The 144,179-nt window shown below is 38.9% G+C and overlaps 5 protein-coding genes across 7 annotated transcripts; 1 reads left to right on the forward strand and 4 right to left on the reverse strand.

Annotated features, from left to right (window-relative positions):
* Positions 1 to 13,313: 13,313 nt before the first annotated feature.
* On the forward strand, positions 13,314 to 43,418 carry B4GALT6 (beta-1,4-galactosyltransferase 6). The gene is made up of 9 exons (XM_040085154.1): positions 13,314 to 13,492; positions 28,775 to 28,891; positions 29,252 to 29,365; positions 33,584 to 33,708; positions 34,241 to 34,357; positions 35,177 to 35,364; positions 37,560 to 37,682; positions 38,475 to 38,576; positions 39,840 to 43,418. Exons 1-9 carry the CDS (start codon positions 13,378 to 13,380, stop codon positions 39,985 to 39,987), a joined length of 1,149 nt encoding a protein of 382 aa, XP_039941088.1. The 5' UTR covers positions 13,314 to 13,377; the 3' UTR covers positions 39,988 to 43,418.
* Positions 43,419 to 44,671: 1,253 nt separating this feature from the next.
* Positions 44,672 to 50,062, reverse strand: LOC120757153 (transthyretin-like). 2 transcript variants are annotated; one of them, XM_040074314.1, is made up of 4 exons: positions 49,994 to 50,062; positions 48,161 to 48,291; positions 46,460 to 46,595; positions 44,672 to 44,779 (listed from the first exon to the last, which is right to left on the reverse strand). In XM_040074314.1, exons 1-4 carry the CDS (start codon positions 50,060 to 50,062, stop codon positions 44,672 to 44,674), a joined length of 444 nt encoding a protein of 147 aa, XP_039930248.1. The 2 variants fall into 2 exon arrangements, with proteins under 2 accessions (XP_039930248.1, XP_039930244.1); XM_040074310.1 differs by having other exon boundaries at positions 49,988 to 50,062.
* Positions 50,063 to 52,125: 2,063 nt separating this feature from the next.
* Positions 52,126 to 59,705, reverse strand: LOC120749876 (transthyretin). Its single transcript, XM_040057818.2, has 4 exons — positions 59,533 to 59,705; positions 58,604 to 58,743; positions 54,474 to 54,609; positions 52,126 to 52,421 (listed from the first exon to the last, which is right to left on the reverse strand). Exons 1-4 carry the CDS (start codon positions 59,599 to 59,601, stop codon positions 52,314 to 52,316), a joined length of 453 nt encoding a protein of 150 aa, XP_039913752.1. The 5' UTR covers positions 59,602 to 59,705; the 3' UTR covers positions 52,126 to 52,313.
* A 19,701-nt stretch (positions 59,706 to 79,406) lies between these two features.
* DSG2 (desmoglein 2) lies at positions 79,407 to 103,427 on the reverse strand. 2 transcript variants are annotated; one of them, XM_058420761.1, is made up of 15 exons: positions 103,312 to 103,427; positions 97,212 to 97,247; positions 96,208 to 96,342; positions 95,088 to 95,246; positions 94,682 to 94,826; positions 93,304 to 93,464; positions 92,346 to 92,480; positions 92,013 to 92,198; positions 90,769 to 91,028; positions 89,767 to 89,909; positions 88,915 to 89,142; positions 87,233 to 87,463; positions 86,095 to 86,241; positions 84,546 to 84,892; positions 79,407 to 82,524 (listed from the first exon to the last, which is right to left on the reverse strand). In XM_058420761.1, exons 1-15 carry the CDS (start codon positions 103,354 to 103,356, stop codon positions 81,514 to 81,516), a joined length of 3,369 nt encoding a protein of 1,122 aa, XP_058276744.1. In that variant the 5' UTR covers positions 103,357 to 103,427; the 3' UTR covers positions 79,407 to 81,513. The 2 variants fall into 2 exon arrangements, with proteins under 2 accessions (XP_058276744.1, XP_039942491.1); XM_040086557.2 differs by having other exon boundaries at positions 79,414 to 82,524; positions 84,546 to 84,896; positions 86,099 to 86,241.
* Positions 103,428 to 116,482: 13,055 nt separating this feature from the next.
* Positions 116,483 to 137,490, reverse strand: LOC120757216 (desmoglein-1-like). Its single transcript, XM_040074403.1, has 16 exons — positions 137,443 to 137,490; positions 130,756 to 130,791; positions 130,247 to 130,375; positions 129,415 to 129,570; positions 129,134 to 129,281; positions 128,033 to 128,196; positions 127,660 to 127,794; positions 126,882 to 127,067; positions 126,453 to 126,712; positions 125,332 to 125,474; positions 124,965 to 125,183; positions 123,313 to 123,807; positions 121,079 to 121,227; positions 120,552 to 120,612; positions 118,917 to 119,125; positions 116,483 to 117,454 (listed from the first exon to the last, which is right to left on the reverse strand). Exons 1-16 carry the CDS (start codon positions 137,488 to 137,490, stop codon positions 116,483 to 116,485), a joined length of 3,510 nt encoding a protein of 1,169 aa, XP_039930337.1.
* Between the last annotated feature and the right edge of the window lie 6,689 nt (positions 137,491 to 144,179).

The following is a 144,179-nucleotide window of genomic DNA, read 5'->3' on the forward strand; positions in this document are numbered from 1 at the left end:
TTGAGCAAGAGCAGGCAATGACAATCCTGTGCCTTGACTTAGACTTTTTATGCAAACATAATGAGCATTTTCCATTTGCTGGGTCTAAGACTGCACATATACTCAGTTAGTTTAAGCCTTCCTAATGTCCAGCCAGTTGTGAAACCATGTGGATTGCAAGCTGAGCTTTAGCCACAACTTTCCTTTCTAAGACGTTCTTTCACAAGCAACCTCACCTTTTGAAGTGATTGTTTATGCATAGTTTTGTTGTGTCTGCTGAATGTAATTGCTCGCTCTGAACTGTAGTCTTTAACCTCTATTTATACTCAGTAAAACTGTCCTAATTATAACCTTGGGTAATACAGATTATTAGTTGCTTTCAAATAAAAATACTTTACAATGAACATAGGACTGATCTAATCACAGAAGTCACAGCATGGCTGATGGATTCCAAGAGCATAAATAATGCTGGGTAAAAATTCTGTGAGCTATTTAGTCCTGCTTCAAAATGTAGGACTTCTTCCCTACTTTTCTGCTCCAGGGCCCAGGTTGTCTGATAACTTCCACTGAAATTTCGGCTCTCCATATTCTAGATCTGTATGGCAAAACAGACTCATGATGTAGCTCCTCTATGTGGAAAGATGTCGATAATGCCCAAGCCAGGAAATATTTCACAGATATTGGTTCAGAGCTAAAATATCATGAAACTGTATTTTATTAACTGAGTGTTTATTTGCTTGATTATCTTGCTGTTATTGTTTATGCTACAAAATGTTGAAATGCCCCAGATAGTCTGTGTGAAAAGTGCATATTATATGGCTCTACACAAGATATTTACTATACGTGTTGTGTTGTGTTAATTGTTGGTGTTGTATTAATATTTTGATAGTATAGTAAATGAAGTTTTGTAGTTAAAATGTAGTTTTTATGTACCAACCACAGGAAAACGTAAATCTTTCAGAGAAAAAAGGAATTTCCTACTTCCTTATCAGAAGAAACCAACTCCTCCTGCCTCTCTCAGCCTTGAGAATGCCACAGAGATTAAAGAAAAAAAAAAAAAAAATTATACTAACCAGAGACGGTTCTTTGTTTAAATAGAGTTTATGCATCATGTATGAAATATATGAATATTCAACAGGCTATTGCTTTTAAGAGATGGTCCTTTGTTAACAGGGGTCCTTCTCCGAAGCTTTTCGCTCAGGGAGGCACCCAGACGTCTGAAACTTTGGTTTTGTTGTCTCGTATTGTCCTAACTCTAAAATTGTTCAATTTTTTTACTCTAATTCTATTTTTATAACCATCTTATCTACTATTAAACTTTTAAAATTTTAAAACAAGTGATTGGCGTTTTTCGCAGTCTGGATTCACCTAGCTCACTGTGATGTCCCAGTTATATCAAGAAGGAGGGTAATCAGCAGGCTGGAACCAGAAATTCAGGCCAAACCACTGAGTCCTTCAGTAATTGTTAAATGCATCTCCTCTGGCTCTGATTATTTTTTCTCAAAATTTAATTTTTCAGTGCATGAAAATATACTCCTTTTTGTACACTTTAAACCTGCAGTCTGATTATTTGTTTGGAGGATTCCCTGTTTCTGCATTTGGGAAGGAAAAAAAAAAAAAAAAAAAAAAAAAAAAAAAAAAAAAAAAAAAAAAAAAAAAAGAAAGAAAGAAAGAAAGAAAAAAAAAGAATAATCACACAATAGCTGCTTTCTCCTAACTGTTGGTTTCCAAAATGAAGTATCTTGACCTATTTAGTTTCCTTTGTACAAAAGTCACCCACAGATCTGCCTATCATTATTTCGCTTCTTGTACTTCTTTAAACTATACTTTTCGAAGGTGCAATTATCAGAACTGCAACCATGAATTTATTCATTAAAAAAGGGAAGTCTTCTCATATTTCTGACTTAATTACTGATCTATCAATGAAACCTGTGTGCATACAAATGACATAAATTCACTGCAGGACTGCAATAGGAATGTAAACATATTTCTGGATATTTTGATCTCCCCCTTTCTTCAAATCCCCTATGCCTCTGAGTTACAGAGAACAGCCCTGGAAATTTGATAGTTTAGTGTTGACTCTTAAAGCATTTGGGTCATTTAAACTCTTTCTAGACTTAGCTGAACATAAGGAGCTCTAAAATCATCAGCTAAGAATTTTGAACTAAGCCAAACCAAAATGCAGGAATAACTAAAACGATAATACGATTTTCAGGAAACTAAAGCAAGAAAGTATTTTCTGTTGAACCACAAACAATATAAATGATTTTAATTTTTGTTACAGGACTACATACTTTCCAATTTTTTTTTGTTCACCTATTTTTTGCAAATGTCCATATTTACTATAAAGACAAAATAGGAAAAAAGAAAGATGAAACAAAGAAAACAGAAAGGACTAGAAATTTAAGTAACAGGCCAGGTAATTGTTGGGTAATTACGTCACTATTGGTTGACCACTTTGTGCAAAATTTCTCCAACATAAACTTTTACTTGTGAATTTTTGTTTGTTTTCTACCGAAGCTGAATTGCAATTTTCTTCCTTCCTTTCTTACCTTTATTGTTGCTTTATTTTAGTGACAAGCCTTGGAAACTTTTGTTTAGGCAATCAGCTGGGAACTCTGGGGAGGGTACCCAATGATATAAAAGGGTAGCTGTAGAAATAATCATGACAAACAGAGAAAACAAATAAAATAACCAATTTATCCCTAGCATAACAGAGAAAAAGAACAGAAGGATCTTTCAGTGAAGTACACAGTAACTTAATAAGTAATCTTGCCCTCCTAGGCTGTCAAGTCCTATTCTCTACCATCACTTAAATTCAGATTTCTCTTCTAATACATTGTCTGACTTTATGTGCCTTTGGTTCCATGTCACTAATCCTAAATTTAAATATAATTACATACTCATTCACCAATCTGTTTGATTCTCTTCAAAAGCAGTCTGAAATACAAACCCTATTTCCCTTGCATTTTTTTTCATTGTCTCTTCATTCCAGTTTGCATTAAATATTTGCCATGCATTCTGTCAAAAGATCTTGGAGGAAAAAAGTAGACACTTGGTCAGAAAATGTTCAGGTTCAAGATGTTGTTGGTGCCTTAGTTGATTTTTCTTTTTAATATTTATTCCTTAGTAAATTTAAATATTTCATACCTTAGTGGTTTTGTTATATTGAGAACAGAAAAATTAATTTCATAATCACATCTCATAAGAATTCAACATTTATTAATGGTTTTCCTGCAGGCACTTGGAAAAATTAATCATAACAAGTTTTCACTTGTGAAAAACTCTCTGAGCAACAATACACAATTAGAGCCCCTAATTAGATTTTGGCAGACAGATCTTCATGGCAGTTTTCAGTTGTTCTGATTAAGTATATAGAGCTCCATGAACTTCATTTTTGCCACTGTGTTTCAGATCAAAAATTGCCAGCATTGAGAAGTAAATGAAAGTAGCCACACTTTTGCAAGATGTAGACATGTTCCATCCCCACAATGGAATCAGCAGGTACTATATGTAAAACAGATGTAAACTTCTGATGTAGGGAATATTTTCATTTTTTCATTTTTACAGACCATAGGACTTGGGTTCTCTTCTGTCACTGGGACCTTTAGGTAACAATACCAGCAATAAATCATGTGAATAGATGGCTATCCTAAGGCTGCCTTAGAGTTTTTCAGGACACTTCTTTGTTGTCTTTGGGATAAGAAGTGAACTAGCAGGGAAAACCAACCTGTTGGGCATTGGAGGCCCCCAGATAGTACTAAAAACAGTCTCAGTTTCCTGTAGGTTATGTCAAAGGCTATTTTTGCCTTCTTCAGCCTTAATATTTGTAACTGATGCTGTGCCTGGAGACTGGAAAGAAGGTCTTGTGGCATAATGCACCACATCACCACTAATCCATAAACACACTTAGAAACACACTGCAAGGAAAGCTACCCAGTGAAGGAAGCAGTTTTAGCTAACCCTAACAGAGATAGCCTAAAATTGTGATTCAAAATCTACTTCAAATCTAGGGCTTAATATGATTTTTAAAAATGCAACAGTCCTTCAAGATTAGTCTTGGTTCTGTATAGTCTGGAAAATTCACTAGAATTTGTAACTATTTCTAGAATTTCAGTATGGGTGTTTTTTGTATTTGGCACAATATATATAATACTCTTTCATGGCAGAATGTCCTGCTTCCCCAAGGAGTAACTGCAACACTGTTATAAAATACTTATTATTATTACCTTTTTTTTTTTTTTTTTTTTTTTTTTTTTTTTTTTTTTTTTTTTTTTTGCTAAACATGTATTTACTGTCAGTTCTTGAAATTCTGAGAGGTTGATGAATGCTTGGTCAGGACAGAATTTTTAGAATTTCATTTGTTCTAAGAAATCAGCTGCACCAGCAATATTCGGGAAAGGGTTCATGTCCATGACTGAGAAAACAGATAATATTAAAGGCCACTACTTCCCTTTCAAAATATAGGTAAATTCAGTTATGACCAAATGGCCTTGCTCTTTTTCTATTGAGGGCCAAGAGATGTGGAGAATCTGGAGGATTTTTGCTTTCTCTCTCTCTCTCTTTTCTTTTTTTTCCTACATAGAGAATTTTTTCCTAGGTTTGGGAAAAGATCATCTTAGGAAAAAAAACACTTCACACAGATTTTTTTTTTTTTTTTTTTTTTTTTTTAACTGAACAAATTAATGGTTACTTAAAGAATAGCGAAATAAATGGAAATTTTGTAGCCAGGAGTATAAACAACAACAATCATGGCAGCATCACTTTCCTTACACACTTGTCACTATGTGACCCTCTGCATAGATGAGGCTGTATTCATGAAAATACACTTATTAACTTTTAGCCCTCTCATATTTTTCATGGCATAAGCAGAAAAGTAGGAAGATTACTAGGAAAACTTTAGATTATTATTTAGGTTTGCAAGACACTGAAGAGTTTTTCTGAGGACAGACGCATTGCTTCAGCTCTTAAGAAGGTTCAGACTACTTAAACCCTATCTCACAAACTAAACAAAGCTGTTACTGAGAACAAAACAGTGGAATTCCAACAACTGTAACCTTTGCTAAAGTTATCTGTGACTTATGCGACTTAAATAAGGCTGTGACACAAAGCTTAATCAGAAAACATCTGTCTTCCAAGGCATAAGATACTTCTTTCTCTGAAGTCTGTTTAACAAACTCTGATTGCTTTTTCCTAATTGCAGTAGGACGAGTGAGACCAGATTGTTTCTATTTATATGTGCAAAGGAATTGCATCTCTGAGGATAAGATTTTAGCCACAAAAGACAAAGCAAAGCAAAAGTCTTCAAGCCTTCCAGAAAATCTATCAATTTATTCCTCTACTCAAGTGATTACCAGCCAAACTGCATGATTTAGTTTTCTGCTCTGGTTTTCAAGACTTGAATGACATTTTTAAAAGTGAGGTTAGGGAAGGAGTCCAAGAGTGTAAGCTCGTCCTGCAGTTCTCTCTTAGTATTTCTTAGTCACTCTCTATTTCCAAAAATGTTCTAAGGAACAGCTATTAATCCAAATGCAGCAAATAGAGGTTTCAATCTAGTTCTGATGTCAGTAGTTCAGGCCATTAAAACTCTGATTTCCGTAATAAACGTATTTGATATTAATTAATGATGATTATGTCTCCTGTTGCATTTATTTTCCACCTGTACAAGTTACAGTGAAATAAATCCCATGGTTCCCAAAACTACTTTTTTTATCAATCCTTCTTCCTACTGCACTTACACAGTGATAAAAATATTTTTTACTCACACCTGATCCTTGCTACATGGATTTCAAACAACTGTTGCATACACCATTTTTAAGGAATATGAACATGATCTCATGCAAGATATTGTCTTTTCCACATAAGATGCTTACAAAAGTGTTATAGCAAATAGTTATATTCATGACACAGAAAAAAATTACAAATTGCCTAATCTCAGGATGATAATTATAGAACCATAGAATCATAGGAAATCCTGAGATCAAAGGGATCACCAAAGTCCAACTTCTGGCCCTGCACAAGACAGCCCCAAGAATCACACCATGTGCATGAGAGTGCAATACGTTTCAGGCTTGAAGTTGTAGTACAAAAAGAAAATCCCAAATTTTCTCAAAATAATTCCATTTGATTTAATAATGGGATTATAGTGAATGTAATGGGGGTAAAACCTTAAATGTGGTGTTATATTTTTCATTATTTATTGGTATGAGTTTTATGTTTGTGCTACACACTGAAGAACACTGACTTTCCCAGGGTCTAGAACACCCTGACACAACTTGATTTAACCTTTACACATAATTAATCTTTGTCTTAATCTTTAAAAATTTTACACAGACTGTGTGTTTTCTTGGCATCATTAGGCCTCTTCTCATACTTCTTATCCTGAGCTTTTTAACTCCAGGCATTTTAACTCCTTGTTGACCTCACAAGAAGGGTTACTTATAAGTTATTGTGCAGGATCCTGGAATGCTGCTGCCCTGTATAACAAAGTGTGACTAATAATAATCACGCTGCTAAATCCAAATAAATGAGAAACCAAAGCTATTTACGAAAAATATCAACAAAGTAATTGCTACACGTAGGATTAATAATGAAACCATGTTATGCTCATTTATCAATTTTATTACTACAATTAAGGAAAACAGAAAAGGCAAGGAAGAGAGCTGAAGCAATGATGGCAAAAGATTTAAGAAGCAAAACCACAGGGAAAAATTCATGTAAGTCTCTGTAGTGAGGAGAAAGCTGATCACAGAATTTTGCCTGTGGCTCTAAAGGGATTGCCTGGAACTAAGCGAGGCTTGTGCCTTGACTGCAGTTCACTGGGTCTGTTTGGGGGCCAGGTGGTGTAAGTAGGAAAGAGCTCTCATAAAAAAGCGTGAAAGAATCATGCTGCTTCTTGGGCTGTCAATTACAGCCTAAATAAGGCAGTCGGGTTGGCTTAGCTAAAAGCAAAGGCAAAGTGGCAGTCAGCAACCAGACAGCAAATAGATGTGACTTGACAGTACCAGAATGTAAAGGTAGTGTGTAAGGAAGACAGAATGATGTAGGTATTAAAGATTAAACTTGCAGTAAAAAAGAAAAAAAATGCAAGATTTTCAAGACTGATAAGGTGCTTCAGTACTTTATTGTTGGTAAAAAGTGTTTTAAACAGAGAGATGACAAAAATTTTGATGAAAACAAGCAGCCTTTCTGCCCAAAATATACAAACTATGGAGGCAGCCAGGTTAAATTTGGCAATGAGTGTTGGAATATTGATTGGAGGAGAGACAAACTCGAGACAGATGATTATGGAAGAGAAAAAGCAGCCACTTAAACAAGAGTTTACTACTGCTGATTCAAAGACTGGGTTACAAGCAATAAGAAATAACATGAACATGCGGCAGTAGATGACCTGGGAAACAAAATGTGAGATTTTAATTTAGTATTGCAGACTGCAAAACTGGATATTATATAGGCAGCACATTCATATATGCATTCTTTGAACAACCAGCTCTAACAAATTATCTAAGCAACACACCACTCTCTACCTCCTTGGATAATCTCTGACACAGCTTTAGTGGTGCTAGCATCAGGCTCAGTTCTTACCCTTGATGATGACAGTAGTGTAAGATACTTTTGCTTCCCTTAAGGTCTTTTGTCATTCCTTCCTGCTTGTTGTCTTACAGCATCCTACATCCACAATTATAAAGCCACTATGGTGTGGGGTGTCAATCTTTCCAATGGATTCCTGAAGTGACCCAGATAAAAAATCATTAAACCTCTCCCTCCTCTCCCTAGCCAAAAAAAAAAAAAAAAAAAAAAAAAAAAAAAAGTGCTGTTATTTTTCTCTAAAAGATCAGTGCTTTAGTTTTGTTAACAGAACATCATCATGCATAACTGTGCCCATGAAGTATGGGAAACCTGTTAATTTTGCCTGTTCAGTTTCTATGGCAGCATTTGTTGGACTTCATGAAATATATGAACCTTTGAAATGACTGGCAGATGTGTTTTATAGCAGTTTTGGAGGCATTGATGGTTTTGCAGCTGTTGCTCTGATGAGATCTTGTTTGATTTTGAGTTTGCTGATCCACAGAAAATTCACTTTTGGATGCTTAGATTGAAAACAAGAACGAGGAAGGAGTCCTCATCTTCTTCTAGAATAGCATATATTTGTTTAAGTACTTTCTGTAGAAATTCCATTGCAGGAGGAAACACAGCAGAGCAATACACATCCAAAGGAATTTCTTCTTCTTACAATAATAAGTGAAGTTCAATATTGTTGCTTATTCAAATAAGTGATCTACATGCTGCACAGTAATCTTTTTACTGAAGTAATATTTAAAGGAGAGGCTTCAAGTATCATGATCAGAGCAGACACCTGTGCAAAGTCATCTACCACAACTATGTTATGCTGCTGCTCCTGCAGTGCCCTGCTGCTGAAGATTTAATTAAATATGACACATCTATCTTCCAAAATTCCAATTTTTTGATTCCACAAACATTTCTATATATTTATAAGTTAATATATGACTCCACAGGTTGTCTCATGCTCATCATGGTAGTCTCTTAAATACAAATGTGCATCTAACAGTCCAAGCCAACAAACCAAAATTAATGTTGAGCTGGAGACATGGTATTTGCCTTTACTTATGCAGAAGCAGTGCTGTGTAGGGCACCACTTAATGTTCCTCTGCACAAAAGTTAGGGCCAGTCTTAAGATTTCTTGTATCATGGATCTCACTCCAGTATCTGACAAGATTCTGTGAGTTGTCATCATACTGATCTTCTAATGTCCTTCCCTATGTTTACAGCATAGAAACAGATCTAAAACTGCATCAAAAAGTCTAATAGAAGTGGAATGTGGGAAAATCATGTGCCAATTAATACTCAATTATTCCAGTTAGAAGTGTAAATCAATAGCTTTAATATATAAAAATAAACTAGCAACACAGATAAATATAAAATAAATTTTACTTTAATGTGAGATAACAAGACATGAAGATACAGTACATTTTTGCTTCATGAACCTAAGTTCATGTCCTATATTATTATCAGCTTAAGCTTCAACTTTAGATGATATATGTAAATAACAGTTCATTGTTGTGCTCTTATGGCTAGTTTTGCACTCTGTTCAATAAAATAAATGACATGTATCAAGTTACATAGCTGTTACTGGCAATTCAGAAACAAATTTGTGACAAAATACATCGCACAATTTATCCCTGTATCTGGTACTGCAGTGGTTTAGCCCCAGTCGGCCACCAAGCCCCACACAGCTGCTCACTCATCCTCCCCCCAGCAGGACTGGGAGGAGAATCGGAAGGGTAGAAGTCAGAAAATTCCTGGGCTGAGACAGACAGTTTAGTAGGGAAAGCAGTTGCTGTGCACACAAGCAAAGCAAAAAAATTGAATTGATTCACTGCTTTCCATGGGCAAGCAGGTGTTTAGCCATCTCCAGGACAGGCTCCATCATGTAAAGGTTACTTGGGAAGACAAACACCGTCACTCCAAATGTCCCTCACTTCCTTTTTCCCTCAACTTTGTATACTGAGCATGATGTCATATGGTCTGGAATATCCCTCTGGTCATTTGGGGTGACCTGTCCTGGCTCTCTCCTCCCAACCTCCCATGTACCCCCAGTCCCCTCACCATGGTGGCAGTACAAAAAGTAGAAAAGGGCTTCGCTCTGTGCAAGTCCTGCTCAGCAGTAACAAATATGTATCTGTATTATCAACCCTGTGTTCAGCACAAATCCAAAACATATTCCCATATGAACCACTGCGAAGAAAATTAACTTCACCCCAGCCAAAACCTGCACAGATACCCATCAAAATATAACTGACAAGTTTGTTTCAGAGCTGAAGGAATGGAATTTCTCTCTCTCCTATGAAAAGCCTTACTGGAAAAGCCTTGTCTATGCTTTGCATCAGTGATAATCAGGGAAGCCCATGATGTGGCTATAGATTGCAATTGTGTGTACTGTGTTCCACTGTACAAAGAAATGTTCCACATCCAGCAAGATTTTGACTATGTAAGCATTTGCTTTTGGTTTTACTATCAATTATTTGCATCACTACTTCATTGATTAACCAATCATTTTGTATTTCTAACCCTGATGTTTACATGTCAAATGACTTGAGATTTTTACATTTGTGGTTAAAAAATACAGATATGTTAGCCTGCAGAGTGTTTGGAAGCAGTTTGCGTGTGACTGAAGGAAGTGATAAGGTTTCCCTGTAAGTCTAAAGGATAAACTCTGCTTGATCACGAACTGTGCTGGGTGAACAAAATAATTTCTCTTTGTTATTACTGAAACAAGATGAAGAGTGTGTAGGGGGACAAGGGGGAATGGCCTCAAAGTGAAAGAGAACAGGTTTAGATTAGACATTAGAAAAAGAAAAAAAATCATTCAATATGAGGGTGGTGAGGCACTGGGAGAGGTTGTGCAGTGAAGTTGTGAACGCTCTGTCCCTGGAAGAGTTCAAGGCCAGGCTGAATGGAGCTCTGAGCAACCTGCTCTGGTGAAAGGTGTCCCTGGCCATGCTGGGGGAGTTAAAACTAGATGGTCTTTAGAGTCCCTGTCTTGGATTATGTAACCTAAAGATGTCTATTCTATTTCATCTGTTGAAAGCTGTAATTTGTTCAACAAATTGAACATTTGTTATATGTCCTATCATTGTCTCAACCTTCCAGGGGGGAGGGGTGTGAATGCCTTCTGATAATGGCCCAGCCATTAAATCCAGGTGGGGCAGTGTTTCTTATCGCTTTCACAACCCCTCCATTCTCCAGGGGGACATCTTCTGATAATGGGCCATTAGGGCCCACCAATGACACGACACATTCCATCATCCCATTGTGAGATGCTCCACCCACTGGGGGAGGAGCCAACTGTTCCTAGCTAGATAAAAACTGGGACTGAAGGACACAAGGTATCCTGTTTTTCCACTGGATGCCTGGAGGAGGACTGGACCCATCTCATCACCACTGGACTTTCTACAGGACCATCTCTACTCCACAGAACCACATCTGTTACTCCAGGAGGACTTATTTGGACTGCTTCCAACACCCTGACCAACAAGGTGCCACGTCATATCCCTGACTCTGTCAGGGTTTTTCCCAGGATTTTTGTTTGCTTCCCTGCTTTTTTTCTGTCTTTTTTTTTTTTTTTTTTTTTTTTTTTAATTCCTAGTAAAGAACTGTTATTCTGATTCCCATATCTTTGCTTGAAAGTCCCTAATTGCAAAATTATAATAATTTGGAGGGAAGGGGGTTTACATTCTCCATTCCAAGGAAGGCTCTAGCTTTCCTTGGAAGTCAACTTTCTTTCAAAACCAAGTCAGTTCCTTCCAACCCAAACCATTCCATGAGTCTTTGATGATTACTGAAAAAAGATGAAGCTATTAGTAATATCTATTGCACAAAAACCATAGTGCAAGTATAGCGACTGAGACACAATTGTATTGTGAGGAGTGGGGCAATTTTGTATCTCCATTCTTACTGCCCTGTGTCTGACTAAACTCCACACACACTAACAACACAGACCTGGATTCTGGTGCAAATGGATCCTGCTGCCACATTGAGTGTGCCCAGACACGACCTGGCCTGCTGCCAATCCCTTGGCACACATCTATCTGTGACAGCATTCTCCAGATGAACAGAGTGATTACTGGCTTAACCATGTCACCCAGCAACTTGTGGCAGCCAAGTTCATTGCCAAAGCAAGAAAGAGCAGTGAGTCGATACGAAGCTTCTGTGGCCAACTGTTAAAAAATACCTTTTTAAAGCAATGGCCTTGAGAGTGAACTGGTAATGGAGCGTGTAGATCATCACATTTAAATTTGACAAATCCTAGAGCACAAATGTAGCCAAACCTCCAGGTAATGCTTCCTATTCTACTCTATGGAGAAATGTTGGGTCACAGAAAGACAGATATTACTGGTGTTGGAAGAGACTGTCTTCCAAGCCAGGGTCACTTTAGAGCAGGTTACACAGGACTGAAGCCAGGTGGGTTTCAAATGAATCTCTGGAGAGAAAGACTCCGTGACCTCCCTTGACACCTCTTCCAGTCCTTGGCCACCCTTAGTTTGAAGAGATTTGTCCTCTTTGCATGTTGAGGTGACATATGTGCTTTAGTTTACAGCCATTAGTTCTTGTCCTGTTGCTGGGCTCCACTGGGAAGTCTGGCACCATTCTCTTGACAGCCACCTTCCAGATGTTTATAAGCATTAACGAGTTCCCCACCCAGACCTCGCCTCTAGACTAAGCAGGCCCAGCTCATGCAGCCTCTTCTTATATGAGAGAAGCCGCCAGCCCTGACTCTCGTCTCCAACTGCCCTGCATCAAAACAGCTGGAAGCACAACGACATCCACCCGCGGCACAGGGGCAGCGCCGGCAGAGGAAGGGAGGGGAAAGACAGGCACCAGCGCTGGAAAGCGGGCGCGGGCAGGGCAGGGACCCCGCCGCGCCGTGTTCTGCACACGGCCGAGGAGACTGGACACGGAAAAGGTATCCACGCCCGCCGGCCGGACACGGCGGCAGCGCGGGCGAGCGCACAGGACGGGACGCGGGCCCGGCCTCACCGCTCCCGGCCCCCCTGCCCGCAACCCGCTGACACCAACGCTCGCGCGCGCACCAGCCAATCGGCGGCCGCGGGCTCGCTTCGCCCTCGCCTCCCATTGGCCCGCGGGGGCGCGGGGGCGGGGCCGGGGGGCGCGCGCGCCCGCTCGCCCTCCTGCCCGCTGCGGTCCCGCAGTGCCGCCGCCGCGCCGGGGCTCGCGCGCGCCACAACCGCCGCAGCGGCCGCGCGGCTCCTCCCGGTGCGGGGCGGCTCCTCCCGGTGCGGGGCGGCTCCTCCCGGTGCGGGGCGGCTCCTCCCGGTGCGGGGCGGCTCCTCCCGGTGCGGGGCGACGCGGGAGCAGCGGGGCCGGGCCGGGCTGCGCGCAGCGCGGAGGTGACTCTGCTCGCCCGCAGCGGGGATGCTGCTGCTGCTGCTGCGGCCGCCGCCGCCGTTAGTACGGGGACTGCAGGCGGGAGAGCGGCTGGCCGCGGCGCCCGGCGGCATGTGAGGAGCGGCGGGAGCGTTCCCCGAGCCCCGCGGCAGCGCTAAGGGGGCCCCTCCCTCCGGCGGCCGGAGACGCAGCGCAGAGGCGGGCGGGCATCCCCGCTCCAGCCGCCCGCGAGGAGACAGCAGGACCGGCCACAAAGCGCCGCCGCCCGCCCGCCCGCCCTCCTCCGCTCGCCGCGGCGCTGCCCCTGCCAGCCCCGCTCCCGGGGAGGGAGGGAGGGAGGGGGCTGCCCTCGTCCCCTCGTCACCTTCTGGACGCCCGATCCATGGGAGGAGCGGGCCGCCTCCCCCTAGGAAGCGCCGCCGCGGGTCACCGGGACTGAGCGGAGCGGCCGGCGGCCGGCGCGGCGGGAGGATGCCACTGCTGCGGAAGGCGCTGCGCGTCTCCAACCGCTCCATGCTCGCCTTCATCTTCTTCTTCTCCTTTTCCTCATCCTGCCTCTACTTCATCTATGTGGCTCCTGGGATCGGTGAGTCCGGAGCAGCCCCCTCGGGGAGCGGGGTTGAGGGCGGTGGTGGGGGGTCTCGCCCGCCTCCCCCGGGCTGTCACCGCGGCGGGGAGGGCACGGGTGGCGCCGGGCGAGGGGCGGCTCGGCTGTCGGAACGCGATCCCGCCCGCCCGGGAAGGGTCGGGGCGGCTGGCGGGGGCGGCGGTAACGTGCGCGGATCCCGCATCTTTGTTCGGCTGCTTTCAAATGCTCTAGAAGGTTCATCTGCCATCGCGAGGTAGGTGGATGCTGCCCTTGCTTCTCCGGCTGGCAAAGTGAGGCAAAACGGCTCAGCGTTTCGTCGTGTTACAGTGGTATGAATCGCGAAAGAACTGCGAAACTGCTGGAGTCACTTAAATGTATTAATCTTTCAAATTGTTAGTAAATGCATTAATAATAAAGCCCGTGTGAACAAAAATGAAGAACTGGTTTGAATGTTTGTTGTTTACTTCCGTTAGTGGGATCTCTCTCTCTCTCTTTACAGGTTTTACAGTTTGGTAACTTCCACTTCTGAAGGAACCATTTCAGAGGGAGACAAACCGTTGATTTAGAAGAAGCTTAATAAAACCAGCTGTGCAAGTCTGTGTCTAAAACAGACCAAAAAAATGTGCTGGTTTCCTTAGGTCACTCTTCTGCTGTTTCTGGGAGACCATCAGGCTTTTTCTCAGCGTATGATCCTTTTAGAACTGGTTAGCATTACCCCAGGGCTAAGGCCAGTGGTATCCTGTATGGTGCTCTGTGGGATTTCCCCGTGTTGGGTGTCTCTTGATTAGGGATTGTTTTCCTTTTTTTTTTTTTCCAGGGAGCATTGCCACATATTTCTGCACATCTCCTTGCTTATCAGGTGCTTCTTAAATACATGCAAAATCATCTCTTCATCCTTAGTGCCTTAAACTTCTCTCTGCAGTCCTGTCCACACTGATGTGACCACTGAATCTTCAGGATTCGTTTCCTGTTGATTGTGTCTTTATGCTGTTTGGTTCCTTCTTGTTCACTGTCTTCTACTTAACTTCTAATTACTTTCAAGGTGCAATTGTTACTTCTATACTTGAATAGTTCTATATAGTTCACCTACTGTTCTATGGTTCTCCTTTACTTATGTACTTGTACAATATTGACAGGCCTGCCAATTATTCTTCTAGTTCAAATAAACACAGAAAGAAATTAGGAAATACATTTATAGGGTTGTAGTTCTGAACTTTCTTGTCTGTCATTGTTTCCCTGCTGAGAGGCATGTGATGTAGTCTTCCAAGTGAGAATGATGCTGATGTCTATTTAGACATCTTAGGTCTTTGAGATGCTATTGCAGGATACATCTTATAAAGTAGACTTTAATTGCACATAATTGATATATGATTTAAATAGCAGAGTACAATTTCTACATCTTTATAAGTGAAACTTCTAACATCTTGCATAATGTATGTAGCCGTAGTTTTATTTTATTACTTAGATGTTCCTTGCCAATGGGTATTTTCGTAGGAAGTACATTGTCTCACTGAAAAGGGCTTATGCAGTACCGTGTTCAGAATCAGAGCCTTTAGTGATAAGACTTTTGATTTCTGATTTCATCTTTCTGCTCAGCTATTACATTTGTGTTCACTTTCCTTTGTATCAGGAATGAAATGAAATCAACAATATGTACCAAAAGTGTTCTTAGGGTAGGTTAATTAGGTCTGATCAACCCTGAGGGAAAAAAGAACCAAACTAGTCTTTCGTGTTATCTCAGACACAAATACTGTAGTTGGCCCTCTCAAGATATGGTTTAACAATGAAAAATCATGGGTAGTTACATGAATTTGTGTGATTACAGCTCTTTCTAGCTACTGATCAATGCTATGCTGCCCTAACTGTATCTGGTTGTGTTGTGAACTCATCCAGCTTAAATCAAAACTGTGCAATAATGAACTTATTCCTTGTCTGTGGTGCTTCTTAGGTCCATCTTGAAATGCTGCTGTGCTGGTCTGAAGGATCCTGGGGAAGAGAATGTAGAAAATGTTAAAGGAAAGGGCGGTAGTTTTACATCTCAGCCTATCAGCCTGCAGATATAATGCTGATTTCCCAGGAATTTGCTTCTTAAAATGTTACTGTCTACAATGGTGAGAAAGAAGGCCAGGTGTTATCTAAAAACCAACAAGCTTCCTGGCAGTATAGTGAAAATATAAGTTGTAAGAACTGAAGATTTTCAAAGGACTTAGGAGCACCCAGGTTTACAGGCAGATGATTCATGTAATAGTCCTATGTTGTATGCTCATGGCATTTGCATACTGTGATAGAATAGACTATTTCACTGTACTTACACCTTTTTACTGAGTAGAATGGAATAGATGCATCTAAGTCAACGCTGACTCGGTGTGTGTGTGTGTGGAGAGGAGGAAGTCTAAAGCTTGCTTATTGAAGCTCTGTCGCCTTACCTGTTAGCAGCTTTTCATGAAATATATTCTGCAGCTAAGTCATAAACGGTTGGGATCTGTCATAATTTATGTGTACAGATATGTTTTACTGAAGATATTTTAGTTCACCAGAACATTTTCTTCCTCAACAAGCTACAAGGCACAATATCAGACAGGAAGAAAATTCTAATTGTGTTGTAGGGAACTGGAGTTGCTCCCTGGCTGGCTTCTCTTTGTGGTGGTCAGAGGAACTGAAAAGAGAGGGAGAAGTTGGACTCTCAAATGTTTTATGGAGGAGAAGTATACTGGAAGGTGGCAGAGGAAAAATAAGTGAGCTGTGCAGCAGAATGGTTTCCTGAGATGTCAAAATCGATTGAAATTTTGAATTCTTATGTTCTAATGGAGTGGGAGTCCCCCTAGCAAGCAATTCTAGGCTTATCAAAGGGAAGAAACATCTGCACATGTAAGCCCTTAGCACTGGAAGAATTCTCAAGGAGGTCACTATTGCGTTCCCTCTGTCTTTCAAAATATTTAGAAAATAGAGTCACTGCATTTTTCTGGATGAAACTGCAAATTTTATAGCAAATGCAGTTTTGGTCAACTTGAAACATTGACAATTTGTTTAGAGGAAAGAAACCTTAATTACTTACTTTAAGGTATTTAGTTATTTGCCTAATATTTAAAAGTTTTCATTTGCACCATAATTACAGATATTGTAATAATATCACTGGGGTGATTTTTTTATTCTTTTGTTTGGTTTTGTTTGCGCTTTGAAGAGACCTCTCAGAACGTTAGTTCTTTGGGAAAGAGACGCTTTTAAAACTCCAAGTATTTCAGAATACGAGGGGAGGATAACCACATTTTCGTGTTGAGAAGAATTCATACACTATTTTGGGATTGTTCATGTGCCTGCTTTTCCCTTTTCTGTAAGCACAGATGATTGGATGAAGTAGAGGTGTTTGCAACCATACCTCAGCACCCTGTAGTCTTTTGATAGAGGAGCTGAAACACAAGAGCAGATTGAATTCTATCTGTTAATTAGAGAAGACAACTATTTTTCTAAATTTTTCCTTTTTAATTCAGGAAATTAATGTTTAATTTTTCCTCTGATGTTTTAGAGGAAAACCTTCAGGAATAGGATGGCAAGTCAAAATGGTCAAAAACGTTTCAAATGTTTAAAATTTAAAAATTTCGTTTAAATGTTTAATAACACTTCTGTATGATAGTCTCAAGTATTCAGTGAAAGCAGATAAGAGGTGTTGCTTCTCCAGAATAACCACTTTTGTGACGGTACTTCATTTGGTGCTCCTCTGGTAAAAGCAGAAACTGAAATTTCTGATCCTGAGTTGATAGCCTGTGATTCTGAAAATTCATTTAAAGCTGCAAATATTAATTTATTTTTAGTTAAATGCTGAAGAAGCTAGCTGAGAGCAGGAATATTTGGCACCAATTTTTTTTTTTTTTCAGTGTTATAGATAAAAGTAGTAATAAAAGGGACTCAAATAATCTGTGTATGGTCCTGAAAGAACACATACATAGATTTGACTTTACTCTGTGGAAAGGATCCAAAGATTAGGAGGATAAGGCAAGTTAACAAGGCAGTGGTGACAGAGGGAGAGCATTTGCTGGTCTAATTTCACTGTCAAACCAACCTGAATATTGCAAGAGCCAATTATTTTCTTTTTTTTCCTGTTTTTCCCGTTTGCTCAACGTTATAACTGAAATTACATTGGACAACATAACATATCTCAGAAAATGATCTCTTATTCATCCCTGGGTTATCCTTTCTGTCTTATTGCAGCAGAGAACCTTTTCCAGATTGGGTGGAAGAGTATCTTAGGGCTCTCCATACTGTAGTCAATTGCAGTCTAGTTTTTCAGCCAGAGGATGCTTGAGTACAGGAACAGTCTCCCCAGGGAAGAGGTCACAGCATCAGGCCTGGCAGAGTTCAAGAAGTGTTTAGACAATGTTCTCAGGCACATGGTGACATTCCTGGGGGGATCCTGTGTAGGGCCAGTAGTTGCACTTGATGATCCTGATGGGTCCTTTCCAATTCAGCATATTCTGTGGTTCTAGCATGTCTACCTTGGATGCAATGACCTATGCAGTTCGAATAAGAACTGGTTATGAAACAGTGCAGTGATCAAAGAAGTCGCAGCCTGCGTTAACATCAGTAACTAAGAATCCTGAATGGTGAAATGAGATTTAGGAGTAAAAACCAGCTAATGTTTTCTCTCTTATGGTCTTCTGCTTTTTTTATTAAAATCTTGCTACTTCTTTGTCAGTCCTAACCAAAAGGCAGCTGTGCAGCCTGCATGGAACTTGGAAACATCTCTATTGGGTTTAACTCACAATTTTATATAAATCTATTTCCTGTTCTGTTACTAGGGACTAGTTTTTCTAATAGGACAAATGATATCACTCCTTTTTGAACTTGTGCAGAAATGGAGGAGTGTGCTGAAAATGCTATCAGCAAGATACATGTTTGTCATTGCTTACAGGTGCTGAGCCCATCAATACGGGCACAGCCTTTGTGCTGGTATTCTTTGTTCCTGGCATCTGTGGCAGTTGTGGTATTTCTAAAGACTTGCTGTTTGATTATAGAATAATTTAGATTGGCAGGGGCACCTGGAAGTCACCTGATCTAACCTCCTGCTGAAAGCAGATCCTACAGGATCGAATTGCTCAGGGTCGTGTCCAACTGAGTTTTGAATAAATCCAGGGATGAAGATTTTGCTGTCTCTCTGGGAAACCTGTTCCAGTGTCAGACAATTGTGAGAAAATTATAGTACGTAATTGTAATATCCCACCTTACGGTCACTGCCTTGTGTCTTTTTACTGAGTACTTTCAAGTGTTCAGTCTAGTCTTCTCTCTACAGCAGTACGATATTGCTGAAGACAGCAAAAAAATGCATCGTCCTCTTGGCCGTTTCTATTTAAGACAGAACAAACCCATTTCTTCTAGTTTCTGCTTGTACATAATGTGCTTGATTTTGGAAGGTTTCCTCTGGGCTTGTTCTGATATTAATGTTTGTCTCTTACTGGGATGCCCAAACTGGACATGGTACCCCAAATACGATTTCACAAGCTGCAGAATAGACAACAGTTGCTGGTATGAATTTTTTGGTTATACTGTTGCCAGTACAGGGCAGGATACTGCTGACTGTGCCACTATGATAACTGGCTGGTAATACCTTGTCTGAGGGTTTTGTAATACAGCCTGTGTATAGGTTAAATATAGGTTTAGCCCAGGGGCTGCAGTGAAATAGGACTAACACATCTTGCTCGTTTCTCGTGCTGTGTGGAAGTATCTGATAAAAAGATGAGTTTTGCAGGGCGTGGTAGATGTTCATGTTGGTATTTTTCTTTCCCTGTTATTGCCTTGTTTTATTTCTTTCTAGGGAATTATTCTCGTGGGTCTCTTACAAGTTTCTTGAGTAAATGAAACTTGTCTGTCCCATTGTTTCATGATTTCTGCAGGGAAACGCCCCTGCTACAGAACAAGTTGTTGTTTGGGAGCTATTTTCAGCTATATTCCATTATTAAAGTTCACCTGTTATTAGAAGCTTCATTTAGAGGCAGAAGTACTTTCATTAGCTGCAGAGGTCTTCTTCTTGGTTGCATTGCAGTTTTTCGTGTCAGTTCCACAAGTTATCGTCAAATCTTTTACCTGTGAAATTGTACTTTACTTTCTGATTTATAGGGACTTTCCTTTTTCTCTTGTGCAAAGGGAAGTTGAGGTTTAAACACTCTGCTTGATCTCTGATTTCCAGTGATCAAATGTTCCTCAGCATTCTGACTAAGGGCTTGAGCTCATTGAACCCACTGAACTCAGGCAGTATCATGGGTGAGTTTTCTGCCTTGGTCTGGGAGGTGCAAAGATTTTTCCATTATATTGTCTCAGCACAGTCATTCCTACCACCTGATGCTGAATAAATTGTTGCAGTCCTGTCATTCATGATTGTCTTTCACTTTTAACAACAGATTAACTTTGACTAAACATGCATATTTTTTTCTGAATCAGTTGTTCTGCATTTTTATCTGATCGTTTTCCTAAAGCCCTTAGGTATTACTCGGTATTAGTCAGGGAACTTGCTTGCGTAAGATTTCAATCAGTATTCATTTTGTGATGTTGTTCTTAGTCAGAAAACAGAAAAAAATCCAGGTACTTATGGTGTGCAGCTAACTTCACAAGGACAAAGTAATTATGAGACCTCATGTGAAATGAGTTTTCACTTAAGCCAGCCAGTTATTTGAATGCATTCTTCTCATGGGTTGAGAAGGAGAGATTGCATACCCTGGGGACATTTATCTGAACTGTGATGCCCTAGGGACGTGGCCAAAGCTTTAGCCATTTCCACATCTGTCTGTGGTGAAAGATAGCTTATCTACTGGCTTCTGATTAATAAGACTATTTCTACAAGTGACTATTTTTGCTTGCTTTTCTATAGCTCTTACTCTTAGGTAATCTTTTGTATTCAAATTATGTAATGATATTATGGGAAGCAGTATGAAATGATTATACTTTGTGTGGGATCCAGTGCTTGATTCTTGTGAGCGCAATGCAGAGATTGGTTTCAGGACTTTAAAATACAGAAGATTTTTTTTGCAAAGTATTTCCAATGGTCAGTTCACTTTTGTAGATTTGTTGTTGTACTTCTTTATCTTCAGTTCATTGTGAATTTATTGAATTATTCTATAGCTTACTGTATAATCAACTAATAGCCTGAGAGGATAGAATAGTATCAGATATGTTAGAAATTATATTGAACATTGTCTCTTTTATCATGTTTAAAACTACTGCTAGGGCAAGAAATTTTGATTTAATTTTTTCACTCTAAATGGAGATCCCCTCATTTACAGTTTCCAATAAACAGTGAACTGACATTTATCCAATTCCTCAGACTTGGAGTCAGAGGACTCATCCATTTGGCGTATCTCTTGTTGCAGTGAGTATACAGAGGTTGTCTGAAGTATTAAAAAACAATTTTGAAGCTTCTCTGTTGCAGCTGATACAGATTTGTCCATCTGCACCATTTGAATGATCAGTTAGCCTCCAGAAACACTGTCAGCTTTTGTTTTTTTCAACAGATTGAGGTGATTTATGTTTTTTAAAGATATTTTTCTTATAAGGAGGTATACATATACAGACTCAAATGCAGTCTCACTATCCCTGTGAAATAAGATTTATTATTATTTTACAAATGGTGCAAAACCACAATTGAATATTCAAAAACAAATCAAGTAAAGAATATATTTCAAGGAACAGACCTTTTTCTTTTCTTTTTTCATGCTGTTGTATCTGTTTCAAAAACAACTTCTGCTTAACAACAAATGTGTAAAAATAAATACAATGCTAAGGAAGTTGAACACTTAGTAGTATTTAGTAGTATTTATCAATGTTTGTTGTATATTTCCATTTTTGAATAGGAACCAGTTTACAGCAGTTTTACATTACTTGGGGTATTGTCCTTCACTGCTAAATTGTTTAATGAATCAATTTTACAGACTAAATTCATTAACCTGTGGAAAATGTTCTAGCTCCTTGACTTGTAATTGTGATATTTCAGAAGCAGTCTTCAGCTGACCTCTATTTACTGTATATTTAAATTAATCATAGAATTTAATCTTTAACACTTCTGTGTTAATTTGCCATGCATGGACTCTGCCAATAATGTATTTCTGACTCTATTGCTGAAAACAATATCACATAACCTTGAGATAAGAAGAGATCCATGTGGGACTTGTTCTAGAAATGCCCCCATGAGATGATTCCCCATTTACAATTACTAGTGGAGAACTTTCTGTTAACCTGTTTGAATCCATACCGATTTTTATGCAATATGATGAAATTCCTTTGCAGAAGTCCGTGAAAACAGATGTTGATTAGCAGATGAATAACTTTAGGGACAATGGTCATTTGTCAAGACCTATTCTCTGTAAAGCTGTATTTACTGCATTTGAATCTTGCCGAATCCATGGATTCTCTATGATGTTTTCCTATCTGAGTTTTTCTACAATTTTTCCCCAGAAAGAACAGTGTATAATGTTGCTACAACAGTTCTGATGATAGATCATCTTTTCTTTAAGGTCTGGGCATGTTAACTTTTGCTAATTGCTTTGAAAATATTGTTGACATAATGCTTTTATCTGGTTTTGGGTTTGTTTGTCTTTGGTTTTCTGGTTTTGCTTTGGCAGAATAAAAGCTGCATTTTAAATTAAATTTGTGACCTCCAAGTTTGTTCATCTTTTGCTTGGCATTTAAAAATAATTTTTGGTAATAATTAATACTTTTCTATATTTTTAAAGTAATCACATTTCTAAATTCCTAGTCTTGTTCAGAATGTCAGTCATTGACCCAGTTTCAGCTTCACTTGTTCTGTTGTATATTTTACTACACTGATTGTTTCTAAGTGCATGGCATATTTTTTTGGCTTTGCTTTGGTGTACAAGTACAGCATGATGACTTACTAAGTTTCTGTATAAAAATGAATCTTGTGCTTTTCCTGGGAAGTTGTGAAATGATAAACTAATGCAGTATTGTGAGAAGTGCTTTGATTTTTGGTGTGCTACTTGGAAGGAGTTTGATTCCCTAATGGAAAGTGATCTGTGAATGATACCATTTCCTTTAGAAAAAGGTGTAAATAGTCTTCAAGTGAATACTTAAATAACAAAAAGTTACCGGATATTCAGCCATTTTTACAGCTATTTTTATACTTTTAGGATTAATGCATTGTCCCCCCCCAACAGTCTAACACATAAAACTATTAATAACTAGTGAGCTGTAAAAATACAAGACAAAAAAATGAATCCTCTGATATTTTTAATATGTCCTCTGAAATACAGGATGATCCCTTTAATGCCCTAATGTATGTTATCAGAATGAGTTTCAAATAACGACCTTAAACCAGGACTTTTCGTGACTGACGTGGCTGTGCATTCATGGTTGCTAATGGAGATCTGGATCAATTGATAGGAAAACTTCATCTGAATTAGTTATGAGCTCTGAGCTCACACTTGCAGTTGCTTGAGATTGAACACTTGAATACAGAATTGATTCCAAGGTGTCCTGTATGTGTGTGTTGCTTTATATTCCTCACTGCACTTTCCATCTGATTAACTTGTAAACTATGACAGCTTGGATTCTATGTTTCTTGAGTCAGAAATTCTCTTTCTTACGTATTATGAACATGTACAGTGAGATAAGAAGAATATGAATAGAATTGCATCTAGATGGTTACATTGTTTGATGTTTTGTTTGGTTACATGTGAAATTTTGCCTTTCTGGTTTGTGCTTTGCCTTGCACTGTGACAGCTATGGTTGGTATAAATGCAGAAAGACAAAAGTAGAAGAAAAATCACAACTTAGCTGATGTTGGAAGGGATCTCTGGAGATTATCTAGTCCAACCTCCCTACTCAAGAAGTGCCACCTAGAGCCAGTTGCCCAGGACTGTGTCCAGAAGGCTTTAGAATATTTCTGAGGATATTCTCCACAACCACTGCGAGCAGTGCCCGTCAACCTGTGCCAGTGCTCCATCCCCCTCACAGGATAGGAGTGTTTCCTGGTGTTCAGTTGGAACATCCTGTACTTCACTTTGTGCCCACTGCCTCTGGTTCTGTCCCTGAGCAGCACTGAAAAGTGGCTGGCTCTGTCCCTTTTTGCACCTTCCCTCCATGTACATTGTATACATATGCACCGGTCCTTTACACATTAATGTGACCCCCCGAGCTTTCTCCTTTGGGCTCAACAATCCCTGCTCTCTCAGCCTTTCCTCATAGAAGTGATACTTCAGTCCCTTTGTCTCTTTCATGGCCTGTTGTTGGATGCTCTCCCCAAGGTCCATGTTCTCTGTTCCACTGTGGAGCTCAGAACAGGACACTACACCAGGTGTGGCTTGAATAGTGCCAAGTGACGGCTGGGAAGGATCACCTTGACCTGCTGGCAGCATTCTTCCTAATGCATCCCAGGATGCTATTGGCCTTCTTTGCAGCACATTGCTGGCTCATGTTCCACCTGATGTCCACCATGAATGACCTCCAAAGCTTCTTCTAAGCTGCTTTCCAGTTGGATGGCCCTAAGCGTAACTTGGTGCATGGGGTTGTTCCTCCCCAGATGCGGAAATTTGCACTGTTCCTTGTGAAATTAATTAAGTTCGTGTCCACACATTTCTCCAGCCTGCTGAGGTGCCTCTGGATGACAGCATGGGCCTTTGGGATATCAGCTACTTTTTGTGTCATAAATACACTTGGTGAGGTTTTGTTCTGCCTGTCATCCAGATAATCAGTGAAGGTGATAAACAGGAATGAGCCTGATATTGACCCCTGGGGTGCACCAGTGGTCACTGACCTCACTCTCTGGGCTTGGTCAGTCAGCTTTTGATCCAGCTCACTCTTTGCTCAGCCAGCCTGTACATCAGCTTGTCTGGGAGGGTCTCATGGGATACAGGGTGAAAGGCCTTACTGAAGTCCTGGTAGAAAGTGCCCCCTGCTCTTTCCTTATCTATCTTCCATCAGAGAAGGTTACTCAGCTGGTTGACTATTCCTGATGATTTTCTTGTCATTTATGTACCTCTAGAATGGTTTTCAGGGTTAGCTGCTCCATCACCTTCCTAGGGATCAGGGTGAGGCTAATCAGCCTGTACTTCTCTGGGTCTTCCTTCTTGAAGATAGCAGTGACATTTACTTTACAGTCCTCAGGCACTTCTCCCACTTGTCATGATGGATCGAAGAGGGTCAGGAGTGGCTGTGCAATGACACCTGCCATCTCCCTTAGCACCTGGCACATCCCACAAGGGCCCACGGACCTAACCTTTGTCATGTTTGCTGAAGTCTTCCACCAAGGGCAAGAGTAGAACTTCCTTACTCCAGACTGGTCTCAGGGAGCTGGACTTCCTGAAGACTGGTCTTGTTAATAAAAACTGAGAAAAGGTCACATTCTGTATTGCAGACCTATCTGTGTGTCTTCCTCATTGAGCAGTGGGTTCACATTCTCCTGAGTTTTCTTCTTGTCACTTAAGTACTTAGAGAAATGCTTCCTCTTGTCTTTGACATCCCTGGCCAGACTCAGTTTCATTTGGGCTTTAGCTTTTGAACTATCCCTGGATGCTCAGATATTTTTTTCTGTATTCCTCCTGCATTATCTGTGATTGCTCCCTCCCAATGTATTATTTTTGTGTTTGATTTTTTTTTTTTTTTTTTCTGGAAGGTCCTTGTTCATCCATGGAGGCCTCCTGGTATTTTACTTGTTTTCATAGTCATTGGGATGGATCTCTTGTAAGCTTGAAGGAGATTATCCCTGAATATTACCCAGCCTTCTTGCCCCTAACTTCACTTCAGGGCTTTCCCATGGGACACCACCACACAGATATTTGAAGAGGCCAAAGTCTGCTCTCTTGAAGTCCAGGGTTGTGAGCTTTCTTTTGCTTCTTCCTGCCCCTAGGACCCTGAGCTCCATCACAGGCAGCCAAGGCTGCCTTTGATCTTCATATCCCCAGTGAACCCCTCCTCCTTGGTAAGTATGAGGCTGTGCAGATCACTTCCCCCCACCGGCTCTGGCACTTGCGGCAGGAAGTTGCCATCAGGGCACACCAGGAACCTTCTGGAGTTTTATCTGGCTGCCTCCTGCTGTCAGTGATCCCCCACCCCCAGAAGAGGAGCTGTGTTTCTCTGCTGTACTTCCGGCCCCTGTGGGTTGAATACTTTGTTGCTGTTGCTGCTGGTTGAGGTGACACCTGAACTGTGCTCTTTGTCACAGGTCTTTGTTTTTAGGACTAAATGAATATCTTTGATTTTTGCCCGGTGTTTTAGCTTCTGACATAATTAATTGGCTGCTCAAGCATCTGCTGCTACCGAAGCAGTTACTGAATGATAGTGAAATAAAATGAGCAGGTCTGTGCTCCTTGTAATTGTGATTGTGCTGGAGAGACAGGCAGTGGGAAAAAGGCTCCCCAGAACGAAGAATGTTTCATTGTACTGATGTATTTGGGTAGAGTTGGATAGTGAGTTGACAAGCAGCTGAGACAGAAAGAAGAGGCAGATTACAAGAATTACTTGATAAAAACATGGCAAGGTTAGATCTTCCTGGAAACAAGAGCAGCTCTTGCATACTTAAGCCAAGGTGGCAGCAGACTTTACCTGGTTGGGGTTTTTTGTTTTGTTTTGTTTCTTTTCAATTATGTCTTTTCATGGTATCTATTTTTGAGACAAATGCCTTTTCCAGCTTTCTCTTTCACCGAGGTTTTGTGTGTTTGTTCGAATTTTTCTCCTCTGTGTCAGAAGGGGTAAGTTTTACTTCACTAAAGGGAAGACTTAGGTGCTTCTGCAGAAAATCTAGTTTTTCCAAGGTATATATCTACGTTACCTGGATTGCAGTAACGTTTCCCATAAAAATTGAGAACATTTATGTGGCCCCTTGACTTGGTTGTGGACTTGTTTGAAAATTCTTATTCTGAGTTCTTTGCTATATCACGTTATTAGACTTTTACCCTTCTTTTTGTTTCCTCCATCTCACTTCAGGGAAGTGAGCAAGCAGCTGGGTGGGGACTTAGCTGTTAGCCATGTCAACCTACCACACCTGGTTTATGTGAATTAAGATTATCCTCCTTTAAACCTGCTGAAAGCCCCATAAACCTTCTTCAGAGTTAAAAATTTAAGTGACTTTAGCTTTTGGTATTACATTAAAAAGGAGAATAAAGCACACAGTCTTCCAGAGGTTAGGTCTGAAATCAGTATTTACTAACGGATTTATATTAAAAAAACCCACTTTATTTTAGTGTTGGAATAGGAAGATATTGAAGAGAAGAGCTGTACCTGCAGGAGAAAAAAACTTGTTTGGGGAAAAAGAAGGGATGATACCAATTTTAAATATTTTAAATTCTGAGGCAGTAATTTTCTTGTTAATTAGGCATTCTTTGAAAGGCAAAAATACACACGTATTTTACTTTCAGGAAAGCCTTGGATTTTGAAATTGCTTGTTTGAAGGTAAATAATTGTTCTTGGAGGAACAGATCAAAATGCCTTTATGTTGTTTCCTAAAGGAGGAGGTTTCTTGAAGTGATAACTTAATTTATGAATTCACAGATTGTACAAAATCCTTGAAATGCTTGGTAGAGACACCCTAAGAATCCCAGTATTTGAAGGGAAAATGGAATTAAATAACTGGAACCACAGTGTGTTACTTTATGTGAAAACTTTTGTGACATTTTTGAGTAATTTTTATGTAAGGAAATCTGAACGTCATCTATTGTCTTGAATCCTGGTAAGAATCTTTCTTTTGAGATTTCCTGCCTGTCATCAGACCAAGGCTGTAGCTTTTTTGTTTTGTTTTCCTTCTGTTTTGGTGGCCAGAAGATGCTGAGACGACTTCAGGATCATAGCAGCTGAGTATCTTTTACACTCATGTAAACTCTTGTTAGCAAACACAGCTAGTCATGCTGGCCAAGGGTTTGAGAATTACATGCCATTCACGGGACCTGGCATGTTCAAAGCTGCTCTTTTAGCTGTTAATATTCCTTGTTTTAATGAGGAGTTCTTTGAAAGCCATGGGGGACACCCCCCCTCCCCCCCCATTCATTCATTTAAAAATAAAGACATTATTATAGGGCTTTGGGCTTTGCAATACTATTCCTTGGAAGGTTATGCTGGTGTTTTTATCTCTATAGGTGTTGGTAGTATTGTTTGCTAATGTGATGGAACTAATCGCAGTGTTTTCCTCTGGAAGTGCCCTCAGTCCCCTATACACAGTTCTCTGTAGCTCTAGACCCTGTGTTGGGCTATAAAAAGTTATTGGTTGATCTGGAGTTACTTGTGTCATGCCTCTGGTGCTGGGTCACCTGATGGAGGTCCTGAGATAATTTTATAACTTGTCTTTAATCTCTTTGTTTATTTTCATCCCTGTTATATGTAGTTCTTCCTCCCAAAGCTGCAGAGCATTTTTTTATTGTTAGGGTGGTTACTAGTTACAGGGGAGCCAGATATCCCCCAGACAACTGGGTGCTTAATGTAGGTGAAATGACAGATGATCCCTTTGACCTTCTTTGCTACCTTCTGTAAAGGAAATTTGTCCTTTCCTTGGCAATATTTTTTTAGCTGTTTGAGTCCTGGGTAGACATTGGCTTGCTCAGATATAAATGCAGCTTCATTGCTACCTTACTAACTTCTGTTGAATACAAAGAAATGTCTTGAGATTGTATCTGGGGCTTTGGGTGCAAGATTGAGACAGAGAAATATTTCATACTGTTGTTGTTAGTGAGTCACTTAATTACTCAGAATGTTGATTTATTCACCCTTGATGCTTATAATAAATATTTAATGTATAATTATAAAACATTAATACTTTGAGATTGGCAGAGATTTCTAACAGTTGTATAACAAAGCAGCTGTTTGGAGTGAATGAATAACAGCACATTTTGACTGGAAGTTGTGTTAACTAGTGAGTAAAAAAGGAACCATTATATGGGACAAAAACATTTTCTAGACTTTTTTTTTCTAGACTATACTTCAATGATGTTTTTGTAGATCTATATATGAGACACGTATCTACATATGAAAATGTTTTTATTGGTAAATAATTTTTTTTTTTGTCACTCTCAGTTACTTTTTGTAAGCTAAAGAGAAATGAAAGTGTCATACAAGATATCTATTGACAGTCTGTAATTTTTGGGTTTGAATTCAGCCATGGTTATGAATCTATTGTATTCTTTTCTATTGTTGCTGTTAGGTTTCACTGGGTGGACCTTCATCTCAAAGAATTATTGTTCACTGACCATGGATTCAGACACAGTAAAAAATATTAAACACATTGTAGATGTATGTTAGAATGATTTGGAAATACATTATTTTAATACAATTTCAAAATTGCTTTTGTTTTACCAGCAAACACATATCTCTTTATGGTGCAAGCTCGTGGTATAATGTTGAGAGAAAATGTAAAAACAATAGGACACATGATAAGATTGTACACTAACAAAAATACTACACTGAATGGCACAGGTAAGAATATTTCTTATTTAATTTTTTAAAGACCCTTTTAAAAAAAAAAAAAAAAAAAAACCAATCATTAATGACACAGCTTGATTATGAAAAGACTTAGACCCAAATCCTACTTCTCTGAAAATGGAGTCAAGGTCAAATAGTTACTGTTTATCAGTTCACTTTAGTAGGAAATATTTGTAGTAGCTGTAACAAAGATACTTGTGTTTAATTATTATTCCTCTAATGCAATAAAATGCTTTTTAAATCACACTGCTAAGAATTTGTTAACTGAAAATTAATGCTCTCACCTGCATGATGATATGTTGCAATTTCAGTGAATAACATAGGTTTTTACAAAAATCAATTCTTCTTTTTAAGATTATCCTGAAGGAAACAACTCTAGTGACTGTGTTGCTCAAACGACAATGTATCTTCCAGAGAACTTCACCTACTCTCCTTACCAGCCTTGTCCAGAGAAGCTGCCTTACATGAGTAAGTTTTAAACTGACCTTAATGTTTATCTAGTAAATTAAATTGTATTTTAGACAAGACACAGTTATTTTAAATATAATATAAATATAATTGTAAGGAGTCTAAGTATATAACAGAAAGTAACGAATAAAATACATCGGATAATGCACAATGATATTTAGCAAAAGTTTGCCTGTAACTAATGTGTTACTGAAGTTTTGTTCTCTTTACTAATCACTTTTACTGATTTGAAATCAAATAATTGAACTACTGATTTGTAAGAGAGAAAATTTCACATAGTTTCTGAAGTTATTTGTGATGCATTCCAGAATTCTAAACTCTTGTCTTTTAGATGCCTGACTTAATCTGTGGGCTGTCATTCAGAATGAGCAATTAATTAAATGTCTAATATAGTAGTTCAGATCCATATCATATCAAAAAATGTTGCTGGCGGCTGAACTGACTTTTGATCAATTTTTCTTCAAAGAAAAATAGTGGATTTTATTAAGATAATCTAGATTCCATTAAACTGTTTTTTTTTTTGTTTTAAATCTCTACTGAGTTTATCTGTTGAAGAAAACAGAAACAGTGTGTGTTATCTGTGTTTCTTTTCAGTAATGTCAGATTCTAAGCTTTGTTTTATATTTTAAATATACAGACATGGTGCCAAAAGTACAGATCAGTTCTGTTGCTTATGAAACGAAATCATATAGAAAACTGTCTTAAGCCAGGTAGTAATTTAATTAGCCCCATGGTGTGATAATATCCTCATTTTAACCTCTTTCCCTCTAGACATAGTGTTTGACTTTCAAAATCACATTTTTATATAATATTGAACATCTAAACAAATAAAACCAAATTATTTCAATAGTAAATATTTTTGCTACTTTTGGAAACATAAAAAGTTCAGCAAATGGCAAATCTGGATAATCAGAGGAACAAGATGTGATGTTTTTGCTAATTGAAAAATGCATATAAATTAGTATTTTTAATGGGACTTTCAAGGGATCTGACAGTTGGAATTCTGTCAGATTAGTTCAAAACTAAGTAATTCTACCAGTAATTTCTCTATAGAAATTTCTCCTTGTTGTTGCTCTTCTTTTAACATTTTTTTTGTTATTGTTTTTTTGTTAGTAATTGTTCTGTCCTGTTTAATTTAATAGAGAAATAATAATTTTAAGAGAAAATAATCTACTAGATAAGTTACTTTTCAACAAAGGAATATGTGTTTCCTGTTTTGGTTTCCATATATGCCATTTTAATCATCATCTCTCTTTCTGGTTATAATCTAAATAAAGCATCTCCCAAGATCTTTTAGTTCAATGAAATGTTGCAGGAAGTGTGAGATAGCCAGGGAAGAAAGAGGGTTGAATCATGTATACTTTGATATGCTTGATTAGTCTCAGGTTATTATAGAAGTCAACTTTTCTTCTTTGCTTCAACTTGCCAAATTTATATCATGAAAGGAGCATGGTAAAATCATATTTGGTCCCAAGTACATATACTCTTAAAAGAGGAACAGCTATTGCCTTTTTTGTGTCATTCAGTATAACAGGTTATAACCCACTGGTTGAGCAATGCTGTTGTAATTTGTAAGGAAAACACCTCTTCTTTGAGACAGAAGCAATATAATAATCTGTCTGTCTCTCTGTCCTTTCCTTTTTGAAAAAATTATAATCCCAACTTCTCCCAATTTCTAGACTGCATAGTTTCTAAAGCTCTTGTCATTCTTGAATTTTTTGCCCTGTAGACTGTTGTTAATTTGATTTATTTGTAAAGCATCCTAAATGGCATAAATCCTGGTTACAAAACAAATAAGCTTTGGAAAACTTCTCTTTTTTTCACATAGCAGCAGTGTATGTATCAACATTCCAGGATGAGATTTTCTATTTTTGTACAATTACATTGCATTGGCTCATATTAATGTGCAATCCATTATAAACGGTAAAACTATATTTCTTCATACTGCAACACTGCCAGGTATTGCTGGCTCTGTTGTGCATGCTTCATTTTTCCTTCAGTAACAAACCATCCTTTATTATTTTAAATTGATTTTACTATGTTGATTTCTGTATCTATCTCACTTGTTGAATTAATTTTTTTTCTGATTTTCTTCTTCAAAATGTTCTTTTGCTTTCTCAGCTTCCTTATTTTGCAGGTTGTATAAATATGCTTTATTGCAGCCTTCTAAACCCTGATGGAACTAGTGAATAATAAGTGCAGTTATTTGCAGAGATGTCTTCTCCTGCCCCCCACCAGCGGCAGGGAAAAAATGCTGATTTCTATTCACTCATCTCCTGTGTACTTTTGATAGCAGCAATAAATACTTCAGGTTTTACTATAGCTACTTTTTAAACACTCTGCATGGAATTTCATCATGTCCCAAGGAGTTAGAAGCACCTTTATCTTAAGGCTTTATCTCAATACTGTTCTACCATTTGATGTTTTTTCTAATTTAAACTCTGTAATCATCTGATTACATCTGAATTTTTCTCGGAAGACTGAGGTATCTGAATCACATCATGTGTTATTTTCTTCCATTTCTGGTGTGGTAATTGACCTTTATTTATCTTTATTTTCTTTTTAGATTCTCTGTTTGAACTGAAAGGCTCTTGTTGCTCTTCTGTCTCTTGGTAGTTGATATTGATTTTTTAAATTTTAGTTTTTAAATTTTTAAAAATTTGTTTTGTACATGTTTATATACTGGTCCTTTGTTGATTGACTTTGATTCTATATTTTGTAAGATTTTTTTGTTGTTGTTTTTAAAGAGTTTCAGACACAACCATTATGATAATCTAAGCTTATTTTTAAATAATTATTTTTATTTTATTTTATATTATTTTATTTTTTTAATTTAAATTTCTGTAGTACTAGCTTGTTCTAGTGTCTGTTTATACAGGTTTTTTAGCAACTGCCAGGTTTCCTTTTTTCCTAAAATAATTAAAGAAATACGTGTTTCTTTAAATCTTCTCTTGAAATAGCTCCATAGTGTACTGTTACTGATAATTTTTCACCTATGACTTTACATTAAAAAAAATGTTACCTTCTTCATTTGCAAGTAGTACTATATTTAATCATATCTCAAACTAAAATAGCTCTTTCAGTATGTCCTACCTTCTGAAAATAGTTGTTATTCCTAGTATGTACAAAAAATTTCAATATTTTCAAAAGATTTAGATAAGTAATCAATTCAGTGATGGAAACAATCTATTTGGCACAAATAGGATCTTTTGGTTAGGGACACATGGGAGAAAATGGGAGTGATTTTTTGGCTGACTTTAAATCAACCCTCACCAAAATACTTAACTTTCTAGACAAAAGTAAGAAGAATACATTTTGGTGTTTGTCAGGAAGTTCTTGCAAGATTTTTATTTGATGATTTAGAGTATAGTAGTTGCTGAGGGAAAACTTGAGCTCCTGGTTAATGCATGTTACATTAGTCTTCTCCACAGATTTCCTTGATTCTTTTTATTGCTTTTGAAGGTATTTACTATGAATCATTTCCAGTTTTGAACTTTTTATAAATGCATAAGCTGATGACTGACAACTTTCAGCTGTCAACTAAGTGTTAATATTTTCTCACAGTAGGTACTAACCTGAGTTTTTTCACATCATATTGTGGTCTTTACTCAATAACTTACTGAATTTCATTCTCATGCCTTTTGCAAATGCTTTTCCCATTCGGGTTATTAGTTCTACCAATGGTAATTCTCAAATCCAGCCCATTGCTGTGAATTGGTTTGAAGCAAATAGTCGTGAGTTAGTTGATGAAGACTACACGAAATGTGCATATCATCTAAAATTTAAATTAAGGAAGTTTGTTGAGTGTAGTGATGATGCATTTTCTTTTAATGTGGAAGTGGAGCAGGAAGGCACACAGAATTTGAGTAAAGGTTCAGTAGTGCAGATGATGTAGAATTGTTAACAGTGGTACTTGAAATGAAAGGCAACCCAAATTTTCTGTAAGAGCTGCAGAATTCAAATTACTTTGCTTGTTCTGTGTCCTCTGAAATGAGTATTTTGTTTATTGGTTTTACGGAAGGAATGTTTGTTTTTGGAAACACTAAAAATTCATTCTGTAAGCATTAAAGATTAAGAGGATAGTATAAATAGTTTCTTTTTTTCTGTAGGTAGTGTAGCTACAAATTTCTGATGCCATTTGTCCATGATATTCCTCGTAGTGTCACATCAATTGTCTTAACTGAAATTAATATGTAAGTTTTTTTCCACTCTCTTTAGGAGGCCTTATTGATGTCAATATGAGTGAAATTAGTTTTGATGAAATTCAGCAACTGTTTTCAAAAGATTTAGACATTAAACCAGGAGGACACTGGAAACCAAATGACTGTAAGCCACGGTGGAAGGTTAGATGCTGATTTTCTGTTTTGGTTTATTTGTTGGTATATAAGAATAATTTGTTGGTATATAAGAATAATTTACTATTGCAACCACTCAGTCTTTTGGTGCTATGTATGTAGTGTCTTATAGTATTTGTAGTATGCCATCTGTGCTCAAGAAGAAACTTCAGCTAGGAGAAAAATTTGAAATGGATTATCAAGAACTTTCAAAGGTTCATTATCTGTAGTTACTAAACATTTCATCATATGGATGCAAATCTAGCCTATGTGTCTGTTGCTTGAAGTATAACTAGAAGCAAGTGAATGTAAAAAGAAAATCTTATTTACATTTTACTCAATTTTTTTTTCTTAATTATTTGAGCAAATTTCCAGCACACTTTCCTAGGGGGAACCAACATGTAAAACACTGAGCCAATTTAAATGTAGAAGTTGAAAAGCCACAGGAAACTTGATCTTTATTGAAAAATTAAAATTCTAATATAAGAGCTTTTTTGTTTTGCCTTTTTGTTTGTTTTGTTTTGTTTTTGTTTTTCTGCAGGTGGCTATCCTTATTCCTTTTCGGAATCGTCACGAGCATCTTCCGATCTTTTTCCGTCATCTGATACCTATGTTGCAGAAGCAGCGGCTGGAATTCGCCTTCTATGTTGTTGAGCAGGTAACAGCATCTACTTGAAAAGTGACCTTCAAGGTTCCTTGCTAAAAGGGATTTGATATTCTTACCAAGATTTGGATGAATCCAGAATTTTAAAATTGTTACTGTACTCTCCTACTCCTTTAAATGAAAAAGGAAAGTTCACCTCCATTCCCCAGTTTAAGCAGTGGCTGGAGACATGATGCTTTTCTTCAAATATAGGCTGATATTTTGTAGGTAATAAGATGGCCTCTTCAAATCTGTTGCCATTGCATGTTTTCAAGGCAAAAAGGTAGGTCAGCAGCAGTGTTCCTCAGGGCTCAGTCCCAGGGCCTTACGTTCAGTGGGTGCAGGAGCCAAATGCACCATCAGCAAGTTTCTGAGGGTACCCATCTGGGAGGTTGCGGTTGGCTTTTAAAGGATGGGATGCCTTGCAGAAGGTTCTAGATAAACTGGAGCATTGGGCAGTGGGATTTCATTAGTGGGATGAAATTTAGTAAGTCAAAATGTTGGAGTCTGCACCTAGGATGGAGTAAAGCCAGGCACAAGTGTAAGCTGGGAGAGGAGTGACTGGAGAGCAGCCCTGCACAAGGGATCTGTGGGTGCTGTTTGGCAGCAGGATCCAGGCTCACCCCTGGCCCACAGGAGTCAGCAGTGCGTGCCCTGGCAGCCAGGAGGGCAAACCCCATCCTGAGTGCAGCCAACCCAGCATGAGCTCCCCGTCAAAAGAGGCATCATTCTCATTTTTTTTGTGTGTGGGTGTTAGAGTATGTTTTTCTCATAGAATTGGAATTTTTGTCTCTTCTTGTTTTTTACAATGTCTCCTTTGTTTTCTGTGTGAAGACAGGTACACAACCTTTTAATCGTGCAATGCTCTTTAATGTTGGCTTCAAAGAGGCTATGAAGGATGCTGTCTGGGACTGCATAATATTCCACGATGTGGATCACTTACCTGAAAATGACAGAAATTACTATGGATGTGGAGAAATGCCACGCCATTTTGCGGCAAAGCTGGACAAGTACATGTACATGTAAGGAAGTAATTTTATTCACATTATTCCTTAAATACCCAGAAATACTTTAAAGTGCATGAATTTTGTGACACTATATATAGTAGGTGAAAACAACAAAGCAACCTCATACTACGCTATTTAGAGAAATGAATATTTAGTTACTAAAAGAAAGATTTAAATTTACTGCCTCCATTTGATTGTTACTAATTAGAAGATATTATTTATGATTTTCAATGTTGAGCTTGTTGCAGTGAGGTTGATCTTGAAAAGGAAAGGCTTTGTATGTCAAGGGGGAAAAACTTACCTAACTTACTAGAAGTGTTTTCTGGCTACATAAACACTTGTGCTGACTGTTACAAAAGAAAAGCAGATAATCTGCAGCAAAATATCACAGGAAAAATGTCTTTATTTTCTCATAAATATACACTTTAATTTATGTTTCATACTACTTTTTAAACTGAAGCTTTTCTTAGGGCTAGACCATTTTGTATATTGTCCCTCAGTCTCTGTTGATGTTTGCTGAATGTAGTGGGACCTGCAGTTTTCTTACTTCTTTCCCATCTGTCAGTTCACATTAATGGTGTGTCACTTGCTTCTTAACACTCTGCTCTCTCATTACATTCTTGGAATCACTTCACATAAAACTGTAGATTATTGCTTGCTACACGTATGTATTTGCTATCCTGAACTTTATTTGTGAAATTAATCAACTTGACAATCTGGTCAATGAACAGATCAAATGCAATGCCTTGAAACCATGGCTCTGTGTCTGGACTTCAGGTTGTCAACCAATCAGCATGTGTATTAAAATAAATAAATTGGCACCTATGAATATATAAGAGATTTCATCTATCTTTGTATGTACTTATAAAACACTTTATGCATTTATATAATGTCTAAATAGGTAAGTATTTACAAAATTGATAAATTCTTTAGAAACAAAACCAGATATATAAAATACAAAAATAAAGAAACCGCAAAAAGTCCCATTAACTGTCATTTTCCAGTTGGTTTTGGTTTTGATCGGTAGTCTGGTTTTTGGCTGGCAATGTTATTTTGATGGTTATTTTGGAGGTATGTATGTGGGGGTTTTAGAGAGGGAGGAGGGGAGTTGAAATACCTGCTCTTTCATGGAGGGGAGTTTAAATACCTGCTCTTTCAGTTAACTGTTGAAAGGCAAATATGGTTGCAACTTTCTCCATGTGCTATTAAGATTTGGTTGAATCGTGTGTTTCCACAGAGATCAGAAGTTACGTGGTTGTGTATTTCTATTTTATTTTCCCTTGCATTCTGGAGTTATTCAGTGTGGCAATTGTGTCCTAAGCAATGGTAAATCTTTTTGTAGGTGGTCTTAACTCCTTGAAGGTTCCAGGTTTGGAAGTGTCTTCTGAGCAACTTTTGTTTTATGAAATTGTATGCTGCTTCTGAAAGAAAGCAGCTTCTGGGTTAAGGATGCAAGTTAATATTGGTGGGAGCAAATCCAGATACTTAAATGTTTTAATTTTTTTAGATCAACAGAGTGTTTGGAGGACTGGAAATCACATTTGCTGGGGCATAGTATGTTATATGGAGAGGCTGTTCATGTTGGCCAACTCCTTATTGCTTAATTATATGAGTTAGCAAATACTGTTGCTTACTGACGGGAAAGCCTGTAGATCCTTTTGATTCCAAAGATTATCTTTTAAAAACTGGAAAATGTTTGTTTTAAATCAGCATGCCATTCACTGCTTAATATGTACTGTTAAACTGTTTCTCTCAAATTTTAACAGTTCTGTAGAATATACTCATGAATTAGAATTATTTAATTGATGCGTTACTGATTTGTAATTTTTTGGTTGATTAAAGAAGGGTTTTTCAGTTGACTAATGTCACCATAAATAGTTTGAGGGCTTCACTTAACACTTCAGCTATGGGTCTAAATCAGCCATCTGAAATACCTGGTAGACTTCTGTTTCATATGTGTGATAATAGTTGGAGCTGCAGTTTAGGAGCACCTTTTATGGAAATCAGACACTACTGCAAACCTTTTGTTCAACTAGGTGTATGTTACTTAATGCTGGCAATCTGTGTCCCAGTTTCACTTAGTGAATACATTCAGCCTCTGATCATGTCTTTAGTTTGGGGTTCTTGTTTTTTTTCAAGAGGTATTATTCAAAGAGAGGGCTGCCTATCAAAGTTCAGGTAACACTTTAGAATTTATCTTTTGTTTCCAGCCTTCCATACAATGAGTTCTTCGGTGGTGTAAGTGGCCTGACAGTGGAACAATTCAATAAGATCAATGGTTTTCCAAATGCCTTTTGGGGATGGGGTGGAGAAGATGATGATCTTTGGAACAGGTGAGCTTTGAGTGCTTAGGTCTTTCTGTACCATCCACCAATTAGGTGCTTCTTGTTCTGTCACTTGTTACCTTTCCGTAATTTGTTTTAAGTGGACAAATTTTACATAGTTTGCTTCATATCAGAAATGGTATATCAGAATATACCATTTGAAGGAATAAGTATGATGTTCTTTTTTCTTGGCCTGGGGACAGCTAGCAGGTTTCTAAGAGCTAGGCCTTGTAACAACGGATAACAACAGGTAACCATACTAAGCATATTGCATCAGTCTTACTGCTAACTTCGTGGAATACCACCCCACAGACATGTAGTGTAAGCAAGAATTTCATGTCTTAGGGGCAGTGTTTGAGAGAGAGGTTAATTTGTGAGTATATTGGTGGTCCCAGACTGGAGGATGGACAGCCCTGCTCATGGCATTACCAACTGCTCGCTGTGAATGACTCTAAACTGTTCTTACTGAGCTCTTGAAAGTGTCCCCATGAATTTATATATAAAGAGATATCTTTCAAAGGATGAGCTGTTTTTTATACTTTTTGCTTGCTATTTTAATGCTTTTATGCTGGAACAAGCAGGAAATATTAAATATGAAATTATAATTTTTTTCCCACTTTCTTTTGCCAGCTTTTTTAGTTGTTGTGTTTGGAGTGTTGTGGGGTTTTTTTAGGAAGAGAATGTCAGTGAACATAAAGACTTAGCTTTAAAATACTTGATGTGTATTTTTCACTTTTGCTTTAACTTGTATGGCAAGTAGTAAGAATATGTTTTTACAAATGTTTATGTGTTATACTGCAGGGTTCGCTATGCTGGATACAATGTAACAAGACCAGAAGGTGATTTAGGGAAGTACAAATCCATTCCTCATCATCACAGAGGTGAAGTCCAGTTTTTAGGACGGTAAGAAAAACAGAAATGATCAAATACTACAGCTAAAGATGTAATTTTTTTTTTCTTGCATCTACACATATGAATAAGCAGTCAGTTCTTGGCAGTGTCATTTCCTCTTTGGTGCTAAAATTTGTATTTTCTTGAACACATTATGTTTGCTGTTCAGATATATTTTATTTAACCATGACAGAGACTAAATTTGAGTGTCAGAAGATGTTATCATCATAACCTTTGATCCATAATGTTATTGTTCCATAGTCATTTGGGCAGTAGTGCTGGCAGGACTCCATTAGTTGGCTGTTTTGGATAGTTTGCAAAAGGAAGCAGTGCAGCTAGGGCAAAGGACTCCTGCATGAAAACTGACTTTAAAACTCCTCAGGTATTGGTTTCTTCCCTCATATTTCATTCTTATATGAGATACAAGTCTTCTCATTTCCTGCATACATTGGTTTAAACTTTTTCTTTTGGAGTTCCTTTCTTTTGCTACAAAGATACAAAACACTTAAATTGGCCAGTAGGTTCTGGCTGCCTTGGAATGAAATAGAAACCAGAATGCAGCAGATAAGCTACACATAGAATTTAGAAGGTGAAACACAAAATAAAGGGTTTATGAGATGTGTTTTCAGGTAACTAGAAATACTGCTCAATTCTGTTATCAGTGTATCTCTTTTTCTGGGAACATATTTTTTCACTTTTATTCATAATTTTTAATTATGAATAAAATTATAGACTTGCAGTAGAGATGAGTAAATATGTTATAGGAAACTAAAATATATATGGGTAATCTGGGGGAGGGGAACTTTTTTTTTTAATCTAAGCAAATGTAGATATTTGCAAATGCAGGAGTCTCAAGAGTGAAATGAAAATCATTTCAGGCACTTAAATGTTTAGTGAAGAATAGTCAAGATTCCTAAATCTTTCCTGAACTCCTTAGTTGAATTTTATAGCAAAAGAACATGAAGAAATTGAATAATCTTAAAAAGTCTATTCAGTTTGGGACTATAAAAAGTTAACATATTGTTAACATATTGTTAACAATTTGTTCATAAAGTCATAGTTATTTTGTTATTTAGTCTTAATGCTAACTTGTATATGTGACCATAAAATCTAACTTTATTAAAAGCTTTCTTTTAAACCTAAGGTAGGTTATTTGAGTTGCAGTATTTAGGATATACTTCAAAATTAAATGACTGTCACAGTATCATGTCTAACATCAACTGAATTGTTTCTTGCAAATCTTTCTCAATTTTCTTCTTCCAACTCCTTCTGCAGATACAAACTTCTGAGGTATTCCAGAGAACGTCAGTATATTGATGGGTTGAACAATTTAGTATATACTCCTAAAATAATTGTCAGTAGATTGTATAAAAATATAACTGTTAATCTCATACCAGAACTTGCTCCTGTTAGAGACTATTGATGGAAGTGGAACGGCAAGATATCCTACCAGAATAAACTTTCAACACTGGAAGCTACTGATAAACACTGTAAAACAAAACAGCAGCTTAGAATTAGAGTATTTTGACCAACTGATGATGCATATTTGGGATGAGAAGTGATTGTATGTGCCACGCATTTTGTTCTGAAAGAAAAGCCAGCAGCTACCACTCAGATGTTTACAGCATGAGACTACTGTTCAAGCCTTCATTCTTCACACTCTCTATCTTAACTACTCAACTAAATAAACTGCAGAAAACAGACTTGTAGCTTCTCTGGAAGTAAGGACAGAGGCTTCTTCCAGGAATTTTTTATACTAAACTGTCCCTCCTCGTATTTAAATGAATGCTTTTGTTTCTTTTTAAAATGTGTTTTGTAAATATGTGATGTAAATTAATGTGTGTACATTGCTTTTCAATTGTTAAATATTTTATGCTTCAGTATGTATCTGAGTGTGTTCTCGTTTAAATTCTATAGGAATGTTTTTATTAGCATGAAAGAACAAGTGTAAACTGTAAGTATGCTTATAAAAAGGTTATACCTTATGTTAAATGAAGGAAATATTAATTGTTGGCCAGCTATGACTGTAAACTGTTATACTAGTTTTGAGCTCTAGGCCTCCTGCATATCTATATAGAAAAATCAATTTCTTATATGAACCTGTTAGAAAGAAAGCTTTTAATTTTATTTATTTCCAGCAAAATTGTATGATACCCTGCCTGCCATCTGAATCGTATTTATATGCATATTGCATGTGTATTACAGAAAATCTTGCAGTTGTTGCATATTATCACCTACAGGAACTCTTAACTGTTTCCAAGTGTGCCATTAGTGTCAATGTCAGGGATTTTAATGCCTAAAACGATGTGTCTGGGTGCGTACAGTATTTTGGTGGGGTTTTTGGGGTTGTTGGGGTTTTTTGTTTGTTTGTTTGTTTGTTTTAATTCTGGTATACAGCACTTTTATTCCTCCAAAATCAGAAGAGCCAAAAATGTGTCTTCATTGGAAGAATATTAAAGTTAGATTTTTAAGAGAATAATAAAACATAGTTCTAATAGTTTAAATGCTTGCAGTGTGGGATTTTCAGAAGCACAGTGTCTGTTGCACTGTTCTGCTGATGAGGATGGTGATGACATAAGCAGAACAGAAAGCAGGCCAATCCCAAGTGCTTTTTAAAATTCCACTCATAATATATTATTCAATATAGCTATTTAAGGGCCTATTCTGGTGCAGTGCTGAGTGCTTCTATGATGCACTGAGGATCCTCAAGTCGATGACTGTCAATGAGATTGAGGTTGCAGTCCCGCTAAGGATTGGTCCTGTCTGTTTTTCTATTTTTGTGGTGTTAAATGTATGAGTAACTAGCATCTTTTGTTATCTTCTTATTTTCTCTTTGCTTGTAATGTTATGCTACCTAAAAGTATCCCACTGCTAAGCATTATTATCTTCCCTAATATTTTTTTACATCTCTTGTTAATACAAAGGAAAAGGACCAGGTCATTTATTTTCTATGTTAATGCAAATATAGTGACCAAGATATACTAAGTTGTTTTGTTTGTCAGTTACTCAACTCTTTAGGAACCAAAGACTGACTTCTGCTCCCATAGAGAATGGAAAGCAGTATATATAATAAGGATTGTTTATCCATGGAGTGTTCTGTAAGAGTGTTGACGAAGACTCCTAACTTTAAGTCATTACCATATGCTGGTTTCCTGAACTGCTGCCACAGATGGTGTGGTGCTTTGTATATTTTAAGTTTCTTTGCCATAAACACCATTTATTTCTTTGGCATCCCAGCAGCAAATTTTGCTCTTAGTCATACTTCATATTATGAGCTTAGCTGTAGGCATCCCAAATATTTAGTAGAAATATTACTATTTAATTTAGTAGTTGAGAACAATTGTTAAGGGTATTTTATACCATACTGGAATTACTTTAATATCTACCAGTTAATCTAATATGCTTTAGGAATGATGTAATACACTGAAAATAATTAAAAGCATAGAGTGAAGAAAACATCCTTCAAAAGCATGCTTAAGTGGTTTGCTCACCTCCTGATAGGTTTTTCTATAACTGGGTGTATAGAACATTCTGAAGCATATGGAGAAAGCAGAGATAATGCTCTGTATGAACAATCATATCTTCAAAATAAAATTAGTCTTATTTCATTGCAGACTAAAACAGTTCTTTAAGAACAGTTGAACAAATTTTTAAATCCTTCATGTAATTTTTAAGTGATTTCTGGTTTTCAGTACAGGTTCACCTGCAATTTCACGCCTACAATTATGAAACATCCTTTGGTACCGTAGGTCTGTACTGTTTTCTGAAGCATGCATTTGTGCCCATCTCTTAGGCATTCTGTGAAATTTATGTGCAATTTAAAAAATCTAATGCATATATATGTATATATACTTACATATATACATACTATCTTACACATATGCTGTGGCTGAACTAATATAACTTTACAGCTTCAAGTGATTGATCATGTATGGTCCTAGAAAAATGTGATTTCAACCAGTATGTGAATGGATTGTGACATATAGCTAAGTTCTTAAAAAGTTTACATTTTGGTGCCCCAAAATGATGTCTGTTAAATTATGAAATGTTGACCAACACTCTTCTCTAAATACCTTTTATCACTTTGTTGGGAAGTTTTAGAGGTTGCCATCTCAAATTACATCAAAATAGTGTTTGTATACTACCTGCTTGAACTCAGTACTCTTCTGTAGTGAATTTTAACATAGACAGTGCCTTCAAACAAAATAAATATGATGCAGAACTAAGAGTTGTGCACATTCCTTTTGATAATTTCATGGTTCTTGTAAAATATAGAGAGAAGCCAATCAGATTGGCTTTTGCATTGCTGACAAGGCAAATAAGGGATGTCTTCAAGGAGTGAACATGGAGGGAGAAGAAGGGAGTATTTTACGGGATTTTGAAGGTCTTGCAAATTACCAAGTAAAAACATTAGAGAAATATTAAGAGTAGAATCTGGTTAATATGCTAAGATACTCTCAAGCCCATTTTCTATATTTCAAATTTATGTAGGAGAATAAAAAATAGAAAGTCAATTTTGCAAATAGGCAGTGTATTGAAAAGCAAGTGCAAAATGTCCTTATTCATGGATCTTGCCACTCTATTTTTCTATTGTTCTGTTTACTAATTTTAGTGGGTTACAAATGAGCCAGCTGTTTAAAAAAATTAAAAGGATCCATTGCATATCAGCAAGCGGAAGTGTACTTAAGATTATTTTATTTGTAGAGGTATGTAAGATAGGATTAATGAAAAAATGCACTGAAACAAATGCTGGGAATTTCCTGTGTACTATCATAGTTTTGGTTTTTTTGTTGTTCATGAAAATGTTTGTACTTTTTTATCATTGTCTTTTATGAAATATAATGTTCTAAAGATTGTGTTTGTTTGTTTATTCTGGGATTCTCTGGAAAAGATATCATCTTTGTGTTTTGTTTCTAGACAAAATGCTCATTTTTCTAGTGCTCAGTACCCCAAAGCAAAAAAGAAAGGACACACCTGTCCAAATACATTTAGGATAGGCTGTGATGGGATCAAGCCTTAGGCTAGCAGGGCATTTTCCCTTTCTTTGTATTTATAGGCTTTCAGCTTTTGGTTTTATTAGGTGAAGTGACTCAGTCTTTTTGCATACTTTTCCAAGACAGGGTTGCTATTCTGTTGAATCTCATAATGGTTCTTTCCTATATAGGGATTACTAGAATGGGAATAGAAGGATACATCCATATTTCTCCTAGCATTAAATAGGAGAGTGATTTTCTCAGGATTCATCACTTATCCTTATTTTTATTTGCATTTTACAGCTATTACAGAAGTGTCTGATGGTTTGAGGTATGCTAGTAATTCTGGGGAGTACTTAAACTGGGGGCAATATTTGCAGAATTTTCTGCAAATATATGAATAAACATCCTCAGACATGTTTGAGTGATATACTTTTCTGAAACACAGGCTTTTGGTCTGTCTCTGAAAGTGTCACTTGTTATATATTGCAAAACAAGAAAGCAGGCGTTTTTAAGTATGTGTAGCCTGCTTAGCATCTTTAGATGCTGTTCTACCACACTGTCACCTTTACCTGTTTGCAATTCCATGTCTCCAAAATCAGAATTGAGAGGTTGAGTTTATCTGATAATTATCTGAGCCCCTGAGTAAGTAATCCCATGTGACTTCATCTGTTGTGGGCTTCATTAATAAAACATAGGAGATGGTAGTGGTGGATTGTATTTTCTGTCTGCTTACTTTTCATGAGACACCTTTCACAGATGTGTTTTGTTCAATTCCTTTGCAAGAATAAATTTAGTTTATCGACTCCATGGAAGACTTTGGTTTATTCTCAGAGTCCCCATAATGGAATTTCAGTATATTTTTTCCTAAGGTTAATGTGTTTTTTCCAAATCCTAGACTTTTCCTCAGAAGAGCAATACTGACAATACAGAAATGCGGAATAATTTTATTCAGAAGAGTGTTTGAAAACAAAGTCAGCACACTTTCTTCCTGAAGTCAACAAAGTGAATAAAAAACTTACTGTTAGTGACTTACTATGAAATCTAAAGCTATTGGTACAGTCAGATATTCTTATCATTTAAGGAAATTTTAATTTACACAACCGAATTTTCATGTCAGGTTAATGTCAGCTTCTATTCCACTGGCTCGCTAACTACTGCTGTAGTTGAGTAAGAGAAGGGACTAAGGACAACGACGATCTTGTAATGGCGATTGCCAGCATCATTAGCTGCGAACACCACCTGGAAAAAGAAAAAGCAAATATGAGACAAAATGAGAAGTGATCTCTAGATAAAAGCCTAGATGGAACCACTGTGATCATTGTATGTAACTTCACATGAAACTTCAGAAATACGCTCACTCTGAACTGTGACTGCCTTAAAAAGTAAAAATATCACATTATTTAAGACTTTATTAAATTTATTTGCTTTATTCAATTTATTTATTATCCAAATTGGCATTTCCTTGTTGGTACTCATAAATAGCAACAAGATTCTTTTTCTTGTCTCCTTATTGCCACCTTATGAAGGGCTACTATGATACCCATTGATTTTCTGTATTTAAAAAAAAAAAAAAAAAAAAAAAAAAAAGGCAGGAAAAAAAAAAGCTAGCCCATTTGCCCATTCTTTCCAGTGTTTGATGGATGATTTTGTTACTCTTAGCACATTCTATGCTTCAAGGAACAGAACTAAAGCGTGCTACACTAGCTATCATTAGGCCAGAGTACAAAACAATGCATTTCCGTAGCTCTGCTTCAAAATCTAGTAGTTAGTGAAGGACTGCATTAGTTATTTGGCCACAGCATGATAATAACATTACATGTGAATGATTCACCACAGACCTATTAACATCTCCCTGACCAGCACATCCTGTCTCACTCCTCCTAATACATTATTTTGTGTTGTGGGATGAGGGGTGTCAGCTTTTAAAACAGACAGTTTAATAGCATTCTGTGATGCGCAGCTCATGCTCCTTTCAACATTAATAAAAAAGATACATATGAAACAACCAGTGGACTGAGCAAAATGTGTTCCCTACTGAGGCTTATTTTTAAGAAAGAAGACTCTTGCACTGTAAATTAATTTCCAATCAACCATTATCTTGATATACAATCAGTTTACTTGTATGCAGTAAATCTTTTATCTTCTCTTTTTTATTTCAGTTCCCACAGAAGGCAAGGCTATCCAGCATTAACTTTCATTACTGTCTAGTATAAGAATGTCATTTTTCATTATTTTCAGGAAGACAGAAAATTTAATCCAGGTGTATGCCACCTTTTCTCCATGGAGATAAGGAGCAGCTGAGCAGACCTGTCACAGTCCAACAGCTGCTACTGAAAGGTCATAGGAAAGCACTAATGCTGTTGAGGGGAAGGAGACAGTCCCCAAGGAGTCTTCAGCAAGCCTCACTTGGTACCTGTTTTGGAACACCTTCCTCTAACCTGTTTATTTGTCCCATGTAAATTTAAAGAGGCATGTTGTACCTTTTTTTCTGTTCTAAACTGGGGCTCCAAGCATCCAGAACACAGTACGTATTTTTGTTGTCTTTAAAAATTTAAATTATGAACTTTGTCTGTACCTATACAAATACTGTTTCCGAAAGGCAGAATAATGCCTTTCCCAGGAGACTTCACAGAGTATTCCACTTATCCCTCAAACACTTAGAATAACCACAAAAACAATCATGGGCTTGAGGTAGAAGGATGGAAAACCTCTCCATAAATAACATCTAGGAGCTTTGGGATTTATGGGGGAACTAGTAACTATGTTGTCATGACTACGTTGATACAAAGCTTTGAGTCTGTGGATTTAAAGTATTAAAGTGAAAATAAAGTTCAACATATGCAGTTAGTAACTGAAGTCTACACATATTATGTATCTTTATTCTTTGCAACTGAAGTAGAGAAAAAAAGGAATACTCACATCAGCATGGTGGTGGAAGGGATTCAAGCCCAGACTCTTCCAGTAAGAGGTTGTATCAAGCTCAAGCTTGTATAACCCTGCTACGAATTGTTCTTTAGTTGTAAGCTCTGGGAGGCCTCCTTTGTCATTGGTTTGTCTGTGTAATGGTAGAAGAACACACTCTTATAGTTTGGTTAAAAGCCTGAGAAAGACAGTTTTTGGCAATTGAACTTGAGTGATGTGTGGCTTAAGTAACAGGATGAATACTTCTATTGATCTGGAATGGCTTATGTCCATCTGAATTATGGATGCCTCAGAGCTTATCTTGGCATTTGCTGCTTCCACAGTGACCACAGCAGATGGCTGCCTGCCATCTCACTAACTCTGCATGGTTTGGGGGTGGGCCAAAAACTGGCATTATTGTTCATAGACTCTTGGCAGAGTCTTTGAGTTAATTAAATGAACCCACTCAGAAAGAAAACTTCACCACTTCTGTAAGCAATGTGGAAGCTCTATGATGCACTAACTGTGCAACTAAGTAGGGTCAACTGCCCTGATTTTTCCATGGTTTTCTTTCTTACTTAAATGTATTAAGTTGTTTCATCAGTGTAAATATTGTTTATGGCTGTCTATTAAAAATTTGAGATCTACTATTTGAAATAACCATAGGTTATCTGTTGTTTGCAACGTCAAAGAGCCATATGGACGGTTTCTACTGGAATTTCTAGAAATGCATCTGGGTCTGGGATTCTACTGTTGAAGTTCATGGGCTATGCCAGCTTTAGCCCTTGAGAGCTCTTTCTTACTATTTTTTTTTTTTTTTTTTTTTAAGGTGGAATAAACTGTTGGCATACCTGGAAAGGTCTCCAGTGAGACTTTGCACTATCATGAGGAGCAAAGTGTGGAAGTGGAATATTGCTTGGTGAATAAAGAATGCTCATTCTGTGTATCCCCAAAGATTTTTTCCAATTTAATTTCAGACTACACTTTAAGTAAAAATAGCTTTTTAATTTTTTTAAGTGTTAATGCATACTAGAATAGAGGGCAATTTGAAAACATCTGCATTTTAAATTCTACAATTATGGGGTTTTTTTAAGATGTGGCAAATTTATATATCTGGAGATTCTTTTCTGTTATTTGAGGTGTGACTGCTTCTCTGTGGGGGAGAAGGTGAGAAGGATTTATCCCCAAATTTTCTCCTTTTGGCTAAGTCCTTGACCTTGAAGTAAAGAAGGCTATCAAATAACATGTGGTATATGTTCAAAACAATTCATTTTTTAAACTGTGATGTTGTAAGAAATGAAAACCCATCTAGAATGATGGAAAATTGCCAATAAAGGTAGGATTCTCAACCAGAGTCTTGGTTTCAAAAGGTAAGATTCTATCTGATTCTTCTGGTAACAGTGCAGCAGTTCATTGGTGGCTACTTAAAGGTAATATAGACCTTTGCAATGAAATTAGGGAAGTGATGACTGAATTAAAGATAGCTTAAAATACTTTCTTGTGTTCACAGGAATTATAAAGCATTATAAACCATTTTGATAATTGAAACTAGTAGTACATTTAAAAGACAGTCTGCAGCAAGTTAATTCAATTGTATGTTATCTTTCCTCTGAGCAAAACAGACATCTCATTTTAGAGAATGTGGAACTGATCTTTCAACTATTTTGCCTCTTCCCACTGCCTTTCCCATTTTTCACTCATTATTTTAGTACGACTTACTTTGAATTTAACAGTTCCCAAGATCCATCTGCACCTTCTTTATATAATTTAACTGGAACATTTTGAGCTGGACTTCCCCGGACTGCATCCACAACTTTTATGTAAAGAGGATGCTTGGCATCATAAGGGTTCTGCAATAGGAAGAGAGAATATTTATGTTGTAAGAAGGGTAAGTGATGGTAAAGCAGTAAGGAATATTATTCTTCAGATCTACAGTAGAGACCGTATTTTCCACGAGAAGGTTGCTGTGTACTGAGGACGCAAAATCTGAAGCTTTCTGGGGGCTGGATATGGTGGAGCCAGGAAGGAAGATTTCAGGAGCTGTTGGGCATGTAGCTGTGTACACCAGGGAGGCACTGCAGCTGTGAGACCACATTTCTATTTTTCCTTTGGCTTGGCTTAGCTCCACATCATCTCCAGCATGAAGCTGTAAATCAATTGTGGCCTCAACAGGAAAGAATTACAGGTTGTAGAAATGTTTGGAAAATCTGCCAACTCTTCCTTTGTATTTTGGACTGGACTGGCAACTTGAACACAGCTCTCTGGATTTGAGAGCTTCTGATACCTTGTTGCCATAGAGTTATCTCTGTAGCCACCGAGTTACAGTTCTGCTGTAGACGTGGTAAGCACACATACAGTCTCTCTCCTAACAGCGTGTTTAATCAGTTTTGTCAACCCTGGCAGCTACGCAAGGACAGGAGAGGAAACCCTTCAAGTACAGGATGGCTATAGTTTCATCCCAACATATTCATCACGAGTAGTGATTATGGCCTGATGTTCTACCTTTTCAAAAAAGAGTTGAATCAGGGCTTTGACCCTACCTAATCCTGCAGTTCAAGAGTGAGAAAATAGAGCTTTGTGGAAGATGCTGAACAAGGATGATCTCAAAACAGCAGTCACTGATATCCATTTAATCATTGTAAAATGAATTGTGATGTAGATGGTTAAAAGTTAAGACCGCTCTCTTTCATGCCCTCTCCCAATCTGGGCTGTTCCATGGGCCAGGAACCCTGTCTAGCATCATACCAATGTATCAGCATGTATCTATACTGCCTGTATGCCCAGATTCCTCATGTTCCCTTTCTGGAGTGCAGGGGCTCCTCACTGGTATTACTTTTGGGGCCTTGCCAAGAAGGACTGCACTGCCACCACTGTTTTCCCGGACTTTTACAGCCTGGGACCTCAATGAAAGTCTAATTCTTCTACAACATTAGTCAGGTATTATTTTCCCAAAGATCAGAGTTGAGAGGAAAAATGAGTAGTTGAGGAGAAGCTATTGTAGGAGAATTTCAAGCTGAAGCATCTGAGTCTTTAGCTTGCTGTCCTGGGATGAATGAACCCTCTGGAAGAAGAATCCTGACTTCAGCCCTGTTCTTTGTTTACATGGGATTAAGCTGTACTGGGTAGAGCAGTAAGGCAGAAGTCTAGAGAAGGCCTTTCTCCAGCATGGATTTTGCAACAGGAGATGAAATTCCTCATTACACAGCTTGTTCATTATGTTCTGAATACTTTAGGTTTTTTGTCTAGTGAATATGATAGTTCTTCCTTTCTTGATTTACACTGGTTTTCATGTAGTTGCTGTGTCTAATGACAAGTGCTACTTCTCTACCATAAAGTCCTCTCACTAATCACTAGAGAAGGAGAAGGACCCGAAAAGAGCAGCAGCAGAGAAACACAGTCAGTACATACTGTAAAATCATCATCATCATCATCAACATCATCATCATCTACTTTTTTTTTTTTTTAATTTTTGCTTATACTAACAAAAAAAAATAATAAAAGAAAAAAATTGGGACTACATCAGTAGAAGGACTTGAGTCCTGAGACACTTACCGGTGGTGCAGCTTCAGAGCAAAGTGCCAGGCCAGCTAAGAAAACCAGAAATACAGAATGAAAAGCCATTTTGCCTACCAGTAGGGAGCCTGTGTCAGCAAGCAGAAACTGGTGGGAGCTGTGATTTTTATATCAAGGCCTCTGAAATGAAGCTACTTATCAGAAAACACCTATGACTCTCAACACGTAGATTCATGCTATTTACTTAGTAAACAATGAGAAAATAAGTAACCCATACAAACATGAACCTTGTCTATGAAAATAAGTGTTTTCTATCCTTGTCTGTGGAAATATCGTGAACATTGCCTAGTTCAACTATTGTGTCAGTTTTCTTGGAAGAAATGTCTACTCTGTCTTTTTTTTTTTTTTTTTTTTTTTTTTTTTTTTTTTTTTTTTTTAATTGAGGAATAATGCTGTACTGACCTCATATAACTGACAAAATTACAAATTTTATGTCAACTCAACAATTTTAGTGAGAAATTCTCTGTGGTTATGGCTTGATTTAATTTAGTCACCCATGTTTATATATTAAGAGATTTCTCTCTGTGTCACTCTCCTCCCCACCTCTAATAAAAAGTAGGTGGATAATCTGTGGGCTCTTTTGTTATCTTACACATTCCCTAGGAAGAAAAATATATTACTTTTGGTTTTCAGCATGGCATCAATATGCCTACACACCAACTTCTGAAGCACATTTAAACAGTATTTTAAATTGTATCACTCGTCCCTTAGATTCAGTACAAGCTCAGGACTTCCCCCGTATAACTGCAAGTCAACTCCTGCCAGAAGCATCTGGTTCAATTGAGGGAAGTGTCGGTCCTTGAAATCAAACTTTGTCTTTCTGATCTTTGCTTAGACATACATACATGCAGTCTTTTACTAGGTTTATCCTCTCACCAGATGGACGACTAAAAGCAGAGTAAGATTTTTTCTGTTTGTTTTGTTTTTTGCTGTGTGTATCTATATGAGCAAATTTATGTCCTATTTTGAGGGCTTAGCATAACACGCTTCAAATGAAACCCACTGGTTTTCAAGCTCCAGGAATAGCAGGATCCCATGAAACCTCCATACTTTATGATGGGTGCTGTTTTGAAATTGTTTGTGCTGCTTACAGGAGTTGTGTAACTGTGGCAGCATCTAGAACTGGGTGAAAAAGTAATCCGTGAAACTTTGTAACTTGTGAATTCGCTTGTTGTGCCGTCATACCAGCAGGCTCTGGGCATGAACTCCAAGGTCAGCGGCAACTGAGTGCCAAAGGTTTCTGGCTGGCATGATTTCAGTTTCTTTCTCTGTAATTTATGTAATCCAGTTAAAACACAATTCCTCTACTTCAGGATATTTTAAATACTGTAGGCCATGGGTTTACGGAAATCACTGCTAAAGCCCTCAAAGTCTTTAGTCAGTTTATCAGCAACTTTCTTTGAATCACAGTCACTCTACAGCTTACTTTTTCCTATTTCTAAAAATAGGAAGAGAATATTAAGATGCTGCTTTTCTTTTTGGGCTTCTTTTTAATGATGGCTACAGATATGACTTATTAGGGATTTAACTGGAATGTGCCTGTATATGGTAGCCAGCTGTGTGATGTCAAATAATTGCTTTAATATCAAAGATGTTAAAAAAGTGCTAAATGAAATTATTTCAGTACTTCCTAGATTGATTGAGCAGCCAAATTTCCTCTTGAAACCTCAACATGTTGAGGTCTAAGTTTTAAGTTTTAAGTAAAGGTACAAGATTTACAAAGGTAAAAGATTTTAACTCTTTCAGCTCTCTGTATATACTTATTTCAATGGTTTCTGTATTGTTTTTTCTGCTGTTAGGTATTCAGAATTTCACCTATTCACCCTGTGACCTGGTCGATAGTGAACCATATTTTCTGTGTGTAAACTTGGAGTAGCACAGATGACATTCTTATTTTGAGTATATTTATTTGGTAATTTTTTAAGGTAACACAACTATATGAATTTCCTGTTTGGAGTCTATGTATTTGGTGAGACTTCTTTAAGGTAGTGGAGGAAGATAACAAAACTAAATCAAGTGTCACCCTACATGTGTTTTTCACTATTCTTTTGCACTTCAATGCAAATCATAATACTTTAAAAGACAATAACATTTCACTAATTGAGCCAAAATTGTTTTAAAGAAGTAATATTTTATTGACTTGTCTGAAGTTTGACAGGTTACAAAAGGAAAAAAAAAAAACAACAAAACCAAAAACAACTAATGTGGCAAAAAGTTATGCTTTAGCAGTAGGAAAAACCTTCCTCCTAAAAGCCTATGATAGTTCCAGTGGAGGAAAGTGTAAAAAGACAGTACATGTTTATTCCTGGGGATCAGTGACAACAGCAGTGGTAGAGTAGGAGAAAGGGCTGAGCAGAGCTGCGATGGTGTAGTGGCGGTGACCAGAATCATTAGCAGTGAACACCACCTGGAAAGGAGAAAACATGATGAGCAACACACAGCCAAAACTACCTTATAAACAACTAAGCAGCACCCCCCAACTTGGTCTGCAGAGCACTTTGCTGGTTCTGTTCAATGCTTTTACCCTTCTGGAGGGTAATGCTTCCCGTTATTTTGTGATTGCCGAGGACTAAGATATTTGTGAGATTTGGAATGAGGTCCACAAAGAGGCTCAGTTGCGGTGAAGCTGTATGGAAATACCCACACGTGAGCCAGGCAAGCTGCTTTGTGATGTGGGAGGGTAAGGGAGAGGTATCTCAAATGACCAATAAGAAAGACAGGGGAGAAATTCCACCTAGGGAATGTAAATTCAACCCCTGTGTGACTGTGTCCAAACAAGGCAGGCGGCTGGAGCCCAAAGCTACTTTCTGTACTTCAGTGCCCCCTCCTGTTTTTAACACCACTGGTGATGGGTCAGTTTTTGCATTAAGAACTGAGTGGCTAGACTTGCCAGAACAAGGAGAGACCCTTGCCCTAAGAAAAATCAAATCTGCTGCTCTCCAAATCAGTCTAACGGGACTTGGGACACCCAATTCCCAGGAAAGTATTGTCACCTGGGTTAAATTCCAGCTTCCTTTAGCCTATTGTTTGATCTATTTTTTAAACCATGATGCACTTTCTATAGGTGGACTAGAGAATTGTCTCCTACGGCCAAAATCTAAGCTGCCGGGACATGAGGACTGCAGGCTTTAGTTACCTTGTGCACAGTCAGTCACTGAGTTCTAGCTACTTCCCAGACTAGCTTGTTGATCTGTAGGCTATTCCATTAAGGACAAGCTTCTTCAGCCTAGCTGGAACAGTCTCATTCAGGCACTTTTAAGCACCTTCTGAGGTGTAGCCCTTACAACTTTCAGACATCCAAATGGTTAGGGAATACTTTTGAGGTGTGGTTGGTTTGTTGTTGTTGTTGTTGTTTGGTTTTGGTGGGTTTTTTTTTTTTGTTTTGTTTTGTTTTTGCATTTTTGCTTTTTTGTTTTTTTTTGGGTTTTTTGTTTTGTTTTGTTTTTGTTTTTTTGTTTTTTTTTTTGTTTTGTGGTTTTTTTTGACCTAACTCACCCAAACTGCACCTCAGACTTTTATGGACTTGGGACTCAGTCATCTGTTTAGGTCTTCCACAGAGCTCCATGAACTTGTGGTTTGAAATGCTCTACAACACTACCAGTAGCTGTTCCAGACTACTTAAATCAGGGAAATTTAAATTTAATGACAGATAAAGCCTGAAGAATTTAAACAGATTTTTGAATGTGCTAAGTAAATGTAGTAGAACAGAGCACACAATAAATCAGTGTAATACTGTAAGCAAAGGGAGAGACAGGACATTATCATATTGCTGGCCTGCTTGTGAAATTTGAGTATCAATGAAATAGTCAACGCTTCCTTTCCCAAAATGTTTTTGTGTGTGTGTGTGTTTTTTGTTTGTTTGTTTGGTTTGGTTTTTCGTTTGTTTGTGGGCTTTTTGTTTTTGTTTTGTTTTGTTTTTGTTTTTAATTGCATATTTTGGTACTGAACTTCATTGTAAAAAAGGCATGCCATATAGAATTGTTCTTTTTCTGTAATTACATGTCATATTAGAATTCAGGGATCTTCATGTGACTGATATGGGGAAAATACCTCTGATTTAAGCACAGCTTATTTCCTGTAAAATTAGGGTTTCCAAATCTCTCCATTCCTTCAGCATCAGTAAAAGCAGTTTCATTTTCTTGGTACACTTTTTTTCTTGTTTGTTTTTATAAACACTGTCTACTTTAGAATATTGTAGCTTTTTTCAAGCAAGATGTCCTGGTGGCCTGTGTGGGTGAATGGGCACAGCTACACTTTGGAAGAGCTGTGTCAGCATTTCCAGGGAAGTTGGCTCCTTCCTGTGCCTTAGCTGGATATTTGCTGCCTTTATTTGCCCAGTGCTGAGTGTCAGTGAACCACTTCACTGAGTGATGCTGCTCCTTCAGTATTAAAGGGCTTTGTTTGCCCTTTCCAGACAGGCAGTGTGTACTGGTTATCGAGGATATTTGCCACTACTCACATCAGCGTATTCATGGAATGCAGAAAGCCCGAGCGCCTTCCAGTAAGAGCTGGTTTCAAACTTCACCATGTATTTTCCCTCTACAAACTGTTCTTCTGTCGTGAGCTCATGAATCTCCCCGTACTCTGTGGTTTTCCTGTAATGATTAAATAGCTATATAAATATTTTATACTGCCATTTAGATGCTAAACAGAAACAGTTAGTGTGGAATATTAAATAGCAGAGGTGCCAAATTCGACATTGAGCAGTCTCTAATCATCTGAAATAATTCCTTCCCTCTATGTACTGTATGTTTCCATACATTGCAGAGTCTGTCCTTGCTACCAACGCACTCATATACATCACAAATCAAAGCTGGCTGGTTTAAGGTCCCTCTTTTAGCTAGATGTTTAACTTGTACCAAATGTCCTGTGGAACCAAAGGTTATTGTCTTAGGAGGAGGATTGTCATGATGAGCGGCAAGATGCCAAATCTCAAAATAAAACTAAGGAGAGAAGAGAAATTATTATTATTATTATTATTATTAGTAGTAGTAGTAGTAGTAGTAGTAGTAGTAGTAGTAGTAGTTATTAGCACTGAGGCTGTGGCGTTTATTCCTATACACTGATGTGATTTTATGCGAACCTGAGTGGTAATGTCTTGGAAAAGCAATTTAGTATCACAAGATATTAATAATTAGGATTACAATGCCTTGGCCAGAGCGCAGGAGCCTCTTCCACTGGGTACCATATAAATGATCAATAGGATTTTCCAGCTCAGAGCTTATGTGCTCAGCTTATAACAAAAAATTGTGGATGAAGAAACTCCAGCAGCAAGAAGGAAGTATAGCTGGCACTGCACCCTATTTGTTTGAAAAGGAAGTTTTTCAAGCTTTGTATGACAGCTGTTTAAATATTTAGATACTTAGCTCCTAAGCACCATTTATCTCTTTTCCCTCCTTTTACTTAGTTTGTGATTTTTTTAACCTTTTATGTTTGTTTGGTTTTGTTTGGGTATTTTTCTGCTGAATATATTTATTTGATATCTATAGCACTTCATAACTACATGATGTAGTTGAAGGAATAATGAAGAAAGGCTTGACCGGAAGAACTAGTGGAACTGTCCTGTCCTGTGGAAAGGAATAACTGCCTAAGCAGAAAACAAACTTGAGGAGGAGGAGGGGGAGTGGAGGAAGCAGTGACATGCTGCTTATCTGGGGAAGAATCAGTTGTGCTATTGGGCTTTTCTTTCCCAGTCTCTTTCTCCTCTTTTACTGTATTTGTAATCTTCGGTTAATGGTGGTATATAAAAAAGACTGAATGACAGATTTTTGCTTAAATCAAGAGATAACAGGATTGAAAATCCCATGCTAATTTTTATTTTTCTTATTTGTCAGGACTGATAAAATCTCACTGGTCCAATGTAAATGTAATCAACTGTATCCAGGGCAGACCAAACCTGCAGAGAATCAAAGTCCTATTTGTAACAAGTATCATAGAAGGTTTGTAAAGTGTATGCATCTGTTTTCTTTTAGTTTAATTAGTAATTCCTGGTTTAATCTATATTGGTTTAATAAAAGAAGAAAGAATTCATTTGTGAATGCCCTTGAAGCTGTGAAACAGAATTACTGAGGTCCTGCAGAGGAGAAGTTAGCAATCCACGTACTTCTGCTTGTAATCTGGATAGTCTAGACACAAAGCAAACAAAAGGAAAAATGGTGTCTGCCTCAAAATCTTTGTTCAGAAAAACAAATTAGTTTTAGTTTGAGGAAAGTGTGGATGGAGCTGGAATGGTGCTTTCCCTAAGGGGTGTTTCCCCAGAGTGTCAGATGTTAACCATCCAGACCAGCCGGGAAACTGGAAACAAGAGCTCACTTGAAGAGGCATGCTCTCTACCAGAAGTTAATGGCACTTTCTTTATTTTAATTATTAAGTAGTAGCCATTAAATGCAACTGGTCTCACAAGGAAATCCATCAGCATTACTGCTGCACTGACAGCCAACAGGACAGTGTGTGATTCAGAACCTGGAGATAATTAGCACAAGGCAGAGGATGCTCAGCATTCAGGCTAGTAGGAAAATACAGCGATTGCTTCTGGACAGCACTTGTATTTCTGTCTGAGGCGGAGTCTAAATATAACATGGTTCCTCATTCTTAGTAGGATGTGGACTGCCAGCATCTGCTGTAAGATGGACAGTTAAGTTAAAAAGCTGTGCTTTCCCGGTAAAGTTACTACAGTGCCAGCCCATAGTGTGATCCTGATCCTCTTTTTGACTATCTGGACTTTAGTTGTATATTGTGGCCAGGTTAATTCTACACTGTCTGTACAATGAGATTATGAACTCTTACGACACATACTGCATTGAAATAAAGTGTGGTCTCAGACACAGACTGATGAGGAAATATCTCAGGAACACAAGCTCTTATTTTGGAGTTTTTTAAAAAAAAGGGTTGGGGAACCACTTCAAATACACAGAAGTCTTTTCTTTGATGACTTGTAAAGTCATATGAAAACTCTGTTTGGCGGCTGCAATTATTGAACCACATGATAAGACCTAGATTTCCAAAAACTTGTGAGGAGCAAGAAGGTCAAAGCTAGTCACAGGAGTAGCTCATATAGAATCCAAATCACATGTTCTGTGCCCTAAGTTCCTGTTCCTTAGTATGTGTCTTAGTTCAAGTTATCTTTTCTTGCTTATTTTTAGCTAGAGTAATTTTGAAATAATCCTCTTAATAAAGTCAGCTGATACTATTCCAACACCCCCCCACCACTGCCCCTTAAATACCATTACTCAAATTCAACAGTTGCTAAGTACATTTGCTTAATTCCATGAAGTGTGCTTGCAAACTAAAAACAAGGAAAAAAAAAAAAAAAAAAAAGGTAAAAACATAACTACAACAGACATTTGTACAAAATGTAACTTTCCCACATGTATCTGCTAGGTACTGTAACTTCAAAATGTTATTCACCTGACAGGAGTATTGAGAGATTGTGTTCCTGGATTTCATTCATAATTTCAGCTGTTTTAACACAGGGAAATTCTGGCTTCCCCAAAAGAACAAAATTGTAATTGCATATGAAAACTTAGTTCAAACAACTGTCATCACCTAAAGTCGATATCACTGAAAGCAGCCTTAGTTATGATGCAAGTCAAGAAAAATGCCAAAATCTTCACCTGCAATAAAAGTTGCCATCCCCCAGAAAAAGGGTTCTCTTGCCTAGGATTAATCTTCTCAATTTATATTTCATAAGAAGTTATTAGATTTTCTTGAGTGTACTCACCTAAAGTGTCAACAGAAGTTGCCTAAGAACTACAGGATTTGTCTCCATGGGTTTGTTGCGAGCAGCATTGCAAACTGAACAAGAAAACACTTATGCCCTAGAAGTGAGGGCATTTAATAATGACATTAAATTTATCTTATTCTTCTGTAATCATCATCTATATTTTATATTAGATGTTAAGCAGCACTTGGTGAAACATTTGAAATTATTTGGTTTCCTAATAATGAAAAAAATACTCACTAGGGATGTTATCCTTGTCTCTGTTTTCCTTGAAAAAATGTGTCATTTTTTCATAGAGTTTCTATGTTCATTGAAGTGTATAAATCCATTTTAGGATCATTAATTCCTAGGTTAACACTCAGCACTTGAAAGTGTAGTTTGTTTCTTTCAGTCTTGTAAACTCTCTTGCTACTTTATAATGGGGGAAAATGTTTTATATTATATAAAAAGAAACTATTCACGTGGAGAGAAAGTTATCCCTCCTTAAAGTCTTCTTCTCTGGGAGTGGTTTTTTTTTGGTTTATTCCCTGCCCCCCCCCCCCCCCCCTTTCTTTTTTCCTTTCTGTAGAATAGAAAGATAATACTGAAGCTAGGAGAAAACAAACAAAAAAAGGTATTAAAACTAGTCCCCTACAAATCTTAAGATAAGATGAGCATCTGAACATATTTTTGTAATTAGCATTTCAGTCATGGATAAGTTCCACTTAAATCTAGTGGATTTTATACCAGAATTCATATGCTGTGAACACTGATAGTGTGGCACGTATCAGAAAACATATTTCTGTTTCGATCAGAGCTCCATTCTGGTAATTCCTCAATTGCTTGCCCAAGGCACATTGAAAATGGCTCCAGAAGACCATACAACTTACCCAACAGCAAAGTCCTGCCAGCTTCCATCTTCAGCCTGTTTAAAAACTTTAACAGTTACATCAGATGCAGGGCTTCCTCTGACTGCATCCAGCACTTTCACCATAAGAGGGCATTTGGAATCAACAGAGCCATGGGAGACCTTGGAGAAAGGAGGAGAAGTTGTATGGGAACTGTTCACCAAGCCTGAAAAAACCTTTTCCCGAAGAAAATATGGATTCTAATTGCAGAATTACCATTCACTTAAAAGTGAGTTCTCTGACAAATGCTATTCAAAGCTAATTTCCAAACATCTATTTCTTAAGCAGAATGTCTTATAATTCAATACAATACAATTCAATTCAATGCAATAACTTTATTACACACACACACACACACACACATTGCTTGATCAATATTTAGAGTTGTTCTAAATGGCTCTAGAAAAATGGTATAATGTTATACCTTTATAATGAGATCAGAAATATAGAAAATTTAAATTCTTTTAAGTGCAGACAAAGTATGTTAACTAGGGAAACCAACAAAGGAGTACATATGACATCCTAAGGCTGAAAGAATATCCTTCTCTTAGGCTTCATTACACTCTAAGGAATCCTTAGTCATACCTCAAAAGTGTATTGTTCAGCAAAGATGCATCTTTATTGAGGATACAGGATGTGAGTCATGAACAGAGAGAAACAAAGGGAAAAAAAAGTCACACCACCTAGATCCCTGACCCTTCCATAAAACCTTAAAATATATGAGTAAATAGCAAGAAAAGAAAAAAGGTTTTAAGAATTCTAAAGATGCTACAATAAAAAAACACCCCAGAAACAGCATTTTAGCAAAGCCTAATGGTTACAGAATTTCATGGATGAGGAGGATGCTAGCCATCTAGAAAATCTAGATTATCATTCTTGTAATGATTGAGTTTGAATACAAAGAAACTCACCAGTGGTGCAGCTTCAGAGAAAAATACCAGTCCAGCTAAGAAAACAAAGAGCACAGACTGAAAGGCCATTCTGCTTGCTGCTAGTGAGCCTTGGTGCCAGCAGCCAGGAGCTGAGGGGATTTGGGATTTTATAGCCAATCCACAACAAAACAGGCTGCTTATTGGGTGCCCATATGACTCCAAAACTGCTGATTCTGATTATTTGCTTAGTAAATAGCCCAATCCTAGAGACAGTTCATGAATAGCACTGCCATTGAAGTCAATGGATGGACCGCAGGATCACTAGAGCAAAGAAAATAAGTAACGGGACACAAACATGACCCTTGCCTGGGGAGATTACACTCATAGAAAGCCCTCCACAAAATGACCTTTTTTTTGCCCAGAAATCCAACCAGTTCTAGGAGAACTTCTTTATCTTGCCCTCAGGTTGTGCATGGTAATGTCCCAATGCTTTCTCTGCATCTGCCCCATGTTTCTTCTCAGTATATTCAGGGCTTCCCGAGGATCAGATCCCACATAGGGATGCAGACTCAGTATATGGGTGATGGAGTTTGTTCACTGTGTGGCTTGAGCAGTGCTGGATTCCCAATCAGTCTCCCTGCTTGTTGGAAAGGAGCAATGTCTCTGTTTGCATCACAACCTAGATGGGGTCTTACACAATCTGCCACCCACCCGAAGTTTCTAAACATTCATCTTGCCCAACCTTCAGGTAGATGATGAGGTCTCATCTTAGTCCCTGGAAAAAGACCTTTAGAGAGAGAGCTGTCCCCCTGGGAAGCTAAAGGTCTCAAAAAAGTGAAATGAGTCTTCACTTGCACCATGTACCCCAGAAGGAGCCAAGGCAGCCAGCAGAAACTGGTAGCTTTTGTTAACATCTGGTTAAGGTTCTAGTTGCCAAACCTTCATTATGCTGGGAATGTTACTGTTACATGTATGTTTGTACATTTCTGCATTTGTAAGTGTACAAATGTACATTTCAGAGGTTTTTCAGGGGTGAACTCAGCCCCAGCCTAAGTTGGGAGAAGTCATCTGGGGGATGGTATAGCTGGTTTTGTTCAGCTGCATCACATTAATTGTCCATACTGTGTCTTGTGCTAGTTGAAGGACAAAGAAATTGCCCTGTTTAGTAGTTCCTTTTCCCCACATCCTAAACAACCTTGAGTCTACACTTTTCAGGAGATGGCATTCAGTTTTTTACAGGTTTCACAGTATTCTAACAAAAAGCAGTTTCCCCCTTAACTTGAATAGGATTATGATGAAGGTCTTAAAGAGAAATCACGGATGGTATTCTCCAGAGACTTTTATGCCTTCAGGCTGCTTTATGCAGTTTTTCTCTCTAGACAAAGTTGATTTTTGACAAAAAATCTATAATACAGTAATCTCCTGCGCTGGGATCAAAGTGCTCTTTGTCCTTACAGCAAAACAGGTACGTAGGTAACATTCTACATACACTTTGCCTGCACGTAAAAGTCAGTGCAAGGTGCCCAAACCTTGCTGCAATCCAATGCTTGTGGGTTGTATTCAGATCTTGGAAAGTTAAATGCTGCTCCTAGATCTGTGCAACTATGTATTACTTCATTATTTTGTTCTCATTATTTGTGAATAATTCTCTGAAGCAATGAAGCTTTGTATGTCTGGAAGAGAAATTATTTGTATTCTAGGGCAAGTAGGCTGTCCTGTATTTTGCTGTCAGCTGTTCTGCAAGGAAATAATGCCAAGGAGTTAATTATATTGGCACTTGTCTGTATGAGAAACTGTTCTCCTGTGGGACAATTATTTAAAAAAATAATGATTTTCTTTTAGGTTTTCCTGCAAAGTAGCAGTTTCTGAAAAATCAGGTGTACAGGGATAGTACATTTCAGTTGTCCATACTGTTTTGTTTCCTTCTTTTATAACATTGACCTTTTGGCAGCTGCTTCTTAGAGTGAATAACGAGCATGAAAAATTCTAACTCCAATATGATTTTTTTTTTCCTTGTCTTTCATTTGCTGTTTTTTTCAACTCTCAAGATCCCATACATAACCTAGACAGGGATTCCTTGACTACTAGCAGGGACACCAGTTTGAGTGGAAATTAGACTTTGTGTGTTTGTGAACCTCCATCCACACATTTTGCATACAACTAGGTTATTTTTATAAGTTCTAAGATACAGATGGACTAAGTGAGAAGGTTAGGAAAAAAAGTATCTACTGTATCTCTGATCATGAAGCATCCATAATTTATAGAGAATTCTATTAAAATCCACATGAACCTAATTTAAAATTACTATACCCTAGTGAAAGCAATGCTAGGTAGATCTTCCACCTTCTATTGTCAGCCTCAACTTAGTACCACAATGTGGTAATATTTTACGTAAAATGTATGTAAAGGCTCAGGGATTTGGAACAGCTGGTGGAGAAAGATGGTTCTCCCTTGGTAGAAAATCAAGACATGATTGTGGGAGGGAAAAGGAGAAAGAAGATAGGTGACTGCTGAGCATCCAACAGGTGCTGATTGACTGTTGTCTGTCTGTTGTTAAACATTTTCTGTGCAATGGGATTCTGAAACTTATATACTGAATATAAGTTATTTTTATTTTTATCCCAGCTGAAAAATAAGAGAAGGTGAAATGAAAAGGGGCTGAGCTCTGAGATGTAAGTGGGGCTGGGAAACCCTAGGCTTTCTGAAGGAGGAGGGAAGCTGCCGTGAAGAGCAGGAAAGAGGGCAGCCCCCAGAGACTGTTAGCAGGATACATGCCACAGGAAAATGATGCAACACAGAGCCTTAGCACAGAGCAGTAGCATAAATGCCCTTTTGTAAGACAAGAGTAAACAGAGTTACTGGAAACTCAGCAGAAAGATATATTTAAGAATCCCGGTGTGGAAGAAGCTGTAGGATTACTTAGCTAAAACAGAGATAATATGAGGATATATAGTGCAAGCATCTGGGATCTAGGGGACTCATGAAACCCAGAAGGGGTGCTGACCCAGCATACAGGGTTATTATAGCGCTGGAGAAGAGAACAGCCAAGAGTCTCTGGTGTGCCCAGAAACCTCAGCCTTATGGAAGCAAACAAGTGTGAGACCCCCCCTGTTATGGAAAAATAGATAATCTTCAAATATGTGAATGCTTTGAGGCTTATCTGAATTCCAAATCAATTGAAGTTCATCTCTGAAGAATTACAATTAATGCCTATTTCTAATGAAAGTGTGTTCCCTGCTTGGAAGCATTACAGTGTTCAGGGCAAGAGCAAACATGTCCTGCTAATACTCTTGTTTATATCAAGGATTTTTCCCACTATGCTACAGCATTTTTCTCTCTCTTCTATGTAGTCTCACACACTTAGGCTTGTTTTACATAGATAAGCTCCTTATTCTCTGCTGCATTCCCTTTTAGTTGACTCTACCTAGAAAGCCAACTGCTTCTACATAACAAAATGCTCAGACAGGCTGGAATACCTGACTCTGACTATAAAAACCTGTAAGCTTCTCCTGTGATACTGGAATGAAAGGCCCTGATAGATGGTAAGCCATTCAGTAATCTGGATGGAATTCCCTAGTACTGTTTGAGGAATTAATTAATTCCTGGGCTCTGAAAAAAATCCTTTTTATAATATAGAGACCTGAATGTGACACCTTTTTTCACTTCTCTGGAGTAGCATTCCATAGGGACTTACAGGACAAGACCTGAGATTTACCTCTTCAAGGAATTCACCTGAGCTTTCTGAACTAGAGTCAAGAACTCTATGAGTTTTAGTTCAAGTGTCTGCCAGCTGAGTGGCTGTGGCAGAGCTAAGGCACTTAAAGAGTGTGCTCAATGCAGTAACTGCCCGAAGCCAGTGAGAAATTTTCTGTTGCTTCCACTATTTGCTAATTATATAACATTTTCCCTCTCTGCAAAGCCAGGGATAATGCTTTTCTAATTAATAAATGTGCTCAGGGAGGTTCATGTTTGAGCTTGAATTTCAATTTGTAAAGAATGGTATTAAAAACAGTGGCATTTCAGGTATGCATGGTGTTTGCATGTTTATCAGCCTTTTTTTATTGCCATTTTTGCTGAGGAGCATGTCTGTATTTTGAGTTTTAATGGTCATTCTTAGATTTTCACAGGACTAATGCTGCCTATTTGGAAGTAAGGAAACACTATTGATCTTTTGCAGAAAAATAAGAAAAACTTACTTATTTTGTATCTCAAATCAAATCCAGTTACTTCAAAAGTGAGAAAGTGGATACTATTAGCAAACTATTTTGAAGACAGATGGGTTGGGTTGGTCTTGAAGTATAAAATCACAGGTTTTTTATCATTTCCAAGGTTGTATCCAAGGACCATCCTGGGACATAGCTCAAAGTCCATAAAAAGAAACATGTAAATAGATGATTCTTGCTTTAGGGCATTTGTAATGTATGAATTCACCTGGCACCTGCTCATCTCAGCAGGCTCTGAAGCTTTTCAACTCCAAGGTCACTGGGCACTGATCATTACTACTTCATTAGCTACCTCTATAGGTCTTGTGATCTCTCAAAAACAAACCTCTGTTATTCAACTTTAATATGTCTTCATGTCTACATACTAATCTATCAGTCTAGACAAGCGATTTAAAAAAAAAACAAAAAAACCCTTAATTCAGTTTATGCACAAAGCTAACTGAATATCCTTGTGACAGCCTTAATATTTCTTGTGTCTGAAAGATGCTGGAACTTGCCATGAGACCAATGTTTTAAAGGTCAATCTATTTTTTAGTAAAATAATTAGGTAGTTTATATTTTAAATTTATCTTTTGTGTCAATCTTACAGGCAGACATACACAATAATTCTATAGCATGATGCAAATGTTTCAATAGCAAAAAGAAACCTTAATAGACCCTGCTTTCCTAGGGTTTTGGCTAAGCTCTTTTGGAAGTGTATTATATTTTTAAACAAATTTCCATCAATTATCGATTTGTTTTCAGTGAACTGCAGATATCAAATGATTAATTAGAGCAGACATGATACTGAAAATCTTCCTCTAGCAATAATGACCAAAAGAGGTTCTCTAGGGTTAAATGATAATCTTTTCTTGGGTTATATATATTTGCTAAGCTATTGCAGCTATGCACTTTGTTCATCATTTTGTTGTTTAAGATTGTAAAATGCTGAGTCTAGGACACTTCATTCTGTTACCTGAATACAAATAGGTGTGAGGAAATGCCTGTTTTTCCATCATGCAGGGCCACCTGAACAGGCTCTTGAAAAGCTTCTGCAAATTTGCACAGGGCCAAATTAGCCATTGGTTAATGTCTTTTGAATTACTCAAGTTTCTGTTTAGTGGAGATCATTGTAGATACAGGTAGATCACCAGACTCACATGGATGCAGCTTCCATGTGAACTATGCTGGTGTGCCTGTGAGTGCCTTTGCATTCTGTCATGTGTCCTGGGCCACCCAGACCACATCTCCCTGCTGTCCATCTGTCCCACCTTGTAATAGAATCCCCATCTGCCCTTCAACAAAATCCCCTGGGCATGTTGTTGAGTGGGAAGGTACCAAGTGACAGTGGCACATTTATCCCTTTCTTTTTATTAATTGAACTGGTGCCTGCTTCCTGCCAAAAGCTCTGAGGAAATGTGGTACTAATCATTTTATCTCATAAACAGAGTTCCTGTATCCACCACAGGCTTCACTGAACTTTGGCATCAGCTTCCAAACAAATTTACCAGTGTCACTGGTCTGACAAAACCAAGTAAGTGCCTCATGAAAATGGATCTGAGAGGAAATAGCCTTGTATCTTCTAAGAGAATGGACAGAACAGATCATGACCCTATGTACAATGCACTAATAACCTCTGTATTTCTTTTTTTCTTTTTTTCTTTTTCTTTTTCTTTTTGTCCTTCTTCAAATTTTAAAGCCAAGAATATAGTACAACATTTCAGGGAGAAAAACCCAAGGGCTAGACACCTTTTTTGATGTGGAACCAGCAAAAGAAAAATGTTAATAGTTATTTTAGACAAGCCACTGGTTATAGATTTTTTAGCTTTCTGAGCCAAAAGCTCTTGCTAGCTCTACCTGTAGCGGGTGTGAAAGCTAGCTCTGTGATCCAGGTAGGAAATACTTGGTGAAGGCATACTAAACAAAACAGGAGCATCTTTGAGGTAGTGATTCTTAGCATGCTGCCCATACACTGAGCTGTACAGACAAAAATGATTCACACCCTTTGAAATGTGGTGGGGTACGTGAGTCAACATGAGATTAACTGGCTGTTATTCCTTGATATATTGTAAAGGAAAACCTTGCTTCTGTATGCAAATTCACAATCTCTCCAGTGTGTTTTCTTTGTGAACTGCTGCGTGCCTTACACAGTGGCAAACACAGATTGATACTTAAATGGGTGGACAAAGGCAACGTGTGCATACTTCTCCATGAGTAAGCCTCTGTGGTTATATCTCCCTTTACCTACTGCCAGCCAAGCTGGGATACTGAATTCCAATCATGTAACAGGTACATGCTCAGGTTTATAGAGTACAAGTTTGTGAAGAGGTCAATGCAACACTTGCTGCAGATAAAAATAGCAATTTCTTTTCCCATTATCTCTGAACTAGGTTCAGAACACCTCCTGTACCACAAAAATAAAATAAATATCAGCTGAGCCTACAACTTAGCTGTATCTATGACTCTTGTGCCACTGTTCTAGATCTATAGTCACAGCTATTACAGAATCTACTTTTTGCAGGTGAGGTGCATTTTTATCCCTGCCCTGTGTTTGTGCATATACTTTCTGGGGAGCCTTCAGCTTCTCTTTCTTGGCCTGCATAGTATATAGGCCCCCACACACCACTGCTGGGAAACTGTTCAGTCTCTGGACTGTTCACAACTTTTTCTTCATCTGTCAGTAATCATAGCAAAGCAGAGGCCGTTGTGTCTTTAAGACAAACTCAAGCAGAACAATCACCATCTTATCCAACAGACCTCTATGTGTCATGCAGTTTGTAGTGTCCGGGGGGGGGGGGGGGGGGGGTGAAACAGTAGCTGGCTTACAGCAGCCAGTTAGGTCTCTGCTAGAGCTAGGAAAAATTATTATTGCCTGTACTCAGGTCCAAGAGGAAGGAAGTTTGAGTTCCTGACTCCCAACAGCTTGTTTTACAAACCTGGAGTCCACACAGTGATTTTAAGCATTTTATTAAAAAAAAACCCCAAAGCACTCTGCAAGTGGAGTGCTGGATGAGTATGGAGCTATTGGGGAATTATTCCACTCCTCACTCTCATGAGCTGTGGAGGTCAAGTATGAACTGTGATTCTTGTACTGCCCTTCTAACAGTAGTTCCCAGACCAGACCCCTCCTGCTCCTCATCACCCCAGCCTTCATGCAGAGCTGACCTGGGAGCCACATCTGACCCCTGGAGACCCCTCCATGCTTGAAGGGCAGCACTATGGTCCCTCCACTACTACACAATGCATTGTACAGCATCCCATGTCTTCCTGAAAGTGCATCATAGCCCACAATATTGGACCCACTGGACGCCAGATTAGGGAAATATGTACTGGTAAATGAAATTCGTTTAATCCCCTTCATCTCTCTGATTTTCTCCTCTAAGCGTGATTCAAAAGAATTTTAATCCCTCTCATGTAGGCCAGAGAAGGCATCAAGGCCAGTAGCTGGTCTACACCTAGCAGGAGAGTTGCCACACTTTATGTTCTCATTCTGCCTTAACAAACTCTCAAGTAAGGCCAAATAGACAAGTCCTAAGAATTGCATGGATGCTTCAAAAGGCTTTGAAATGTCAGATCAAAATCCTTACCCACTCTTGCTAACTGGTATTCTCCCTTAATAGAGGACAAAAGACTCATGCACTCTGAATGCCTTTCTTTATTCTGCTCTCCTTCTGGCAATTTAAAAGATTCCCTTGGTCTTTAGTATTGGACTTCACTACACTGTTTGTGTAGTGCTACTGCTTTGTACTGATGATTTCCAATGAGCTTGACATCATTAGCTATTTGGCTCCTGGTGTCAAGGAAAAAGTATATTTTAGCTTTTTCTTTAAAGATACTATTCAGCACATAGGTGCTTTAGTCTTTGAAAAAATTATGAAAGAAGCACCAGGTGGGAAAAACCAGCAAATAACTCCAGCCCACGACTATTATCTGGGGAATATTTAACTATAGACTGAACTGTAGACCTTTTATTAGTATCAGCTTGATGAGTCTATTGAAGTTTCTCCACAAAGTACAAAAGGTCACATGAAAAGAGGAACACATACTAATTTCGCTCTTCCTTTGTGCCATTATGTGAGGAAGGCTGTAAATAGCAGAAGTGTGTAATTGCGAGTCACACTCCTTTCTGTTGAGCAATTTGTCTTTTTTTTTTTTTTTTACACTCAGGGTTGCCATGCAGAAGTCAGGGAGATCTCAGTGCAGGGAAGCACTGAGATATACACGGCTTATGAGACTTTTTCACTCTGCCTGAAGTGCAAGCACAACTGTGTGCTGTATACATCCAGCTGGCTTGGGGATGGTGGATTTGTTTTCTGCACAAGTCCATAAGTGCTGTTGTGACATCTACCAGCACAGGTGTAATTGCCTTGAGAAACCACCCCCTGGGCTCTCTTGAAAGCCAGAACTCCTCTGTCTGTTCCTTGCACGCAGCCACCCAAAACAGTAGGGAAAAGGTAGCAGAGTGCCCTGTTCTGCCCTTCCTCTTTACCTGCTGATCAACTCCTTCCTGAGAGGACACAGTCCCGTGGCCCATGGAAGGGTGCCCAGCAGCCACAGAGCTCTGCAGGCCCCTTGGACAGACCCCTGCCTGGGGTTTTGTTTGGTCAGGAATGAAGAACTCCAGCAATCTGGAGCAGAGCCCTGTTGTGGTATGGAGAGCCTCTCTTAAACAGGGTGCATGGGTCTGCATAGGCAGGTCTTGGCTGCTCAGTTTCAGAGCAAAACATTACTGTAAAAGAAAACAAAGAAAAAAAAGCTGTGTCCTTGGCTGAGGATAAACCCAGCAAAGCAAATTCAATCCCTTTAAAATGTAAATATTAATTTAAACTTTCATTTTAACAGCACCTTTGGGTCTGTTTCCCTTTGGCTGGAATACCTCCCCTCTCACCTCTGCTGCTGGGCAGCACTGCTGGGATGGGAGAGCCCATCCTTTCCACAGCACAGGGAACAAACTACCCAAGGTGGGAGGAAGCTGTTGCCAGAAGAGTCTTGTCTCTGGGGATCATGACATGTGCAAAAGAAAAGGCATCCGAGTTGGACCATGGGAAGAACATGCTGAATGCCAAGCAGGCCATGCAGTCTCACCAGGCACTCCAAGATGTGGCTGAGCCTGCTTGTTAAGGAACTTTTAGCATGTCTTTGAGCTGTCTCTCTGCCCCAGACTCACAGCAGCACTGTGAAAGATGATGCCTTAGCTGACTGCTCAACTCTGTAGTCAAGAAGCACAGGAGAAGAAAAAAGGGAAGAAAAAGAAGGGAAGAAAAAGGTAAGAAGGAGATGGAAAGAAGAGGCTGAGATACAAAGAGCATGGTGGCAGGCAGCTAAATTTACCTCTTTTCTGATGTTTATGAAAATAGACAAACCTAAGAGAGGCCTCAGGTATGCTGGCACTCTGTTGGGCGCAAAATGTCTCTCGAAGATACGAAGGCCAGTGGCTCTAGGTAGGGATCATTGCTAAAGGATACCACCCTCCTGCACCTCTCCTTAGGATTTCTGTGACACTGTGAATCTCCCAAAAATATGAGGATTGCTGTTAAGAATAATCTTGAGTGCTGCAGTTTTGGCCCAACGGTTCCTTCTTCCACATGCCCCCTTCTGAAGATGTATTATTTTAATGGAGTTTCTAGACATCCATGTCTAGATTAATCTTATGTTTCTGTGAGTAAAATTTTCTGATTCTTGTAAACAATGTTATTTGCCCAACTGAGCTGTTCTTCGGGCAACTTGAAATTCAGGGGTCTGTACTTATATTGTGTTGAAAGGCACAATTCCCAGTAGCTAGGAAACCTGTTGTGCCTGCTCAGAGAGGGACCTATTTTCATCTCTGCCTAGCAAAGAGAGGAATTTTAAGTCAACCTGGCTTTCCATCCTCAGTTTGTAATTCTGTTGCTAAGTGGCAATGAAAGAAGATTATCGGATCACAGATTAACAGAAACCTCTATTCAGTGCTCTTGTGTAATTATACATTTCAGTTACTTATTTGAGAACTGAACTTTAGCTTCTGTGCTCCTACTTTAGCCTCACCCCTCAAGAGATTTTTATCTTCAGGGTCTGATTAGGATCCTGATAAACTGGCCTTTCCTTTCCACACTTAGCTGCTGCAGCCTGAGGTGGCTCTGCCTGCAAGAGTAACCTGAGGGTCTCTCCTCTCAGGGAGTCTCAGAAACTAAACTCCTACCCTAGTCTTTTGGAATAATTTGTTTTGGGAGAAAGCAGGAAGAGTATATAAAATGGTTTAAAGAATTCAGACCCCTCAGAGGTTACCCATTTGCTTCCTCCACTGATAAATTCCTTTTCCCCCCCTCTCTTTTCCAAGCTAATATGTTCCACTCTCTCAGACAAAAGTGGCCAAGCAGCATCAAAAAGTGGAGGAAGACACAAGCCCGAGTGGCTGAGGTAATTATAAAAGTTAAGGGTGAACCCCTGGCAGAAATTGTTTAGAGTGGGTTTTGAGGGGAGCACAGTGGAAAGGGCACAGAAAAATCAGGAAACAGCATATCTGGCTAATGTTGGGAATGCAGACAGAAAGGGAAGGAGAAGTCTGGGAAGGAGATGTAGTTTGTCAGCTGTGAGGATAAGGTGGTAGTACACTGCACGTACATTCATACAAGTGCGAGGAACAAAGGACTCCTTGTGTAGGAAAATTTTTTGATTATTTTAAGTAGAAAAGCTGCACCAGGGAGAACCATGCAAGGAACAGGAGACAGAAGAAAGGCAGAGCTGTTTGGAGACCCACCTCTGTAACTGAGCAGGAGGAAAGAACTGAACTAAGCATTTAACAGGAGCAGGGAAGGGGAATGGTCGGAGGAACCGCCTGGTGTAAATTCAAGTAAAAGGAAGAAAAGGCATGGAGGGATGATGAGAAAAAAAACCCTGCAAAAACAACAGAAGGGAAGACTGTTTGCAGGGAGAGAGGACACACTTTCAGGCAGTCATAGACACAGACTGTCATACAAATAAAACACAGAAACAGAAATCAGCAATGTATAAAAAAGCAAATCTGTTGGCAGTTCAATATACCTGCTTTACAGGGGACTGGTATTTTCAATATCTTATGCTCAAGTCTCCAAGGGAAGCAGTAACTCGAGAACAAACAAGGCTGAAATAATATTTTCTGAGTCTGTCTCTGTGTTTTAAACTGTAACTGATGTTAAACATGTGCTGCCCCTGTGCCTACTCAAGACTGTGTTTGCTGCAAATCCTGCTTTACAGAGCTCTTTCCAAAGGAGACACTGGGTTTTTTTGGTCTCAAATTTTAGAAGGAATGAATTCACACTGTCTTTTTCTTATGAAGAGCTTGTGTAATTATCTTGTTAACCCAGCCTGCTGTAGCTTTGCATGTAATTTCTCTTTGGAGGTAACTGCGCTGTTTCCAAACAGGACACCGTGCTTGCTAAGATCAGTTTTAGCTCAGTGGCTGGAGCAGGGTAGCTATTGCCAAGAGTAATGGGTCCAAAAATGGAACTCCTCTTGCTGGGATGAATCAGCTGATCAAACACTAGGTAAACATTCAGTTTGTGGCTCCTACACCAGAACAGATTTTCCCCATGTATATTATGGGTCCCTTCAGAATCAAAGAAGAGGATTGGCAAACAGCAGGAGGTGTTTGCTGCCCTCGAGATTTGGGCACAGCAGCCCAGATGAGGGCAGGATGTTAATTCCTTTCTTTCCTCATCCAAATCAATTAGGATCTGAGACACAGTTTTTTTGAACTTCAGCCTGAACAGGTAACTGACTTCATCATAACAGTGCCCATTGGACTATTACATGTAAGGGCCTGGAAGAGTTTGCCATGTGGAGATGGTGGAAAACAGAGAAGTGAGCAGGCAGAAGAACCAGCTTGTACTTCTGAGCAGTGATATATAGCTTGTGATTGCTGATCCCATAAGCAGCCTGCTTTGGGGAAAAAAAAAGAAGAAGAAGAAGAAAAAAAAAAGAGTTTTGTCTGGTGTCAGGTAGGGCCCCTTCTTCTAAAGTCATTCTGGAAGGAAGAAAAGTACTTTTCAAAAATAGAGAGCATTCTTTTTCATTCCTACAGACATCCTGCTGCTTTTGTGGTTAGTCATCTGCAGTCTAAACTCCAGCTTTAATCAGAGTTATCAAAAACTAAATTGCTTGTACTCATGAAAATTAAATTACTAGGACTATGTCAGCCTTGCTGTTTTCCAGAGTATTCAGTTATGGCAGGATGACTAATTTATCCCTCACCTTGTAATTACATATGTTTCCCTATATGACTGATGTGATTTACAGAAACTGCCATTAGAATGACACTTGCCTCTCATGCCAGGCTGAGCTCTGCTCACAAGGAAAAGAAATATCTGGACCCTCTCATGGTGTCCTTGCCTGGATGTTGAGGAAACTATCAAGAGAACCCTGATGAAGCAAACACAGCAGTGCCCTCATTCTTTACTTTAGGTCAAGTTTAGTTTCCTCTTACAAATCTTGCAGAATAGTGAGGTGGAAAAAGAAAGAAGCAGTGATAAAAGAAAAAATGCTTTCTGTGGAAAAACTATAAAATATGGACAGAGAAAAGGGGTGGAAAACATACTTTATTGCAAAGCACATAACAAGATTTTTCTTTTTCCTAGGGGATATCCTGTGTTGTGTTGTGCAATATTTTTTATCAATCACTTCCTAATTTTTGCTGAAAAAAAACCCCAAACAAAACAAAAAAAAACATCCATAGGTCCCTTTCTAAAGATGTCATTGATAGGTTGTTCCTTTTGACTTAGAGTAATAGCCATACAGAAGCCACCACACAGTGAACTGTGGTGCTGGGATGCTTTTTTTGTCTCCTCCTGTAGCTTGACTCATCACCTCTATAAGCCCAGCACATGGGTAGAGGTATCTCAGGTTAAAATTATGCAAAGCTGAGAAGAAAAAGAGCGATGGAAATGGGGATAGAGGTGTTGCTCTGGCATTACTTGATGATTAGAGTGCTGATCCCTCAGGGCACTGTTTGTTAGCTGCAGTTCTGTTAATCAGGTTGTGTATTGTTTCTCTTTTCATTACGGCGTGCGTCAAAACTTCTGAAAGAAAAATGCTGAAAGAGAGTCCTAAGGGATTCATCTTTTGAGAGCAAGAATGTGTAGGTATGTCGCCAGAGAACATCTTATTTAACAGGTCAATGACAAAGCTGGAAAAAGTCATTACTATTTGGAAGGGATTTGTTACCTACGTGAAAGGAAGCACTAAAAGAGAGAGGCTGTACTGCAGTCCGGGGCCTTGTCCTTTGTTCCCATGGGCTTTCCTAAGCCCAGCCGGTTATATTTCAATGCCACTAACGATGTGTTTGTAGCCGAACCCAAACCCTCCCAGCTGCCCCGAGGCCTGGCAGAGGCGTCGGTGTCTCCTGGCTCCGCCGTGCGAGCCCCCGCAGCCCGGCCGCGCCTCTCGCCTCCCGCGGCAGGCCGCGGACAGCGGTCACGGGCTGCCACCTGCCGGCCTCAGGCTCCGCTCGCCTCCTCCTCGCCCCCGGGCGTTTCCCTCCCAATCTAGGAAAAAAACACATCTTCGTGTTGTTTTTGTTGGTTTGGTTTTGGTACCGAGGCAGTGGGGCAGGAGCTTTCCTGCACGGAAGGAGGGCCAATGGAATGCTAGGGTGCCCCGGGAAGAGTGTGGCCGGCAGGATGAGGGAGGTGATCTTTCCCCTTCAGCCAGCCCTAGTGAGGCTGCATGTGGAGCGCAGTGCCCAGTTCTGGGCTCCTCAGTACAAGAGAGACAAGGAGCTACTGGACAGGGTCCAATGAGGGTCACGAAGAAGATTTGGGGTAGGGACCATCTCTCTTAGGAGGAGAGACGGCAAGAGCTGGGCCTGTTTAGTCTAGAGAAGACTGAGAGGGAATCTCATTAATCCATATAAATTTCTTAAAGACAGGTGTCAAGAGCATGGTGCCAGACCCTTTTCAGTGCCCAGACACAAGGAGTAATGGCCATAAACTAACACTCAAGACATTTCACCTCAACATGAGGAGGAACCTCTTCCCATTTAGGGTGGCCAGGTGCCCAGGGAAGTCATGGAGTTCTCTCTCTCTGGAGATGGTCAAAACCCACTTGGACACATTCTTGTGTAACCTGCTCTAGGCGACCCAGCCTTGGCACGGGGGCTGGAGTAGATGGTCTCCAGAGATCCTGTACAACCCTAACAATTCTGTGATTCCATAAAGGAAAGATTCAATTGTTCTGCTTTGTGAAATGTGTTATGTCTTTGGTGCCTCCTGGGAAGCAGCTGGTCATTTGTTGGTAATAAAGATAACAAACCAATTAATTTATTTTCTTTTCACTGACACCAGTAAAAATGTCAGCCATTCCTCTGCTGCTGTGATACGGAAGCTTATCAGTGGTGGCAGACAGAGCCAGACATAATTTAAAAAATCAACCCAAAAAAATCATTCTGTTACCAAAGTAAAAAAAAAAAAAAAAAAAAAAAAAAAAAAAAAAAAAAAAACAAAAAAAAAAAAAAAAAACAAAAAAAAAAACCCACCAAAACAACAAAACAAAACAGCTGAAGGCAGATTTCCATTTCCCTCCATTTCCCTTTCCACTGAAAGCCTGGATTTCTTTTCTAATGTTCTGCAGACAAACTTAATGTACTTAGATATTGTCAAATTCCAACTCCTCTTAACAAAAAACCACCCAGCCCGCTGGATGAGTAGGCGGCACTGTGGAGTATTTCAATTGCTGTTGATCCTTTAATCTGGCAGTAGAGCACAGCAGGAAAAGGTAGACGTGGGAAAGAAACAAAAAGGGGTTATCTGAGGGGCAGGGCCTTCCAAAGCAAGCTCTCTATGAAATGAACCCTGGTGGTACTAACTACTGATTTATTTGTGGTACAAATTCCTTCCAGTGCAGCAAACATTCCTCACAGAGTATTTCTCCCTGACACACAGCAGATAAATTAGTAAACTCAGACTGAGCAGTATGTTCAGCACATCCTCTTCCAGGAACTATTTAAAAAGTAACAGCCTCTCTTCTTCTTCCACTTGATACTGTGACAGACATTGTGTCACATTGTCCTTTTCTGCTAATCTCGAATTTCAAATAATCTCTTACTGATGCAGTAAGAGAGCCTCAAATTGTGTTTACAGCAGAACCCCACTGCTTGGAGGCTTTCTACCTCAAATTATTTTATTGCTCCTCAGACCACATCACATCAAGAATGTTTTTGTTCCATTCATGCTGCATTCGAAAAGTCGTCTTCTTCTTTTGTCATAGGTCAGAATACTCCTTCTCAGTGAAAAATCTGAGAGATATATCTGAGAGACAAGTGAAGACACTGGGCCAGCACCATGTTCTGTCCTTCCCTTTGGATTTTGCACTGTGGATGTAGCATCCTGGCTCAGTCCCTTCCTTGCCCACCCCTACCCTGCTTTGCTGACAGGACAACGTGAACAGCAATGAAGGCATCAACACTTTGCAAGTGCTGTTCAGCAATAACTAACACAGCCCTCTGTTAGCAACACTGTTCTGGTCATAAATGAAAAGCAGCACCACAGGAGCTCTACAAAGAAAATTAATTATTTCCCAGCCAAAACCAGTATGGTGGGATGCCAGACTGCACTACAAGTTATCAGTGTGATTTGTAGAAAGGGGATCACAATAAAGGGGTGAGATCTTTGGTAAATGATACACTGAAATACCCCTTGTGTTAGTGGGTGTCTTGAAAGTCTATGATTTTCCAGCAGAATGTTTGTTTAAATATCTTTTTCAAGACTTTCTTAATCCTTAAACAGACAGCTGTACTTCTATACTGACCCGGATTAATTCACAAATCAAATTTTACTGTGGCTGGTTTCCCAGCTTCTGCTACTGTGTTATATTACTTGTATCTTCTTTTGACACTGGTTTGCAGGAATTTTCTTGATTTTGAAAGGAGAACAGGATGGAAAAGGGTGAATATTTAAAGGCAGCTAAGTATTTGGGGTTTTTTTTTGTTTTGTTTTTGGTTTTTTTTTGTTTTTTTTTTTTTTTTTTTTTTTTCCCCCCCTCCTTATTTTAACCCTATCTTTTCAAAAAAAAAAAAAAAAAAAAAAAAAAAAAAAAAAAAAAAAAAAAAAAAGGTAATCCTGAGTGTCTCATGAGTATTTTGAACCAATCTTTTGAAGTAACACAAGCACAGTAAGCCAGGTAATTTATCAGAGTTTATAAAGATATTTGACTCTATTCAAGTTGTAAGGGGAATTTTCATGTGAGAGAAGACCTTGTTCAGTTCCATTTATTTTATCTTCCCTTTCTTCAATAAGAACATCCTAACTAACATCAACAGCGCCGTAAGGTCACTCTGTTTGGACTTGCTTCACATGGTATCAAATATTTAAATGCTCATTAATTCAAAGAACAGACGCGTGAGAATGACCCTTGTGCTCCTTGTTCAGGACACGGCCTTGAGATCTGTTCCAGCTTGTTTACCTCCTGTAGTAGGGACTTCATCTACCCAGGTGACAGCCATTTATCCAAAATGCAGGAAGCTCAACTACACACCAATTCCACTAGCACCACCTGGAAAAGGGTAATTGAAACATATTTTTACCCTGACACTAAATGTAGTTTGCTTGTTTGCTTAAAGAGATACCTGAAAAACCTCACACAGAACCCTGACTAATATGGTTTGGTTTGTTTGTGTTAGGGAAAAATATCTTATTCCAGTAAGGCAGACTATAGGGAGTTCCAAGTTGCCAAGACTATGAAAAATCAAAAATTTGTATGGATCTGTATTTCATCTCTCCCACCTCCTTCCCACAAAACCAAGGTAGGATGGATGACAAGGAAAATTTTCATTAACAGATCCATTATTTTGACAGTACCTCTCCTGGAGTTCTGACTCAAAAAGGGTATGAGAGGCTTCCTGTCTTTTCTGCTGTTGCAAAAATCAAGCTTGCTCGTTCCAGAAGTGTAACACAGGATGATAAATGACAAAACAGGGCACACAGGGCAAATGTGCCCATCAGTACTAGCTGTGGCATCGGCAGGTGTGTGATAGATCAGGTGAGACACATCACCTGGGAGATGCCATTGGGCTCCATCTAAAAGCTGATGCTCTAAGTACATCATTCCTTCTAGTTGGAAGCTCTGTTTTTAGTCTTACTGTCAAGAAAGAAGTAATAGGTAATACTTAGGGAACAATAATATTAACAATAATAATATTGAACAGCAACAACAAAAATAGTAATGAAGTAATCTGCTTTACAGAGGGACTTGAGAACTTTTTATAAGGGAAAGAAATCTAGGGAAGCAAGCAAGGCAACAGCTTGGGTAGAGTGAGTGGCAAGAGAAGGTGGCAAAAACCACCCAGCTGGGATGGAGGTTGTCCTGGGCTATCACAGGTCAGCCCAGGGTTTGTGCCCTCCTGCTGTGCAGTGCCATGTCACTGCCACTCAGTTACTCCCAGCAGCACAGTGTCTGCCGCTATCCCATGTTCCACAGCTGTTTGGGAGGCTGGATTTAAGGTCTGAGCGACACCCACAGCTGGTACCAGCACTGTCTGCTCAAACGCCTGCTCTCCACCAAGGTTTAAACTTTAGCCACGCTCCAAATATCTTGGATAATCATTAGCCAGAGAATCAATGCTGTTTTTTGCGTAATCATTGTGAGGTGATATCTCTGAGTTCTATTTGCTCTAGCAAATAACAGATAAGAGATCTAAGAGAAATAGTCTGATGAAATACTTGAAACGTAGGTCAGAAACGAGCTTTGGAGCTGAGGTGGGAAGGCTATAAACCCTCCTGCTTACCCAGCACACAGTAGAACATGTGTTCAAACTTTGCCATGTGGTTTTTCCCCAGCATGTCCACAGCACCTTCTGGATGCACTCCTACCATATGGATGAAGACACTTTCTGTTACATATTTCAAGGAAATGACTTTCAGGGCAATTTTAAAACCAGTGCTACCACTCCATAAACATCAGTATCTAACAGAAAATAATGAACCAAGTAGAGGGAACATCTGCACAGTGTGAATCCTTCTCTCCCTAGGCTTCCCTAACAATACAAGATAATGTTGGAAGTTTCACCATCTGGCATGTAAAAAAAAAAAAAAAGAAAATTGCTTAAAATTACAAAATAATACAAATTTCAGCTGTGGGTCCCAATCTCATGCCCCCTTTCATTATAGCCTCCATGGCTCTACAAATGGGTAGCTGTAAAAACGAGGATAATACCAGCCTCACGCAATAGGGATCCAGCTCCGCATTTGATTTTTGGCTGCCAGGGTGCTGAGCCATGCTGGGGAGACCTGACCTCCTGCAGTGCTGGCTCCTGGGGTGAGCCACAAGGAGAAACTGGGAGCTGGGGACTGCAACCACTTTGCTTCCTGTTTCCTGGCAGTGACTCTCACTAGCCACACCAGAGGGTTGGGGCACTGGGCATGGCTTATTGAGCAGTCAGGGCCTTGCCCCACATCATTATTTTTATTCAGTGATTGCTGTCTATGCAGGGAAAGCAGAACACCCTTTCTCCTCATCCAGGCATCTTAATCCATCATTTTCGCTCAGGTGAGTGCTGTCCTGTTACAACTTGATGCCAAGACTCTCCCTGATCATGCCAAAAGTCCTTGCCATCTTTGCAGCAGCAGCCACCCAAAGATGCCTGTGGAAGGTTTTCCTACCAGGGCTTTCAGCTTCTCCCATGTCTGGAAGCCATTCTTCAGTACTGTGTGTTCAGTAACCCCCACTGCCTTGCTTCTCCATACACTTGGGCCTTGAAAAGCCACCTTGAAACTGGGCAAATTATGTGCTTTGAAAGCCTGCATAGCAGCAGGCAGATGCCAACTTTCCTGCACGTAAGGTAAGAAGGACAGATGGCTGTCAATGCACTCTGAGCTCCCTGGATTCTCAAAGGCCACCAGGAAGGAGAAGGGGCCAGGAGAGGAGACAGCCAGCACCACTAGCTCCACCACTGCAGTGCGCACAGGAGGAGGGATGCATTTTTGAGATGCCTCAAGGCCATAAACACCTACCATCACTCTCCTAGGGATAGTAGCTGATTTACTTAACTTTTTAAAAACTGATTTATGGCTGATAACCCTGACAAGCTTTAAACCTTTGATGGTAGACTCTGATCAAATTCCCAGTGAAGTATGGAGCCTGGAAAAGGTTGTACTGTCTGGCAAAGTCTAACCCAGCTCCAACTAGACACTGAGGGAAGACACAGAAATACTTCCTTGTGAGTATGCAGGACACAGGCTGCATCCTTGTTGTGGCAGGCTGGCTCACACTCATGGAGTCCAACATACTCTGCAAGGATTCACGGGTAACATAAATCACAGAAAAGCTGCATGGATATAATCCCTGTCATGCTGGAATTTCAGCATAACTGTGCTCTATTATTCTTAGATAAGAAAATTACAGACTTTGCTTTTCCTTTTGAAGTCACAACAAGGCATCTCTCACAAAGATAAGTGTCTGAGGCTAATCCCCCTCTTGGGGTTATCTAGTAGTCAGATGCTAACCAGGAACTTCCATCAATTTGGGGCCGTACATTCCATCCACCAGTCACTATCGTTTACAAAACACAGCTCCATTAGAAGTGAGTGACTTAATCTGATGGATGTTCTGCCAGCATTAACACAAGCTGATATGCTGATAGCAGCTGTAGCCTTGGTACTAGACTAAGTCAAATAATGGAGACTCGCTCTGAATGAAGCCATTCAAATAGACTCTTTACAAGTAGATCTGTGAAACAAGTTTATATACAAACATTACAATCTTACATCTTCTTCTGGATGTTAGCAATTGCATGTTTTAACATGTTAGAAAGCCGAGACTGTTTTATGCAATGTTGTCTGGAAGCATAAACTGAGTTGAAGGGTTTGACTCAAAGCCCAGTAAATCTATGGACGGGATGCTGTTCTCTTGCATCAAGTTAGTACAGAATTTAGTGCACTTAACCACAAGGCAGAATTCACGTTTTTCTTAGAATCTTTAAGTTATAGCAGGACACTAACTTTTTTTACCTTCTGCATCTTTCAGACATTCCTTGAGGCTGTTCGGGATGTTTGAGATGTCAGTCTTCATTGTACCTTTAAACTGTTTATTTGCAGTAGGAAAGCCAGTGTTTTCACTGGGGTAGCTGTTTGAATGAAGAATTTAAAAATACAGTAGAGCTCTTTATTTTAAGATTGCATAAACCCATAAAAATACTCTATTAGATAAAGTCAGAAAAGGGGTGACCACTTGGAACTGCAGGTTTGTTTAGAAATAAATGCATATATTTTTAAAATACAGTGTAAGAGATAAATAACCAATAGGTCCAAGCAAGCAGGGAGTCTGATATGTTTGGAAATATTACTCCACTTAATGTAATGGCCCACCTGTCATGGTTGAGCACAGCCATGGGTCCTAATTTATGTATTTATGTTTTTGAATCAACTTTTACTACTAGTAAAACTAAACACAGTGAGAGCATTTCTAGTCAAAGGCAGAACACATCAATGGAAAACATAACACTGCAGCTGCAGGAAAACTCCAGGAGATGGAGACAACCTGAAAGTTCTGCAGGTCCACGGGATTTGTAGTACCTTATGACCAACTTGCTGATTTCACAGGTATGAGATAAACACACTACCTATGCCTCATCTAAAATACTTCTACTCTGAGAAAACATAAGGAGTGTAAGACATTTTTCCTGTATAAAATTACTTCAGAATGTTCCAAACAGCATACAAATATTTACATGTGCATATATACATACTGCCAAACAGCGCAGTACTGCTTCCTGCTTTTACCACATAAACTTCAAGGAAAACAAAGTAAACTCAAATGTTGCAGAGCTAAAGGGAGCTTCCTCTTGTCTTGTCACAGCCAAGGGAAGCTGCATTACACAGCACTGTACCAGCTACTCAAGCTCTGGTACTGAACTAGTGGAACCTCACACACACAAGGCTGACTTCTGTGCCTGTGACTTCACAGACAAAATTCCACATTCTGAATTTACTGCATTCTAAATCAGATCCTACAGCTGTCCAAGGGCCATAAACTTTGCTGACAAAGCCACTGATTCAATCTCTGGCTCCAGGGCTAAGGTAAGCCTTGGCTGTTTCTCAAAAGTTAAATAAAGTGGAAAATGTACATGATGCAAATGCTTACTTGCCCATGTCAGTGTAGACCCACACCAAGTAATGGAACTTTTTGACTGAGGTAATGAAAAATTGCAGCTCTCAGCTTTTTTTTGCTACTTGCTCTCTTTAACTGCTGTGGTAACATGCAAGTATTGATTGCTTAAGTTACAAATTCTGATAAACTGAAATTGTGACATCCCTTCAGGAGATCAACACACTACTGCACTGAAAGCATACTGGCTTTGGTGGCCTGGGCTTCCCAGTAAGATTTCTTAGCAAGGCTCAGGAGGAGCTACCATGGCCCACAACACAATGGCAAACACACAATAAGAAACTTATTCCCCTCACAGGAGGACTTCAGGTACACTCAACAGCAGTTCAAACACTTTACTTATGCTTTGCAGTCTACTATCCGTCACTAGACTGGAGAGTTCTTTCCCTGTTTTCCCATACTTATATAGCTCTAGTTATGTGGCATTTGTTACACTATCTGTATAAAAAAAGCAATAACAAAAATAGTGAACTAGGAAAAAAAAAGTATTTCCCACATCTTTCCACTTCAAAAGCATCCCTGCCAATGTAGCATAACACCACATTTCCCTACTCGCTTCCAGGTGATATAATCCATATTTATATAAACTAGTGCAATTGAGTATGTCATTCTGAAAGCTCCAGCAAATTTGGGTCTTATAGAAAAGCCCGAGGCAGGATGCATGCACACAGCAGGGTGCTGGACACTGCCACCCCTGCAAGGAGCCAGGCTATGAGCGAGTGTACTGCACCGTGCTGTATTTGGTGACCCTGGAAGACTTGCTCAGTGTGGCACTGGCAGAAGGTGGCCCTCGTAAGTCAGAGCCCATCAGGTTAAGTGGGGAGTCTGTGATCACAGCATGCTCTTGCCTTCCTGAGCTGGTATCTGTTGCCTGTTCAGCTCTGCTCTGCAGCCCCGAGGCTGTCAGCACCGTGCTGCGTTCCTCTGTTGAAGTGGGGAAGCTGAGCGAGCCCTGCTCTGCAGCAGGCACAAGCACCCTCTCCCTCTCCCTCACCACGACATACTGCGAGTCAGGAAGATCCTGAACTGTCAGGGCTCCTGGCCCAGCACCCGCAGACTTCACCATCCTTTCTGTAACCATCACGTTACTTCCGTGTGGCAAATCAGGGATTTTCACCATCCCCTGAAGGCTCGAGGCAGGTGCCAGAACTCTCTCTGTCACCACTACGTTCTCCTTAAACTGGGGGTCTAAAAAAACAGGGGCTGAGTGGGCAGGAGCCCCCACAGAATAGGATGTTTCTGTCACGGTGACATGGCTCTGTGCATGGCCCGTGGGGAGGGGCTGGGCATTGTGCTGCTCAGAATGGGATGATGAAAAGGTTGTTTCTGTGACCACCTCCTTGGACAGGGTGCTTTCTCCTGTGCCGCTGCCTGTGTGCACGGGTGGGATGGATTGGAAACCACCGCCTGAGGCAAAGGCTTGCTCAGAGGTGGAAGAATTCTGCTGATCTAAGTACTGTGACTTTGCTTCACTACGACCAAAACCTGACTCATTCTTGTAGCCACCGTCTTTCATGTTGATCTGTCTACCTATACATATTTCTGCTAGAGTCTTAAACTTGTCTCCTAAATCATCGAGAAAACGGTCATCAAGATCCCCCTCAATGAAGCTGCAGCAGCCAACAGAGCCGTGAGGCGAGCCTGATTCTCCCTGGGAATAAACTAGGAGACAGTCTTTTGCAGCTTGCTCTTCATCTTCATCCGCAAAAGAGACAGCTTTCTGCAGACAGAAAACAAAAGCAAGCAAAAGTTCATTAATGCCAGCTCTAGACTTCATAATTTTGAAAAATCAGAAATGCTTGGACAAAATGGCTGAAGTAAAAAATTTAACTGATGCCACAGAAACTGTCAACCAAGCGAGGAGTATACCTAACATGTTTTTTCTTTTTTGAAATTAATCAGAATTTGACAGTACACTTGATGAGAAGAAAAATCTGAGATTATATTTAAAACCCTGCATACCGTCACCACCTGCTGCTGTTGCTTCCAGTAAATGTGCCATTTGTGATACTGCTCCATATTAATGAAGAAATTGTCTTAGTTTTAGTACAGTGAATGAACTTCACCTCTAACTAGGTTTTTGTGGGAGAACACCAAGACCATTTCTGAGGGTATCCTAACATTTAAACAAACATTTACTGAGTACATGCTAACATGTTATCACCTACCATGGCCCTTTTCACTAGTGCAGGCTACAGGATCACATCCAAGATGCCCAACAGGAAACAAATCAAAAAGTTAAATGGATTGGTAAAGCAGGGATGCATGGTCCATCATGTAACTTCTTAGGCTCTATGCAGGTTACCTGGCAACAAGGAGAGCTCCCGAGTTCTGGCTACAGTGCTTACAGGGTCAGCTCAATCTGAAAGCAGTGTCTGCCATGGAGCTGCTGCGGTGCTGGCACAAATATCTGTGTATGTGTTTGCATCAACTCCAGTTCCAAAAGCGAAGATGGCCAAATCCTCTGGGCCTGCTGAACCAACCTTATGTAATATGGCTCCTTGGCTCGTGCTCAGAACCACCTTTCTGCCGCATTTAGAGTTCTGGACTGCAAATTAGCTCAGGCATCTGTGTAATGTGCTGTTAGGCACACCAAATTTGACTCTGCATGTTTATCTGCATTTGATCCTGGAAGTAGGCACACAACTCAAGATTCTAACACAAAAATCAGCAGCTGAAGCTATTTGGTTTAGTTACTTGTCTGTTTCCTTGCCCCGAATCTGATATATTTTAGCCTCCCAGAAGTTGTGTGAATACTGAGTATTGTTTCCCTCCTGAAGACTTCATCAGGCAGTAATGCTTACGGAATGTCACAAAGAGAAAGAAGAAAAGGAAATTTCTACTCTTGCAGCTGTTCATCCAGGAGACCAGTAGCTAGAGCACTCTGAGACATACAAGTACCTAAAGCTCAAATCCTTTCCTGGCCTGAGGTGTTGATTCAAATCTGCACAGCTACTCCCCTGCAAAACCACATCAGCTGCCAGCTGTAGGGTGTGAAGACATTTTGCTTGTACAGGTGATGGTGCATGGAAGTCAAACTTTCACTACAAGAAGCTCACCAGCCAAAGGACTAATGATGGGTATAACATGAAGAAAAACAGCTTCAACAAGTATGAACAACCTACTGGCTAAGGGTTAGGTCATTAAAAAAAAAAAAAGAAAGGGGATTGCAACATATGCCTCATACACTTTTGATGAATGGCCCTTTACCCAGGCTGCTGGGCAAACAGACAAGTCAGCCCCACTTACTGCATCAGCTACTTTGAAAATACAGCCCCACCCACTGGTGTATGACAGCTTATCTTTCAAAAACCTGCTCCATGGTAAAGTTTGGAGCTGTGACTCAAGATGAGTCACAGATGCCTCCCTAGAGACCAGTTTCATGTTCTTAAGTCCCTGAGACTTAGATCACACAGTCTTTCTCAGGGCTTTTTCTCCAGCAAGGCACTCCTTTGCTATTGCTGAATATTCTGGATCCCATCCACAAATATCTTCCTTGAGAGAAAGGCCTATTTGTGTCACATCTTGCAAGCATTCAGTGCTAGAAGACTGAGCACTGTCACACTCCAAGTCCTGCACATGTGGCTAATTCAAAAATGCTTAACGCCCCCAACTCCACATGCACAATATCAGGATTGTTTATATCTACATATCTACTCATCTCTGTCATAATATGAACAATATTTCACAATGCTAAGTGTGAACGTCAAAAAAAATGTTCTTTTTGGGTCATATGCTTACATCATTGAAGTAGTCTCTTAAGAATTCTTCATTCATGGCTCCTGCCGCTCCCACAGCAACTCCTCCTCCAGACACGACTGCCTTGCCGTCTACACCTGCCATGCCTCCAGCTGTTCCAGCTGCTCCAGCTGCCATGGCTCCATAGTCGACCGCAGAAAGAAGATGCCTTTGCTCTTCCCATCGTTCCCTGGTAATAGTGCTGTGATGCTCTGCTACGTGAGAGGCAGAGCTGCCTGCTCCCATTAGAGTTTCTTCTCCACTCATTCCTGCTGCTGCCGCTCCTGCCGCTGCTGCTGTTGTTCCTCCTTTCAAGCTCCCAAGCGTAGTGGGTGGAATGAAGCTTAGCACTGGCTACATAAATAAGACAAATTAAGATGTGACATGAAAGCTTTGCTGTATAGCACATGGAACTCACCAAACCAGCAGTGGGGCTGGGTGGGAACAGGGAGGGTGCTGTCTTACGACTTGTTTGAATTTGCAGTTATACGTGTTGCTGCAAAGAGTAAAAGGCTTCCTAAACCAGGGTGCAGCTTCCAGAAGTGTATTGCCAAGAAGGTTCATGGAAATGTTTCTATAGATCATGGTTTTCTTGAAACTCAGAGGATTGAAAATGAAAAAAACCCCCAAAAACCAGCAACAAAAAACCAAACTAAACCCACCCTGCCCCTCCCAAAAAACCCCCAACAACAACAACAAAAAACAAACAAACAAACACACATGGGGGGGGGGGGGGGGGGGGGGGGGGAAGCTTGCAAACCTGTAGGAAGCTCAGCTGTTCCAGGAAAAACTCTGCCCAGTTTTCCTCACACACAAGGGAAGTATGCAATGCCTATCTGCTCTGTGGTGCTGTCTGGCCCTTTCTTTTTTCCTAGCAGTTTGGTTTCCTTGTTAATTATCTTCTAACAAGAATTTGGTGTGAGTATTGGCCCTAAATCAAAGTCTTTCACCTTCTGTTATTGTGCAAAAGCATGTCAGCGTCATGCCCTCTTTTCAAAAAACTTGTTTTGTAGCATAACAGCAAAGACAAAATTTCTCTTGGCCTTTATTGCTCCCTCTGTAGATTTGCACCTTTTTCAGCCTTTTTCTTTTTGACTAAGGGATTTCCTCTGTTTAAAAAATACACAGGGAATTAATTTAAAACAGCCTGACACTTTAAACCAATGAAGGGAAGCTCAGCATTATAACCCATTATTTTGCTGCCTTATCATGCTCCCAAAGGGGTGCAGAGCATTCCAGGCTTGCAAATGCAAGAGTTTCACTCTCTATTGGTTCAACGCTTTTCCCACAGTCCTATCTTCTGTTCAGATATGATCAACACTTGCTTGATTGCTTTCCCTATATTTTGTGATTTAAGTGCTGTGGTTGCTTTTCCTACAGCTGCTGGTGGAAGTCATCTTCGCTGAGCCTCACACGGTTAATTTTAATTATTATTCATGTGTTGTTAAAATCTGTTTAGAGCTCTGAAATATCCACCTGTAGCATGGAAGAGGCCCCAGGTGCCAAACTGAATACTGGGATAGACATCAAAGAGAAGGGCTGTTAGGGATACATGCCTTCTCCTCAGGAGCTGCTCCTTCACTGTTCCACTGACGCAACATCGCTTCACTGTGGTCTGGTATGTCAGCAAACGTCTTTGCTCCACCAAAGCCCTTTGCTCCCAAGCCACCAGGACACAGCAGCAGTAACAGTGGAACAACTATAGGGAAACAGAAGGTTGCTGTTAACTGCGGTTATTAAGGACCTTAGCATACTTACAGCCACTGTAAGTCTGGCCAGCTGTATTTTCAGTGAGTTAGTGATCAGTATGAGGGTTGGCAAGGACTGATGACAGGTTACCAAATATTCAAGGCATTTCTTAGAAGCATATGCTAAGGCCAGTTTCCTAGAGAGCAAACTGACAACTAACACATCAGGACCTGAATCCTGCAGATGGCTACACATGTATGTAGCTAAACTTCTATCAAAAATCTCATATACCAATCCCAAGCCCTGGCTATCACTGTACAACCTCAGCATTTCTAACTCCTCCTCTTCCTTTACTACTAGATAACAACATGGCATCATGTACATTCCACCTCACCACTCCCTTGACATGCCTAGAGTGTTGCCTGGGGGACTCAAAATAACCCAGTTTCAGAAGCAGAGAATATTATTCCTGTGGCATAGACTTTGTTTTATGACAGTTAGATTGCTGCCAGCACAAGCAATAAACTACTGGGAGTTTAAATGCAGCACTGCTACACCTGGCCACACTATAATTACAAATATTCTTATTTTATCTCACCAAAGAACAATGCCACATGCTGCTCTGAGCAAGGCAGTGAATCTGCAGTGACAGAAGAGAGTGGAGAATGTGCTGTGGTTTGAGTAGGAAGAGTTAGGGTTCACCTGGGGACATCTCAGAATACCAAAAGCATTCCTCACTGCTGCCCCACTTGTTATTTACTGCACCATAAACTAATATTAAAAGTTGTTCATGTTAATTTTAAAATGCACAGCTTGAAATCCTTTGAGGGTGAAATGCTGATATTACCAAAATTAGCTGGGGATCTGCCATTACTTCCCACAAGACTAGGAGTTTACACAGAATGTATCAATATGATAAAACCAGGCTAGACTGTTTCTTTCCTGATGCTTTGCAGACCACATTTGCAGTCCTTCTGAGATAACATGAAACAATTACTTACGCAGCAAAAGTAAGAATGCCAAGATGATTAGCGCAACCGCTGCTGGTCCCAGACCCACGGACACTGCGCCGGCAAACTTCTCCTGGCACACGCCATTATCTGCACACTTACAAACAGTCAGCTGCAGAGACTGTGGCAGAGCACAGCTGACCCCTTGGAAATCCTTTATTAGCAAGGGAACTTCAGCTCTGCCTGGCTTCAGGTTTTGTGGTACCAGCTGTATGCTGGTGTCTGAGGCAGAAGTGGAGGGAGGTTAAAGAAAAACAAAACAAAACAAAAAAACAAACAAACAAGAAGTGACCAGAGAGAAAAATAACTCCTGTAAACTAACTAAAATACAACTGTTACAGTCTTTCAACAAATTCCTACCAGTTAAGCCCAGCCAATGCAATGGAATTAAGTTTAATTAGCTGTTGCTACAGTATATGTGCTTTTGTTTTTATCAAGTAATTCATGCTGGTAAGTGAGCAGCCATGCTCACTTGCAGCCTCAGATAATTGTGAAATTTCACATGACCAGAGACTTAGCATGGAAGACAGCCCAATCACCAGTATAGCATCAACCATGTAATCTGGATAGATACAGGCTGAACTCACAAAGAAACAGCTTTAGTCTTGAGGAGATTAATCTGTTGTAGGCTGCAGACAGAGATCAGGAGCAAACAAAATACCTGCTCCTGTGGCTATGTCATGTTAAGGACTAACTAGGCAGAAGATCACAGAATGATTAAGACCAGGAGGGACCAAAATGCAGCATCTGGCCCGACCTCTATGCTCAAGCAGGATCATCCTAAAGCACATGGCACAGGAATATATCCAGACAGATCATGAGTCTCTCCAATGAGAGATACTCCACAACCTGCCTGGGCAATCTGTCCCAATGCACAGTCACAGCGTAGTAAAGAAGTTCCTCCTCATTTTCAGGTGGAAACTTCCTGTGCATCAGCTTCTGCCCACTGCCTCTTGTCCTATTGCTTGGCACCACCAAGAAGAGCCTGGCCCCATCCTCTTGGCACTCTTCCATCAGATACTTAGAGACATTGATGAGGTCCCCTCTCAGTCATCTCTTTTCACGGCTGAACAGGCCCAGCTCCCGCAGCCTGATCTCGTAAGAGAGATGCTCCAGCCCTTAACTATCTTCGTTGCCCTTTGCTGGATGCTCCAGTAATTCTGCATCTCTCTTGTTCCAAGGAGGCAGAACTAGACATAGCATACCAGATGTGGCCTCATCAGGGCACAGGAGAGAGGCAGGTTCACCTTCCTGCTTGCAATGCTTTTCCCAATGCACCCCAGGACACCATGGACCTTTTGGCCACAAGGACACACTGCTGGCTTGTGGACAGCTTGTCATCTATCCCCAGATAATGCAGCACTGCATGTTTTCCAAGAGAAGATAGGGATAGCTTGACTAGCATTATTCAGGAAATCCTGGTAAGCACACATGAGGTATCAAGCCAGGTAAAGATGGTCCAGGGAGGCAACACACCCTAGAGGACACGTCTGGACTTTTACAATCTTTAGAGAGAAGGGAGCAGAATGCAAATTATGGTCTTAATGCCCGACTCCATATATAAGGTTGTTTTATCCGCCTCAGTCTGTCAAACTGTTAGTTTGGCTGGAATTAATAAATTACAACCTCAGAACTTCAAAGAACTGAAAGTAATTAAAAATACATTTTCTTACCATTTCCAGATGCAATTATCCATTTTTCTGCTGTCCCTTCTGGCTCATCAATGACAGTAAAGCTGAAGGGATAACTGTTTGGGTAACCATCCAAATCACGAGCTGTAACATCAACTAATTTTGCATCTGAGCACACAGTCTGCACAGGGTTCACAATAACTGGGCAGTTATCATTCTCATCTTTAACTTGAATGACGACTGTGCCAGTGATTGTTTTCCTAGGGGAATCTAAGAATCCAAAATATGAAAAATTAAATTGATTTGCACACAAAATTTTATCTTAAAATAAATTAAAAAAAACTAGTATTTTCCAAAACAGCAACATTACTGAAGTAAGTTGAAAGAAATCTGCCTAGAGCTTATGAGAGCAGTGCTTCATTCCCAGTGGTAATAAATATACTGACAAAGTTCTTCTGAAGGCAACCTGTTTTATTACTTTAACTTAAAAAAACCCCAAAACCATCCTGTATGGTTACACAGCAACATACAGATTATAAATGAAGAATTCTACTTAGATACAAAAGAAGTTCAGAGAGTCTTTCTTGCTTAGAAGTCAAGAAAACTCAGGACTATGAAGTCTGACGATAACATATTGAGATATTGGCAATTCCCACCTTGACAGTAGTTTCCTATCAGACCTATCTTTGAAAAATTTTTATAAAAAGTTCACCTCCATCCAGTTAAAGAGGAGAAACAGACACCTTGGGAATGCATTCCAAAAACCAAGCTGCCTGCTTCTCTCCTTTGAATACAGAGACTGCACTTAGTGCCTAACTTTAGAGATGGGTAGATGAAACCAACTAGACAGGCAAACAAACCAACTTGTGTGAAAACAAAACCCTCTCAACTTACCAGTAGTTACACCCAACATGGTGATAGTGTAGGTACCATTTACTACATAATGTGATTCATAATCAAGTTTTTTAGCAAGTCGGATTTCACCTGTGACTGAGTCTACAGTGACCCAGTTTGCTGCATCTTTTCCTTTCATGTATCTGATGAAAATCACAAAACGATGGACATAATTATAATGAGGAAAACAACCATTGGCAGAAAAAGCAGCTTCATAGTATGTCTACTTGTCATTTAAAACAGAGATCAAACATCTAAGTCTGAGGCCTGATGCTCTTGCCACTGTAATTGGTTACAGCTGCAAACCTACCCTGAATGTTGAGACCTGCTTTTCTCTCTCAATCAAGGATTTAGGTATGGGTGCATTACAGAAAGTACAATCAGGGAGTGAGACTGGAACAGGAGATGGAGCTGCACTGCTGGGCACCAACCTCTTCCCCTCCATCTTTGCTCCCAGCAAAAGCTGAGCATTAGACACTCATTAAAAACTGTATTACAGGCCTAGGGGAAAGGGGTCCATCCCTGGATGTGCAACTCCGCTGTGCACCATTTGTAAAGGCCATGGTGGTGGTTCAATAACATTCCAGCTGAAAAGCTATGATTCAAAACCCAAGCACACACATGGAGACATATCTGCATTACACCCTTTCTGTCTGACTGATAAGTGTTTCTAATGTTTCTGTATATTCCTTCCTAGTTTTACTGGAGACAATGGAATCAGATAGGTAAATCTAATCTCAAAAGCAGACAGGTATGACAAATGCATCATGCAAACACAGACAACTTCAGCCCAAACACTCACGTCTTTGCCAAAAGAAAAGAAGGAGGATTTTCATATAACCTGTTTTCTGCATAATAGAATATTGAAGATCATGAAGGTTTAGGTGTGAATTATCCTTAGCAGAAAATTATTTGAAATTATTTCAGTTCAACACGCAAATTTTGACAATAAGATATGACTCCTGACACACTCAGTTATGATAGCTATTTAAAAATGCTTACATAATGCGCTCTGCTATTTTTCCCGTGTCTTCATCGTAGGCTTGATACTGTCCAATAACCTGTTTTATCTGCAGTTTCTCACTTGCTTCAATAATTTTTGTGCCACCAGGGAACACAGGGCCTTCCTGCACATTGATCACCTTAATTTTGATGGGAATTGTTTCTGCTTTGTAACTGGGTTTAATTGACTTGTGAAACTCTGCTTTGTTTGTAACAACAATACCCAAGTTTAGGCTTTGCATTTTTTCATAATCCAGCTCCTAGAGCAATAAGAAAAAAAAAAAAAAAAAATCAGAATTTGTCAGAATCTGATATCTAGGAAACACACATACATTTAATATTTAAACAATACTATAACATCCTTATTTAAGTAATAAGGATGTAGATATTTAAGTAATATTTAAGCAATAAAGATGTTACAGTACAAGGAAGTTTCTTAACCTGGTAATCTCGCTCATTTTTATTGGATGACATCATAGGTATGGCTTTATATTACTGAATGAAACTAATTTAAGGTATGTGAAAGGAGTCCTACCCATATGTTCTGCCTGTATTTTCAGTGAATCAGTCCTCAATCACCTGGCTCCTCCAAATTTATGTGTTTGCTTTTTTGTTCTTTTTAAACCAAATAATTCACTTAATAACACCCTTTTTTTTTCTTTTTTTTTTTTTTTTTTTTTTTTAATAATTAATAGTTTTCAGATTAGGAAACCCAAACAGGAGAAAAAAAAGCTGCTTAGGGCACTATGCATCTTCAGTACTTGTGGACTAAAGAAGAGTGAAAATTTTAAAATAGACATTTCTATTAATGGAAAATAATTTCATTATCATTTCACCTTATGAAAACTCATAAAATAGTCTGTAAGCCCATGGCTCATGGAACAGATGCTGCCTGCATTATCAGTGGCCAGAGGAAATAAAGAAATTTATAGTGAGATCATCAAGAACAGGAGAAACATGAAAGTTTACAGCATGTTAGTACTGTTGCCCAAAGGGCAAGGGAAGTCTGGGGACTTCTACCCTACTACGTATATTTGAGATCACACAGAATGTAAATGGAAAAGCTTGACTAAATTATTATTTTGCGTGGAATTACTGAATGCATTAAAAATTTGGCAAAGGAGTATCCATTTATTTTACAAATTGACTGAATTTTACATATTGACTGAATAAACACAATTTGTCAACATAGATGGATGAATTATTCCAATATTTAAAGTACAATCTCTAAAACCTATACTTACCTTCACAACGGTCAAAATTCCTTCATTTGTTTGGGTATCTGTTACAATCTGGAAAAAACCACCTTCATTGCCAGAAACGAAGGTAAACTTTGCCAGCCAGTTATCAGAAAACTCTTCATCTCTGTCAAATACTTTTATTCGCATAATTTCTACATTTGCTCTGTTTTCCTCAATGCTTCCTTCAAACTGCAATAAAAAAGAAAAAAATCCACTCTTCAAAAAGATGCCATGGTTTACCTCATTTCATCAGTGCAAGGAATTTTTGCACAAGGTCTTATTATGGGATATTGACATGTGGAGGAACATGGTAAAAATTGTGATAATTGTACTTACTGTACGACTTTCAAGAACAGGTAGATTGTCATTGACATCCAGAATCTTGATTTCTAAAGAACATGTTGCAGTATTCCCACCTATTTCATCACCACGGTCCTTCGCTTCCACCACCAAAGAATAGCTACTTTGTGTCTGTCGTGGTAAGAAAAAGGTGTTTAATCCAGGCTAAAAATTCTTCCTTTGCTATATTATCTCTATTACGTTTTAGTAAAGATTCTTATGTTCAATTGTAACTCCTCTCTAGCTAGAGGTAAATCTCACACACAAGTGCCTTGACAGATTCTGCTGGAGTAGAACTGAGGCTTTGGAAAGGATACGGGACCTTCACATTTTCCCCACAAAGAGGCAGACTGTACTTACATAGCAAAATAAAAAATTCCAGTGGCCACGAACAGGGACAGGACCAGTGAGACCTGCGTGTCAGGACACGGCCAGAGGCAGAGCCACATCCCTCAGCCACAAAGCTAGCATTCCCATCACCATCTGCTGGCCAGGAAAAACTCTGCAAGCACAGGTCATGTCCCTGGTAATATGTCTTTCAATGCACCTGTCCTAACACTTTGAACCATGAGTTGCATGGCAGGCTACAAAAGTCCAGATGCAACCAGCAGCTTTGCAGGTGGTGATCTAGGTTATCTTTGCCATACACTCCCCAGCAGAAAGAAATGATGCCTTGTTTTGGGTACCTGCTGCCCTGACTGAACAGGAGGGACAGAAAGCAACAACCATCAGCTGGTGATGTGCAAGGGAGATGCTGGGGGGTTTACAGCGTTGATCCCACCACCTCCTCCCTCAATCCCGGGAACGCATTCATCAGTCAGACAAGGCTTAATCCCAAGGGAAATTAAGAAAGGTAAGAGAGCCAGCTCTTCATCCTGCAGGCAGGGCTGAGGTTGCCACAACAGCACCAGAAAACCAGTACTAACAAATATCAAAACAGGAAGGGTTTTTTTACCTCTCTGTCAAGGTTTATTTTTGCTACCCGAACCTCGCCAGTATTCTTATCCATGCTGAATGCATTGCTAGGGTTTTGGGAAACAATCTTGAAAGCAATTTTGGAATTTAGGTTATTCGGTTCATCTGCGTCTGTTGCATTTATCCTCATTACAACTGTATCTGGAAAACACAGTATGTCCCGTGTTTACACCACCATGCAATGGTAAATATCTTTACTGTAAAGTCAAAGATAAGATCATTTTGTTAGATGCACTGCACAATTTTCTGATGCTCTTGACTTTATTTAATGCATGAAGTTAAAAAGTGCTCTTAAACCCAAAAGCTACAAGTTAAAAAAGAGTATATGTTCTAGCCATGAAAAAGATCGTATCCACACATTTGTAACTGACAGAATTCAATGCACAAATTAAACAACAGGTCAAATTCTCTCAGTAATTCTGACAAAAAAATGTAGATACCACACAGAGCAGAAAGTACAAGCTTTTGAACAATGAGCTACATTTCCCTCACACATTATTCAAAAGAGAGCACTAACTATTCCTCTACCTGAACATTATTAAAACCATTGATCTGTATTGATGCCCTCCAACAGCTTCGCTCAAAATACACAATGGTACCCTGAAGCAATCCCCTTAAAACTTATGGCATGAGGCTTTATCCTGTGGGAGAGGGTGCATCTCAGCATCTGGAATTCATGCCAAGAGCCATTACATACGGCCCCTATAGACCTGAAAAACTGTTGAGGTTACTCAATACCCTACCCACGTGGATGGGCAAGAATTTGTTTCCTTGGACTATAGTGACATTGAAATGGACACACTGCCAGCTATTTATTAGGTTGTTTTATTCTAGCTTTTCTAATCTTCTTGAAAATAATCTGTTGCTCTTTTGTTTACTGGTGTCAGTAGGAAAATTGCCATTAAGTTGCTCTTCAATGGTTATGGCGCAGCCATACGTGCTTACCAGCAAAATACCTCTCCAGCCCACAGATAAAGCAGGGCTTTGGATGAGGATGGCAGAGTAAAGTCCCTCCCAAATAGGCTGTGTCTACTAGGCTAGAAGGCAGATTGCATTTCCTGTGCAATTCCTGCAGAAGAACTCTAGTTCCTGGATTTGTGCTACCTCTTACAACAAACCAGAGGTGCCCACAAGAGGAAGTATTGTTCTCTCTTGCCCCTAGGGGGACGCTCTCCCTTAATCACACAACACAGCTTAGCCTTGAATAAAAACCTTCATTCACACATGGATAACCTGGCTTATGTCAGCAAGAGAATGTGCCTCTGTTACTGCAGATATACTGCTCAAAAGTGCATATTCACTTGTGCCCTTACATATGCTGGGAAAAGGAAAAGTGAAAAAAAAAAAAATTAAGTTACTTGTTTCGCTTAATTCTTCAATTGAACCAACAAAAACTTCATGTGAAAACACTGGAAAATTGTCATTTATGTCCACAACTTTAATTGGAAGGTCAATTGGTTCTTCCAGTTTTGCCCCATTCTTATCTAGTGCGTGGCCTCGGACCTGATAATGCAGACAGAAACAATAAATGAATCCAATGAGTGATTGTCATATATACAAACATATACGCAAAACAGAAATACACCCATTACCTATAATAAAGTCTAAATATTATAAAAGCTTATTATATATGCTTATAAATACAAACAGGTATACACAAATATCCAGAAATACATTATATAGATGTATTATTTCAAGCAGACACATTTAAAGAAAATAAATAAAAAATGGACAGGAGGAAAAAGAAAAAAAAAATTCACTTACAAGAAGAATTGGTGTCTTTTCCCTGTCCACCCTTCCTGTTATGTTCAGGTCACCAGTCTTTCCATTGATAACAAATAATCCATAAGGCGGTTCTGTTACTCCTTGACCAGATATAGTGTAAGTTACTACTATTCCTGTATCTTCAAGATCTGAATGTATCTAGTAGGAATATAACAAATTAAATAGCATTGAGTAAATAAAGTCACATTTAAAAGCAACAAAGTATTTTTTCTATCTTGTAATGAACAAACAAAATTAAATATTTAACACATTTCCCTGCACTCCTTTGACTGTGGAGATGTAGAGACGAATGCAGAATGAATGAAGGGCTGTATGTTCTGTTTGGTAATCTGGTGCAGGGAGATGAGAAACATCTGGAGCCAGGAGCTGACATGGGAGGTCAGACGTAAGCTAGCAAGTATACCAGGACTGGAGAACGGATAGGGTGGAGGAAAGGCCAGACCTGGAGATGAACACATAGAAGACGCTATAGAGAGTAGAGACTACACCCGTTCTCTGCTGTCAGCAGATATTCAAAACATCTGGAAAAGTGTGTATTGTGACAGTATCACCATCAAGGGGCAGCCCAAGCAGAGGGCAACAGCTTGCTACCACCTGTAGTCATTTTATGTGCTAAAGTGGCAGGAGCGGTGAATTTATGTTTCAACACTGGTGCTGGACCAGATGCGTATCGCTCTTTCACAAAGGGTAAGACCTTGGTTATTTTTAGCTCTGTACTAGGTATACATAATCATGCTCCATGTACACCTTTCTGCCCAATCATCACCAGCAGATCTGGGACCCACTCGCCAAATTCAACCCCAGCTGAGTATGGGTGGTGGGGTGAAAAGAACTCAAAGATACTGCATTCCCCAGAAGCTTAATGAAAAATGGGGCTATGAAAAGATGAATGACAGAGCCAAATCAGGCTTTAAAAGTAAAGGAAACAGAAAGAAATTTGTCAATTTTCAGTTGCGCTTTAAAATAGTCCCTTAAAATTAAATAGTCCTTTAAAATTAAAGAAATACTTGTGCATGTGTTTAGGAAAGCTACACTCTTATTTTACTTTTTCATCTCTATTTTTATATGTATTGCATATTCAGCTGTTTTCTGGGCTTACTCTAGCAATTGGATTCTTATGGGAATTGTCCTCCTCCTCCCGTATGAAAGCTGGAGGGACTGTCCATTCTCGCTTCTGTCTGACTAGGCTGTTGGGATAAGACAACACGCCACTCCTGTCATTTCGATTATAAACCTGTGAAAAAACAAGATGGAACATCAGCATTACATTTAGTCATTTCAGATAAATAATTTATTGCCGCTGTAGCCAAGACTTCTGAGCAACTTTTGCTGTTTCAGTAGCTAGTAACTTCAAAATCATGGTGCAGCATCAGCCTTCTGAGTCACAATCTAAGAGCTATATAGTCCTCAAGTTGGTTGAAGAGGAAAACTGCAATGGTCTTTTCATCAAGACAGAATTAGGCAAGACAGGCTTTAAAAATATAAGCAAGTTCCCAGGATCAGTGGTTGGTTAAAATACTCCAGCTCTGGAAGATTTAAATGCTTGTCATCAGATGTGGGAAGAAGTTTGGCACTAAGGCAGTTTTGAACCACCGTTTCTGCCTTACCACCATGTTTATCTTCCCACCAATACTGCCTTGCATATTTTAACCCTCTCTCTGAAACAGAATACATGGAAAAACAGGCCTCTATTCAACCCACCCAATGTCTCTGCTATCCCTGTCTAACTACACCTCATTCTCACTCTGCAAGACATCCCTCATCGTTCTGTTCATTTTAGTTTCTACCGTCTCTGTAAACTTCCAGATCGACAAATTCAATGAAACAGTGGTTTTTCATTTACTGAGTTCAAAAAAGCAATCTACATTTTTACTGTGTTAAGGGAAGTTTCTCTAAGTTCAATGCCACTCTAAGTGATGGATGTAGGAATCTATTCACTTACTTTTCAGCTTTCATTTCTCCATTCATTATGCAGCTTTCACATTTCAGAAAATGGTAGAATTCAAGACATTTATCAACTGAAATAAGGTATGGCTTTGACATGTTGCTCAGAGAACCCTTCTACAGGCACTGATAAAGAAAAAGCGTTCCATTGTATCCTACCTTCACGTAGAGCCCATGTCCATAACTCAAACAGATCTGCAATGGAAATTACGATAGTCATTATTAATTCTATGTCACTTCAGCAGTACTAAACTTTAACTTTTGTGACCTGCTTCATAAGAGCAGCAAAGCCACAATGAAGACAGCTTCTGACCTGTATAAATAAATATTTATTTACCTGTAACAATTTTTGAAAAGTTCACCTATAACCACTGGCATTAAAAATATACACTCTAAGTACATAATAATTAAATTTGGCACCTTTTTCCTAGAAGGAAACAGATTATAAGCAATTAATTTTTTTTTTTGCTAATAACTTCAGACTTTACAGTAATTCTTCAACAACCATTTTTTTAGTGCTGAATAATGTTTCAGTATTCAAAAATGATGAGGATGTGCACATTGATAAGTGTTGGTTGCTGGCAGCACTTTGGAGAAGCTTCCTCTTCTGGGCAAGCCTTGGATTTGTGTCTGTGGTAGATTACTAATCACATCAGAGAAGAAAATTGGATAAATGGTGTTTAAAGGTAAGAACTAACCCAAACATCTGCTGAAGTGACAGAAGCAGCTCTCTTTACTCGGAACCTTGCTGGGAGGATAAACGGCATCGCTTATTTCAACAAGGCAGATGCACTTGCTCTGACAAAACCTTGCAGGCTAACATTCAGTATTGGGCCTGCCCACTTCTTCACACATCAGGATAGGCCAGGACAGCTGTGCATGGCCTTGGATGACTCAGTTAGGTGACAAATCCTGGCTGGAAGAAGACAGCTTATCAGTAACCTTGTGTTTATGTCCACTTTCCAAGCACCAAAGACTCTGGAAGTAACAACACCCCTCAAACTGCAAAAAATGTAGGTACTGGGAAGCAGCAACAATAAAAAGTAGGCTACTACAACATGGGAAACCTACAAATCAAGCTTTTGAACTTTGCACAGGTACAAATACTGTTATTATTCTGAAAACTATTACTACTTATATTTTGCAACTTAGGTGATTATTTTCTTAGTCATACTACTGCCTAAGGCAAAACAGGCACAGAAAACGTGGTTTTCTACTCAAATATGTCAGTCTCTAAATGGTTTCTAGTCTGTTCACTGGGCTCTCCCTATTCCTCCCTCTGACTCAGCCTTGATTACTGAATTGATGACAGCTTCTTTTTTTTTTTTAAAAGATGTTATCTTGTACCCACACGATCCAGCAGACTGTGTTGAGCAATACAGCAAATTTATGTTTCAACTTGTTCAATGAAATCGTTTTTCAAATGGTATTTATCCCAATGTATATGTTCTGTAGCAAATTATCAAATTATTTATTAAAAATTTATCAAGCAGTAAGTTTCGTAATGGATATACATAATGAAGGGTACAAGATCTCACACCAAGCTGTTTTCATGGATGTTCTTAGTCTTATTTGATTTTACTAATTGTATGGGTTTTCAAGATTTATTTTCATGACTAATGAGATTACACCAGCAAGAGTGACCAAAGAATTTTGCTTTATAGTCAAGGTTTTCCACAGAAGCTGCAACTCTTCTGGAAGGTGAAAAATTGTCAAGATGTCATCAGAAACATCCTTGCTTGTTTTAACTGGTAAACTGGAGGGAAAACTGTAGAGGCACCTGGTGAGAACTTTCCTTGTACTGGAAACCTGAGAACCTGGTATAAACAAAAGTGTCTGAAGACCAAGAACAAGCAGGTCTTCCTCTAAGATGCATGCCAAAATTGCATTAAAAATTCCACTAGTCGTTATAAAAAATAAAATCTTTCATTAAGATAAGTAAAAGTAAAAATCAATTTGTTTGCATAGTAGCAAATGTCCCTCAAAACATTCCAGGTTAATGCTGAGATAGAAAAAACCCTTTTGCTCTTGTATTATTCAATCTACAGTCCACAGGTAGCCTCACAAGGGACTTCGAAGATATCTACAAAAAATGTTTAGAAATGACAATTTCATTCACAAAATGCATAAATACTGGGGGGAAATACATAAACAGATCCAGGCTTTTTATTAAAAATTTTTAAAGATTCTAAAAATTTTAAATAGGGGGAAAAACACTTTTCCATGACATTTTCTTCAAGGACAAGTGAAATGTCAGAATTTACTGCCAGTTGAAATGTGAATTTTCTCCCTCCGACCCCCCCCACCCTTTTTTTTTTTTTTTTTTTTTTTTTTTTTTTTTTTTTTTTTTTAGTATCCTACAGCTGCCTCCTGTTAAATGGCTCAGAGCAGGAAACTCTTATTTGCTGTGGATCATAGTCTTGGCTCAAAAACCAGACATCTACTGACGACACCTGTTGACGAGAGCTGAGAACACATTATCAGAAGACAACTGGACGGTTATGAAAAAAAAAAGTCTGAGGCCTCAAGTAATGAAATTGTAATGAAATTGTAATGAAATACTACAGGAAAGCAGCAGGAATAGGCAAGAGGGAATGGGAAAGAAGGGAGTGACTGCCATGTATAGTGACTGCAAGGCTGCTCCTGCCCAAATACCTGTTCATCTATAGTCAGGAAGTGATTAAAGGACTGAAGTGACTAAAGATTTTCAACACAAAACTCATATTTAAGCTGTAAAGCTATAAAGACTGAGTAACCAAGAAGGTATGTGTCTGTATTTACTACACCATGAAATAGTAATGACTAGAAATGTGCTGTGTTTTAGGAGATTTGGAGCTTGCACCTCCTGTGAGTCAGTTTGGTATTGAAGACAACATGTGAAGACCTCAGAGAAGCAAGCAGGGGGGACCATCCAAGGTCATCTACTAGCACATCTCCTGGTCCTGGGGAAAAAAACAAACTACACCCAAAGCTGCCTGACAACTGTTTATCCTATTTTTAAAAATGAGGGACGGAGGTCCCTCAGCCTCACTAACCCAAGGGGGTGCCTAGACAGTCCTACAGATGAAAAATCCGTTAATTTTCATCTTCATTTTATTATCCTAACTTTTAGCTCCTTGTAAATTGACCATATTGCTGCTTGCATGATGTTCAGAGTAAGGCACACAAATTTACATATCTAAGCGAAAGCTAAGTGCCTTAACTTTCATTATGACCAGCAGAAATGTAGCCAATACCAACAGAGATCAGAACGCTGTTCAACTTGCCCCCAAACCAGTCAACATTTATTTCTCTCTGAGCTCTACTGATTGTAAGTAGGTCCAATTAAGTATTGTAAACCCAATACAGGACTTGTAGAGCAAAGCATTTGATGCAGAGAACCCAACACCATACAACCTATGCTTTGATGGATCCTTCAGACTAGAATTAGCTTGTTCCCACAGATCAAAAATCTACAAGCAGATGGATGCACCTTTCAACATGGAGATGCTGATCAACCCAGGAGGGATATGATTCACACATTTTTGACATTTTCTTCAAAAGTACAATCTGATCCAATCAAACAGGTGCACTCAGCATCCACTGCATATCCATATACCTTAACAGAAACTTAAACATCTATATTGAGAGGTCTCAGCCTCAAACCTAATCTCCTTTGTAATGCTGACAATGCTCTCATTGTATGGTGCAATTCCCTTTTCTTCTACCCTTCATGTATATGCAAACTTATCAAACATCTTACTCACTGTCTTTTCTCACACATCAGTTCTTTAATTTCCCTTAAAAATCATAAAACAGGATTTTGTGACTTTAGATTGCAATTTTTTTTTGCTGTTCTGTAGTCTCTCCTGGACAGATTCTTTCTTCTGAAGTCAGGTATCAAAAGTAACATACCACTTCAGCTCAACAGGATGGATAAAATACTGGACCTTGTATATTTCCCTGCTTTCAGACCTCACCACAGCTGGGTTTTCCCTCATTTATGGAACAATATTAAAAAGTTGAATCAATCCACAGATGCTTTTAAATACTTTTACCATGTTTCAACATGTTACTGACAACAGAAGCTAGGTTGCTTTGAATTAGCTCACCTCTGCTCTTTGTAAAACCAAGCATCACTTTGTGATGGTTTCTATTTAATTTGTTTCTATGACTTCTGAAAATTAACTGCTACTGACTCTGATATTACAGTAGTGATCCAATATATTCAGGCCTAAATTTCATCATACCCAGCCCAAGTCTAACATCCCAAACATCAGTGAAGTACAATCTGAGGAAGATGTTCAGAGAAAAGGTAAATCTTGCTACTCCCATAGTTAATATTCATACATATCTGGCAACTATTCTTTCACTCAAATGCAGGAAGTGTTCCAAGACTTCTTCTCTTGAAGACATGATGTCCAGCCCCTTTAGAAATGACCGAGAAACCTCCCAGTCTAATAATCCTTGATAGCCGTGCCCGCCCGGCAGGCCCATGGCTCTGGGTGTGCGCCCTGGACACGCTCCAAGACAAGCCCAACCCTTTGAGCGCACCACCATTCAGCACAGCCAAACATTCCTGGATAAAGGTCAGAGGCAGGGGCCTGGGGAAGTCTGCTGTGACCTCTGTGAGGTACCCAGGGATGATGATACAAGGATGCAGCCTGCAGGCAGGGAGGGAGCACTGAGAGATACTTCCAGGAAAAATGGGGAGAGGAAGAACCTACCATTCCTGATGCTACTAAGACAGAAGATGCTGTGAGAAGACACTACTTTTAGACTAATTTTCTTTTTCAGTAGTTTCTTAAGATTCATAAGAAATAAATGTCCCTAATCAAATAACAAACTTGACTTTTTGCCACATGAATGCCCAGATTAGAAAAAAACCCCCAACATTTCAAAACCCAGCAGTGCCTCTCTTTCTCTTCTGACATCAGCCAATTAAGGAAGCTTTATTCACTCTAATATTCTATCCAACAATGAGTCTTTTAGGCCAAACTGAGTTGACTCTCAGTACGTCATATCCTGACCCAGCCTTAGCTGAAACTGAAGATGATGAGGATTGAGAAAAATAATGTTTTTCAGGGCAAACTAAAAGCACCCCGAGCCAGTGCAAGCCCACCAAAATGGACAATGGTGTAGCTTCAGGTATTACAGAGAGAATATATAAAAACTTTTGCATAAGTGGCACTCCACGTTTTCCATCATTAATTTGGACAAAATGAGGACAAAACGTTTTCCAACCAAACCCCATCTACCAGCCTGCTGTAAAAACACGTTTAACTGCTGCTGGCCAACTTATGCACAACAATATATCTGTATTAAAGTTATCAGGCAACAGGTCTCCAGCTAATAAATCTGATTTTGCAGGTTCCCAAGCTCAGGGAACAAGGTCCCGACCCGCAGCACTTTCCTTTCTCTCCATGCAACAAGGCATTACTGATCCCTGCCCAGCTGTTCGGCTGTTCCCGGCACAGCCTAGGGCATGGCCTCCACCCTCACCTTTGTCTGAGTGTTGGCAGCCCAACTTCCGCAGGCATTCTGCCAGCCTGGGAAGGTGAAAAGCAAAAGAAAATGCCGCAGACACAATGAAGAGTTTTCTGTAAACCAGCTGGAAAGAGCTAGAATGCATCAGTCCAAATCCAACAAACCAAGCGTTTCGTTCTCAGTTTGTTATGAGACAGACAGTCATTGCTTTTAGCCTGAGAAATTAATTCATAGGATGGAAGATCTAAAGGCTTATGGCTGAAAAATAGTGAGGGGAGGACAGGAGAAAGTCTGGATTGTTACGAATTTGGCGTAATGTCCTGGATTGTTAAGAATTTGGTGTAATTTTTCTAAGGCGATAAAGACTTCCAAGCTTTTAAATTCATCTTTCCTTCTGGCACTGCCCCCTCAGAAGGGAAACGCAATTTAGTATGGAGTATGTTGAACATGGAGACGGCAACAGTGCGAACTCCTCAGCGCATTCCTCTTCCTCCCGAGGCCTCAGCAGCCCCACCCATCCCAGACCCCGTTCCTGCTGGGATTTCCTACCTCCACCTGCTTTTAAGCAGCAGACGGCGATGGCTTTTATCTAATTCCCAAAGAAAGAGAGAAAACCCGTTTCCCAGCAGCCACATGCAGGCGGCGTTGGAATGGCAGCCAAGTCCCGACGGGAACACCTCTCTCCGGCGGCCACACCCGGGCCCCCCGCGGGGCTACCAGCGCGGCTCCATGCCCGGCAAAGCAGCGCCCCGGTACCGAGAGAGCCCGCGGCAAAGCAGCGCCCCGCACTCACCAGCAGCGCCAGCAGCCGCACCGCCGCCACGGGGCCCCGCGACATGACCGCCGGGACGGGACGGGCTCAGCTCCTCCGGCCGTCCAAGTCAGGAATGCCGGCGGCCTGTGGAAGGGGGCACAAGTAGCCGCGGGTGGGTGGAGTGTGCCGGGAGGGGGCAAGAGGCAGCCGGCCCCGAGCCCCGCCCGGCCCGCGGCGGCGAGTCCCGTCCGCGCCCCGCCGAGCTCCGCCCGCGGAGGCTGCACGGAGCAGCCCTCGGAGCGCCGAGCCCCGGCTTCCCCGGGGCTCCCAAAGTTTGCGGTTTGTCCCGCTTCCGCCGAGGAAAGCGAGCCGGAGCTTGCGGGAGGCGCGCAGAGCGGCTGCCACAGCAAACTGATACATTAACGAGTAATTGATGGGGGGAGCGCAGTCTCACGGGGAAATAAAAATGTGGGAGTTTTGAGGACAACCTACCTTGTAATCCTCATTTTTTTATGCGCTCCGAGCCATATCCTTCCTACTCTTATCTGGCAGAGATCTTTCCTGGGTACAACCTGATTAATTGATGCTTACGAAGGCATAACTGATTCTTCATGATGGCGAAATAATTAAACGTGCTTTCTGTACTTCATCTCTTCTTTGAGGCAGTTACCTAGTTGATCTTTCCAGGATCACACTCAGTTGTGGTAAGTAACTTCAGAACCTGCTGGTTATGATACTATTTGTGATGCTTCCTATTGGGGTCGGAGAAGGGAACCAGCCTTATGGGAGTCTTTGCTATCACGTTATGTACCTTTATTGCATGTTGTAACAATGCGCAATAAATAATTCAGTGTCAGTTGCAACAATTATAATTTCCATGGCCATCATTTACATCAAAAGTTTTTCTGAAGTGACATATATCTGTTTGTGCTATTTACTTAGAATATCCCAGTTTGCAAAGTTTGCTGATACCCCTGCATAAAATTAGTTGTGTTAATTTAAAGAAAACAAAAGGCATAAATGAGACAGTATAAGTGAAATGCACAGTATTATGGGGTTTTGTATGCCTTCTTTGTTCTGTCACTGAGTCACTGTGCTGGACTGATCGCTTTATAACCACACAGAACTATGCACATTCACACAGCAGTACACACTGAGATCCTTAGATATCTTCTTCAGGGTCTCAGGGAGAGGGGTGTATTCTGGCCCAGGTTTAACAGCCCTTGTAGCTACTGCAGCTAATGGTAATAGAAGTCCTGTGAAGTTTTCTTTTAGCTTTCCCCGTCTGAGATAAGTGAGGCAGAGCATGTCTCGAAGAGCATTCACATTCAACCATTTAATTTGGTGATTTAGAAGTAGATTCTGCTTTCAGATGTATATTACATTTCCTAGACTGATGGTTAATTATTTCTTTACATCAAAAGGCTGTAAGAGAAGAACCTTGATTTGCAACTTTCTTCTCAACCTGTAGGTTGCTTTGTGGAATTCTGAAACAGTTTTTTGTTGCTGATCCAGCACACTGTTAATGAGATAATAGTATACATATATATATGCACACACACACACACATATATATATTTATAACTATTTGGCAACTTTAAATGCTGATATGGTGGAGTAAAAACCTAAATGATTAAAAAAAAAAAATCCTTAGCATTGATTTCCCTTTGAAGTCACACGTGCTTACAGGAGAAATGAATAGAATTGTCTTTTCCCAGAGCTCAACAGCACAGGAGCTCTTCTGCAATTATCTTGCCAGAGCTTAGATGTCTGTTCTTAAGCTGCTTATAGCTTAAGTGTGGGCCAGCTACATGTCTTGAATCTTCTACAAGAACCTCAGCTATCATAAAAGAGTTGTTTGTTGTTGTTGTTGTTTTTTTCACTTTAACTTCTCTGCTTTGTATGAAAAACTTCTGTTTTCCCTATTTGACAAAAATAATTTGCCTGCTGTTATGAAAAAAATGTCAAACAGTATCAATTTTGTTTTAAAACAGCTAGTAAGTGTGTCAGCAACCACTGAAGTTGAATTTCTTTCTGCCTTTCCCTCACTTTAACTTGGCAGCAGATAAACACTCCTCCTCCCACATCCAGACTACAGTTCTGTCCTTACAATCAGTTTGCACGGGAGGATCCATTGAGCATTAGATCTTTGTTTTCCCACTGGGGACAGCAGCAATTCAGAGTTCACCAACACTGCAGACCTAAGAGAAAGTCGATCTTTGCTTTTCAAACCATAAAAGCAGCTGAGCCCTTCTTGATGCCTGGTAAGGAGAGGGGCTTTCAAGGTGTGAGGCGTGCACCAGGTTGCTGTTGTCTCAAAGTACAAACGTCTGTCTAAATTCTTTTGACAAACTTTTAACAGCAAATTAATTATCATCAAAAACAGCCTAACTTGTGTCAGGAGGGAAAGTTCCACAGGTGTTCTAGCAAGTAACTATTGCACCCTTGGCATAGTGGTTGGATCTTGGTGACTCCCCTCAAACCTTGCCTTGTCCCCAGCTCTGCCTGCTGCTCCCTATTCATGCCGCTCCCCCTGCATGCCGCTCCCTATTCATCTTCCTTACTGCAGTGCCAAGAAACTTCTCGCTTCCCTGGGGTGGAGGACAAGGACATGCTTGATCAGGCCAGCAGTGTCCATCTCTGCTTCTTGCAAAAGTAAGGTTAACTTTACAACAATTGTGGGGGTTTTTTGGTTTTGTTTTTTGTTGTTGTTGTTTTTCTAGAACAATACAGTTTCTTCTTTTCAACAAGTGATTCAACCAAATGAGACAAGTGCGGTACCTAGCAAATTTTGTTAAGGTGTATATAACCCAGTATATATTCTTAGTAATTAAATGCTGAAATTCATTTATATTCACATGAAGCTATTATACAAATATTTTGAATTGTTTGAGATTATGTCATTAATCTTTTCTGCATTGTTTAAAGATTCTTTACTGCACTGTGGTCGCAGATGCCACTCATTTTTTCGGGAAGAGATCCCAGTAGAAAGCAGTATACCAGGGCATTGCACAGAAATATCAAAATAACATTTATTTATTCAAAATAAGCAATGGATAATGCATAATATGTAAAAAATTATACGCATCACAGAGGGTTTCTAACCCCCAGACAGCTCTTGAGACCAGAGCAATTGCAATAGGTACAGTCACCAGCTTCGAAGTGCTCGCATGACCAAGCACCTGCATTTTTTTTGCAGGCAGAAATGCTCTAACTGAGGAGAGTAGATTAGCACCAGGATTTGATACTTTAAGCAAACACTTGGCATTCTAAAAATGGAGTCATTGTTGTTCCTGTGTGGGTTAACTATATTTTTGATTCTCCACGCCTCCTGTCATGCACCTTAAACAAATTCAAGCAGGAATAATCCACCCTTTCTTTTGCTTTACCTCTTCTCTCTCTCACTTACTTATCAGCCTTCTCCATATCTTTCTCTGTTCAGCTCTTTCCCTTATTCTTCTATTTCCTACTTGCCTGGTGGATTTTTTTTTTTTTTTTTTTTTTTTTTCCTCCCCTTTTCTGGTGTGGCCAGGTTGTTTAACCTTTCAGGTGCCAGGCGCAGCTGTGGAAATTAGTAAGCTTGCTGAGCTATGGGATTGGCAGAGCTGTAAAATAGCCAGGCCAGGTTCTTGCCCTGAACACAGGCGTTTTGTTACTGACAGCATGATATACTGTCTTTTATTTGTGTGAGAAGCAAGGCGTGGCAGAGTAACCCTTTTTTTACTTCCCTCTGCATTGCAACCGGCACTGCTCTGAAATTGCTTGTAGACTTTTTTCAAGTTGGTGTAGCTCTCTTTCTGGGAAGACTCACGACAGAGAGCGTTTAGCTAGATACAAATAAATGATTGTCCTGCTGTGCAGCTAGGAGAATAGAATAGAGTAGAATAGAATAGAATAGAATAGAATAGAATAGAATAGAACAGTTCCACTGGAAGAGACCTACGACAATCAGTCCAACTGCCTGACCACTTCGGGGCTGACCAAAAGCTACATTTCATTAAGAGCACAGTTCAAAAGTCTCAACTATTGATAGCTTGGGGCATCAGCCATCTCTCTCTAGGAAGCCTGTTCCAGTGTTTGAACAGCCTCTCCTTAAAGAAATGCTTCCTGATGTCCAGTTTGAAGCTCCCCTGGTGGAGCTATTTCCACCATGTTCTGTCACTGGATACCAGGGAGAATAGATCAACACCTCCCTCTCCACTCCTCTTTGAGAGTCTGTAGGAAGCAATGAGGTCACCCCTTAGCCGCCTTCTCTCCAAGCTAGACAAACCCGAAGTCCTCAGACACTTCTCATAGAACATTCCTTCCAGCCCTTTCACCAGCTTTGTTGGTCTCCTCTGGACACATTAAAGGACCTTCACATGCTTCTTGACTTGTGTGGGGCCACTGCACGCGGTGCTCCAAGTGAGGCCACACCAACACTGAACACAATGGAATAATTCCCTTTTAAGGCCGACTGGGTGTGCTGGGTTTGATGTACCCCAGGTTGGGTGTTGCCCGCTGGGCTGCCCGGGCAATGCTGACTCCCACTGAGCCTCCTGCTGGCCAGCAGCCTCAGATCCCTCTGCAGGAATGCTCTGCAGCCACACCTTTCCCATCTTACGCTTGTGCCTCTTTTTGGTCTCCGAATTTTCATCAGTGCTGAACAACTGAACTGTATACTACAGAAAGACAAATTTGGAAAGTTGCACCTTTGATGGAAAAAATCTCTGCTGATATTACTCTATTTCTGTAAAGTCCAGTATTAGCTGCAATGGTACAATGCAAGTTTTCAGGGACTGTAGATACAGGAATGTGGCATTCCCAGTCTCAGAAGAAAAATAATATTATTCTGCTATTTGTTTTCTGTCACAACTGAGTTTCATGAGCTAATAAACATAAAACTGTTGTGTGTGCCTGTGCACTGTGCCAGTAGGTAACCTTAGAAGGGGTTGGTTTAGCAAAAAAAGAGGGCTCCATTTTAAAACCAAAGAACAATGCAGGCAGGAAACCAGATATCAACTGACCTGAAGTTTAGGCTGGAAATTGGAGGAATGCTGAATTCTGATTGGTGGAGTTTGGAGTGTCTTGGTTGGAAATTCAGGGATGAGAACTCAATGAATTTTTGGGGCAGATTTCAGTCAGCTCATAAAAGTGGTTCTATAATGTGTTTGCCAGTTATCAATGGGCTGGTGGTGAAAACTGAAAGTCACTTCACCTTTTTATAGAGTTGTAGAATGCTTTGTGTTGAAAGAGACATTTAAATGTCGTTTAGCCCAATGCAATGAACAGGAACATCTTCAGCTAGGTTGGGCTATAATACTACAATATAATATAATAAGAAGAATAATTCCAAATTAACTAAAAAGACCCTCAAGGTGCAATATATATACATTTTCTCAAATTTTCTAAGTCTTTGATAGATAAAGTGAGAAGTGTGCTCAGGAGGAGTCACATGATTGACACTAATAAAGATAAAGTAGTCAGTGGTCTTGCAGGCACCAAGAAACTTCAGTAAGGTGGTAATCACAAGCCCAGGAGACTGGACTAGGTCATCTTTTAAGAGGCCTCCAAACTTGTCTATTCTATGATTCCACAATTTTTAAAAGGTACTTTAGAAAGGGTTTATGTGCTCTCTGCATTTACAAAGGATGACAAATTGCAAAAAAGGAACATTTTAGTAAGCTACTAGGTTGAATTTTCCAGCAGGAATAAAAGGGCAATGAGGAGCCTGTTGAACTTCCTTACTGGAAATTCTTAGGGTTAGGATGACCATTTGTCAGGAAAGATAGTGCTAGAATTGATCTTCTGTTGACTCTCTTCTGTTCCCATTTGCAATAGGCAAGTTTGACTGAATAAAACATAAACTAATTAGATGGGACAGTGAACTCCAGTCCTTTAAAGCACTGGGCTTTCCTATTCATCATCTCCTGGTGACATGAGAGGGGCTGCTGATGTAGTCAGGTCCTGTTTATTAGTGTAGATATAGAATGTAGAATCACAGAATCTTAAGACCTTAAAGACCATCTAGTTTCAACCTCCCTGGATGGGATGACATGCAGAGAGATCTAGATAGATTGGAGCATTGGGCAGTGATTAATTGAATGAAATTTAACAAGCTGAAATGCTGGATTCTGAACCTAGGATGGAGTAAAACTGAGCACAAATATGAACTGGGAGAGGAGTGACTGGAGAGCAGCTCTGCAAAAGAGGCAGGGACACCTTCCACTAGATCAGTTTACTCAAAGCCCCATCCAGCCTGGCCTTGAACACTTCCAGGCATGGGGCATAGTGTCTCAACACTCTCACTGTAAAGATTTTCTTACTAATATCTAATCTAACCCCTTTTTCAGTTTAAAGTCATTCTCCATTTTCTATCACTACATGCCTTTGTAAAAAGTCCCTCTCCAGCTCTCTTCTCGGCCCACTTGAGGTACTGGAAAGCTGCTGTAAACTCTGACCTTATTACTTTGTGTGCATTTGATTTTTCTTGTAATTAATTGAATGGATGGTGCTGTGGTCTAAAGCACTTCCCAGAATTAGACTTCTTTCCCCCTCTCTTTTCCCCTTTTGTCCCATCACACCCTACTCCCCCAGGAAAAAGACTAGTTGCTCTTTCACCTTCTTTTTCACTTTTAATCTACAAATCAAAAGAAGAATATATATTGCTAGGAATTTGCCATGTTGCCTAGTTTTACATGAACTTTGCTCCTCGGCCCCTGTTCTCTTGAATAATGCTTGTGGGCTTTACTTTGAATCCTAGATTCACTTTTCACTTATTTATGTTCATACATTGGGATTTTCCTGTGACCAACTTTAAAAATGTTTAAAAGTACTTGCTGATGACAAAAGTGGAAGGAAGCAATGCTGTGAAAAAGACTCATGCCTGTCACCAAATACCAGTGTTAAAGGCCTGAACGTACTTTGATCTTAGCTAAATTAAATAATGAAGGATTTTCAGGATAAGTGAGAAAATAATAAGGTCTAGTTTGGGAGCTTAAAATATCAAGTGAATTACTCTGTGAATCACAAATGGTGATAGAACAAAGTAAGAGCTGGTTCTGGTAAGACTTCTGTCAGAGAGGGACATGGACATGCACACTTCTGTGTGGGATGGTTACAGGATATGTATCCCACCACTTCAAGACCACTCATATTCTGTTGAATCAAAATATGTACTGATTTAAATGACAAAAAATAAAAATCCCAAATAACCCAAGGGAATGCATTATCTTTTATTTTTCCCCCATGGTTACACATCTATGAATGTGCAAACCATATTGGTTAACATCAGTGTTGACTGACAGCTATTCCATTAAGACTTGTGTGTTTCAGATGCTTTCAGATGATTCCACCATAAGAAGTATGGATTCCAGACAATCTCCTAGAACTGAGACTAGAAAGCTTTTCAAAGGTGATGAAGAAAGCTATTTGCAATCACTAGCAATCCATGCTAATTTTTTTAGTTTAAACTCTGAACTTAGTTGTAATAAAATTTAAAGCAACCCCCACATGACAATGGAGCAGGACTGATAAGACTCAGAATAAAAATGAGTGTATTTCTTTTCATACTGTCTCTGAGAATGGCAATGGGAGATGCCATTTAGGAAGTGTGTACGAGCCTGGACACTGTTTGCAGTCCATCCCCTAGTACTCACCCAGACTGGGCTATTTAGTTTGTATTTGTTGACCTGTTACACATGAATTTATCCAGTCCCTTTCTAAGGCTCTTGGTGCACCTACAGCTTACCATGGGTCACTTTTATTCAGTAATATATTAACTAAGAAGGTCACAAAGATAAAACTCAGATGTACATACCCAGAAACAACACAAGAAAAGCATTACTTTCTCACTAGTATTTATAAATTTTGCATGTCCAATAGCTGTTGTTTTTCTGTTTATATTCAAATATTTGATCCAGAGTGGATTTTACAGTCAAATAGCATTCATTATAATAAATATTCAGCATCAAAGACTCAAGATGTCCCTCTGCATGTGTGCTTCAGGCACATTGCTGACAATGTATTTATAGGGGTTACCAAAACACCTTAACACTTGAGCACCTTGCAATCATTGATGAATTTGCAATCATATTCCTAAGGGGAAGAGATTAAGTTGCAAGTCTCCTTTTCAAAGACAATTTACAGAAAATTCAGAAAACTTAAACAACTTACCGAGATCATACAGGGAATCCTGGGGAGCCTTTGTCTCTTGAATTCTGGTGTCACAATTCACCTCCCTGACAACCTGAGCCTGCAGTGACTGGCAGAGGAACAGACCTTCACCTAGATCTTTGGTACAGGATCACTGTAAAATCAAAGCCTGCAGGTATAAATTACCATTTTTTTAACCTAGATTTTGACTGGCTTGAAACAAACCTTTAATGAAGGAGCTGTAAGGAAGCCTGTAATAATATACTGGTTTTTAGAGCTTTCCCAAAAAGTAAGAAAAAAAAAAAGATTAAACAGGTAAATATCTAAATTTGCAGGTAGGCTCAACAGCAGAGGATGAACATCAGAAGTCGGGGAACATGATGGATGTCAACTAAGCAGCTTTTGTTTCCTAAGTTGTCGTTTTGTGACTGTTCTATTTCATAATTTATTGCACTGTATCCTGAATTACAAGATGCTGTTTAACAACTAGTCACAATAGGAAAACATGACAGATTCATCATTATCTACATGTGCATCCAAAACTGTTACCAACTGTATTTTTGTCATTACTCTCCTTTTTATAAAATTTAAGTGCACTTAGAATGTGAAATAACATTGTCTATTGACACATTTTTTTACTTTGTATCTGTGCTTCCAAATATTTCAACTAAAGCTGCTTGAGCATAAAAACTGGTGTTGTGTAACATAGTTTTGTTTTGTTTCTGTTTAGGCAGGTTCTAAATACTCAAAGGATAAATGATAAATTATCTTTGTTGCAATGGAATTGGCAGCATCATCAGACTGATAGCAAAGTTGCTATAAATTTGACGATGGACAATTTTCTCTTCTAATTTAATTTCCTGAAAAACACTTAAGTCATTATCTGAAATATGTGTGAGTGCCAATTATCATTCTGTATGAAACTGCGGAAAAGAGATGTCAAAGTCTTAAGGTTAAATAAAATGATAGATTAGATGACATTTGCTTACTACATGATACTTTTTTTGAAAGTGGTAATTTACTGAGTTCAGAAAAATCTCTGTACAAAAATAATCCTTACCATGAACACCAGTCTGAAACATTAGAAGGAAATTTGATTTTAGAACCAAACTGCTTTTTGTTGGTTCAACTCATTTTGACCAGTATGCAGTGAATGTACCTGTGATGCCTGTGCTGTCCAAATACTGTGTTTCTAGAGACTTCTGCTCTCCTTCTGTCTGTGGCTTGTAGTCCAGCATTAATTTATAACTCCTCTGAAGCACTGTTTCAGAGTTGCAGGACAGAAGGGTATCACAAAAGAGGCTGTCTAAAAAGAGAGAACAATGCAGAGAATGATGGGTTGAGGAAATTGTACTGTAATTCTTGTGAGACCTGACACACGTTTCAGCTTGACAACCTGAAATAAAGTATTCTAGTCAATTTGACACCTGAAATAAATTTGTTTTGGAATGACTTAACCTTCTAAATCAACACACTTTTTTTTTTTTTTTTTTTTTTTTTTTTTTTTTTTTTTTTTTTTTTTTTTTTCCCCAAGAAAACCTCAACAGTTTTAAGGAAAGTGTATTTCCCACTGATAAATGGAAAAAAAAAAATATCCTGAGCCACTCTGTGTTAAACATGATGTTCCAAATGATCATTTATTGTATTCTTTCAGTGCCATTCAGAAATTATTACAAACAAATCTCTAATATTTTTATTTATGAAAACACAGGCCCACAATAATGTTATTATATTTTAAATAAAATTAAAATTATGCATTTGGTGACTCAATAGTGAGGAGCACTTGAATTATGCAGTTATGTTAATTCAAACAAAACAGCAGAGTTTTTTAAAATTGTTGCTTAAATTATGTACCCTTTTCATACTGCGCATAGTAAGTGCTGCTCACAACAGTTTAAAAGTGTTATTTATTACCACAGAATTAGGACAGAGTAAAAAGTATTGAAACCTGCAGTTCAAATTAAGACAGTGTTCCTAAGATAGAAATCTAATGGCACCCTCAGCTTGTGGCTCTGTTTTCTTCCATATCAGTAGACTTCTCATCATGCCAAGATCTCAAAGTGCCTGTTTAAAACTGTAGGATCCTATTCCCAAATAAACCCAAGTTTTTTAAAAAAACCCCAAAAACAAACAAACAAACAAAAAAAGCAAAACATACACTTGATATTGCTGCTGACTCTAAGAACATTTTTCTTGAATGGTTTAGAGCACAATTGATTGATATCACTGCTGTGTTTCTTCCCTGAAAAGCATTCCTTCTTTATTATTAAACAATATGATTAAAGATAAGACAGCAAACAGGCTTTGAAATTACAACTGGAAGAAACAAAACCCCCAAACTACTGTCTGCTGGCCAGAATCAAACTATATGCTATTTTTTAAACAATGAAACTAGAAAAAGAATCTGAGAGAATTTTTAATGAACCAAGTATTTGTTCACATCTTCACACACGTTTTTTTCTTCCACAATTTGTAGTAACCTAAAAGAATCCTCAATTCACTAGGAAAACAGTTTTTAGGAAGTTTGTAAAAATTATACAGCAGTGGGAGTTAATATTCGGAAGTGTACTGGATAATGCAATTACTGTTTGTTGTGAGAAACCAATATTAAAAGATGCTAGAAATATTTCAAGAAACTGTATTACATAATAATTAATAATTAAAAAGTTGGTAAGAGATAGCACTAGAAGTAGACAACCACCACATAAGCAAAATCTGTCCTTCAAAACAACTTTTTTTTCTCAATTTTTCTATTAGTTTTCTATTTCTCTATTTTTTCTATTCATTCTTCCCCTATTTCTAGACATGCAAGAGGCCATAGTTCAGATACTCATACTTCACACAGCATTCTTGTTCAAGGAATTCTGCATGTGCTCCTGAAGTCTAGCTTCATTACTTTGAACACAATTCAGAAAAATATTTCTGATTTGCTTAGGATGATTATGGAAATATTTACACTCAATTTTTTTTTTACATTAAAATATTTTTGGTGGGGTTTGACTGTATTGTGTAGGCTTTTTATATGCCAGATAGTCATATATATTTAAAATATTTGGTTTTGAACATAAACAGGTGGTTAGCGAAATGAAAGGGAGTTTGTCAGCAATTTAGTGAATTTCTGCACAAATTCTCCAGATGTAAAAGGATATAGCTTTATATATTAGTACCTATTTTCCTTCTTTAAAGAATGGCTCCAGGAACCATAATTACAGTTAGTACATAACTTATAGGAAAGACTAATCCCTTTGAAGTCAATGCAATTTTAGTGATACTTAAGTTAATCAAGGCTACAGAAATAAGCAAAACCATCAATACATCAGATTTTATGGGGAGAGCATCTGGTATGCTCAATTGCTGTAGAAAATAACCTGAAGCTCTGGAAGGGAACTTTCTTGGAGGTAGCCTTGGATTTGGTCATAACTCCTAGGGATTACTGATGTTGACAGTGGCATTGACTCAGGGGGCACTTCAGGGTGTTGTTGACAGCAGATGTAGTTGCATTTCCAAAAACATCTTTTAAAAAACCTTTTCTTGGTATCAGACTCAGAAACCAGCCATCCATTCCTTCTGAGGTAAGTTAGTCTGGATATGCAGTTGAGTGTCTTTTCCATTTTATAGAGTGGGAGCTTCACAGACAACTCTTAAACTTTTCACTAACCTATCTGTCAAAGCCAAATAAGCAAAATTTGTGGGGAAACTACTGATTTTGTGGTCTAGCAAAAAAAGCTAGTCCTTCCCTATAACTCTATATTATTTACACTGAAGCAATGTTTGGTATGCTATGGTTACTATACATATGATACAGAAGTAAAATGAGATAAAAGATATATTTTAGTATTTTGTTCCTTCAGATCACATTCTAAGAAAAGTTAAGGTAGTATTAGAATAATAGAGTCCAGAAGAGCTGTTTTTGTGGGAAAATAAAAGCCAGATTTAATGAAGTTTATAGACTCATAAAGACTTTTTCAATTAATACATTCAAATAAACTTTCAAAATATCAATGCAGAATACATTGACATATGAAATAAAAATTTTCCACATTGCTTATTAGCAAATTTATATTGCTTCCAAGAGTGTTTTTTCTGTTCAGGATGACTTCAGCTACCAGTGTCAGTAATACAATACTTGCTATTGCCTCCTGACATCACAAAGTTTCCAAGATTTTTCTTAACAGTACTTGAGATGAGAATTGGCACAATATATTATAGCCCTCTTAGTATAATCTGACACTGGCAATTTAAATGGTAGTCATAGTTTGGCACAGAAATCTGACTAAGAGTTCCTGGTTGTCACTGAAGTCCTTTGAAATTTAAGCAAAGTTGTAATGGCAATGTAGAAAGGATGAAGCCAACATCTTCCTGGGTGACAGTGTCAGTGCGGCAGCACCAGCTGCGATGAATCGCTCCTCATCATAGCAGGAACAGCATGGCAGGCTGTGTTAGGGTGTTTGTTTACTGAGAACTTCAGAAAGCAATGGAAGTATATTATGTTTATATAATTATTATTTATAACTATTGTTGGTGATGGGAGAAATGGTTGAAAGTGCCATTTTGTAGCGCTTCTTGAATGACATGCGAAGTAAAAAGATGTGTTTGAAAGTGCTTATTTAGTCTTGAGTTGACTAATTATTAACTACATTCTTTTCCTCTCTTGTCAGTGAGGGTCTATTAACCCAAATCTGCTTATTGTGAGAGATCACTCAGCTGCACAGTATTTTAACATGCTTTTGTACAACATTAATTCATGCTGGTACTGTGTGCATGCAGGGATCCCCTCTCACTGCTCTCCTTGGTGATCAGATATCTCTCCAAAAATACTAGTCTCTTTATACACTTGCAGTGCTAGGTGGAGAGAAAGAAATAAATTTAAAGCCACCTTCTCTTTTCCCTTCACTGACAAAGTCCTGCATTTGACCTCAAAATGGGGCACCCGTCAGAGATCCTCACACAAGCAGGAATCCCTGAAATTTTAGCGCTATTTCTTAGTTATAAATAATAACAATATTCTTGATGGGTGGCAGCTAATGAGTGTTGGTGCAAATGGCGATTTCAGCAGGAAGGAGTGCCAGCAGAGGCCTTACTGACTGGAGTACTGCACGGTGCTGTACTTTGTCACTCGTCTCCGGGAGGTGCCTGGAGATGCCGTGCCCATTCCCTGGCCAAGATGAGAGTCAGCACTGAGCATCTGACCGGTGCTGCTCAGACCCCCTAGATTTGCTCCTCCAAGGCTTGTTCCTCCCAGGCTGCTCATCCCAGAACCTGACACTACTCTCTCTGTGACTACCACGTTGTGGGCGTTGGATAACTCTGAGGGAATATTTATTAGGCTGCCCGGCATGCCGGAGGCAGGCCTGAACACCCTTTCTGTCACTACCACATTTGACCCATCTACCAAATCAGGAATGCTCAGAGATGCCGGGAGTCGGGAGTTAGGCGCGATTACTCTTTCCGTGACGATAACGTTGGAGCCCTCTGTGAGATCGGGGATATCTAGCATGCCACGCAAATCAGAGGCAGATGCAGGCCCGACAACCCTCTCTGTCACAACGACGTTGGATGCACGCAGAGGGTCAACACAAAGAGAGGGGGAGCTGGAGGTGTAGGTCTCGGTCACCGTCATGTTGCCATGAAGCAAGGGATCTGGCATTGGCCTTGGGGGCTGTATGGTTGTCCCAGACGTGTAGGTGTTTTCAGTAACAACTGTTGTAGTGCCAACTGGGGGAGGCATAGGTGCACTTCCATTGACAACGATGGTGGTGCCGGGTGGTGGGAGGTTTAGATCACTTTCAGGGCTGGGGAAGGAAAGGTTGACGCCTGGCCAGGGTGGGTTGACATCTGGGAAAGGTTCAATCTCTTTGCCCAGACAGATCTCTGCTAGGGTCTTAAATTTTGGTCCTAATGTATCCAAGTATGTTTCATCTGTATCTTCTCCAATAAAGCTGCAGCAACCCACAGAGCCAACAGGAGTACCGACTCCTTCATGATCATAAATTAATAGGCAGTCATTTGCTGGCCGACCTTCATCTTCATCTGCATACACAAATGCTTTCTGTAGTTTGCGAAAACAACAACAACAACAAAGAACAGAAAATCAGAGTGAACTTTTTCAGGTTTTTAACCATGAATACTCAGACCACAGTAAAGTTTCCCTAAACACAGTAAGGCCCAGCTGACTTGAAAAATAGGACATCAAAATGATAGACTATGCTATCAGCATTTTTTAACCTTGAAATAAGTTTATTTAAATATTACTGTGTTTAATTCTTGTTTCTGCCAACACGTAGCATCTCGAATTTGGTCTGTCATCAGTGGCTCTGCCTACGGGGCGAAAGGGACAGGCAAACATGACTTCTTTGGGCATCTGAACAAAGTGGTAGGAAGAAGAGTGAAGCAGGGTTGCAAGGGGAGCAATGAAGACCAGGAAAGAGGAGATGGAATGGAGGATTGTCCACAGTGGGGGGGACTTCGTGAGTCCGGAGGGGAGTCCATTTTGAGCACGAAGGAAATCGCCAGCTGGGGATGATGTTGGGGATCCTGGTGTGGTCATTGCAGGGAGATCAGGCAGGAAAGAGGAGAATTTAAAGTGAATGCAGAGTGGGGTTGGAGGAGAAAAAAAATGAAGGGGAGGCCTGGGAGGAAGTGTCAGAGAGTTTGGGTATTGAGATAGTCAAGGAGGATAGCAGGAGTAGTATACGGTTGCCTGTGGCTGTCAGACAATTAATATATAGTACTCCAGGCCAAGGCAGGAAGATTGCAATCTGGGAGAAATCCATGCTCAGGAAGTCAGGACTGCCCTGTTCTCTCCTCCTCTGAACCTTGTTTAGATTTTGAAATATAGCAATCTTTATATCTTAATTGATATTTTGATGACATGCAATTATAACATTTATGCCTCACAGTTCATGTGTATGAATAAAAATATAGCCCATGAAACCATTAATCATGTAAATTTCGTATAATTTTTTAAATCCCATATGTAAAGGCTAACTAAGGCGTTGCCAATTGAAAAACTGCATATTGCTGTTGCTGGTAATTCACAAGTCTTTCAGGGAGAAGAAATAGCGATAAAAATAAAGAAGAACTGATGTTCAAAGTTCTTTAAGGATTAAAATGACTTCATCAAACAAGCTGTACAGAAAGTAGGAGTGAAAAATTCCAAAAAGTTATTTTATATTAATACACTGAGAAGGTGGAAAATACATAAATTTGGTAGATAGTTATGAAGTTGAAATAATTTAATTGATTCCCACCCCTACCTGCAGTGTGTCTGTCAGTTTTACAAAAAGGCTGTTGAACAATCCATCTACTATGGCAGCAGCTCAAAGACAGTACTAGTACTAGAGTTGTAACTTTTCCTACCAGTGTGGTCAGCTTTCCTCTCACAGCAGTCTTATATCATGGAAGTGTCAAGCTGAGTAAATTTAATTTGGATTTCCACCATGTAACCTGGGAAGGAGAATCTAACAGAAAGCATGCTCACAGATGTAACTCGACGAATAACCACTAATTACCTCAGAGAAATAGTTGTCTAGGAAGGCCATGTTCACTCCTCCTTCTCGATACTCTTTTATTGTTCCTCCAATTGACCCTTTTGCTTCCCCTGTTCCAGAAATTCCTCCAGCTGTTCCATAGCCAGTACCAGTGCCATAGCCAACACCTGTAGTTTCTTCAACACCAGAAGCTACTACTCCTCCTCCTCCATACGTGTTATTATATATGTCTGAAAACAGAAAACGTTATCCTTCCTGTGCTCTGTGAAACTTTATCCACAATTTGTCAGTTGCTTTTACAAATGCTATAATGACACTACTGAGTTTCTAAAGGTATTTTAGACCAATTTCAGTCACACGTACATGCACGGGTACCAAACATCGAAACTGCAGTAATAATTAAATACATATGAATAGACACCTAAACACTTGATTTTATTCCTGAGGCTAGGAAGCATGTGCATATGTGTTTTAGAAAATCAGTGATGTATTCTGTTATTGGCTGGAAACATTATTCTGTCAAATGTATATATATGCTGCCGTGGGGTTTGTGTTAGAAAATCAGATAACCTTGATCTATGCAAATACATAAGTGCATATTTATGATCACATTGGCATTAAATTTTTTTCCCTTACACACTTAGAAAATAGTTTTGTAAACCCTAGAAAATAAAGAGTTTTGCAGCTACTTTCACATTTTCTAGTAGTGAAATTTTTAGGGAAGAACAACAATGGATCATAATAACCACCAGTTTATAATCCAGAATGGAAATGCTCTTTAAAATAAGTTATAAAGTAATACTTACAGGATTTTATCTTCTCTGTACTTTTTAATATGAGGGAAGAGTTTTCTTAATGATCAGCACATATTATAATAAAAAAATTGCATATAGTAGTCTATGGTTACACTGGGGAACACAGGCTTTTTTTTTTTTTTTTTTCATTTTTATGAAATGAGAAGTCTGAGAATTATTCTTCTATAATAAATAGACATCAGAGAAGTTGTCTTGCAGAGTAACATTTCTTCGTGTCAGAAACTAGTGGAAATGGATCTGTGCCAGCATCCTTCCTTCATCTTCTAAGTAAGGAATGGGGGAGAAGGAGAAAGTGGCACTGCACAGATGGGCTTATTGTCTATCATCATTGAATTCCTGGAGGAACCTTATCTCAGAAGCATTCATTAATTGTGTTATGTATCAGCTTGTCTAGGTTAATACACAAATTGTCAGTAATTAACTAGCTACTTGACATGCTCCCTTGTGGGAAGCAGGAAACTGGGAAGAACTGAAGATTTTACCCGAGTTATGAAAGCAAATATCCTTATTCTGGTTAAAGATTGATTTCTGCTAAAACTGGTGTCTTGAAAAGGCCCTCCATTCAGTAGCTGTGCTGATAAATTGCCTGAGATTTGAAAGCATTGGAAGAAATTTCAAGTAAGTGTAGTTTGCAGAAATTAAACTGCTCAAAAGCTCAAACCCCAGACTTTTTATTCATACTGGATGTCCTACCAGCATGAGTTTGACTGTCTGCAGATGTGAGATTAGAAGGGCTGGGTTATAGCTGGGAAACCAAAGAACTCCATGAATGTGTAGGCATGAAGTTCTGAACGACAGCTTTATGACAGCATAACATAGAAGATTTTGAGGATCTGCTTACCAGAAGGTTCACCAAAATCACCTCCTGCAGCAGTTGTTGGGGCAAGAATGTGTGAGACATCCTGGAAAACAACATTTTGACTCTTTGAATGATTACTTTGAAATTCCCATATGAAGACCAAGACTTAGTGAATTATGTTAAGGAATTAGCAGTCCAGACTCTTAATGATAGTCATTATCACCATCTCCACTAACAAACAAAACAAGCTACAAGTATTTTCTTTGTCAACACAAATTATCAGTGAAGATGATTTGTGTTCTCTTCTCCTAAACTTGCACAGAAGAAGCTTACTAGTTATTATGCTTCATCTGTAGTATATTAACTGTTGTGCCAAACTAACTGACCACTGCTTATAACTCAAAAACCCCAGCAAATGTTAATTAAGAATCACCTTTCATGCCTGCCTGGCAATTGTTGACAATGCCAGACTGGTTTTAGACGACGCAGTGGTGCTATCACTTTCTATAGTCAAATGCAGCCTTTAAATATGAGTTACTTCTGGTTTTAGAAACATGGGATGTACTGACCCTATCTTCAGGCTGTGCACCTTCTATTCCCCATGGATGAATTGCCCCTTCTGTGCATTCAGGTACAGGCTCAAATCCAGTTCCAACTCCACCTGCAGCGCCAGGTCCACAGCCACAACAGTCGCTCATTGACATCAAAATTGGAATCACTTAACAGGAAAGGAAAAGGAAAGGATTTAGGACATCTCTTCCTCACAGGAACAGCTGCTCTCCCCAGAGGGTAGGTGCTCATGAACTTTTGAAAATATGCCTTTAAAATGTTTCTAACCAAGCAGCCTGTAAGTCTGGCTTTCCGAATCATTAACTGCTTATGGAGATGCCTGTGTTTGGAAATTCAGAATAATTTATACCTTTATTTATAGCAGAGCAACACAAGGGTGGGGCAGTTACTCCAAATTTATGCTTAAATACCTGGAAACAGACTTTGATCTATCTCAGCTGAACCAATATAAGTTGCATACATATGAAAATGAAAAAACAGAACCAGTGCTGCTTTATATAGCATTCAGTACTATTCTTTGTTGATATATAAGCATACATTTTTCTCTTCAGGTACTGTAATTGAAAAGAAATACACATTAGTAATAATAGACATATGAGAATCAGTGGAGAATCCACCTGACTGCAGTGATCTTTGGCTAAGGCTCCAGTTGCAATTTTCACATTACATATGCAAAATCCTTGATCTGAAAAAACAGTAGGGGCAACCCCCAAGCCCTAGTTTCACCAAATGTTTATGTGGAGTGAGTCAGCTTTCCCAGGGTGCTGTATTATGCTTAGTTGTGCAAAGAACTCAGTGCTGGAAATTGCAGAATGCTTATAATGGCTAGCATCAAAAACACTGCTTATTTTAGAAAGGTGATACAATATTAATTCATAGAATCATAGAATGGATTGGGTTGGAAGAGATCTTAAATACCATTTAGTTCCAGCCCCTCTGCCATGGGCAGGGACACTTTCTACTTAACAGGTTGCTCAATGACCCATCCAGCCCGGCCTTGAACACCTCCAGGGATGGGGCATCTACAACTTCTCTGGGCAACATGTGCCTCTGTCTCATCACCCTCACAGTAAAGAATTTCTTCTTAAACCTAATTTCAATTTAAACCTGTTACTCCACGCCCTTGTAAAAAGTCCCTCTCCAGGTCTGTTGCAGGCCCCCTTTCGGCACTGGAAGGCTGTTCCAACATTTCCTTTGGAGCCTTCTCTTCTCCAGGCTGAACAGTCCCAACTCTCTCAGCCTGTCTTCATAGGAGAGTTGCTCCAGCCCTCTGATTACTTGAACTTCAAAGTGAAATGAGAAGGGGAAAGGACTATACTATCTACAAGGTGCTGCCTCATTCAGCATGACTAAGGATGTATTTACTCCAGACTATGAAGAAAGTATTCCAAAGGCAGAAAGACAGTCTGTCCTGTAAGATAAACCACCTGCGGACTACAAATTGTACAGTCTTTTGAAGCTTCAAAATTTTGTGTTTGTTGATTCCTTCTAAACAAAGATCAAAACCTGAACCAAATCTCCCTCCTCAAAAAATCAGGGGAAAAAAACCCCCAATTTCATCAAGTTTTGTAGTCAGTATTTCTGAAATGGAAAATTTTAGATGTTGATTACTTGATGCTCAGTCCATGAAAGAAGGTTGATCACCTACGATTGTGGTAATCTGAGAAATAATTACTTGTATGAATTCTAACTTGAATGCATGAAGCTCATAATTCTTCATGAATGCTAGGACAAATGAATTAACATCCTGTTTTGATCATAAATGCTACTTGTTTTTTATTAGCTATAATGTTTGGAAGGACTAGCCAAAAGTTTCAAAATGTATGATTTATTGCTCTAATACTGAAATCTGACTTTGAGTTAAAAATCTTGTTTTTTAGATCCTTTCATATCCAACTTGGAGCTGATATTTGCCCATTTCTTCTAGTAATGTAATAGAAGTACAAATTGTAAAATATAAGTAACAGGACAGCTCTGTCTAAGAAATGGATAACAAGTCTTAGACAGGAAATGCTTAATTTTGAATGAAAAATGTATGTACATATAACATAAAATTTATGGAAATTCTTTTTGTTTAAAAGATGACTTTTTTCTCTGTCAAATGGCCAATAGGAGCCAATGGACTAACAACCAACTGAAGAAACAACCTTATTTTTGAAGAACTAAAAAATGCACTATTTACATTATAATAATAAAAAAAGGAATATAATTGTTTTCTTAATTTTATACTTACAAACAAATATTAATCCACCGAGAAACATCAGGCCAATGGCAGCACCACTAAGTGTGGTATTTGATTCGAATTGTCTGCCGTAATTTTCATTTCCAGCGTAACCATCATCAGTGGAGGCAGTATATCCGTCCTCACCTCCGTCGTATCCATCAGTATAACCCTGCCAGTCTGTGTGGTCCCCATAATCTCCTCCAGGTCTAGTCTGGCCATAGTCACCACCACCTTGTTCTCCTCCCTCTTCCCGGCCTCCTCCATCAGTACTGCCACCACCACCGCCAATAGTGCCACCACCACCGCCTTCACCACCGCCACCACCGCCGATGATAATTATTCTTGTGGCCCCACTGGTGCAGTAATTCCGACTGTCACACTGGCAAGCTTGCACAGGAATTATGTGCGGTCTAACACAGCGCCGGCCTTGGCTGTCTCTTACGACGACATAGATCCTATAAAGGTAAAAGTCTATGTTCTGGCCCACTAGTTCAGCAGAGGAATCTTGGAGGGGAGAAAAAAAAGAGAAAAATATTTGGCTGAAGGTATTGACTGTAAGTGTTCTACAGATCTATACTACTTGTGTATTATATTCATAGAACAGAATGAAAGAAAGTGTTCCCTTTCTAAGCACCTCAATTACTTATGCGTCTACAGTACTTACTCAAAGCTGAAACATATAATACTCATCTATGCTTGTTTGTTTCCTTGCAAAATCTGAGACAAATCAGTCTAGTTATCACTTCTAAACTTGATGAATAGAAAAGGGGAAAATGAAATTTTATATTTTCCCTGCTGCTTTTCCTGAATTTTATTCACACAATGGTAAAGATAAAAGTTGAAAGTTTTATGCATTTCTTTTCCCTCTCTCAAGGAACTCATATATGTTTTTCAAAAGGTTTTTCAGTCGGTTTAAAATATTTCAAATTATATATTTGCAACTTTTTAGGACAGGTAGGAGACTCAAGAATACTTGCAATTTTGTTATTTGCTATTTAATGTAGTTTTCTATGTATATAGTAAGTTATGCAAACTCTCATTTAGTAATGCATGGGATTTGATTAATTCATTATTTTGTCATGTTGTATTGAAGGAAACTGGCAAAGCTTCACTGGGCACTGACCAAAACAATTTTCTTTAAAATACAAATAGGTATGACTGGTACAATAAATTAAAAGAGTTGTAATCTTAATTTGCCTTTTTCATATGCCTCTCATAAAAGTAAAGCTCTGCTAACTATAAACTTTATATGCTAATAAACAAATTTGAGATTTTTTAATATTCTTAGGAAATTTTAGATAACACAAAAATAAAAAAGCACCAAATTACTCCTTTTGAATTACTTTTTCATGTTTAGACCAGTAAAAGCTCTTGTAGTTATACTCAAAGTACAGTTTTGCTGCTCTATTTTTATCAGTAAATTTTCATTTTCCTTTAAAATATAACACATGCAATAATTCTGATTTACATATTCTAATTTATATATATGTACGCATGCATATATTCAAATTTGGGGTAACTTCTTAAATTCATATTTAACTGAGATTTGAATAGATTCTAATAAGTGTTTTGTTTGTTAATAAAGTAACATCATAATGAGCTATCTTAGATAAGAGTTTATTACTATGATTTATTCTGTTATAAAATGTAGGTAAATTTACCATTTATTCGTCTGATAATCCATGTAGTCTGAGGTTCACCATGTATACTGAATGTAAAGGGGGTAGCATAGAGATCACCATCCCTATGCTTTGCTGAGATAATCACCGATGGGGAATGCATACATACTTTCCTCATTTCAGTATTAATAGTTGGGCAATTGGCATTGGTGCCATCTATTGAAAGCACAATGGTGCCAGTAGCAGTATATCGAGGAACCCCTGTAAAAAGAAGATATTTGTGGTCAGGAGGGAATATTGACACTATAAATAGTGCAGTAAGGATTAGCAAACTAGAAACAGGAGAAAACACTGAGAGAAATCTGGAACAGGAAGAGTTTATTTGGGAAAACTTAATCTCTTTTCTTACCTCTGGTGATAGCCAGAACCTCTGCTTGGTACCGCCCATTGACTACATAGACTGAATCCCGGTTAATAACTTTGTTCAGTGTGATTTCACCAGTGTTTTGGTTGATTCTGAACCAGGCAGCTGGATCACGTCCTATACTATATCTATGTTTGGTGAAGTAAAAATACTCAGTGTTATGTTATGAATATATATTTGGCACTTTTGAGCATTTTTCTTTAGGCTACGCTAGATCCTACTGCATTTCACCCAGGTCAAGCAAAATCCATGTAGACTTCAAAAGATGGAGACCAGAAAAGTAATTAGGAATAAAGCAAATGTGTAGAAGCCCATTTTATTTTGAAAGTGGCATCATAGTCTAAAAGTAAAATTTTTCTGGATTTCTAGTAAACCTTTACTAGAACCCTTGCCTATATCAATGGTTTAATCCACAACTCTTCCTATAACATTCCACAGTTGTGTTTGCTAACACATTTCGGTGTTTCAGGGTATTTTTTTCAAATATATGTAAATAGGCTGTATTTATTTCTACATCCATTGAAAAGCAAATTATGGTCTCAGTTATTATTGTTAATTTCAAGAAAAAGAAGTGTAATTTTTTTTTTTTTTTTTTTTTTTTTTTTTTTTTTTTTTTTTTTTTTAACTAGCGAATGAGCTAGTTGGGACCTCTATGTGATTGGATAATATTGACAATTACTGGGATTTTCCACCTGCTTTTCTTGAGATGCTAACAAATTCCCTCCTTGCAGCAAATGTTTCAAGAAAAAACATTCTTAGGCTGAGTAAGAAAAGACAAACCCTATTCTAGTCTATTCAATTTACAGCCTGTTAGAAAAATGATATTTGCTTTGCTTTGTGCATAAGGCTAAGGAAAGTAGTCAGGAAAGAAAAACAATTATAGCAAAAAAGAAAAGGGCTATATACTATTCTATAATAACATAGAATACAATACTATATAATATATAATATTATATGATACTATATAATAGTATTCCATTGCCATTTTTCTATTGCTAATCAATAAAAATTGTTTTTTAAAGCATCCTTTAAAATACCTATTCCTCATCCCATTGAAATCTCAAAAGAATTGTTCTATTCAGGGAGTTAAGTAGAGAAGAGCTTACACAACATTTGATGCAATAGTTCTAGTGTCCTCATCCATGGCTGTGTATGTTCCTACAACATAATTCACTCTTGCGCCTTCTGCCAGGGAAAACACAACTGAAGATGGATGAAATCTTGGTGGTTCAATCAAATTTTTTACTTCTACTGTGAGGGGTGTTCCAAATATTTGGTACTCGTGTGCAACAGAGTGGTGGAAAGCAGCTACGTTCCTGACACCAATCATCAGTGAGTGAGTTCGGATATGTTCAAAATCCAGTTCCTAAAAGATAAACCGCAGAGAACTAGATAATACGTAAAAGCTCCTTTAATATTTTTAATTTTTTTTTCTTTTAAATGGTTGAGTGACAGTGTTTTTACCGCCTATTTAATTCTGTTAACAATCAATTAAATTTTTGAGTCAAGAGCTGAATCACAATATTTATCCATACCTTAATTACTCTAAGGATTCCTTGATTTGTAGCTCGATCTGTAACAATTTCAAAACAGTTATCTTCATTACCGGATATAAAGAAAAACTCTGCTAACCAATTGTCTGTAAACTCTTCATCAGCATCCAGAGCTTGTATTCGTAGCAGTTCTGAACTGAGTGAATTTTCTGAAATACTTGCTGAAAACTGAAATGACAGATAAATACCTATTAGCAAATGTTTATATATATGTGTGTGTGTGTGTGCACATCTGTGTGAGGAAAACACAGCTTTCTCCAGAGATTATTTTGAAGGATGTTCAGAACATTGTCCATGCCAATTTAATGAAAAAATAAATGTTCTGGGAAAGTTGTGATTACCGTTACAGGTTCGAAAAGCTGTATCATCTCCAAGGTTTGCAGAGGCATCTTAGAGGGAAAGGATTTGTGCTTTCTATGAGAAATGATCTTCCAAGGATTAAGTTATTCTACATAATCTGGCCATATTGCAGGGATCTGGGTACCTAAATGACAGAATTTCTCTGAATACAAAGAAGTCAGTCCTGACAGTGTCAGGATTGATAGCTCCGAATACAAAAATAATCTATGTGTATGTTACCAGAACTGTTGCACAAGCGACAGATTGTATTTTGAGCAGGCTTCAAGGGAACAACCCTGTAAATCCTGTGGAGCATGTAAATGTGAAAGTTCTCTATGGGTTAGTAAGGGCTCTTGGTATCAACGGGGCTTTTAAACATGGTTTTAAATCAGTGTTGCTGCTTTTGTTTTTGAAAACTTACAGAGCTTTGAGCAAGAGTTGGAAAGTTGTCATTAACATCAATAACTTTCACGTTACAGCTACAAAGGGATGATATTCCATCTGCAGCCCCGTCCCGGTCTGATGCCTTCACAACCAGAGTGTAGCTACTATGTTGCTGTCAGAAAAAGAGAAATGAGTATGTTAGAAGATCATCTGTGCATCTTATAAATAACTCATGCTTACTACTATTTCCTAATGCAGGAATTCGACTTAGACATTTTATTGTGACACATCAAAAACATGCATTTCTCCAATATTTGTAAAACCCACAACCTTTCACACTCTTCTATATTTTTCTCTTACTCATAGCACTACAATATCATGTCATTTAGCTTTGGAAGGGGAAATGTTACCTCTCTGTCAAGATAATTTGCAAGATGGAGTTCTCCTGTGTATTTATTCATAATGAACATGGGCGGACCAGAAGGTTCCTGACTCTCTATTTTGAAGGCAATTTTAGAATTCAAGTGGTTAGGTTCATCTGCATCTGTTGCAATGATTTTCATCACCAGTGTGTCTAAAAATAATAATAATAATAAAAAAAATTAGAAAACCCCATAAAACAAACAAACAAACAAGGAAAACCCAAAGAAACCCCCAGAAAATCTCTTGAGTTCCTGCAAACAACTCATCAAGACAATGCTAAAACGGTGCATGAAAATAATCAAAGGTTATCTATTCCTTGACATTTCCAAAGAACCCCAAAACTTTAGTTTTGTAGTACTGATTCTGACAATGCTAATGACTTTAAATGAATTAAAAATCAAAGTCAGAAGGAATAATACAGACTTTCACTGAATGTCTTTAAATCACCATAGGGAATATGCAAATACAGTAAGTACTGAGCTTGTAGAGATTACTATAAGAATCACAGCTTCAAATGAGAATTTCTAGAAAGAAGAAAATGAGTGTTAGGCACCATTGCCTCAGTGCTATTTACATGTCTAATGTTGACTGCTGCACTTCAGGTAAAAAGAACCATTTTAATAGTTTAAGTATGGAATTATGTAGTAATGTTCTGCTGCAATTGCAAATACACATGCTACAAGTACAAATATTTGAAAGAGAAAAATGAGGAAAAATGTTTTTTACATATCCTCAAAGGAAATAAGTGTAATGATATTTTTATGCTAATGAGAAGGAATTTAATTATTTATTTTGCATTTTTACATCTGAAAGAATTTGCATGATGGTATGGATAGAAACTGGAACATGCAGCACTCGTGTGTGGGAGGCAGGGGAGAAGGAAGCATTGCTGCTTAATTTATAGCAATTAGCCCAGGCCCTGGCTCAAATAGCACTTGGAGAAGCATCTGCTACTCCCTCCTCTGCAGTGGCCCTGGCCAATATATGTCATTGCCTAAGAAAAGCAGGAAGGACACCCCAGGTTTATATTAACTGTATTCTGTGAGCTTCACTAGCACTACAGTAAGAGGCATATCGTAGTTACTTACTGTCCATGCTGCTCTCTTCAACCGATCCCGTAAATACGGTTTGTGCAAATACAGGAGGGTTATCATTTATATCCAGGACTCTGACTCGAAGTTCAAGAGGTGGTTCCAAATCTATACCCGTCACTGAGTGTTTAGCAAAGCAACGTATCTAAATAAAGAGATTTACTCATTTAAAACCCAAAAGTTAAGTAAGCAAAGTAGCAATCCGAAACAAACAAATTTGTTGTCTGCCCCACCCTGGTTCTGTCATTATAAAGGTAAAGAAAAAGGGGAATACTTACAACAAATACAGGTGTTACTTCCCTATCCACTATTGATGTTATATTGATTTCTCCTGTTCTTGGGTTAACAACAAATATTCCATAGGGTGCACGATCAATTCCAACTCCAGAGATGCTGTATGTGATTGGATTGTCTTCTTCACAATCAGATCGAATCTACAGTAACAGATGATAATTATGCCAGCTTACTAAGGACACATGCAGGGTTTTTTCTCCTATTCTTAGTTCCTGTAAAAAATTCTGTATAACTTCAGTTTCTCAACAACTTATTACAAGGTTCAGTTGACAGAATCAATAGAAGACTCTTCTACAAACATCAACCTAGACATCCATCTCCCCTCAAGGGCTAGATAGGCTTTCTATTTCTCTTAAATCTGTCAAGGATGTGGAGAGGGAAACCTCCAAAAGTATCACGCTGTGGCTGGACCTCAGTAAGGGCATGGTCATAGTGAGAGAACAGGAAGGTATTTCTTTTTCTCTGTCTCCTGCAGGTCATGTACAATCTTTGAACTTCTGCTCAGGGGTTTTTCAGGGTGAGAGAGAGAAAAGAAAAATGTCATGATCAAGAGCAAAAACACTGGTTGGAGCTGCCTGGGAAGTAGACTCATGGCAACGATCTAGGAAGCCTCTGGTCACTCCTCAGCAGCAACATGGGTTCACCTTATGAGACTGTCTCAGCAGAGCTGGGAATACTGAATCATCTTTCTTTTATTCTACTCTCCTTGCTTTGGCTACTCTAAGCATATGTGGTTTTAAATCTCCCTGCTTTTAACAGCCTGTCTTTGGAAAAACTTCCTTGTCAGTGAATACCTGTGTTTTTCTTTACACTTACTCTGGCAATTGGATTCCTCTTGGAATTATCTTCTCCTTCTCTACAAGCTGCAGCAAATTTGATCCATTCACGTTTTTGTCTTCTAAAGGTTTTCCATCTTGCCATTCCATTTTCATCCCATTCTTTTACCTTTGACAGAGAGTTCCAATATCATATGACCTCAAACCATTTTAAATACGTACAGACATTTATAATTTCCAATAACAAGGAGAAAAGAGATATTTGTAGACCATGTATTTTTACACCATGTGCTTTTCCATATGTCTGTGAGTCCCAAACTCTATGACTGTACATGCTCATTTTAAAATTACTCATTTGTATGAGATATTAATTTAGATTTAGGTGAATTTGTCTTGAGAGGGTGAGCAGGTTATTACCTGCAGCTGTTTAATATTTAAATATGTTTTCAATCTTCAGTTTCAGAAGTGTCTGAGTTTTTTCCATGTGATTTTTTAATTTGTTACATTTTCTTTAATCAGAAAAATAATTTCTAAAGAAATATATATTACCTCTACATGAAATCCTGTGCTGAAGTCCAAGAGTACCTGCAAGAACAATAAAAAAATTGGCATGTAAAAATGCAAGGCAAAATGCAGTAAGCAAAACTCAGCTGCAAGACATTGCTATACTGCAGGCCTGAAGTAGGACTTTTTTCAAGCCTATTGCAATAACTTATCTTGCAGCAAGATTTCCACAAGAGTTTGTGAAATTCAATTTTTTCTATATCCAGCAGCTGAATTCCTTGACAATTAAAACCTTCAAAATCCATTCTGTCTTCCAAGACAGAACTTTGAGTTTGAAAAGATATACCAGAACAATTTTCAAGCTTTGCCTTCATCATAATAAAGCTTTCACACATATTTGTAACACATCAGCTGAAGAGAGAAGTGGTTGCAAGAGTTGTTACCAAACTGTCTAGGAAACTAGAGAAGTATTTATCCTAAATAAATTGTTCTTTTTCTTTTTCTTTTTTTTTTTCTTTTTTTTTTTTTTTTTTCATATTTACAAAGTCAACAATAAATATAGAGTACTTAATTATCTAATTTAACAAAAAAGAATGAAAATGGTTTTTAGGAACTTCCAAGTGAGATTGAAGAGATTCAATGTAAGATGGAAACCCACCTACAGTTTCAGGCAAAGTTCCATAGAGTGCAGTAGATTTTGATTTGAGACTGTACAACCAGTCTTGAGTAAATAAAGGTAGCAGCATCAGCTGCAGTATGTAATTACTTTAAAATTTAAATGAGAAGAGCCTCAATTTCTTGATTTGCAGAATTTAAAAGAAGACACAGTTTAAATAACTTTATTCCTAAATAAGGTGTGAAACTGAAGTTCACTTGCTGAATGTGCCTTCTTCAGAGCATCTCTTTCAGGTTTAGGATATCCTTCTGCTCTCTTCAGGCAATAAAGGGTGAAAAATGTGGGATTTTTGGGATGGGATTCTTGTTTCATTTATCATTGCAGGAAACAAAATATCCAGGTGACTCAAAAATTTTTGCAGCGTTTCTCTTTTCTCAACAAATGTCAACAGCTGCAACTATGAGTATTTCACTTCCTTATAATTTCCCATAGCTTTTTGTTTTGGTTGGTTTGTTTCTTTGTCTGATATGTCTGTGGGGTTTTATGTCAGTTATACTTGGATAAAATCTGTGACAATTTTTATCCTACATTACATCATGGGACTTTCCTCACTTCAAATATATTGCATTATACTGGCAAGACTGGAACATGGACACAGAATTTTTTCCGCTTACCTCATATTAAGACAACTTCTTACATGCAATAGAATAATGAACATCTTCACCCTCCTTCTCTCTCTCTCTCCTTTTCCCATTTACCTTTATGCTGCAAGAATTCATCATCTGCCATTTACAAAACAATGTTTCCAATGATTTGGTTTTGCCCAAAACATTCCCTGAGACCTTGGCCTATAATAGATGCCTTAATCTGCTTCTGAATAAAGGAGTTTATACTGTGGATCTGCCCATTGGATGTGCATAGTGCTTGAATTTTTTTTTTTTTATATTTCAGAGAGGGAGGGTTTTTTCCCATGTTTGTTTGAGCAAGCTATTGACATAAATGGTTAAGAAAAGTACTCTGCAGGAAAATCACTACAATATGTTCACATTGTGCTAAAAGCATCAATACATCTTTTAACTTATGTGGAGTTTATGACTGTTTAAATTTTCAGCTTCAGAATAGTGTTCAAATTCATGTGCAGCCCTTCCTCATCTCAGAGAAGGGACAGTATCAGACTTCATGTGAATGGCAGGGTATGTTTGCTCCAGTGGGAGCTCAGTCTTGTTCTTTTATAATCCCCATGGGAGCCCGGGGGAACATGGAAGAGTCAAAGGGAGGACAGATTACACCCTCATGAGAAAACCTATGTGATGAGGTCCACCAGAAATAACACTAATTGAAGGTCTCTTATCAGTCTATCCCACCTCCTTTGGTGAGCACAATGAAATCCTCTCCACCCTTAGGCTGAAATCCCTTCTGGCATGCAAACAATTGTCTTGACCTGGCAAAGTATGGGTATGAACCTCCCAGTGCAATGTTAGTGAATCTTGTCTGCTGTCTGCATCCTGTAGCCTACCCTGATACTTCACAGTGGGACTAATACTTCACAACCAGCCTCATCACTCTCATACTCTGAAAAACTATTCTGATTTTTATATCTATACCCGCACAGAATTCTATTACTTAAGGACATAAATATTCATAAACCTCTTGATTCTGGCCTATCGGGAGTTCTGCTTTTAAGCAGTGAATAACACGTATTTTACACTGGAGTCTCATTCTTTGTTTTTGAGCACCAGTAATGGGAACATCAGGAATTTTTCCATTGGTAATGCTGGGGATGGTAAATTTAGGCCCTGTATTTTCACACTTGCTCTGTGATACCTGAGGAAAACCACATTTTGCTACTTGTTGGTAATGGAAGATCTTGAATTTAAAGTCCTTAGTACAGTTCATGTTATTATTTGAAAAGGCTAATTCAATGAACTTGCTGGCTATGTTTGGTATGTCTCTCAGTTATGGCTGTGGTATATAGGAAGGAGGGCAGGCAGACATCAGACAAAAAATGTCCAGTTCACCAGGTAAACCTGAACAATTTTGAAATTACATTTATCTTACTTGATCTAGGGATAGAGGCTCTTTCACCTCCCCAACTAATGCCTTCTGTTTCTTCACTGTCACCAGCAACTAGAAGTCCTCCCCTAACCCAGTTGTCTATTTCTAATATTTATCAGGATTTGCAAACCTTTTTTTTTCCTAGTGCTATTTCCAGCAGGTAAGTTCTTTCTCCTAGCAGCTAACCCCAGCAAATTTCTAGGTAGCTAAAAGATTTCCCTTCTAAACCCCTATCCTAGTACAGTACTTTCCATAGACACAGGGATAAACAATAATTAAAGCAATAGGAGCCGCTGGAATGTGTGGGATACATCCTGAACACCGTGGGGTAGGCAAGCTGGTCAGAGTGATGCCAAGATTTGCTGTCCTGTTAGTCTCTGAGAGACTTTGAAAAAAGGGAAGCTGAAGAGAATTTTGAGGCTGGTCGCAAAGCTGCTTCTGTTTGGGGTTGGGAGATGTGCTGGCAGGGAACAAGTTTATGGTTTCTGTCATTTGTACAGTGTTCTGTCTGAAATCTTTTTATTGTAATGATACCTGGACCCTGTGTCCAAAATGACACCTTAGAGTCATACTGGAGTTATTCTGGATTTATTCTGATGTAACTGGGGACAGAATCAAGCCCATAGGATGTGTATTGCTCTTTGCACCCTCAAAGCAATTTACAAACATGAATTAACTAATCATTAATTGAGTACCAAGCAATATCATACGTAATTACAGAATCCTCCCTCCTCCACCTACTCAAATCTAAATGGCTGAACACGCCTTTAACATCTTCCCAGCATTATTCATATGGGATCTGCTTCTCTCTCTTTGAAGTCAACAGTGGCATTGTTGCTGGCCTGGATGGGAGGAGTGCCGAGAACTCACACGTATTGTGTTAGTCATAGGCTGCCATGGTAGCTCTGGTACTGTCAGCATTTTGGGACTTTGACGTCTTTCTTACTCATCCAAAGCCCTGACTAGAAAAGGGTTGCAATAATGAACCCTTCCTCTTTATTCATTCTGCATCTCTTTAAAAAATGATACATCGGTGTGTATGAAATAATGAGAAGCAGAGTTCAAATATAAGACAAACCCTCATAGTTTAAAAATATGCCACTTGATGATTTTTAATTGAAACATGATTTTCATTTTCTATACTTCACATTTTCATAGGTCACTTATGAATGTACTTCATCCAATTTAAAGGGAAAGATTTTCTGGATGATTTTTCTGGCATTTTGTTTTCTAATTCAGAAGAGGTCAGGTGTTTCCTATGTTAGCAATACTTTGAATTGCACCCAGGATAGAGAATCCACTTATATTTCAACAGTTGTGATAGGAATAATCGAGGAATTATGGCAATGCTCATATCAGGCTGAAGAATATACTTTGAAGCTTTATTTATTTTAAAACAAGTTTACTCAAAGAACTGACCACTTTGGGAAAGTTTCCACTGAGATAGTTTCCGTTCTGCTGTCGTATCTTCTATTGTATGCAGATACAATAAATTTCCATAGAGTAACTGAGTTTAACCATTAGAAAAATCAACAGAAAAGTAATTTCAATATAGGGTGTATGCCATTATCATTAAAATTTGAGTTTTTCAAATTAGTCATACTCAATGCAATCAATAAAACTCCTCAATAAAACCTGAATTCTGTTATGACCGTATTCTGGCTGCAAATGCATGTTTGCTTAACGGCCATTTTACTTAGGAATGTAAAACTGCAGGCTTAAGTACCTAATCTTAGGTGATAATTCCTGGATGTGGAATTGCTTTAGTTTCTATTTCTAACAAAACTATTTGGTAGAAGAATCTGCAGGTTCTTGATTCAATCCCGGCAGATGTTTCTTTCATATGAATATACAAGGAGAGGATTTGGCTCCTGACTATTTTTATATGCAATCAAGTTATGAGTAGGATGTGTAACCATAGCCTAACAACTTGGGGGGGAAATAAGTCTAGATAACACATGGGAAAATGTATCCAGACAAAAGTGCATAAGAGATGTGGTGAATTTAAAATTATTGGCTGTCACATGATAGCTGGCAGGAGAAGAATCATACCCGATCAAACAGGTTATTTCCATAAAACGTGTCTGTGCTAGTATCACAAACAGAACTCCCTTACTCATGAGAATAATGTCTTTGAAGTCACATGAGCAAGTGTTGCAGAATCAGTCCCACCAATGGTGAAATCCATAGAGAAAATTATTTGTTTCAGGGCTGGTAAGTTTCTTTTTTTTTTTTTTTTTTTTAAATGCAGTAGTGTACTAAAATATGTATAACTCCATGGTAATTTTATTTCATGCAACTTATTAACAATATATGAACCAGACACACCATTCAGACAGGTGATTTTCATGAAAGATTAGTGAAGCTGAAAGCCAAAATTCTTTCTCAGAATACCTTAAAACTGGATACATAAATTTATAATTTATTGGATCTTGATAGTTTGTCTGCCACCTTTCTATAAAATGTTGAAAGATGCTATTAAGCCGTACAGGCCATCATGAACATTGCTGGGCAGAAGAATGCATAACAAGGACAAGGGGTTCCTCTGGATAGTAAAAGTTCAAATATTTGATAGTCATCAAAGCACAATGGCATTTTCAGAATCGCTCTTTTATTTTTCTGACCCAACACTTACTCTCCATCACTCACAATTGTAAAAAACAATAAACTGAAAGAAAGAAAATGGCTCCAGAGTTGCTGTGAGAAGTAAAGCAGCAAAATCTCTTTCAAATAGACATTTCTTAGAAAAAAACAGTCAAGCTTTTTGAACTTCGACACACTGGCAGTGCACATCACCAGGTAACAGAGTAAAATGAACTAGTGCTTCATGAAAATCCAGAAGTGTTAATGTGATGTGCAACAGGCCAGTCTCAGATGCCTCTCTGCTGCCTTGAACAAGCAGAAACTTATCCAAACTGTAACTTGCTTTTGCCAAGTTTTGCCTTTGTTTGCTTGGCAGCTGCTCTGTATTAATTAGTTCTACTTTACTGATTGCAGAGCTGTCACCTAAAATTAATGGATTGTATTTTCGTAATGGTTTTAGGATTTCTTAATCTATAACACAAACTTTTTCGCAGACTATAGCATTTCTAAAAAAGTCAGTAATGAGAAATGAACAAGCATTTACACATACTAGTATGCTGTGTAAAATGTAAAATTACATGAAAACCACAGGACATAGTATAAATCCTGCTCTTCTCAATCTTCAGGGCCTTAAACCTCTACCGAATTTCAAGAGCACAAATGAGTAAAATTCATCCACACAAAAATCAGATTGCAGTAGCAGTAAGACACCCATACCCCTTTTAAGTCACTTCTGGGTAATTTCCATGCCTTGATGAACACATTGAAAAACTATGCCACTTGACCATAGTCACAACTTCCCTTTTACAGTGAGAAAAACAAACCCAAAGAGCAACACTTTCATCATGCATTCACTTGCTCAGCACATGGCGGCTCAGACTCTATTACACAACAACAGAGGAATCCTTTGCAAAGTGAAATAATAGGCCAAGTCTTGATTTTTTCTTAACTGAGATCACTAAATTTTGTTATTTTTTTATCTCTTGAATATAGCTGTAGGATTTGGTCTGCTCTGAATTGATCTTGTTAATCATTTTAGGAAAAAGATATGTGAATTTTTTTGGAAAAGGTATTTCCTCAACTGATAAAAAAGTAAAGACCTAGAACCAAATTATATCCAACCATTAAAATTTTTATAATTATAAGCATTTTATTAATAACTGTGACCTTTAAATAGCAGCCACCAAAAACATTTGCCTGAAAAATCATGCAGTAAACATAGAAAGTCACATCTTGAACATCAACAGATCGTCAAAAGTCTAAAAAGGAACATTTGTCAGTATCTAATTAAAAGCGAAATTAATTCTATAGGATGTGCAGAAGTGCTGTCTAAAATGAGCAGAACTTTGGTTTTTATGGTAAATTTCACAAGATGTTTTTGGGGAACAGTTTACATTGTAAAATGTAATGGTCTGCCGAGGAAGATGAAACTGGCATAGTCACAGAGTTTACAAATATTGTTTTAAAATCCGACTTACCGACAAAAGGAACAGAAAAGCAGCCGTTCGGTGAGGGAGCCAATCCATGGCATCTGACTTCCCAGAAACAAGTCCAACTGAGTTATGGTTTCAAGCCTGTTCCTGTTCCCCTCCCCCCCCAGCTCTGGTGACTATTTAAAAAAGACACTCCGTGTATCTCCTTATACTCAGCCCTTCAAGGTGTCTCTGCCTCCCTCTGAGGGAAGAACTGAAGATGCTGTATAACAGAGTGTCTTTCCCCACCCCAAAATCCTGGGCTGGTCTCACCTGAAATGCTTGACAACATCATTATTGCTTGCAGGTAAAAGCCAAGAGACACACCTTAATTCTTATTGCACTGAAACCCTTTGTTGGATACTAAAAGGTACGTTTTAAAAACAGAAGGCAAGCTTTGCTGAGAAGATACCGAGTGATTTATAAATTACTCACAACATAAGGAATCATTAAAACTTATCATTGCTTTGAATGCAACTTCCAGTTTTCTCTTTGCACCCTGTATAATAGAAGAACTTAATGAATATTACCATAAAGAATACGGACTTTAAGAAATTATTCATTTAAATTAGCAGTCTATTTGTTTACTTCCCAGAGCAAAGGAGTGAGTTCCATGCACGTTGTTCCCGAAGTGCAGAACTCAGAGCAAAATGGGGTTGTCACTAAAGAGGTATCGTAATAATTTTGGGGAAAAAATAGTCTTTTATTCATGAGGCTGCAAGAATATCTGAAACAGAGGAAGATTTTCTGCCTTTACAGGCTGCAAAGCCTCCTCATGCCGTACCTTTTCTTTCCAAGGGGTTGTGCTCTCGCTGACACAGTGGAGAGGGAGAGCATAAGAGAAACTGGAGAGCTACTCAAAACATCAGGTAGTGAAGGAGAGAGAGGATGTGCTACACAGCTCTCTTCTGGACTCGTGTTTGATGGCAAGAGCACAATTGTGTGGGGGACAAAGAAATCAAAGAGGATTCCCCACCTTGCTGTCTGTTCTGCAGCACAGGTGACGTTAGGTGCCTCCTTGTGTCTTTGGGACACCTGAACCACCTCTTAATGGGCAAGGAAAAGTTAGAGTGGCCTTCTGCTCTGAGGCTGAAGCTGGGAGGGGGCTGCACACTTCATCCCCGATAGTGCAATACCACTGGTGCGCTCCTGAGCCTGCTGAGCCCTCCATGGCGCTTGGCATCTCTCAGGGCTGGACTTGAGCTGGGAAAAGGGTGCTCAGCACCTCTGGGGCTGCTCAGCCCCTGCCAGGGTGAGGTCTCATGCTTCTGCTGGGTAAGCAGCTTTGTGGCACGCCGCGTCTCCATGCCGCTTAGCATGGCCACTTTGCTGTCTTGCGACTGGCTGGGGCTGCCAAAGCCAGTCGTGCATGTCCCCTTTTGTCACTCAGCTTTTGGTACCAAACTCGACATGCCCATCAGTGAGTCACCGAGGCAGACCAGGACAGGCAGCGGTAAATGGATTGTATGTCCATTTTCCCTTTTCTGGGAAACTCTCAACAATCTGAAATTTGCTTTTGGCTTAAGTAAAAAGTTAATTGTTGTACATATAAAATATGTATATTCTTTTATGAACCCAAGTATCTTATTTCAGAACTTTTGCTTAAACATATATTAAAAAAAAGTCAATTTAAAAACATTTTCACTTTTAGGTTGTTTAGTTGTTCTGTTTGGATAGATTTTTTTTTCTTTGCAGAATTTGAAAAATCATTTTTATATTTTTTATTCTTTCATACCAGACTGATGGCCAAAAAAGGCTGACAGTACATATCACTCAAAACTGCTCCTAGCAACGCTGAAATTCTATTTTGACCACTGGACAGAAGAAGTTATTTCTTGCAACTGCAAAATAGGCATGTTCTTCTACAGACCAAAATATCCCTTGCTGAGGTTTTTTTTTTTTTTTTTTTTTTTTTTTTTTTTTTTTTTTTTTTAATAACAGAAGATAATTTGATCTACAAAAGACGATAGAATGCCTCAAACAACAATAATAGCCCCAGCTGAAGTGAAAACAAAAGTACCAGCTGTTACACTGTATTTTTCTTTGCCATACTTATTATTAAGAGTGCATGCGGACTTACGAGAAAAGATAAATAAGAACAATTCTTCAGTGGGAAAACTCGTCATGAAATTTCAAATAGGATTTCCAAATAAATGCCCAAAAATTATAATTTGCACATTTATAATGTTTAAAAAACAATTTAAATGAAAATGACTGAAAAATGTACTGTAGTTTGATGCAGCTTGAAGAAGAAATCCTAATCTGCTGACGTTACCCTTTTGGAATTTGGGAGTTAATAAAACAGTACTAGTGGCATCCACATAACAGTAATTTTGTACTCTTGATTATTTTCTCTCCTTTGTATTCTGGATGAAGGTTTTTATGTTTTTTCTCTAACCCCTGTTAGCACCTTACAAAACAGTAGAGGAACAGGCCATGGATCATTTTGGAAACAGAGATAAATAATTAAAAATATAATTGGTGTATAACACAGTTAATTAAAACTTCTGTTTTCATGGAAAGATTTTTCAAGATTTTTTTTTTTTTTTTTGGTATCAGAAAATTCAACCACTCACCTACTGATATTACAGAGCCAGCTAAGAGTCAATATCTTAGTAACTCCCATTTTCAGGAATCAGCTGATGTACTCGAGTGCTTCTGAAAGCGCCCTTTTTTCTATGGCAGTGGTCTTGTTACTTTTAAAACACAGTTCTTGAGTCAGTTTTTTAAAATGGGTCTCCAAGACTGCAAAAGCCCAAGCCTGTAGCTGATTTCAAACCTGCTTCATCCATATTTGATGCAGTCTACTTTCAGACAAATACGTATACACACATTTCAGTCAGCTTTCTGAACGTTTCACAGGAAAATATTTGGTCCCGTACCCCTCCTGGCACAAAGTCCTCAGTATGACTTGTGCCCTGTTGTGGGGTTTGGAGAAGACACTTTTGATCCAGACCAGCAATGAGCAATTTCCCCCTCAAGGGTCTTGTATCTACATGAGATAATGATGAACACACCTCCTAATACTGCACTCTCAAATTAACCTGTGTGGGAAGTGAAAAACCCCAACAACAGAAACAATAAATCTTTTCTGCTCTAGCTTTATCCTCTTGATTAAAGGAAGCATGTTTACTCAGCAATTAGCTGGAGAAACTGTCATACTTAATTTAACAAAGACCTCCATTCTGAAAGAGAAATCCAGCCTAAGTCCTGAACTGTTTTCTGGCAAACACCCAGGAATGTGGATTTGAATTATTTTATCAGTGTTATATTCAGACCTATATGGAAGGCTACAAAGGAGAGTTACTGTAACAGGAAGAGAAGGCAAAGTGGAAATGCCATGCGCTCTATCACAGCAGCCTGTGATTTTGTTGGCAAGATTTACCTTGTTACAATATCAGGAACCCAAGGCACAGCAAGAGGCAGTGACTTGTCTGAAATACCTCAGCAAAGTAGGGGCAGGACTCTGTCTCACCTGGTGCACTTGAAGACAACTTATGAGTGGCATATGGCAATGCACTCACCTCTGATATACCTTATTTTACATTTATGGAGCTGAAGCTCCTGGAACTTGTTTGACAGGTAAGGCACACAGACACACTTTGCGATGCTTATGGTACCTGGGTTTCTGTTTCATCATATACTTATGTTTTGATATATTTTGGGAATCTCACTTAAATATCAGCAGGACCTTTTCCTGCCAACTTTATTTTAGATTGCTAAACATACATATAAGTCCAAAATAATTTCTCTCATTATATTATTAACCCATCTGTCTCGGAATAAAACTGAATGTTAAAATTTGATTTTGACAGGATCATGCCAATGGCAATTTTCAGTTTCCTCAGAACAGATGATTTTTGCAGCCCATTCATTCAGCTTACTGCTGCTAGTGAGTGTTGATAATAATAATCACAATTACAAAAAAGTTGTTCCTGAGTTGCTGAAAATGTGTGGGACAAACCTAGGAATATAATCAGAAAGACAGCATTGCAACTAAACTAGAAAATGCATATAAGAAGAAGTGTGCAGAAATAAGAATGACTAGAGCAATACAACCACAAATTTGGTCACTCTTGAGATTATGCCTGTCAAGCCTTTGGATTCAACAGCAACAGAAAAATATTTGGATTCATAAGAGCTCTGAGTGGCAGGCAGTCATCTGCTATTTTTTCAAGCAGTTAGCATCTCCTGGCTTCCTTTTTCTCACATTCAGGTGTACATTTTTCCTTTTATTTTTAATGAACAGCGAGTGAGTTTCACCTTCTGCTGAAGCCAAGTTCAGTGTCACAGAGGTTTGCAGTAGGGTCTAGGCTTGCACGCAGGATACAGATGCCTGAATGAGTTACTGCCACAGCTCCCCCTAAATGATGAGTACCACCACTGAAAGACAGTCTTGCCATCTCTCTACTGTTACATCTCTCTTACTGTTCCCAGCTCATGGGCCTGACTGCACAGTCCAGGAACTCTCCAAGACCCGTGTCCAAACCATGATACTCCCTTAAGTTTTCTGCATAAGGCAGGTCTGCAATGACAGAGCACAGACTTCTGGTGTAAAACAGAACATTCACTGGCATGGCGGCATCTGGGAGCTGAAATCAGAGAATCCACGAGGTGCTGATCAGAGAAGTTCTTCAGAGGTCTTCAAGTATCATCTTGGAAACTCCAGAAAGTCTTGGGACAACAGAGCCCTTCCCATCTCTCTCCAACCCCAAAACTATCCTCTGTCATTCATTATTATCTCCTAAAAAGGAAGACTTAATTGAGAAGGTAGAATTCACTTACTACTGCAATCAACCCAAATTTCTTCACTTTCTTTATGTTTTAGAGGAAAAGAGGCTAAGCAGATTATTTTTCTCTCATTGAGTTGACTTAGTCTATCTTAAGTGCCTAGAAAGGAAGACCTGAAGGCAGGGCTATAGACATCAAATAGGCTCTAGAAAGTAGCAGCAATCCAGGAGCAGTAAAGATCAAAGAAATCTTTGCTCAGGTAGTGAGTTTAATATATAGTGGCCAACCTCACAAATTATTCATTTAAAGATGGGGATGATGATCACCTTAATTTTTTTTTTTTTTTTTTTTTTTTTTTTTTTCTTCTTCTTCTTTCCTGCTGATTGATTACTTCTGTATTTGGTTTTCAGAAACCAGATGCAGCTGCTCCCACTCCCTCCAGCAAGATCCAAGAATGCTTGGCCTTGGCTTTGTAGCAACCTGGGTCTCCAAAACAGTTGACACCGTTGTGTATAAAAGATTTCTGGTATTTGTCCAGACTAGATTTTGCTTTTGTTTCTGGCTCTGCCTTGATCTTATCTCAGTCTCACCAGACAGAGCAACAGAGAGTCCCAGAATCATTGCTCTGAGCAGGATGAAGAAGTGCTGGAGATAGGTGAAGGCAATTGGCCTCCTGGTACAGAGAGAAATTCTGAATGTATCCAACATGAGCATTGGCAAAACTCTTACTTCAAAGTCAAACAAAAGAAAGGAGATGTTCAGAAACTTTTGCAGTTTTTACTCAGGTATCACAGAAAATAATAATCCTAGAAATTTATGATTCATATAATGGAAGGTGAACATCTTGTATTCCTGGTGGGATTAGCAAAGTCATCATGAATCCACACCTTCACCGGCTTTGGCCTGTGATGGTGATCTTAGAGCTTCTTTATTTGAAGATGTTTAGGTATGAAGGGAAGCATCCTTGGAGCCAGGAACTGAAACCAAATAAGAAGCGTACTCATTACTTACTCGAGGGAGAAAATGGTCTTAGTATAAGCAAGTTAGACAGGTCAGTGGCAGGACCTGTGAGCTGCTTTGCTGCAGTTTGCTTTTATCTGTGATGCTGCATGTAAGAATAGTACTGCCTTTCAACCAGAAAGTATGCCTTTCAACCAGATTGCTAAATAAAGAAATAAACCTTCTGATACAAAAGGAGAGAGGAAACCTGTTTAATTCAGACAGTAAACAAAGGTAATGTGCAAAATAAGTGGTTTATATTACTGCTTTATAAACATGTTTAAAACATAATTTACAACACATATTTAACTTCCTTTTTGTTAATCAAAGACATTGATCTAACAATTTTATATGAAGAGCAGCCAATTTATAAATACATCTCAGCTGAAAATTTGCCTGATTTGCTTTGGGTATGGGTGAAATTGGTGTATTTCCCTGTGCTGTGACAATGTATGGACAGCATTTTGAAGATCTGAATATAATCCATTGCAAATTTCTATTTGGATATGGGGTTGGACACAAATAACCGCACTCAAAATTGAGGAGCAAAGGGAACACTGCTATTTGTTTGACTTCAGAAGCACTGGAGGGCAATCAGTCTCTGCCCTTAAAACACATGAAAAAGTAAAAAGTAGTTCTGTAAAAATAAAAAAAAACCCATATGCTTCTGGAATTATTTAATAAAACACCGTACTTCATTAAAGCTATTGAAACGTTGTTCTTTTAGTAGCTGTGGCATATTGGCAACTAGATAAATAATGAAAGATTGTAGAAATTGAAGACACTGCAATATTAGTGAAATACCCATCTGAAACTAGAAACAATCTACTATTTATATTGACAGTATTTTAACATTATTATATCTTTAATTATTTATTTAAGTTTTTTGAATAATGGGTGTTATGTGAAAGATAATTAGCAGTATCTGATTACGTTTCTGGCATTTAAATAATGCCAAAAATTACATTTTATCCACAGACGTTTTTAAAAAATGCCAGGCAACCAGAAAAAAA

Source organism: Hirundo rustica, chromosome 1 (assembly GCF_015227805.2).
Source record: "Hirundo rustica isolate bHirRus1 chromosome 1, bHirRus1.pri.v3, whole genome shotgun sequence".
Lineage (NCBI taxonomy): Eukaryota > Metazoa > Chordata > Aves > Passeriformes > Hirundinidae > Hirundo > Hirundo rustica.

What these genes read in the sequence shown, in the direction of transcription:
- LOC120757216 (XM_040074403.1), bottom strand. Translation starts at nt 137,490, where the DNA reads ATGGATTGGCTCCCTCACCGAACGGCTGCTTTTCTGTTCCTTTTGTCG. An exon ending in TGAAGAGAGCAGCATGGACA is followed by an intron (nt 128,197 to 129,133) that starts GTAAGTAACTAC and finishes TATTATTTTTAG; the next exon opens with ACACACTGGTGATGAAAATC. An exon ending in GATTATCAGACGAATAAATG is followed by an intron (nt 123,808 to 124,964) that starts GTAAATTTACCT and finishes CTCCCCTCCAAG; the next exon opens with ATTCCTCTGCTGAACTAGTG.
- LOC120749876 (XM_040057818.2), bottom strand. Translation starts at nt 59,601, where the DNA reads ATGGCCTTTCAGTCTGTGCTCTTTGTTTTCTTAGCTGGACTGGTATTT. An exon ending in TCTCTGAAGCTGCACCACTG is followed by an intron (nt 58,744 to 59,532) that starts GTGAGTTTCTTT and finishes CCTTTCTCCAAG; the next exon opens with GTCTCCCATGGCTCTGTTGA. An exon ending in TGGCAGGACTTTGCTGTTGG is followed by an intron (nt 54,610 to 58,603) that starts GTAAGTTGTATG and finishes TAATCATTACAG; the next exon opens with GAAAACCACAGAGTACGGGG.
- LOC120757153 (XM_040074310.1), bottom strand. Translation starts at nt 50,062, where the DNA reads ATGGCTTTTCATTCTGTATTTCTGGTTTTCTTAGCTGGCCTGGCACTT. An exon ending in TGGGAACTGTTAAATTCAAA is followed by an intron (nt 46,596 to 48,160) that starts GTAAGTCGTACT and finishes ACCATTACACAG; the next exon opens with ACAAACCAATGACAAAGGAG. An exon ending in CCTTCCACCACCATGCTGAT is followed by an intron (nt 44,780 to 46,459) that starts GTGAGTATTCCT and finishes TTCTTTTTCCAG; the next exon opens with GTGGTGTTCGCAGCTAATGA.
- DSG2 (XM_058420761.1), bottom strand. Translation starts at nt 103,356, where the DNA reads ATGTCGCGGGGCCCCGTGGCGGCGGTGCGGCTGCTGGCGCTGCTG. An exon ending in ATAAGAATCCAATTGCTAGA is followed by an intron (nt 95,247 to 96,207) that starts GTAAGCCCAGAA and finishes TATTCCTACTAG; the next exon opens with ATACATTCAGATCTTGAAGA. An exon ending in GGCATTCTTACTTTTGCTGC is followed by an intron (nt 86,242 to 87,232) that starts GTAAGTAATTGT and finishes GTTTCCCTATAG; the next exon opens with TTGTTCCACTGTTACTGCTG.
- B4GALT6 (XM_040085154.1), top strand. Translation starts at nt 13,378, where the DNA reads ATGCCACTGCTGCGGAAGGCGCTGCGCGTCTCCAACCGCTCCATGCTC. An exon ending in CTATGTGGCTCCTGGGATCG is followed by an intron (nt 13,493 to 28,774) that starts GTGAGTCCGGAG and finishes TTGTTTTACCAG; the next exon opens with CAAACACATATCTCTTTATG. An exon ending in ACTGTAAGCCACGGTGGAAG is followed by an intron (nt 33,709 to 34,240) that starts GTTAGATGCTGA and finishes GTTTTTCTGCAG; the next exon opens with GTGGCTATCCTTATTCCTTT.